The sequence below is a fragment of the Genypterus blacodes genome, unplaced genomic scaffold (assembly GCF_046128005.1).
Source record: "Genypterus blacodes isolate CSIRO-AG114 ecotype Tasmania unplaced genomic scaffold, CSIRO-AGI_Gbla_v1 ptg000033l_1, whole genome shotgun sequence".
Classification (NCBI taxonomy): domain Eukaryota; kingdom Metazoa; phylum Chordata; class Actinopteri; order Ophidiiformes; family Ophidiidae; genus Genypterus; species Genypterus blacodes.
This window is the reverse complement of record NW_027466846.1, coordinates 1334293-1470000: the sequence shown is the minus strand read 5'-3', so window position 1 is coordinate 1470000 and position 135708 is coordinate 1334293. Positions and strand designations below refer to the sequence as shown.

The window sequence follows — 135708 nt, the reverse complement described above, 5'->3', positions numbered from 1 at the left end:
ATATGTAAGAAGTAATCCTCATAAGTCTTAGGAGACAAACTTGTTCCATCCCACCAGCTGCACCTGAACCATATTAGCAAAGCACAGAACTGAATAGAAACCTCTGGCAGGGCAATGTGGGTGGGGCTTAGTGTGATCTTCTCAGAGAAATTGAATTAAACACAATCAGAACTCCAGCCTGAAGGTGTGAATGAAGTGACAGGAACTCTGGGAACTGTGTGTCCTCTGGGTACGATGAGGAATAGATCTCATTCAGATGGGGATAGATGAGACTGCGCGCTATGCTGCTGCAGCCTGACTACATCACCATTCATTTTCATTACAGCCAGAGACCAGTCGGCAGGATGGAAGACCGCTCCAGGAATGTGTATGAGTGAAGAGGAGCAAAAACAATACGGGTACATTTCAAAAGCCTCTGGAGAAAACGAAACTATTCAGGCAAGATTTTAACCTTCTGGGGTGTAAGAGTGGTGTTACCTGAGACGATTTCTGGGTAATGAAGTCTTTCGAGTCTCTCAGTGGTATATGGAGCCTCCGGAGGTTCTTGTCTTCATCCACAAGAAGCTCCGGTGGGGGGGGGGGTGTAACAGGAACTTGGCAATGATACATCTGTATATGTATGTGTGTGTGTGTGTGTGTGTGTGTGTGTGTGTGTATGTGTGTGTGTGTGCAGGGCTATGAAAGATTTATTGTGAAGTTATATGAGGGGAAATTGAGGAAATGCAGGGAAGGAAGGAGAAAAACAAAGAAATTTCAGGTAAATGTTGTGGGGTGCGTGTATATGTGAGTGTGTGTGTTTGTGCACCTCACCATTTTTCTGCATTACTAACAAGTTTGTGTGTATGTAACATGTGACAGATTCAATGTCAATCGCCGGCTTGATTTGTTGGGCTGAGACCTCGACATGAGCGTGATTGGCACGTCCCTCTATTTGTCTCACGTGTGCACGGGCCTACAGTCCACTTTGTCCACGTCTCTGTGATTTCTCTGCCATCACCACCTGATGGAGGAGCTTCCCGAGGGTTGAAGCGGGAGCCATCTCTTTCTCTGTGCAGTAATGTGTTTTGTTGTCTGTGGACAGGCTTGGTGATAGAGTTATATTCTCTGGAGGTGGATCTTCTTTTTCTTATCCAGAGGCAGACAGACACTTGAGCACCACAAACAGCAATTGTTTTATTTTGGAATAGGACAGTAGCCTTTCTCGTGTGTAGAATACACTCCCAGAGGTTTCTCAGTGCTTGCTCGAGTGAAAAACTTTCAAATTACATACAAACAAGACCATTTTGTTCCTGAAAGTGGGTGGGAGTGTGTGGAACAGTGGGTGTATTGCCAAGTTACATGTGCAGATATGAGGCTACTAATAAGGAGGCAGTAGGAACCGGAGGATCGCTGGTTCAAGTCCCTGCTGAGGTGCCCCTGAGCAAGGCACCGAACCCCCAACTGCTCCCCCCTCTGTAATGGGTGGTAATGTAATGTAAGTCGCTTTGGATAGAAGCGTCTGCTAAATGATCGTAATGTAATGTTATAAGTTGGATACAACTCTAAATTATAAATAGCTTTAAGACAAAATGTCACATAAAATATCAGTAAGGTTTATTAAAACTTAATACATAACTGAATGTTTAAAAGAGAATCCTGGGGCGACATTCACAGCAAAGTCCCAGAACTCGATTTCAGAGGATGTCCAGGCACTCACTACCATTTGGTTGAAAGGCCAAATTCTACAAGGTTTTGAGAGTTCAGTGTGTGTGAGGTTAATGTGTCTGTTTTGTTAACCAGTACAAGCAAGTATGATACCATGGGGTGTGGTTTAGGAAGGTACAGCGTTTGTCTAGGGAACGCAAGGTGCCTGGTTTGATTCTGGGCTTCTGCTTGGTGGCATGTTGAAGTGTTTTTGAACATGATACTGAACCCGTGACTGCCCATGATGTGCAGGTATCCGCCTTGTGTGAATTAATGGATGAATGCGAGTTACATGTGAAATGCTTTGGGAAAAAGTACAATCCAACTAATCAAGCAGTTTGTTCATAAGAGAATTTTATTTTGAAAGAGAAAGAGGACTTTTGTTATATAATGTGACGTTAACCACTGATTATTTAAGTTTAAGTTATTTTATCCGTCAAAGTGTAATAATTTCTTGATAAATCTTCATCTACGTCAGTCCGATCGCATCCACATAATGTATGTCTGAGTGGAAGCCATCAGCCTGCCCTCTCCTGGGCTTTTCAGTGGAACCTCGACATTCCAGCAGCATAGAGAGCTGGTTTGGCTCAACACAGATCAGGCAGGATTCACCAACAGTGGAAAAATGCCAAAAGCCGCCAATTGTTTGCCAACACATTAACCATTATAACATTATAAGCTATTGCAATCTGGGCTCTGTGTTTCTCTGTGTATTTTGCAGAATTCCTGGCACTTACTGGTCAAACATTGTTTGAGACAGCTTTAACGTTTTAAGAGGCTTGACATACATGTGTGCAGCTGGAAGATTCTGGGTGTGGAAAATGAATGATTAACACTTTCCCTTCCCACAATGCTGAAGTGCCACTGAGCAAAGCATGTAACCCCCAGCTGCTCAGCAGTAATATGTAGCATATGAAGTGTCTGTGACTTTGTGCCATGAGAGTGAAGCAGAGCAGTCCGCTTTATCTCCATGAATGAAGGCAAAAATCACCTATTGCTGACTGATATTCAGCAATAGTGCTGAGTAGAAACTTTCAAAGAGAACCCAACCAATTTGTGTTTTCAGAGCTCATAGACATGGAGGTAAACATTGTGTTTTAGCTAAACACAAAACACAAGCACCCCTGTAATGTGAGACCCAGTATTTCATGCAGAATATGTTAGATAGTTGAATTCCTTGGCAAATACATCAAATACTAATCATGGTTGCTCTCTTTAAAAGTATATGCACTCAAAAGATTTATTATCATGTCATTCTATGTCAACACAATGTATACAAATAAATCAAAATATTGCATATTCACAATATATGGTGTAGTCAATGTTGCTGCAAATAATAAAATATGACTTTATAACTTAATCATCTAACAGAGAATGTAAAATTGAATGTTGATGCAGCTAGTTACTGATCATTCATACTGAGTAATAACTATTTATGATAGTTGCAAGTAAATGCTTCTGAGCCTAAACTGTTACATTTTGTTCTGCCATGTAGACTACTTAAAATCTGCCTCTGCACTCTGTTGGCATGGATTTCACCACCTGTTATGAAAAATGGGATAAAACGTTTATCATAGCCTGACCCAATGAGATTCTGATATGTATTCATAAAAGCAGTCCTGCACTACTTTGTCAGCAGTGTGAGCATTTAAATAAGTACAGTGAACTATTCAGCAGAGCAGATTTATTCAGCTTTAAATGAAAACACTCAGTGGGATGAATGTGAATCTCAAAAGATTTCAGCTGAAATAAGAATTAAAGCCTGAGGCTTAACTTATTTGCCATGACATTATGCACAACCACAGGGATTGATGTGATTGATTGACTTCGGCTTATCCTTTCAAGTACGTGGGCACTTATGAATCTCAAATATTGGGTGATTTCACGGATAACCCCGGCACTCTCGACTTTACATCACACTGAGCTTTATCTCTCTCTGTGGAATTACATTACTACAGGTCAAAAGCCTCAAGCAGCAGTTGATGAAATTTCATGAAAGAGCAGCGAGGAGTTAGTCACAGCGCTATACTGGGACACGTGGGAAAGTTGAGGTGCTGCCCCCCCGCCCCCCTGGTTAGCTCATTCTCTCTCTCTCTCTCTCTCTCTCTCTCTCTCTCTCTCTCTCTCTCTCTCTCCCTCTGTGTGTGTGTGTGTGTGTGTGTGTGTGTGTGTGTGTGTGTGTGTGTGTGTGTGTGTATGTGTGAGAGAGAGAGAGACCCCCCAGATGTCTCATTAGCTATATCATTAGAGAGACAGCTGGAAGGGGGTGCAGACAGCTGACGCGGGGCTGCAGGGGCTGGATTAGCTGTGACTTTTGGAGGGCGGGTGTGCGTATGAGATGTATTCATTTCTCATGCCCAATGTTTTACAGTCTCATATGGAATTCGAATCCTTGAGTCCGTATTTAAGTAAACACCCCTCGCTGTAAAATGTACTCATTTATCCCAAACAAAAGTTTAATGAAACCCAATTTGAGGGATTTTCTGGAGAAGGACAGAAGAAAAGAAGGAGAGAAGAAGAGAGAAGGAATAGAAAGATAGGAGGGAAGGAAGGAAAGAAGACGGAAAGTAGCAAGGAAAGGATATATGAACATGGAGAGAAGCAACAAAATATTCCTTTGCATCCGAAACCCGGATAATGAGCCGTATATTGGGAAAGACTTTTTTTTTTCACAGCAGCGGGATGAAAGAATAAACAAAACACAGTTTGGAAACGTCAATGTGGGCAAATGAACTGGTCAGAAGTATAATGTGATAAATGAACAGGCAGGGTAAATATTTGCATTGGTGGTGTTGAGCTGCTCTGGCGTTCACAGGAGCCTCAGTGCCTCACTCATTAATGTGCTCTGCATCGACTCACGCATCACTCACAGCTAAATTATAGGTTTGCCTTTGCTTACGAGTGCAGTCGATGGGGGAATTAATGACGCCGTAAGCCACGGTCAGGCGTTTTTACTGTTGATTCATCGATGTTGTAATATGGCTTTCACATTAGAACATGAAAAGTCGCGCTATTGCGGCAAACCGTCGTCTGCAAATCTCCGGACTGTCACAGGAGTTCACATAGGGATAATAAACCCTGTTTGTCGTCTGAGTAACAGTATTAATAATGTATCAAGTACAAGTGAAGGTTCCCCAGTCAAACATTTGGAGTATAAGGAATGGTGACTGTCTGAAAGTTAAAATCTCCAAATTTGGAAATAATTTAATACTGAACAGAATGAAAACCCAGCCAGGGGCAATTTCCAACACTCATATGAGTTGATTATGAATAAATAATCTGAAACACCAGAGATTTACACATCCAAAGTGGTATCGATCTCATGTTGAATGTAAAATCATTGCCTTTAAGGTATTTTAAGACATGAAATATAGGATTTCAGGATGAGATTTCCCATTGAAATGTAGAGGAAAAGTACACAGAACACCATAATTAACAATAAACATAAAACAAATTACTGGCAGCCAAGTCCGTCTTTACTCGCTCTCCTGTTATGAGTGGAAGAAAGCGTTCTGTGTAAATGTATGTGATGAGCATGATAATTGTAAGAACAGCTCGGAGGGGGGGTGGGGGGTGGGGGGGGTTGGGGTTTACATTCTTGGGGTATTGCATTTTGCTGCACTTCTGCTCCCTCAACAATGTTGTGCCTCATCAGGCCTGCGATCCTGGGCGACCGCAGGGCCGACCGTGGCGACAGCTGCCAAGGCAGAAAAACAACGGACACCATTTTCCTCCCTGTGAATCCATGTGAAATTCTTGGAATGGCCGTGATTGTACCGTGCTCCTATAAGGTTACATAACGAGGGCACTTCATAAACATAATCTCCGCTTCCTTCTTCCTTCCTCTTCCCTCGATTTCACCTTCTCATCTTCTGCCCGTGCGCTGGCTCATGTTCTGCTTTCTCTCAGCGCTCGATCCATTTTCCCACCGCCCTCCCCACCACCCCCAACATCCCAACATACTGGACTCATACTGGACCGCTGTTAGGCTTCTGCCTTTCGGACATTTGAACTGTCAGTTTGGACTTAGTGCTTACACAGCTGTTATTTGATTACAGTTGAGATTTTGCTGCGTTGTTGGTCTGGATAGTTTACAAGGGAGCCTGCCAGAAATGCTGGATCCTCCCATCAACTGCTCACTCTAAGCTCTGAAAACTAACAAATATACACAATCCCTTCATGGGTCCTGTCCAGCAATGGATCCTGCTGAATGTTTACTCTTTAAAAATGCATTTCTGGGTAAAATGAAAGAGAAAAAGACATGTCAAGACACCTTGATTTAACCTTGACCTATATTTCCTATATATGTGCTGTGGGTATTCATTGTCCCCAGTAAAGGAACACTGATATCTTTGTTGTTGTCTCTTCTCACTAGAACTACCGTCATGCTAAAACTTTCATATATACAAACAAAAGGTCACAGTAGTGGACGATGATAACTTCAATGACATTTACACTCAAATCCCCCACAGAGGATGAACCTTTTTTATTTTTGGACTCCCCATTAACTTTCCTCCTGCACCAGATCTGGTCACAATGTGAACTTTGCAGATCCTCTCAATAGATTACAGTCTGCAGACTGAACATTGATATTTGCTGCGCACACTCTTCCTCCTAAAGGGATCATTTTTTAAATTCTAACATATAGCTCTGCTGCCCCATCAGGTCAAACTAGACATTTTTACTCCTACTACTGGTAAGACCCTAAAAGTGAAGTTCCTCTGCGCCTCAGACCTGCGTCCTAAACTGAACCATACACTGTATTTCAAAGCTCATAATGCTGTTATGATGTTGCTGTCTGGACTGGAGATCTCTGAAACCACTGGGTTAAGTTGGTTAAACAATGTTTCCCTTGTATATTGTTCCGTTTTGCATATTGTACAGAAAACCTGTGATGACATCTTGAACTAACACTCGTGTAAGAGGAGAGACGAACAGCGCACTTTTTCCACAACACGGGGAACCGATATTTATGTCTTTGGCTCGTAAACAAGCAGGAGTGGTTTCAGCCTGATGTGTGTTGTTTATGGTACACTCGTCCTCCTTCTCTGCCCTCTCTTCTCCCTCTCTTTGTCCCCTGAAGTACTTGGAGTGGGTGTTGTATGAAAAGACCTTTTTAAAAAGGACCTGAGGGACCCTCGGCTCTCTCGAACAGCTGCCCAGCTGTGCCCCATGTTGACCACCACCAGCCCTAACTACCCCCCCCAACTGCCCCATACAGCAGCTAACCCAGAACCAGAAGCCTTGACATGACAGCAGAAACGTGTAGCAGTGCCAGAAGCTACCGTGCAGCTGGAGTGAAAGGAGCCCTTCACTTTCTCAGGGTAATGTGGGGGTCAGCTTTCAATCTGTGTGAGGTTACTGGCTCCATCATCAAAAAATACTCTTCATGTAGTTGTTTTTACTGCGAAAATTATGCAAGCTGTCACTACTGTGATAGAACGGACACTGGCAGTGATGGAAGAAATATACATTCTTTTTTTCCCTGAAGTAAAACTATTGACATTACACTGTGCTTACACTTATAATGTAAGAAGGGAAGGAAGAATGAAAGGAGCAAATGGAGGTAAAATCTGAATTTACAAATACAACCTTCAGGTAAATGTTGTGGAGTATATTGGTATGTGTGTTCGTACATTAAGTATATAACGCTCAGTATAAGAGAGCATTTTACTGTTCTGAGCTAAGTTTCATAGCTGAATTCTGGCAGCTCTATTTTAACATATTTCCTGTTGATAAGGAAAGATGGACAACTTGGGTGTAGGTGCTTAAGTGGGTGAATGAAATTTGCTGATGTGAGACAATCTCCTCCGGACACGCCTCAAAGGCCGTTAGCCGGGGAAGCTCATGTTCAGAAGATGAGGATGTAATCGGAGCTGAAGGCTACAAAACAGAGTTACGGGTGTGAGCGTCCAACAGTGTCAAACTATGAGGTTTGTATCACAGTATCGACACTCGTGATCGCTTTATACGTCAGTTAGACAAACTAACAATTCCAGCTGTTCCTCCCTCTCAGTGTGCTTCCTCTGTAGTAGATGAAGTGGCTTTGAGATGGAGATTTTCAGGAAGTGTTAATTCATGTTAATTCAGCCTCATCTAAGCCTCATTTAAAATTCAGTATGGGTTTGTTGTTGGTTTGAACAAAACATCTGAATGCTGAAAAAGTGTTTGACAAAACTGAGTGAAGAAGACCAGTGAAGCATTTTATATGTTATAGTATTTACTGATTCTTCCCTATGTTCCCTTTCATATTTGCTTATAGGTTTGTCTTCATTTGTTCAACGTAATCTCAATTTATATGTGTGTTCGTTTTTTTAACCCCTCTTACAATAAACACTGAATTATGTATCCAGATGTGTGTGGGTGTGTATTCCGGCAACTACTACAACAACAACGTGACTCATTTATAGAAGCTTTGCATGGTGGGAAAACTTAACTACAGAGTGTGTTTCTATGGGAAGTATCATGTGCTGCAGCCTGTTTGTGAGTGTTTAGCAGTTAATCGCCCTCCTCTCCTCCGCTGCCAGAGGAAGACGTCGCAATTTAAGAGGAGAGGACGCATTTGCAAGTGGAAGAAAAAAACGAGGTGAAAAACAGACAACTGGATGAACTCAACATCCCATCCTCACAAAGCACCTGTCAGGCCTGTCGGTTGCCAGGCAACAGCTCCCCTCGCCTCTCTACTCCACTTCTCTTTATTCTGATAGTTTTTTTCCTCCTTTTTTTTTTTTTCTCCCTTGCACACGCCCTGAAAGAGTAACCCAGTGTTCTGCTTAGCAAAGAGCTTTTATTACCTCAGGGATGGGGATCGTTTTACCAGCCGAGACAGGAAGCCGTGTGAGCTGCCCTGGTGTGGACAGGTTTAGCGCCGGGGCTAACTAGGTTTGGGACTGTGTGAGCGTTTTTTCTTTTCTTTTTTTCCTCCCCCATTCTCTCTCTCTCTCCACTTTCATAGAGATGAACAGCAAGGCGCTAACAGCCATGAGAAATCAGGCATGGAATTATTCAGAAAGCAATTCAGTCCGAACAGTGGGGAAGATATGGAGCAGGTCTTTCACTGAAGGAGGCACCGAGTAGAGAAAACCCACAACCTCTCCCCTTTTACTTCGCCCAAATAGTCATTAAGTGTTGAGGTAGGCGGGCTGAGACATATTAGTGTGTGACGTATGAGGACCAGGACATAAATATGCAAGTATGCAAATTAAGAACAGTGGTGGAAGAAGTACGCTTGTCCTTTATTTGGGAAGAAATACAAAGAGAATCCTGGAAACAATACTTCAATAACTGAGTAAATGACTTCATCAAATCCTTCTTGCTGGATGTGAACAGAATTAAACCATTCATGTGATCAATATGCCAGGTTTTTGTTTTAAGGTGGTATATTTGTTTTGAAGTAATTTCCAGCGATATAGGAAGATGCTTAATCGACTACAAACATTTCGGTGTTTGTCCCTGACTAAATGACTAAATATGAAATTCTAGAAGCTAAAACGTAATATTGGTCTAACATGACGACAATTTCCAGTCTTTCAAATATCAATCAGCCCTCACACAGGCTCTTTTACACACACTACACTGCTGTTACACACATATGTTATTATACTGATGTACAGGTGAGACAGCTAGTTTATTTGCCTGTTATGTCTTTGTTCTCATTGTATGAATAACTATGGAGACTTGTTTTCTTCCCTGACATGAAATTCAAAGCAACTAATTAAGTAAAAATGCCATGAATGTTGATAGACACTTAAACCCTTTGATGAGAAACGTGGACATTTGCTGGTGTCAACAGAGGAGAGGAGGAGGATGTCAGAGGAGGAGAAGATGTAAGGAAGAAGAAGGAAGGATGAGGTCCTGGGAGCATGCTCATGTTTTCTTTTCTTTCACTTTATCCCTTCTTCTCCTCCTTTCCTCTTCCTCTAACTTGTTGTCTTTTTGCCTTCCCCCTTACTTTTCACATTCCATCCTCTCCTCTTCTCTCCTCTCATCTCCACCTCTTCCTAGTCTCACTTACTCACCCTCTTCCCCTGTATTCTGATTCCTGAGATGATTTGATTCTTCCACTTCATCCTTCCGCTGTCCTCCTTTTCTTGTCCCCCCTCCACCCCGCTAAACTAATCTCCCCTCTGTGCCTCCTCCCATTTTCCTCAGTTCTGTTCCCTCCTTGCCTCACCTCATCTCTTCTTCTTCACCCCTATTCCTTCCTTCCTTGCTTACTATTTGTTTCTCCATCTATTGCATTCTTTGTCATACCTCCTGCTTGCATTCGATCTCTCCTCCTTTCATCCTTCCCTCTCATCAAGGACGCAAAGAATAAAGATGATGAGTGTGAGTTCTTTATCTGTACTAACTCCAGTTGTCAAATGAATGTAGTATAGGAAAAGCATGAAGTCTCCCAAAATGGAAACACTAGAGGAGAGTACATTCAGTTTGCATAATCAATACTTTCGTTACTTTCCACATCCTGACAATCATCCTCTCTTCTCCTTCTCTTTCTCCTCCTCCCTCCTCTCTTCCTCTTCTCTTCTATCATCCTCTTCTCTCCATGTTTCTCTGTGGGCTGCAGCCTCCAGGAAGTGTCTTGTGAATGTGAACCATTGAGCGTGCCCGGCTCCGGCCCTGGTGGGTCTCTCCGGCCCCGTCAACAGTTGTCTTGGAGAGGGACAGCAGCAGCCAGAGCTGGCCGTCACCCCACCGCGCTGTTTTGACCCCGAGCCCCGAGGCTGCTTGGGTGCCCTCCTCCCAGCCCTAAGAAACCGGACGGAGCCTGTGTGTGTGTGTCTGTACTGCTTAGTTGACTGGCTCAGCTCAGTGTCACAGCATAATAAGACCTCTGGCTGGGATGATCCGGCCAGTCGTCAATGCAAAAACAGCATTTCCAGAAAGCTTCAAGAATTCATTTTAACCCCCTGGAGTCACGTAAAGTAATTTTGTTGTTTTACTCTTCATGTAATGTTTAAATAAAAACAAACCTGGACTTGTCTGTCTTAATCTTTTAAACTGGAGCTCCAAAAATCTGAACTCTAGACTGAGTTTGGATTGAGTCAGGTTTTGCCTAATCAGGTGTTTTCACTTATCTCATTGTTGGTGCCTCCCAAGTTGATCAGGTGTGTGTAGAGCTGAATAGATGAGGCGCACTAGCATCAGGAAAACACTAGAAATCTTTGGAAAATAAATGTTCAAGAAAATCAGCAAGAACATTTCAGCAAAAGCTTAAACAAAAAAAATTCACAAGTCAAACAAAGACTTTCTTCAGCTTTTTATCTGACGAATAAAAGCCAAAATCAATACAAAAGTGAAATATAATTCCAAACAAAAATTGGAATTAGTTCTGTTTTAACGGTTTTGTTTTGTTGTGGCATGTAGAAATCAAGGGCCAAATCTATAGTACACATGATACTATAATTACCATATGCATGTATGTATATAATTATAGTCTAAACAGTTACAGTCTGTTGTTGAGAGAAGAGGCGTTTGATTTCTGTGTGCTTTCACGTTGCTTTGCTTTAAATGCTGTATTTTAGCTGCAGTTACAGCATGTGTGAGCTATGCTACAAACCACAGCTGTGGCCTCCACTGCTCAGCAAAAAGGAGATTTCTGTTATTTTATTTTGCTCTGCTTTGACATGATGTAGGAAAACATTCTGCAACTGTATAAATGCATGTGATACTATAATTACGCCATGTACGTATACAGTATGTCATTACACTATAAGCCACAGCCTCTGTGGTTTCTCTGAAGATCACAGGCTGTTGTGGAGAGAAAGCTGGAGGTAAAGCAGGAGATTGACTTTGTTCTGCTTTAACATGCAACTTCAGGGAGACACGCTGCAGCTGCACAGAGAGCATGGGATGTAAGTGCAGATGAGCGACCTCCTCTTACGTGTGCTGCCTACTGTTTGCACTGTTTCGGAAAGGTCACTGTCTCCGGAGCAATTGTTAGTGTGCCTTGCTAAATAGTACTTAAACCTTAATCCTGACCAAGTTCATTATAATAGCAGCCATTCATGGGATCAGAAGTGGAACACACCCACTCCAGCACTCTGAATGAAAGAACTTTGGAGGACTTTAAAGTAGTTTTATGTGAATAGTATTTTTTCTCTGTAATGTATTAGTATACTGCAATAACATACTGATAATTCAACATATAATAACATATAATATAAATATATAATAATCCTTCAGTTAACAAACACAATGCTGTATGTTTATAAATAATAAGTAATTATAAATAAATAAATAAATAATACATTTTTACAAGCATGTAGTTTGTTGTATTCCATATTTAATGTCTACAAGTAATCATGACTGGCAGCAGCATTAACAATTCGATAGAGTCCCATGAAAATAAACCTGGAAAATACTGACAAGAACAGCTCAGTTTGCATTACTGTTTGTTTTGTTTCCGTAATTCTGACGGTACTAACTAACTGTGTAACTGTTTATGTGTTATTTTAGTTTTTTTGTGTATTTAAATGTTTCCATTTCCCCCACTGTTGAATCCAGGACTCCAGAAGATTGGAGCTAAATTTCCAAAACATTCTACATGATATTATATGTTAAATGTGTTTCATCATCACTGTAATTGGATATGTAAATGAAGGTGAGCAGAGCTTTCCAACCCTCTAATTCCACATTGATTACAGAGCACAATGGAGGCAGATGCAGCTTTGTAGCATGAGATGAAGGACGCAGCAGAGTTCAGAGGCAGACAGAAGTACAGTGATTCACCTGTCAGTGCACACTGAGGAGTGTTTAATCTCCCTCACAGCTCATCCATCACACACGGAGCTGCTCACTGACAGCACAGGAGACAGACACCGTGTTTACATGCAGAGAGGTTTCACCACTTAACCTGCTTACTCAAGCATCATCAATTTATAGTTTTAAGGACACGTGAAGGACCATTTCAGTTAAATACACAAGAAAAAAGCTGATGACTACACAGAAGAAATTGAGAAAGTGAAACCAAACAATGGATAGTCAAGAACTGTGACTCTCACTGCTAATTATTTTATGATGTATTGTTATTCTCTTGTTTTGTTTTCCAACACATTCACTTGCAAATGAAAAGGAAAAGTCAAAGGGTTGGATGGCACTGGCATAACTGATTCCCTTACCTGGTGTAAACAGTGGATGTAGTTGTATGTATTAGTATGACATTAGTTGTGGTTTCATTTGGCCATATTAGTTCATTTATTGATTATCTGTGACTTTGCAAAGAGAAGAGAGGAAATTCAAAAGAAATTCAAAGAAATGTGAAGCTGCAGCAATGATTTGAATGACTCACTACATCGTGTAAATTAAATTAGCTTTGCTGACGTGCTAATTGATTATCAGTGATATTGTTGGATTTGTTAACACTGACAATACTTAAGATGTTATGTGAAAGCCACATTCAACGAAAAGGACCTATGTTATGGCCTCCAAAGTGTGTTACGCACTGACTGATGACTCTGAAGTGTAAAAGCTTTCTTCCTCCCTTTTTGAGGTCAAATGTCTTTATTTCTTCCTTTTTGATTGACACATTCTTACACATTCACTTGATCCTTACAAGGACACAGAATCTTTCATATGAATGTGTGAGTATAGGCTTTGTCCCTACACTCCTTTCATATCGGTTGTGAAAATGGCGTGTGTATATAGAATGTTCTGATCATTCATTCTGAATTAAAGTAAAATCTAAAAGGTTTATTAAGTATTTGAAATTGTGACCTGGTTAAGCCACGGCTATATGTTTAGTTTCCCACCAAAGGTCTCAGATTAGAGTCCTCGCTCCCTGTGTGTGAAATGTTGAAAGACTCAATATGACATATATGATGATGATCCAAGAGGTATGGAGGTGTCAGGGAGTCCAAAGAAGGTCAGGTGATTTGTGTTGTGATTGCTACAAGCTACAGGTGCAGCTCAATTAATTAGAATGGTCTTCCCCATGTTGTGTGGCCTACTGAACCAGACTGAGGGACAATTTAAAGGCTCAGGAAACCTCAGCAGGTGATTTGAGTTAATGAGCTGATTAGAGTGTGACACTGTGAGGCTACAGTATTGAACTTTAAAATTTTATGAGATACTGAGTTTGAGTTTGGGGTTATCATGAGCTGTAAGCCATAATCATCAAAGTTAAAACAAATAAAGGCTTGAAATATTTCACTTTGTGTGTAATGAATCTATAATATATGAGAGTTTCACTTTTTGAATTGAATTCCTGAAATAAATGAACTTTTCGCTGATATTGTAATTCGTTGAGCTGCACCTGCAATGTGTGGTGTGTATGAGGCCTTAGAATACATTTGATCAACACACCAAAAGAAGAGAACACTCACTTAGACAAATAAAGATCAGACTCAGACTCTGACCAGCACATTTCCAGCTTTTCCAGCCTTCCTCATGTCTAGGCCTGGATCAACACTTGCAGTCAGATGATCTTTGACGAAGAATTATACATATACTATATATGATCTGCTATCCAAAATGCTTTTAGATGAGATGGCAAACATTTTAAAGTTAACCAGATTGAATTTATGGAAGCCAAAATGATCTACTCATACTGTTAGAGAGAAGACAGGATGCCAAAGTCTGTGTCATTTTCCCACATTTTCTCTCTTCTTTGGTGTTAAAACTGTACCCCACATGACGATAAACAACATCTAGGTCATGCGATTTAACCCAATGATCTCATGTGCGTCAGCCTCTGTGGAAATATCCTCAACGCCTCCCGGAGCCGTGAACTTCCTGTTCACACCATCGCACCATCTACCCGTCGGCCTTCGTCAGCGTACAGTGATGGCACGAGCTCTGTCTTCACGATGGCGGCAAAGTTTTCACACGTCCATTTTAAATTCCACGTTGGCAGCGCTGCTTCTTCAGTGTCATCAGTCATGTTCATATCTGGCTGATGAAAAATAGGAGGGAACTCAGGAGGAGGAGGAGGAGGAGGAGGAGGAGGAGGGGTGCATGACCCAAACACTCCACAAGGAATATATTAAAAGTGCACCAGCAGAGAATGAACAAAAAGTATTTCTGATGTTGCCGAGTTTGTCATTGATGCTTGTGTCTAGGTCAATGCTGAAAAAGAGATTTCCACTCTCAGCGGGGCTACCTGCAACTAGCCGGGGGTAACGAAAATACGAGGGGGGAGGAAGAGGAGGCGAGAGAGTGAGAGAGAGAGAGAGAGAGAGAGAGAGAGAGAGAGAGAGAGCTGCGTCTCTTTGTTGTTTACCTTGAACGTGAGATGGAGGACAGGTTTGGCATGTGGAACCATTTTCCCTCAGCCTTAATGACGCCTAATTTCATGGCAAATAAACGAAACAACGCTGCCTTTGAATCTGGCCCCATTTACGAAATGGCGCAGACAAAATCACATTCTTTTCCAGTCGTGCGTCTGAGCTCAAATGGAGCCGTAACTTCTGTATCTCTCCATCGACCTGTGAGTGCACATGCTTTTTTGTGATGCTGTGCCTTTGTTTTTCATGTTTTACAGTCTGTGTGTGTGTGTGTGTGTGTGTGTGTGTGCAGTCTCCTGGCCCTTCACTGCTTTTGTCTGACTGAAATGACTTTATTGGTAGATTTCCACTATAGAAAATCTTTCTCTCTCTGTTGTTCTCTGGTGTGCTGCTTTTGTGGGGTCTTCTCTGGGGTCCTGAGTGAAGTTGGATTAGCTGCTCATCAAGGGATTAAGACCCCTCCAGCATTTAAATAGTTGTGGTTAGAGCAATGCTTCTCAATGCTGCTGCTTGTTGGCACTACATAATATTACATTAGTCTCTGCAGCAACCACACCTGGTAAGCTTGAATCAGGCGCATTTACTGAGCTGGAGCACTCAGATGCATGTGCAAGAAGCTTGATAAGATCAGATGGACCTTCGCAAACCCTTAATTCATTTTAAGGGTCAGTTTACGTGTCTGTCATTCATTGGTCGGACATAATGCAGTCCCGTCTGCCTTCACGGACAGCGTTCCCGCTCTGGTGCTCCAACCAAACAAAGTTGTCAAATGCTGCTTGACATGAAAGCCTGTAAAGGCTCCAGAGGGGGTAAACGCACCCGGGTGCCATTGAAATGATGCAGGTGTGAAAGCAACCTAATCCCCTAATGAAGTCAGGAGTGTTTAATTTCTTTGCAGCTAATTTCATTGTAGAGCGTCAGTGAGGCAAACTCCGAAGGTTAAACTCAAGAGATTAGATCATTTGAACAAACTCTGAAGGGCAGCTCTTCTTTCATCATGCTTCTTTCAGACTTTTCCATCAAACATGAGCTTTATATCTATATGAGTTTTATATGGAGTTTATTTAAATTTCTGGAGTACATAGGACCTGCACTTTGTGTTGTGACCTCTAAAAACCTGCAATAAAACCAATTTTCCTGCAAACCAGTTTGTTATTGAATGTATGTAAATATAGCAGAGTTGTACTTTATCTACACGAGATCGAGATCTGGTTATGTGCAGTAAGGAAACATATTCTCAGTCAAACCTTATTTCCCAAGGAGCCACTGGAGCACAGTTGAGGAAAAACATCTGAAACAAAATAACTTTCCTCTACGGGTATGTAACAGCATACAGTGTTTTGTGCTAATATTTATATATTAATGTAATTCTTCATCAGATGGTATGCTCTCTGTGTTTTATCTACCATAGTAAATCTGACAAGTCTTCAACAACTCTTCCATACTGTTTAGCAGTGTATTCTACAGCTGGAGGAAGATTCATTCTCACTATTGCTCCACATTGCTCTTTACTGTTTGGATTCTATTCTATGTGATGTAATGCAAAAGCAATTTTGTATAAACACACTTTATGTTTAAGAGATGCTATTGATGGAAATGTACAGCAACAGTACGACATGCGTGATAGTTCACACACCACACAAGGAGTTATGATGTTTTTACATTGGCCTATTCTCTATAAATCACTGAGGACTAGCCAGAGGGAATCATAAACACACTGGACCCTCGTCTCCTTTGAATCACCCTATAAAATGCTATCGAACATTCAAATATCATGACCCATACCAACATATTTCCCTCATGATCGGACATCATGGGCTGACATGTCAAAACAGCTCAGAGACTCCTCTCAACAACCAGGGCCTTCCCGTCACCCTCTAATCCAGCAATTAGAGAAAAGGCCAGAGAGATGGAACAGATGTTCCATAAATGGGAATGGCAGAGGGAGTCCTGGGTGCCGATGGTATTCCTAATCTCTCTATGGAGGACCAGGGAGAGGAAGAGATCAACCACTGTGATGCAGCACAGTCTGGGGTCAGAAAGCTCTGCTTGTAATGCTGGGACTGGGATCCTGGACTGGGAGAGACACTTTGAAAGGAGACAAAATGTGTCAGTGTTTAGTGAGGCTCAAAAACAACAGAGTGTGAACACAACCGACCCACTTTTACTTTTTATCCCACCCTACATCTATCTGCACACCTTGACCCCTCCACAGTCTTGCACATGCGTTGCATGTGCAAGACGTTTGTCGACGAACAACGGACAGAATTACAAACCAGGAGAATCAGTGTTTCTGACTGCAAATTAAAAAAGCAAAACATTTATAGTCTCCATCAAATCCTGAGGATTCCAGGATTCCTCTGCTTCCTCACTCTCTTACTGTGGACTTTTTACTGGAATTTGCTGGTTTCCATTTGTAGGTAGTGAGAACCAACCTGAGGCAACCACAAGGAAAGCTCTGAAAGGCAATAAATCAATAAGGACTCTTCTCCATGAACACTTTCACATTACACAGGGCTGTTCAAAGTTTTCAAAAATATTGATAATTTGCAAGATAAGAATGTAATATTGACCATCAGTAACTTCTACAAATGTCGTATTGCCTCACTGAATCCATTTCCAACTATTTTTAAAGTTTAATATGTAAGTGCTGTTGGATGTGGGTCTCATACAGTGGAGTTTGTTCTACTGGTGCAGACGGTGTAAAACCAATTTTTATGATCTGTGTTCAAAAACTTCATGGTTAAAAGTTCAGTCCAACAGTTTGACATGGAGCAGCTTTCATTGGGTGAGTCACGTTGTTTTGTGTTGAAAGTTCTGGTGTTGTGAATCAGGACAGCAGCACTAAGCTGAACAAGACGGGTAGTAGATGTTAAAGATGAATTCATATCACAGTAGGAAAATGTTGGTGGGTTAAAGTTTGAATAAAAACACGATTTTATATTTGATCCAAATATGACATTGGATGCGTGGTTATTGGGGGGTCAACTTGGCCTACTATTACAAGATTGCAGCAAAATCAACAGACATTTCACTAAATACAGGTTAGGGTAGGCCATCTTCATTCGTGAAGGCACACCCATGCACACTGAATGATTGTGGAAAAGTACAACACTCATTTATTGTTTACTATTTTATGTGTGAGGGTTGGAACAAAGACATGTTCACAAACCTCAGCATTATGAACAGGTATCAAGTTATTTTTAAATATATTTACACTAAATTATTCTTTTCTATTTATTATTTATTGTCCTCCCTCATTATACGGGAGATACATACTTGTCTAAGAGCTAAAACCCTCCCTTGCTTCCGCCAATATAGACTACTCTGAGTAGCGAAACTCCCAGGCTGAAAATTAATCTCACGCCTACCCTATTCCTCATGTTTATGTCATTATTCTTTTATTCCTTTTTTTCTGTTATCATGTACAACTATCCTCCTCCCCCTCACTACCTGCTGCACCCCCAGTCCTGCTGCCACCACAACTCCCCCAATGGAAAACACAAGACATGATTGACACTTGTGGTAGCGATTCCCCTTGTGGTGAATGGTATTTGTTGGAGAAGGCGCTATACAGAATGCTATTGACAGTATATAGAGTCTAAAAAAAAGTATTTTTTTAAAGTTACGTATCGCAACTTTAAGTGCCACCACTTGTCCCATATACTTAATATCCATCCAATATTTTTGCACAAACATGGAAACGCATATAACAGAGCTTTCACAACTACAACCAATTGTTAAGCGTGTGAGTGACACATGAGAGGAGTCCCACAGTCAGGGGCATCCACAACCTAAGCAGCAAACAAACCTATGTTGGTCAGTAAACTTTCATCAGGTCTATTCCTGCTCGCTGGGACCGCAGCTCTCCAAGGAGCGCTGAAAACCGGATTGTTTTACACACACCTGTTCCTGAACGTCACTTGGCTACACGCCTGTCTCATAGGGACTGCAGTTAATCGCTGATTTGGCACACTTACAGTGACAACATACCAAGGTCCAGTTTCAGGAACTGAGTACACACACACACACACACACACACACACACACACACACACACACACATACACACACACACCAATACTCCCGTGCTTAAACACTCTCACACATAGAAAGACACACAGCAATGCCAAAGACCTTTGACCCATGCAAATGGAAGCAGGCACACTTTTAGAGATTCGTTCACACTCAAACATTAAATGACTATCACATTAACAGCAGCACACAGGTCAGCGGCCTCATCTCATGCAGCCATCTTTGATTTCCCTCCCACGGTTTACTCACCAAAATAACTTTTCCACTTTAAAGTTGTGTTTTGAAGTCACTGAAACCTGCAATTATTTTCGGTTCTCTGAAAAAAAAAGGCAGTTTGTGTATACTGGAACCGTTGACGCTTTGTGGCTTTAACTGAATAGGAAACAATTAAGAGCCTTTTGGCAGCACATGAAGCCAGACGACGATAAAAATGGCTGAGCTTTTCAGCAGGGGTGAGGCCTCTCAGCTCGGCCTGTATAGAGTCAAGAGGAATCACACGAAAATTCTGCATTCCAGACTCTGGATCCACGCTGCTTTCTTCCTTTTTCATCTTCAATGCAGATGTTCACGACTTACAGACACACACGTTGACACAAAAGTGCCTCAAGATTCTAAAATGCCTTCCTTGCCCAATTAACAGTGCATCCTAACTCCCAATCGAGCTGTAAATATCACGATAAATATCACTCTTGTCTGTGTGATGATGTGTGTTACTATGCTATTGTTATAAACAACATCAAATTCCTCATCTTGTCAGAGGGGGGAGGACATAGCGTCCACACAAGATCTACACACAATTTCTTTACATGAACTATCACTTCAGTTAACAGTGTGAAGGCTGAACGCAAAAATGAAAATAAGTTTCTGTGCATATGTTCGGGAAAGGAATTTTGGTATAGTAGCTCAGTCCGGGAGAAAACTGATCTTGTAATTCCTCGCCTGTGATTAGTTGTGTTAAGTTTAAACCATAGCATCGAAAAACAATGAAAACATGAAACTGATTCTTTAAATGTACACAATGTTCATTTTAGTGCAGGAACTGTAGTTTCCAAACCATTTTTTTAGTAAGGTAGACCTGTGCCGATTGGACAGACGGAGGCAGACACCTTGTCTTGCCATGTGAATTGCTCATAACACAACGTGGCTCAGAGGTAGAAGAAAAAACAATAAAACCAACCTGATAATGATCTAAATAGTCGCATGATGCAATCAGCATATATCTACATTTCAGCTTTGGCTCCTGCTCCTCTGGTAGGCTGGGTGAGAGGTGGTGTAAAGGTCAGATTGATTTACTAAAGCCATGGGGAGCGTGGTTAGCAGAGAGGGGAGCTAGGCGGAGAAATGAGGAGAAAAGAGAAGGAGAAAAAGGGGGAATGGAAAGCAATGAGAAGGAGGAGGGGTGGCAGGAAAGCGTCCACCAGCGCAAACACCTCTGAAACAGAAACATCCATTTAGCAGCGAAAACAAGCCCCCCTCACAAGACCTCCGTGAATAGGCCACTTCAGCTGGCCGAGGAAGTTCCAACGAGGGGCAGGATGTTCCCCTCAGGACGCACTTGAGACGGGCTGAGGGCCAGAGGCTTGAATACATAGACCCCCCCCCCACCCCCACACTCTCTCTCCTGCTCGCTCTTTCTGTCTCCCTCGCCCTCTGTCACTGTCCAGCATTGCCCTCCCACCCATGTTGAGAGGCTTCAGTACCCCAAAGAACCCTCCATCACCCTCTGCCTGCTCCTTCCCCCTGCGTAGCAGCCGTGCACCGAGCTGCAGCCAGCGAGACAGCGGTGGAGGGCGTGTAACCATACTATGCAACAAAGACGGAGGGGTGACAGCCTTCTGTGATTAAAGAGCACTTAAGATGCTACGAGAGGCTAATTTTTTCACTGTGTGACAGAATCAACAGGAACTGGGACAGAACTCTGTGCTGTGTGCATTTCCTGCTTCAAGTTAAAGTAGAATTCTGCTGCCTTCCCCTCATTGTGCTATCTTCAGGACTCCACTTGAGTCATGTTATTTAAACATTACGCAAGAATAAATGATCAGTTTCACATCCTTACTTGCCAGACGTCGTCGTCTGCTCTTACAGTGAAAATCCCTTACCTCTCCTTCTGTCTCACAATGGCTGAAGGACACCATTTTTTTCCTTAAACATGGAGAAAATATATAATGCAGAGGGACACTGATGTTATATCATAAATGTCAAGCATTTTCATCTTACTTCACAGATCTACAGGTTATGAGATAATCATATTAGTCACACTGATGTCATTTGAGTCTCCATGGTTACATTGTACGGGGGCGGCAGTAGCTCAGTCCATAGGGATTCAGCTTGGAAACCGGAGGGTCGCCAGTTTGAGTCCCGTATGGACCAAGTAAGCAGACTGGTAGCTGGTGAGTTGCCAGTTTGCCTCCAGAGCACTGCCGAGGTGCACGTGAGCAAGGCACCGAACCCCCAACTGCTCTATGGGCGCCATATAATGGCTGCCCTGCACCCCCTCAAGATAAATTGAAAAAAAATTGAAATAAATTTCAATTGTGCGTTGTAAGTCGCATTGGATAAAAGCGTCTGCTAAATGACTGACTGTAATGAAAAAATTAAGTATGTAGACTTGAAGTCCATCAGTTGTTGCAAATCTTGGTGTGAATTATCACTGTTTATACATAGCAAAAAGACAGATGTGGGAGGGTTAAACCCCGTCCAAACACCGGGTAAACGAACACAATGATGTGTGCACTTTGCGGATTTTTGGTTTCATTCATTATCATAAACTCTCAAACTTCTCATTTGTTCACTAGGAATCACAAAGTCTCTTTCTGGGTTTTTGTGTTTTGTTTTCACGTATGCACTCTCAATGACAGACAATGTTGACAGCAAATGCTATTATATCATGTTTATTGAAAACCTTTTTTGACAGCATAGTTTGTCAGGCACGAGAGACAGACAGACAGACATACACAGAAAGGGAGAGAGGGAGAGAGAGAGAGAGAGAGAGAGAGAGAGAGAGAGAGAGAGAGAGAGAGAGAGAGAGAGAGAGAGAGAGAGAGTTTTATCCCAGTGGGAGATGTTTGCCAAGGGGTTGTTGTGGTGGAATGTTACAGAGGGTTTATCCTGATCAAAACAGGTACATCACAACAAACAAGGTATGAAAGACATTTAAAAATAACAATGTGTTCCTAACGGTTAGCTCTGCCATTCTATATTAGATACAAATACAAGAGGGAGAAAAATAAATTAAGTCTGTTGTAAAAATCAAAAGGAAAATGTCTTGAGAGTGTGTTGTTGTGAAATCCTGATGTGGAACGCAAAATGAAAATACTGTAAAATTTTTGTCCAAACAAGAAATAACTCACACAGCTACACAAAACTACTAAATCAATTCAAACTATAAATTAATCTGGACTAATTAAACATGAGGTTAGAATGTGTGAGAAAGGGGAAATGTGAGAAAAATAAACAAACCTATGAGGGACAGAGGCTGAGGTGAAACCTGACCATTACAACCAGGGAGAGACGATGCTATAATAAGAAATGTGTGTATCTTTTAATATTTCTGGAAGCACAGGCATGTACAGAATAAATAAAAGCAGGGAACTGTGAGATACTCCCTGGTGAACTGGTGGCACTTAAAGAAACATGTTTAACTCTCTTAGAAAGGATTTGTCTTCTAGGACAGCACACATGTCTTGCATGCATTTAGACCAAATGAGACACTTAAACTAAACTTTTAGTACCAATGTAGCACTTAACCCTGTTCAGTCATTTTTTCATTTTATTTTGTTTTTCTGTCGTCTAAAATTCCTGATTTCAGCAATATAAAACAAAAACTTTGGATTGATTCAATTTTTTTTTTAGATTTTATACTTTTTAAAAAACAACAACAACCAAGGCTCAGCTAACGAGATGGTCATAGCATTCAAATTAAAATAACGACATACGAAAACAATATTTTTCTTTTCAGAATTTATCAACTGTTTCATTTAGGTGTCACATTTTTCAGCAAACTGATACATCTGTCTCATCATTGTTTTTAATACAACAAAATGAGACACGTAGAAAAAAAGACAAAATTAAAACCTTAACTGTAAATGTAGAATCCTTTGCTGTCAAAATTCTAGCACTTAAAAATCACTGGATGTCTGTGTTTTTGACATATTTCCGGATACACCACAGCTGTTTACATAGTGAGACTGTAGGTGTTTGTTTTCCAAAATAAGAACATGTGGCGAAAAAAGAGAGAGAGAGAGAGAGAGAGAGAGGACATCAACTGGAAAACAACAACAGCTAAAAGGGGCATGAACATAAAATAAAGATAAATTAAGCCTGATGGGAAAAGCCTGATGGGGGAGTTTAATATCTAGTAAAAGGACTACTCTACATCATCATCTTCTTCATTTTCTGGCTCTTTAATGAAAAAAACAACAACACTGAAAGCAGATAGCAGTGAATAAAAATACTCTCACCATAGGGAAAGCTTTTACCCAGCATGGAAGAATAAATAAAAGAAAAAAAACACCATCAATTTCATCCGATCCATCCAAACATTACAGAAGTGCCTTTTTGTCTGTCTGGTTCACTAAAAAAAGAGGGAAAAAATTCACAGGGTGTTAACTTTGACCCTCTGTTTGTACTTTTTAATGTACTTATACGATTATACATTCAAAACATGATCAAAATGAATTGAATCTCATTGTTTCGCTAAATTATTCCAGGCACTTCATAGATTCGAGCCAAAACTGTACTGAAAACAGAAAATTACAAATAAAAGTACTACAAATGCATTCTGCCTGTGCTAGACTTTGTGTAACATTTCACTTTACAAAGGCCTTTTTCTGTGTATGAACCAATGCTTAAGTACCATTAGTATTAAGTAATTCAACTTCTAAGGTAGTATAGCAACAGGAATAAGTACATACTGCACTTACATTTCCTTATTAAGTACATTATTATTGGGGACATTTCTTTAAGTACTTATACAGTCTTTTTTAATTAAAATATATCTCTAAGGGTTAACACGGTTCATATGGTGGAATCAGGCCGTCGCATAGTCAAATGTCTCCGGTAGCAGCGAGTGAATCAGGTTTCTGAACCTTCAATGCCACGTCAACTTTCCCTTTGTGTGACTTTTTGTTAAATAGACTCTGTAAACATTTCAACCCTTTAAGGCCCCAGTATACTTCAGAAGATGAGAAGGAACCAAAGATTGGGACATGGTGCACTGCATCGTCCTTGTCCTATGTCTCCACACCATTACCATCACCCCCACATGTAAGAGTGTGTGTGAGGGTAACACAGCCCCACCTACACAGTGGTCTAGACTGTGTGACCCCTAACTTTGACCTCTGCCCACTGGCTTCTTATCAGCCACACAGTCAGCCATGGGATATCTGGACCAATTACAGCCAGTGGATGGTAACATAAATATACCCAAAGGTGTAAATACTATATAGTGTACTTATCAATATAGTTTGAAACGGAAAAAGGTTTGCGATCGCCACTTTGTACTATTCAGCGAAAACATTGATAATAACTATTTAGTGCACATTTGGGACACAGCTTAAGTTAACACAAAGATCAACAGAAGCAGCTGAATGGCAGTATGTTGAGCCTTGTAAGACGTCTTCTAGCCGTGAACACTTTCCTCCATCTGAAGTACACTGGGGCCTTTTTTTTGTTTTTGGGGTCAGCTGAAGAAGTGACTGCATAAAAAAAGGGGGCGATATCATTTGGCAATCTCCTGATCCCTCAATGCACATTTAACCTCCAAAGCATTTCCGCCCACCTACATTCTTCAGTGCATTTGGTTCAGAGATCTGGAGAACACGGCAAAATGGAATTTAAGACTAATTTGGCACTTTTTCCCTCAGCAAACTAAGCTTGGAGAAGAATCCCACACCTCTGAAACGCACACACATACATAATACAGGCTTCAGAGTCTCCTTTAACTAACTGATATATATATATATATATATATATATATATGACTATATATATATATATATACCTTTTTTTGCTATGTGATCTGTATGTCACATAACATGCCTTCATTTCAGTATTAATACTAGAGAGCAGCGATAAAATCTTGAGCGTCTGGGCTGGTTTTTAGTAGAACTCAAGCACAAAAAAAGACATAAAAGCCTCAGTTTGGACTTTAAGCCTTTAAGCTGAAGTTCTTATGGGGGTAGAAGTTAGGAGTCTTGCTCAAAGGCACTTTGACATGGCATGCAGCTGATATTAGCATTGACCCTGTGTCCTTTCTGTTACCATATAAAAGCCTAAAGCTTTCAGAGAGACCTTTACAAAAGAGAAGTACTCAACAAAATGCTTTAACACTTAAAATTAAAGAGCCATTGGTGATGCACTTTTCATTTCTGGGCCCATTTGGTTGGAATATTGGCTAAACAAAGAGAATGTGATGTAATGCTGATGTATTTCCAGCGACATCAACAGTAATAGAATCTGAATCAGGCTTTTCCAAGGGATTCAATAAACCTAAAAACAGGGTAGTAAGATCTAGGTCCTGATGCTGCATTCAAGTGGTGTTAGAAATTGTGAAATACCAATTTTTACAACTTGGAAATGGCAATCGAACAGGCGACAATGTCATATTTACAAGCTGTAAACTTGGGATTGATCCTTCATGACTTTACTAGTTGTGAAAACAATGAGCCTCCATGATAAGGCCAGTCAAGGACCATCAACTAACATCAAATACACCAGATGCATGAATTTCTCTGAAGGCTACAGATAGATCTTCATATGTCTCTGAGTGCTTAAGTCATACTAAAAAGCTTCAGTGTCGCAAAGCGCTGCTGTTTCTTGCCCAGCAAGAGTTAATCGTTGCTTTGATATTGCAAACGTTCGCGTTTCAAACCGCGTTATGAACTCCACAAAAAACTTTTCGACTCCCTCGATTTTACAGCCCAGCGAGTTCTCCTCACGGCAACCGAATCACACTCACTATAAAACCTCATCTTAGCATCTGTCATACATTCTTTCTCTACTGTAAACAAGCAAAAACGATGGATCAAAAACCAGAGAAGTTAAAATCTGCCAGTTGTGAAAATAACGTCGCAGTTCTGTTGTAAAATAAGTTACAAAAATTGAAATAAAAATCTTTGCGTACAGTACTAAACTCCTAAACTAGATCTTTCAAACTTAAGAACCACATGTTAAGTCTATAAATATCTTTACAAATATACACGTTAATTATTCAAATAAACCTTTTTGTATCACTTTAAACGATTAAATGTTTTACAAGTTCATGACAGTGTCTTCTAGATTGCAATGCTTCCATCCTAAAACAATACTTTAGAAAATGTAATTTTTTGTCTTTTAAGTACATGGCTGAGGACAGCAATATGATACATATTTGCATTTATATATTTACAATAAAACTTTTTTCTAGATACATATAAAAACCCCTCCACGCCTGACTTATTACAGAATGGCCCTGAAACACTGAAACTTCACCTGACGCTGGATGAAGAATTTGTTCCATGATTATCACAAAACAGCTTGTTTGGGATGCTAAAACGTGAACATGGCCGATAAACTCTCGAGTCTGCGCTCATGTCATCCTCTCTGTTGTTAAAGAGCTTTTGTCTGCTGACAAGAGAGACACTTGTTGACCAATAGTTTTGGAAGAACGAGTCACTTCATCGAGTTGATTCTGACTTTGCTGGTGTCGCGTTAAGCGGAATTTCTTGTAGATCGCTAGCGTTCACTGCGACCTAAGGGCTCCGTGTAGAGGAGAGGAGAACACGTGAGGTCCTTGCCTACTTAGAAAAAAAATGCCCTAAATGACCGACCAGTCACTCACCAATGCCCTTCATTGCCTCCTGTGTCGTGTCTCAGGAGGTTCATCCCAGTAGGCACGGAATGGTTTGACCCCGCAGATTGTCCGTAACAAAAGACTGGCCCGAGTACAAAAATATAATTTCATTTTGAGAACAAGAAGAACACAAATATGGTTCAATGGCAAAAAGATAATCCTTCAATGCTTAAAGAGTTTCTTGGTGAAGAAGAAAAACTCATTCAAACCAAGAGTTTAAGACGAATCGAAGCGCTGGAGCACTGTGGAAGTATTGCATGTGGAGTCGTTTGAGTTGTCACTGAGAGGAGGTGATTATTAGCAAAACACTGGAGCGGGGGGGGGGGCTCTGATTTTATGTCCTAATCACCCCATTTGTGGGCAGCTGTTTGGGAAGACAGGGCTCGTCAGGTAGCGGGTCGTGGGCGAACACAGAGTCGTCTCCTGAGGAGCAGGTGCTGTTGGAGTCCTGACAGGTGGGCGAGTACTGCTCGAAGGGCACCGACAGGTCCAGGTACTCCTGTCAGAGAGAGGGTCAGAGCTTAACCTGGGGCGTCACATTAAATACCTCCAAATACGGCTGAAGACAGGTAGTCAAACCATTAGCTTTAAACTTTCCCCTTAACATGCAACAGAGATGGTAAATCAGTGGAAAAGAGAAAAGGAATCCAAATGTTTGTTACTTCTGTTATCTTTGTATGGCTAAACATCAGCTAATCTTGGTGATTGGTGAATTACATCACAGCTGGAGATGAGCATCTGAATTGTAAACGCGACACATGACTTCCATGTGTAAGTTGTCTTTGCATGTGCATGATTACAAACAAGAACAATTTCCGTGCTGATTTCAGCATCCAGAGTTTGTAACAGCTTGGCTACTTTCCAGCGTTTGTACTTTGTCGATGGACTCCAGCTGTACAGTGAGACTTACATCGGTGGAGGTCATTGATAAAACCCGGTCGTGATCTTCCACCAGCTGTCTGAAGGTCGGCCTCTGAGATGGCACAGCATGCCAGCACTCCCTCATGATCATGTACCTGAAAAGCAGAGTTCACTTAACACATGTTTGTGCATAAAAGTTGATAAAGTCCTCAGTCCGCTGCCTCCTGCTGACCCTGAGGTCGGGTATCTGCAGCCCACACACTCATCTTGACTGTTAAATGTATTACACGTTATTCATAGAGCAAATTCAGTGTTTTGATTGTTACAGCGGTAGTGCAGGGCTTATTTTTTTCAGTTCTTATTTTAGAAAATCCCGGTAAAATCAATAAATAATAGGATTGATAAAAAACACAAGGAAACTGAATATAAAGACACCATTTTCCACGTTTGTGTAGCTGTGAGGGTCCATGTGACCTAAATTCCATCAGCTGCTTATGTTAGCAGCTGTCTGCTCAGATGTCTGAGCAGACTTTATAACGGCGCCCAGATTTTGCGATTGTGCAGACTACATGCATGTGTGCACATATGCAGACGCCCGTGTGTGGTACAGGACGTACAGAACCACATGTGCATCTGCTGCCTCTATATACTGTATATCCATTTTGGGTTAAAATCCAGTCTTTAAGTCTTTTGCAATTATCTCTAAATACAACAATACTTCTACTCTGAGTGTATGAAATGTTATACAGCAGGAACAATATTTCATGTGTGTATTATATATAATGCATTACCATCCATCCTGTAATAATATGATAAGCAGCGTTAAAATGAATGAAACCTACAGCTCATGGGTGCAGTTGGCAGGTTTGTCCATCCGATGTCCCTCCTTCAGCAGTTTAAAGAGCTCTTCTACTGGGATTCCTGGGTATGGAGAACCTCCCAAGGTGAAGATCTCCCATAGCAACACGCCATAGGACCACCTAAATACATGCACACAGATGAAGGACATAGAGATCAGAGGTCAAATGCAGTGACGCCTGAGGTTCCCGTTCCTCTCATACAATAATCAATCAGAGTGAGGAAATATTGATTTTTGATAATGTGTTCCTGCACCCAATTTAGCAATTCATTTGACATTCCTGTCAACCGGGACAATTGGTCAATATGTGTAAAAACGTTTCCCTCAAGCCAGAAATGGGCCAAGTGACCGCACAAACCCATCAGCCATGAAATGTGCTGCACAGAGAGGAAGTTAACTTAGCGTTGTCTATGATCAGGAGAGAAGAGCACTTCATCTTCTGAACATTTAAATCCATTTTGAGGCTATTTTGTACACGCACAAATAGTAAAAAACTACACTGTGTATATGTCAGTGTTGTTGGGTGGTAGAGGAGCCTTTACATCTGCTCTTTTATTCCTACGGTCTTTCAGCAAACACAGAAAACTTCTAAACTCTCTGTGCTCAAAGCTTTGGATTCCCCTTTCTTTCTCTCTCACTCTGAGTGAACTGGTCCATTGTTAACAAATGGCAAAAAAAGTAGGGGAAGGTAATCAGATAATGGGCGGTCCATTAACCCAGTGTACTATTGTTGGGCCATTCATCTGCTGAATCAGAATCGGCCTCCTCCTCCTCCCACTGCTGCGCTCAGCAGGCTTAATCTAATTATCCACGCTCTCTGGTCCAGAGAGCGGAAAACAGCAGCTACTGACCGCCCAGGCTCGTCCACTGTCCAAGCACACAGAGAGGGGAGGAGAGGACGGGAAGAGAAACATGATAGAGGGAAAGGGCGGGATGTAGAGATTTCGATTTGAAGACGATGTTAACAGGGCACAGAGCCAGCAAGTTTGACCCCAAAATACCAGCAACGCCTGGTTCTATGTCTTCAAATCCCACTCTAGCATTATCTAAATATTACTGAATCACGCATCACACTGACTGTGACCTTCCTCCTCATTATCACACTGTCAGCTCTTATTGCTGCAGGTGTCATGAAACATTAAGTGTTTACATCTTGATTGCCTCCTCTTATTAAGCGCCTAATAGCGTGTGAATACAGCTGGTAGTGGAATATAAACAGCTTGTGTCTTTGGCCCACTGTTTTTCTGCTCATTCTGCAGATTCCCCAGGTCGTGTCCCAGTGGCCTCCTCCCGAACTGATCTGACCCGGAGAACCGGCTTTGTTCGTGTCCGACACATGATAATGAGTTAGTAAGTGAGCTGATGTCAGGTATATTGTGCTTGTCTACAGCTCTACACTCACATAAATATTAATTCTATATCGTTATAAGCCTCACTTGTGGAGGGTGTAGGGAGGTTTCCACTCCTGGTTTCAATGTGTGTACATGTGATATGCATGAATTGAAATGTTAACTGTGCTCACATGTGTTTCTTGCATGGGAGATTTGGCATCAATTGTTGCTGCTTGCAGTAAAAAACTTGCTGGTGCTTGGGTGGATTTGCTGAGTTTATTTGGGTGTTTTAATTGTTCCAGTCCTGCTTTGTGTGATATATTTTGTTGTAAACCATCACAGGTCAAAAGTCAAAGTCCCCTGGGTGTGGGAGAGTAAACTGGCCCGCTGAGTGACTACTGTATAAAAAGGGAGGTGGGGTGGGTTGACTGTGTAATCCAGACCTGCTGAAATAACAGAGCAGTCTGATTCTCCTCTCAGCCCATTCCCAGTCTAGTGTAATCACGCGGCGAGCCAGTGTTGACAGGGGCCCGTGTTTGACTTGGATGGCTGTGCAGAGGGACAGAGTGTCTGGCTGTAGCCGGTGGGGGGCGAGGGGGGCATTTGGGAATGATTTGAGGGTGTTTGAGGGTGCCGTTACTGCGAGACGGATTGACTTTGTGACCTCCCTACTCAAACTCCCCTTTCTTCTCCCGATCAAGGACAACACCGGAGCAATCGGGGCCAATCTGAGGTTGTGAAAGGTGAGTTTGTCGCTGCGGCCCTACTCTGTTGAATTGTTCTGTAAAATCCCCCTGAGGGAACACCTTGTTACACCCAATGGCTCCTCTTATCGCCCTTGTTGTAGGGAGGCGTGGATACACACTGATAAAACAACAGTAAGATGTTGGGGCACAGCTCCCTTTATGTCTCTCTGATGTCGTGTGGGGAGATTAAAGAACAAACACAATGAGGAATGCAGAAACCTCTGATATGCGAGGAACTCTGGATTATCAAGCGAGCACAGATGACAGAGAGCAGGAGATACTTGGGAGTCGGAGGGAACGCTGTGATTCCGCATTCACACGCACAGCGCCGGTTTTGATGCTAACGCGGCGAGTCAGAAGATTTCAACACCCAGATTCCTCTGCTGTACAGCACCTCCACATGAGTGGACAGTAGGCATGTGACCGCTAGTCTGTGCAAACTCACACATCGCTCTGGTGCGTGTAGACCCGGTCGAACAGAGCCTCAGGAGCCATCCATTTCACGGGCAGACGACCCTGCAACAACAGAGGCAAAACAGAACCGCTTGGGTTAGCAGAACCATTCTGTATTGGACCAGACACCAAAACATGTACTGGCAATACAATCTACATGAAAGGAAAATTAATTTTCCCCCACTCGTAAGTCACACACAATTTGAAAGTGGTAAGTGTTTCTCATGTTTTTGGTGTGTTATCTAAGCAGTCGTAGTCATCCTAAAAACTTTGTCGTATCATAAGCATTGAGGTATTTTGTCACAAATATCATGCATTTGATTTCAGAAATATCGCTTTACCTCACCTTTACATACAAACATGACAAAAGATGAAACCGGTCTGATTCTGATGCGGTCGTACCATCACAACACTTCATATTAATACTTACAGTGATACATAGCTACATTTCTGAACCTTGTGAACACTGATAGAGTGAGACTCACGTTTGTGGTCTTTTTGTAGTAGTCTATATTGTGCACGTCTCTCGCGAGACCGAAGTCGGCAATCTTCATAACGTTGTCCTCTGTTACGAGGACGTTCCTGGCTGCCAGATCTCTGTGGATACACTGGGGGGAAAAAAGAACAAAAACATCAAAACACGCAGCCAACATAATGCATTATGGGTGTTTCCCTCACCCACACAGATGTGAGCTGTCACAAACAGCCGAGATGAAGGACACAGACAAGGACACGCTGAAAACTTTCATTCACTATGAAATGAAACATGTGTGCCTGCTTATCGATGTCAAACCCAAAACTAAATCTGTAATTCCATTAAATGAAGCAGAAAAAACATGTATATTTACAGTTTCTTTTGAAGGAGTTTTCAAAATGCTATTTACTACTTTAAACAGACAGACAGTCGGGCGTCCCTTAGATGTCATACAGTCTTTGGATTTACAAATGTAAAAAACACGCAGTAGCAGCCAACTGCTGTTGTTGCAGGATCATGTTGGAGGTTTTCCTTAATCTTTTGATCCTTCTTATCCTTGAGGACATTTTGAGATATAAAAACACAAACAGGAGGGAGCTCTGTTGAATCGCACAAAACGACATATTTGCATTTCAGTGTGATTTGTGCCAATTGGCGTCTCATCGCCATGGAGACTGACCTTCTGTGAGGCCAGGTACTCCATGCCTCGGGCCACCTGGTAGGCACAGGACACCAGGTCTTTGAAAGTGAGCTGCTCATCCGGGATTTTACAGGTATCAAAGGAGTAGTCCATGCCTGGCGGCCGCCGCGCCCTGAGGTACTCCCTCAGGTTGCCTTTAGAGGCGTATTCCACCAGCACATACAACGGTCCTGTATCCACAATGAAGACAACAGTCAGAGGTCAGGGGTTACAGAGCCTAGACTTCAAGCATCTCCTCTACTGAACTCTGCTGCGGGCCTCACCGTCCTGCGTGCAAGCTCCCAGCAGGTTGATGATGTTTTTATGTTTGCCGATCATCTTCATCATCTCCATCTCTGACACCAGGTCTGACAAATCTTTATCTGTGGCATCATCTGAGACAGGAAGACAATAATGGAGTCAAACGTGTGAGCTGTCAAAGCTATTAAAAGCAACCACAGCGCACCTGACTTATTGTCGTTTCTATGACGATAGCTTTATCTTATGAGCTGCTGTTGAGTGTAAACTCTGAATTTGCAAAGTAACTAGTCACTGCATCAATCGGATGAAAGCAGTGGAGTCAAACATAGAATATTTTTCTCCAAAATGTAGTCATGTTTACCTGTAATTAAGCTCAAAAACTATAACTAAGACGTCAGGACGGAAAAAATAAAGACAAAATAAAGCAAAAGAAGAAACTGAGGCAAGAAACAAACAAGTACAATATGATATTATGGACTAAAGGTCTTCCTAAAGCACTTTGATCATTTGACCGATTTGACAGAGTCTGACTTCAAACAGTGTTTGTTGTGAAGACATAAACAAAAAGGGAACAAAACCGTTTTCTGTTTTGACATATGAACCATGAGAACAGAGGGGTTTTCTCTTAGAATGAAAGCGGGATAAATACACACAAAAAGAAAAAGAAAAACAGAGGAAGACACAAACAATGAAAGAAATCACAGAGCACAATATAAACATAAACTGTACATCGACACTGGCACATATGCTGACTGTGTAGCTGCAGGTGTGTCTAACCTTTCAGCATTTTCACAGCAACAGTGAGTGGCTTGTTGGGTTTCTCCTTGTCGATGCCGACGGCGTCAGCCATCACGACCTGACCGAAGCAGCCCTCTCCCAGAGGTTTGCCCAGCGTCAGCCTGAAAGAGAAGATCGGAAACAAAAGACACATACATCACAAGGTGTTTCTGCAGTGAGCTGTGTTGTATTGTGGCATTGTGTGGAATTTTTTTTTCATTTTCCTGTAAATGAGAATTTGAAGTGGATGTAATTTAGTAAAAGCATTGGTGATGCTGTCTGGGTGACCTTGATGCATTGATGGCCTACATGTTTTAACAGCATACAGTGATTCAACTATAGAACAAGGGCAGCTGCACGGTATCTGTCAATATTGCAATATTTCAACAGTGTGAAAAATGAAAAACTGACACAGACAACCATAGAATTGCACATTTTTCTTTCATGATGAATGTGGAACATTTCTCTTTTACCGGGTTCGAGGAAACTCCCATTTCGGGTCCGAGGGCAGTTCTAGCTCGGAGACGTTGGCCAGCATTGGTCCGTCGCTGGATGACAGGCGGGCGATCCTGACCAGTGGTGTGTTGGAGTTCATGGAGGAGTTCGAATCCAAGGAAACCTGCTTGGGTGCAAAAGACAAACTGTTATAGTCTCTGAAGAAGACAGAGAGCGTTGAAGTCAAAGAAAGGAGGGAGAAGACTGAGAGGGAGTGTCATTAAGCCTGACCGCCACACCTTCATATAGATAATATAATATTTCCTTGTAAGATGTTGGAAAACTTAAAAGAAAAGGAAGAAGTGGAAAGAAAGTGGCTTGATGAAAATTCTCAGGAACATTTCACGTAAAATTGAGAACATCACCTGACCTCAGTTTGTCCTTTTCTGCATTTAAGGAATGACTTCATGTTTAAATATCTTTTTTTTCTGTACAAAATAAATGCATCCCAAAGCGTCAAGAGCTTTTCGCGTCACTCAGAGATTTTTCGAAAAAACTTCTGCCTCCTCTGGTGACTTTTACAAACAGCTGGCCCATGGCTGCGTGCTGTAGTGACGCCAGCAGTAACAAAGACAAATGGAGGAGGAAGCAGAGTTGTGCGGGCGCATGGCAAGGTGGGACGGATGTCTCTATCCATCAGTTAGTTCCATTTCCAGATCTGTCGTCCTGCCGCCGAGCCTGTGGGCTCCGCGTCCTCCCACCATTCATCTGCCTGCTGCGGCGAGCTGAAGGCTGCGGCCCCACGTTTTTGATGAATATGTTTGTGTCTGCCAGCTCGTCCCCTTCAGGTGGGGTCTTCAAACAAACATGTCCACTTACCAGACTTCCCTCATCAACTTCTCAACTGCAGCAAAATGAGAAAAGGGTTGCAAAGCTAAAAAAAAAAAACCCCTATAATTTCAAAGGCATGAAAAGTAATATCTAATAGAACATGCCGGGAGGGTTAAGGGAGATTTACTCAAAGTTATGAAAAAGAATGGGGAGAACCAAGAGATTAGCTTTACAAAAACGTAGCAAAGATTACAGAAAAATGCAATAAGATCTTTCTCTGCGTGACCTCAGAGACCACGTATGTGAATCTAACAGAAACAGAGAAGAGTTTGTGGCATCAGTTACAACATCTTTGGATGAGATATCTACCATTAAATAAAGCCTGACGCCTCTCACATGACTGCTTTCATGTTAGAAAGACTAATTTGGAAAACTGCGGTGATAAAATCCTAAGTATGCTTTCCAACAACTGAGTGATGACTTTCAAGTAATGGCTTTCTTTTTTTTTTTTTAATGGATCCTTCGCATTTTGGAGTGCAACCCTTCAATTATAAAGCTGGAAAGCTGAACTCACAAAACCACAGCTGATGAGCACTGTACACAACCGGTCCAGCGCGGCTGAGCTCCGTGGATAATGATAAACTCATTTACATTTGCATTTTGAGACATTCAGCCAACCCTGTCTTCTATGGTAATGCCAAATCAGTTATGAACATCACTTTCTAGATTGCTATTTTTGCAAGAAACCAAACGTGCACGGTGCGAGGATGAGAGCCACACTGCTCTGATTGCAATCTGAAGATCATATAAGACAGAGAGGTAATAGGGGAAGACATAGTAAGTTGGATAGAATTACTTTTTGATCAAAGCAAATTGGAATGAATGGAAAAGACGTGGGAGAGTGGAAATTCATTAGTGGGTCAGTCTGGTCTCCAGAATGCCTTTTCCTCCTCTTGGACATGTCTGATTCTCGTTCCTGTTTTGACTCCGACTTCTCTTGGTTCAGCCACTAATGGATGTTGACTCAACTTCTTTTTGCTGTCTGTCTAGAGAACATAACTCCCGACCATGGCTAAAGGATTTTACAGGCCTGTCGCTATTTGAAAAGATCTGACATTTAAACTGCACATGCATTGATTTGATTACCTGCCACACTTAAGATCAGAGGCGGAAAGTAACAAAGTGCATTTATTGCAAGTATCAGACTAATTAAGAGCCATTCAGAGGCATTTTGTTTAGCTGGCTGTTTAAGAGGCCAGACCGAGCTTCATCTCTGCTCATGAACAAAAGTCAAGACTAGACATCAGTTTATTTTCTCGATTTGTTGTAGTCTACTGTTTCGACTCTCCTTGGACGCGGACCTGGATTCGACACTACCACATCCACTATTCCATGATCGTCTTCTTGACCGTGGCCCTGGGAGATGTCAACGTGAGAAGTTTTTCAGATTGCAGAGGCCGTGCTGGTGGAAATGCAGCTGCTTCAATTTATGTTTCTCTCTAAACAGTTGAGGGCGAGTGTGTGTTACACAGAGTGAAATCTAAAACTAACACTGACAGTCACAGGGGGGCATAAATATCCCTGCGCTGAATCTGCTCCAAGATAAATGTGAACACATGTCACCAGCTCCATGCCTTCCTACGTCCGCAAGACATCACCAAAACGGAAAGATCCACATACCCGAGTCTGACGGATAGACCATAACTTTCTCTGCTTATTTATTGAAACCAAGCTTTTGTGAATTTTTTATAAAAACAAGACAGGTTAAAGTATAATTGGATCGACTGAAAAATAGCATCTAATGCATTGAATCTATGAAAGCAGGTGTTGCAAACAGATAAATAAATTCTCCTACTTAACCGCTGGCTGGACTAAACCTTTCAAAATGTAATTATACTCCCTGACTATTGGTTATCCCTGCTCTGACAAAGGAAACTGGGTTTACTGAAATGGCAACTTTGCTTTGAGTTTCAGGAAGTCCAAATGCAGAGGCGCCCATCAAAATGTCAGAAATCCATACAATCGCCCAGTTGCTCCATCTTGAATAATTTCAATTAATTGGGCTTCGCACATCAAACGCCAACTGATGATGGAAAAATCTGACCTGATTCTGACAGAAAGTGCCAGATTGAGGTTGAAATCCGGTCCAACTTTATGCAAGTCTTAACTTTGTTACACATTATTTCCTATGCAGTTTGAGATGAAAGAATCCCTTTGTTTCCATAGTTCATAATGCTACATCACAATAGAGTCCACATGTTACACTTAATAGAGAGACAGCGAGAGGGGGGGTGGGGATAAGTGTCTATACGAATCTTGTATCTACTTTCTGTTACCTGTCTCTTGAGGGGGAACTTTGACAGCTTTTGCACGGGAGGCGTCGGCAGTGTTTTCTGTGTGGTCATCCTCATGCGGCAGAGGACCACGATGACTACGGCGAGGATGAAGAGCACGCAGCCCGTCACGTAGATGAGAATGTCGGCATAGTCGTCCTCCTTCTCTGGGTCGACTGCTGCAAGAGGGAACCATCAGTCAAATCACACGGATATTGAGGGACAGGGAGAAATTGACATCATGACAGTAAAGACTATAATGGCTCATCTCACCACATGGTGTTATTGTTATTAAATACAAACATGAAATATTGCTTTACTCAGCAGCACATCTCTACTGTACGGATGCTGGGAATAATCAAGCCATGTGTGGGAAGCAATTTTAATAAAATAACATCTATAAATCATAGTTTTGGTATTTACAATCAGCATTTAGGCTGTTGGCTTTGTACACTGAAACGTATTCACTCAGTTTCTGGGATGAGACAGCAACGTAATCAGCTTCTAGTTTTGTTCTCCAGCAGGTAATTGCACCTGTGATATGCCTCTCCCCAGGGAGGTAATTATTGTGTTGAACACCGAGCACAGTAATGTCTTAAATTGCCTCGAACCCTTGAGACGAAACAGAGGATCTGCTCTGATTAAAAAGTGTCTTCCAATGGAGCCTGGGTTGCGTGTTCAGCTCCACCAATTAAAGGGGAAATGACACAAATGCAACACAGTTAGAGTGTGTTAATGGGTAGCAATGGTGTGTGCACATGAAGACGGGGAATAACTATTAAAGTTTGTGCTACTGAGTAAAACCTGAATTGTCTAAAAAAAAAGGTAAAGGTTCATTGATATTATGACATTTGGTGGAAGAAATGGAAGGAAGAGATACGAGAGGAGAGACAAAGGAAATACCTGGAAGCACCGTGAGCCAAGCAGAGTGGTAAGCATAGCCGATAGAGTTTCCTGCCAGACAAGTGTACTCGCCCGCATCCTCAAAAGACACATTGGTCAAGAAGAGAACCTCTAGCTCCTTATCTGTCGTGTTAATGCCAGCCGTCTGTGGAGGGGTGACAAGATGGAGGAGGGGAAAAAGAGGAGGAGGAGAGATGGAGAGAGGAGAGGAGATTTCATGAGCCCAGAACTTCTTAGAGGAAATGCCGACACCAAATCACCCTGAAGGGAAAGAAAGACCCAATCCAGCAGATTAAGCGGGAGGCAGGGTCAAGTATTCAGAGGAGACAGCAGCAGTCTTTCTGTGTGTCTCAAGTCACCATGGGCGAGTCTAAAGTCAAGTCTTGAGTCTATTTAAAGATGCAGAATCTCTGAATATCTCATATACAAGTAATGTATTTTTATTCGTTATATGTAACTGAACGACAAAGTTTTTAATGTCCCAGGTCAAGTCTTCTTGCAGTCAAGTCTCACAGCAAGTCATTTGTCAAGTCCTTAGTTCTGTCAAGGGAGTCACCCTGACAACACCTTCACCAACAGCTGGAAACAGCGAACACCAAAGCAGCACCGTCCAGTTTGAGGCCACGCAAGTCAAACCAGCGAAAGGCTTCAGTTTACCTGGACGGCAAAAGCAAAGCAGAACCCTTCAACATGAGGCATGTCCATAGAAATGTTGGCATTCCGTGGGGTCAAAATATTTGATGGCGGCATCAAATGAATTCAAAGAAAGAGCCGAGCTTCAGTCGTTCCTTTCTTTTTGCGTTTAAAGAGTGATTGGTGTGATAATTGTTTTTGGGGATCCATTTCAGATTCAGTGTCTGATGTGGCTGGAGGGGGGGGGTGGGAGGCTGGACCCTGGTTGGCCAGGCTGCAATAATGAGCAGTGACATCCCAGTTCCAGTCATGAATCAGAGTCCTGCTGCATGCTGTCTTATAAAAGCACATTAATACAGCTGAAGAATGCACTCCAAGGGAAATCAATACCAGTCTGATTGTGTGAGTGTGTGTGTGGGTTTTTATGTGGGGAGAAAAGGGTGAGCTTCAATATGTGTGTGTGTGTGGAAGTAGGGGTGTGTGTGTGTGTGTGTGTGTGTGTGTGTGTGTGTGTGTGTGTGTGTGTGTGTGGGGGGGGGTAGTGAGGGGTGGCTTCTGAAGTCTTCTCGGTAATTAAAGGCATGATATTGTGTTCGTTATTGATTGGGAAGGAAGACAAAGCGGCCCAGGGTGGTAAAATGGATGACACGTCGTTCGAGTATGAGCACATAAACTCAGGAGTCTGTGGAAGAGTGTGTGTGTGTGTGTGTGTGTGTGTGTGTCTGTGTGGGAGGGAGGGGTTTATCCTATTAGCCAGCCAGCGAGTCAATCAAACCCAAACCCATGAGACCCACAGCAGAGAGGAGACTGAGCCCAGGAGTAAAGTGGCAAAGGCGGACGATGCCGTGTGTTCAGGATTTACCTGGTTTGCGTATCTGAAGCCAGAAAGTGTTTTCTGACTTGCCTACAAAGTTAGAGGCGCGACACCAGTACTTCCCGGCATCTTTCTCTGTCACGTTGGACAGTTTCAAGTTATCGTGGGCCTCTGTGCGCATACTGATAACACTCTGCAAGGGAACATCAAGAGGCACAGTGAGGCTCGCTGACAAGCCTGTGTATCACAAGTCGTAATTCACCTAAAATCTAGCTTTGTGGTGTCAAATACTCCTTCAAAGGTTTATAGTTTCATCCTGCGCGGAGCAGCTTGAGCAGGCGGTCAGTATGCTACAATGGATTCCAGTTCACGAGGCAAAAATGAATGAAGCCACGGAAGTTTCTCCAAGCGCTCTTATAGCATCACTCAGCATCGTCAATTTACTTTTGTTGTACTCACTATTTGGAATAAAACAAGTGAGAAAATACCCAAACATCATGATGAGCAATGTTCTTTGTGATGGATGAAACTACAAAGTTTTAAAAGTCCTTTTTAAATATTGCAGAGCACAATTATTTGATATTCAAGAGTAAGACTTTGGGTGGAGTATCACTTAAAGGCAGTCACAGTGAGTTCCTGTAAGAACACACTCACACATTGTACATGAGTAGTGAATACATTTGTCAGTTGGCAAGATTAAAAGCTTTACCGGTGTCTTAACTGTAAGAAGACACACACACACACACACACTCAAATACACACATACGCAGTACATTGCATCACACAGGAAGACATGCTGTCTATTGGTAGATGAAAGGCATTACAGTGTGTCAATCTTCTCAACACGTTTGCATGCACTCGCTGACACACACACACACACACACCACACTGCTTGTGACAGGCTTATCGTTGAGGAGAGAAACTGCTGATGAATAATTAATTGGGCAAAACACATAAAGCAGAAATCACATCAGTCGTTACGGCTGCTTAACGAAACATCCAGCGCTCGGGGCCCGGGGCGTGCACGCCTCCCTGCCGGGGGCGAAGTCGCTCGTAGTTAAGTGTTTTTTTCCAGCATCAAAAGAGCAATTGAAGCATTTCTCTCAGTAAAATGAGAGAGAGAGAGAAAACCCTGCGCTCCCCCTCCTCAAAACTGTTTTTAGCTCCTAAATGCCACACATGAGATGTCGCAGAACGTCTGAATGAACTCCCTTTTTCTGCTCCACTAGCATAGACAGGGAGAAGTGTGTGTGCGTGTGTGTGTGTGTGTGTGTGAGAGAGAGGGAGAGAGCTTTACATGCAGAGTGCAGATCTCAGTAAATACTGTTTCAATTATGTGGTAGTTGAAAATAGAGTGTGGAGCCACAGTCTGGGCCAGTGGTCTCTCTCTCTGTCTGTCTGTCTCTCCTCTCCTCCCTCTCTCCTTCTTACTCTCCCACTCTTCCTCCCCCTCCCTCCCCCCCTGTGTGTAGCTCTCCCACACTTAACGCTCTTCTCCTTTCTTTCTCTCTCTTTCTCTCCTCTCCATCGCTGTGTCAGTCCTTCCTTCGCGGTTAAATCTTCATCTTATCATGTAATCTGAGTGTATATCTGACTAAAGGGAAGAAATCATCCCGGCTCATTCAGCACATTTTCTAAAAATCAGTGGATCAAAAAAATGTAGAAATAGAGAAGTAGAGTTCATGGACCAAGGACAGAATCATCATCATGGACCATGAATCTAGATGATAGAATAATGTGGATTTGCTTTAGTGTAAACAAATTGATTGATTGATGTCTACACTGGCAAATCGTTTCAACTTCTTACAACAAAATAAAGATGTACGTCTTAAAATTATGATAAACTGTTAATTAAGTTAATAAGGATGTTCAGATATTTGCAGTGTTCTCCGTACTCACTTTCACCTCTTACTTCTTTCTCTCTTTCTTCTTTCATCTTTGTCCCTCTTAAGTCTCTCTCTCTCTCTCTCTCTCTCTCTCTCCCCCTCCACAAGTCTCTTGCCCTCGGTCTTCACCCACCACTCGGTCACAAATTCTGTCTCTGCTGAATCTGCCCTTCCTTGTGTTCTACCACTCATTTTTTCCATGGCTTTTTTGGGTGCCTCTTCCCTCTTTCCCTCCTCCTCCTCCTCAAACCACGCGACGCAGCACATCTGACGGCAGCGGCGGTTAACAGAGCCTGTCTCTCTCCCTGCGTTGCCGCCACCACAGCAGTTAACTTAGTCCAAACCAGATGTTTGTTTTATTCCCCCTCTCTCTCTCTCTCTCTCTCTCGCTCTCTCGCGACGGGGAAAAAAGGGAGCCCAAATGAGAAAGCAAAGGCCTTCTTGGTTTTCAATGGGAGTCTTCCTCTCTTTACCCCAAATAAGAAAACAGGCCTCTCAGTGGGTTTAGGGTGTTGTCCTGCATGGAGAGGAATGTTTGCTGCTCTATTCTCGAACACCAACATTGCCTGGGGAGGCGATGAGACCTAAAGGATTTTCTTCTCAGTCTACTTCAGCAGGAACGAGCCATCCTAAGACAGTGTGACGCCTGTGTTACTTAACCTTTATATGATGAGGGAGTTAGTGCAGGATTGAGGAGGGCTTTTCTGTGTGTCGTTAACGTGGGGACGCAACATCAGCCCCTCTACATGTCATCTGCTAATGCCAAGGTTCGTCCAGTACTAGAGGCTTAGTTGTGAAGATTTCTTACTGGGATTCTTCTGAAATCGTCAACGTCCAAAAAAACGAGCACTGAGTCTGTCAGCAAAAAATCATTCAGCGAGGTTTTCCCAGAATTTAATGAGCTCACAGTTAAAGCTATCTTAGTTTGCAGGTGACGTGCGAGAGTTGAATCAGCCTGTTGGAGTAACATCCTAATGTAATGGGGCAAAACTTGAAAGGAGTCAGTCCAATACTTTGCCAGTTAAGGAGTGAGTTCTCGACAGGTAAAGGATTGTGTCCGCTCCGTGTTTCCATCCACAGGTCTATTTATCATGTACAGGGTCACGGGGAGAAAAAAGCTGAGGCATTTTACTGTCAAGAGCCAAATTACTGTAAAGGTTGTGTCCAGGTGAGTCACTTGTAGATGACATCACATACAATCTGCTTAAACAGTTGACTGAGAACAACCCCCAAGCAAGGATCTGCATAAGCTTTAGAATGTAAAAGCACAACAATGACTATGTGTAGAGGAAAAGCCATTAGATTTGGACTGTGACCTACACTGAACCCATAAGGCTAATGAGTGTGTATTTCTATACGCTGTAATGTGATGCAAAGTGCAGGTGGGGCTTTTCTTTACATAATGGAGATGTAGTGAACAAGAACCCATGAATTACATGGCACAGTGAAAAGAGCCTGTGGGCCTTGCAGACCCACATACAGTAAAAACTCATTAAATAAGACATTTAGGAGAGATTAATTACGAGTGAGCTTATCATAGGCCACTCTGTGACTCCAGGCAGACTCATTAGAGATGCGAACAGGGAGCTGAGCTGCAGACTCACCTTCAGGATGTTGACGTAGGGAACGCCGTCAGGGCCGTATCGGCTGCCGTTCACCTCAATGTGCTTCAGCCACTGGATGTGAGGCTGTGCGTCACTGTAAACCTTACAGTGAAACTCCACGTTGCTGCCAACCACCACCGACTGATTGGCTGGAAGGCCTGCCTGGAGGATGGGCCTGTGAGGGGAGCGCTCTGATTGGGTAAGACGGAGAAAGAAAGTCAAAGAAACCAGGTTAGACACGTCGTACAATCCTACGAAAAATAACTCATAGTGGAGGTAAATGTGTATTCGTACCGAGCACATCCAGCTGGTAGGTGTGGGTGATGGTGCCATATTTGTTCTGCACTACACAGGTGTAGTTTCCTCTGTCTGACGGCACGGCACTCTCCATCACCAAACTCCACTGCTGGTGTCTCAGCTGGAGAGAGAGAGAATGGCCGGGTTAGAACAGGTTTGATATGCCATCACTGATTCACTAATCTCATGTGTGTGGCATAAAGGGGCTTTTAGGACACACAAAATGAGACTCTTTCGTTTCTCCTGGTTTGCATAAATGATGTGAAGGAGCACTGTGTCCACAGAAAGCTGGCTGCTCAGCGGTATTAGATCTTTTTCTCCCCACTTCCTTTGATATCCTTTGGTATAAAACATCAGAGGGCAGCCAGGTCGGTAAACAAGAGCATGCATGTGTGCAGCGAGTGTTTACTGAGGTGTGAGCACTTTTTTTGGACAGATTCTACCACTCAGATCAGCCGGCATGAATCTGTAATGCGAATAGGGCTGAGATGAAAAGGAAGAAAAATCGAATTGCAATGTTTCTGACCAGCAACTCAGTCTCGACGTCTCAATGTTTTTAAAGTTCAGCACCTGCTCTGTTTTTACGAATCCAAAATACTACTAACCCCACGTTTTGGTCATAGGGGGCTGCCACTACTAAAGTCACACTTAATGTGGGCATATGTGAATGTGAACACAGTGTTTGCACTCAGACCCACATCAAAGCAGTCAAAATTAGACTATTTGGCCTCTTCTGATAATTGGAACTCATCGAATTCACCTTAAAAAAGCCATTAAAGGACAGAAGACAATTTCTCTGCTCATAAATTGGTCATTCTAATCTGTAACAACCTAGAAAATGTCAAAACCCACCCCCGCTACAAGATCTTTATTAACAATGTCAGTTCCCCAGTGCCGTTTTGGATTGATGTAAAATATTGCATCATAATATCAATGTCATCATTCATGTCATGTCAAGTCCTTGAACATGAACAGGTAGGTAGATAGGTAGGTAGGTAGGTAGATAGGTAGATAGATAGATAGATAGATAGATAGATAGATAGATAGATAGATAGATAGATAGGTAGGTAGGTAGGTAGGTAGGTAGGTAGGTAGGTAGGTAGGTAGGTAGATAGATAGATAGATAGATAGATAGATAGATAGATAGATAGATAGATAGATAGATAGATAGGTAGATAGGTAGGTAGGTAGGTAGGTAGGTAGGTAGGTAGGATAGATAGATAGATAGATAGATAGATAGATAGATAGATAGATAGATAGATAGATAGATAGATAGATAGATAGATAGATAGATAGATAGACCTTTTACTTGTTGCTGTTAATTTCATACTGATGGATGCAGAAGAGACAAAGACTCTAAAAGAAAAACACAGCAAGCAGTCTGAGGTTTGTGATTCAGACCTGGATGAGCAGATCTCCTGTCATTAGAAACCTTTACGCTACACTAAGCAAGAAGAATGTGGGGAATGTTTAAGAAAACCAAAGATTAATTCAAGGAGTCAAGTTTACTCTGCTTAGCAATTCATTTCTCTGCACACATGAGCACCACAGAGCCGCAAACATTAGAGCAACCACTTATGAAATGAAATAGTTCTATAAAAAAGTGAGGGCTCTGCAAAGGCTCTTAAAAGCGTTTTATTTACCCTGTCTTGCGTGAGGGCAGACAGGACTTTTTTTGCACCTTTGAAATTGGTTCCACTGTGCCAGTCAGGAGCAATCAATCCCGACAGAGCAGACGGGTAAATTTTGTGTAGTAATCCAAACCAGGTGTGGCTGGATGGTAAGAGCAGACAGATACTAACTTGACAAATTCAGAAGCCGGTGTTGGGCTGCGAGCGGCGGCTACAGCGGGGCGAGAACAGAGCCTCGCTACGCATCGATAGCCCGAGTCTCCACAGGCCAAGAGAAACGACCTCCACTGCTTAAGTGGAAACATGCGCTGCTCTGCTGCCGGCGCTGTGCTTACTGCAGTGAGGCGAACGCGGAGTGAACTGCTCCGAAAAAGGTCAGAATTACTACAGATGAGAGCGAGTGATGTCTACAAGAAGGCTATTTTTTAACGGGTGGAACACTTAACATCACCTGAGTAGGAAAATGTGCCGACCGAGAGAGGGCTTAGTGTTTTCACAAACGTTTAACCCCATGCGTTTAGCTAACCAGCCAGCCATCCATATAATGTATAGCTTTGTGGGTGGACGAGCACTTTCTCTGACGCTCTGCCCTCTCCTCCCGCTCTGTCTTACTGTATACACTCCTTCACTCCCTCACTTGGAGGCGCATGCGGAAAATAATGTAGCAGTGTAAATATTATGCCTGTGTGTGCTTTTTGCAGTTGCATGGTAACATAGACCAGGCGGCCCGCTCAGCACTGGCAAATGGTTTTTCAGAGCGACTGGCTCCACCCCGTCTACCCCTCTCAAAGCTTCAGAGTCAAACTGGAGTCAATGGTGGCTCTCATGAGCAGATGAGTGACGCCTTGTGCTGCGGTCGCTGTGCCTGAGTCGAATAGAGGGGAGTGAAAAAAAACCAGAGCGAGGCTAAAAGGTGGTAAAATACGAGCTGCACTCAAGGCTCAGCAGAGGCCAAGACCACCAACAGAATCAGAAAAAGACTGGGATCCGAATTATGATCTGAAATATGTCTGAATATCTTCAAAAGGGACTATTTTAACGCAACTTCACATTATGAAACATCATAACTCTTTGCTTCACTCTTCTCTTTTAAGAGAAACTGGTAAACTATAATAAAATGAAGGAAACTTCATGGATACACAATCAAAGACATAAAGGAGGGTTTGATTTAATTCACTATCAATTTACACAGAGTTTTTGTAGAACTGTTTAGCACTCAAAGGTTGCATTTTCTTCTGCAAAGAGTCATTGTACTGCAAACAAGGTCAATGAAAAGTGATGAGAACAACAACAATATGCTGTATGCTTTGTGTTATACAAAGTGAAGAAGGCAAACAAGCTAATTCTTGTGCACCACAGTTACTCAGATAAAGTAGAAAAGCACTTGAAGTACAATTTGTTTGTATCTACCTTAGCTCCTTTTTCAAAACATACCAATCACATTTTCAATACATTTCGACCAGGTGTTTTCAATTATTGGCTCCATCAATACAGTCAATCAACATGTCTCTGATACTCCTCGGGTTTGGGTTTGATGCAGGGCTGTTGTGGTTCTAGATTGCACAACTCCATGACTTCTTTAAATGTTCTTAAATATTCCACATTAATACTTGAGAAATTCCTTACGTTAATCATTAGCTGTGAGTGACATTTCTTGTATTATTCCCCTTCGTTTCCCCCTCTGAGCTTTTAATTATCTCTCTACACATGCCACTTGCCTTTATTACCATGTTACACTGGCTAACCTCTGCTGAACCCACAGCATTAGCCCCCAAACGCGATAATCCCGTCCAGTCCAATCATGCCAGATTCCAAACAGAATTTAATTTATTAAGGAGCTTACTTTAGGGTCATAGGAGGCTTTAAAGGTTTTAGGGCTTTGGTCTTGGACCTGCAGAAGGGCACAAGCCATGAGAATGGATGGGGAAGTTTAATGCTGCAAAAAGTGTCTATCTGAGAGAGACATTTAGCATTTACCAACACAACAAATGAATAGTCTAGGCTGGGACTATCATATATCTGCCTAAGCAAGTCATTTAAAGTCGTATTGTAAAATGAAATTTTTGAGAACAAATACAAATTTGGCAATGGAGTGAAGTTCAGTATTTCTTTAGGAAATATCTTGAAACAAGTGATTTGCCTCATTTCTATATATTTCTGCTTGACAGAGCCTGCAATGGAAACAGTTAATGACCTCAACCTATTGGCAGATCCACTCACTTCTCTTGATCAAAACAAGATTCACAACTCCACAACCAGGCTACATGACTCATTAAGACAGACACTTTTTGCAGTGTAGCAGTTGGGTCAGAGAGCACGGGAAGCACTGCTCCCTTAATAGTCTGAACCCTCCATCTTCACCTTACAAAACAGCTCTGAACCAGTACCAGATACCAGTTACCAGAATTTATGGACGTGTCAGAACAGAGCAGTGCCCCGGATCTGTGCTACCATCTAATTTAACCCACAGAGAGGCCACAAGCAGATTGAAGCTACTGCAATGGCTTGTTATTAAAGCTGGTTTGTGCGTCTAATGCATGAGTTTGGCTCTGCACACTGATAGATCAACACAGATGAGCGCAATGTAAACCAGGAATCCATGAAGTCTCACAATACTGTGTTAGGATGAGTTTACATTTTGGCTCTAGCTGATCAATCTGAGAAGATGTGGATGGCTGATGCATCAATGAGATAAACATCTATGACAAGAAAGCAAAACACTTGGATTGAGTCAAAATCAGACCAATTTAAATAAGTTATCATTGTGTGTTGTTTTCTTTAAATGTGAAAAGGGAGATGATGCACTTTCTCCATACTTTCATGTATCCAGTTTTGATGGAATCCTTGAGCTTGCCCTGTAAATGACACCTTGTGTGGTCCTGTTCAAGTCATCAACTAATCAAGTACAGAATCATTTGTCATGTTTCCAGTGGGCTACTTTTTGCAGTGTGAGACTGGTAGTATGATCGAGGGAAAAATATGAGGTGAAATCCAGAAGAACACTAAATAAAGAGGATCATCTGTCTTTTGATATCTGTGGCGTATTTGGGTAAAACAACAGGGGGAGAGTCAATGACCATAGCTGCTCAAAACTTAAGTCCAAAAATAATCTTGCAAAGTGCACAAATTCCTCAGCAGCCTACGCAGACTCACAAACCAGGCAGTGTTAAAACCTGGACTGGAAAAACAAGGATTTAAAGTGCTTAAGGTCTTAAAAAGCAACAGTGTGGAGCCAGTTAAGAGCCTTGTCTTGGAAACCTGTCAAAACAGGGATTGAAAAATCTGTTAAGCACTGAGCGACCTGGATGGACTGAAACACAATAATTACTTTGTCAACTTTTGTCTTGCTTGTGCCACCACAGTTTAGAGTGAACACAAAAAATCCCTTCCACCATATGCGGCGGCATACAACTGCCCTGGCTTTGGCTGTCAAAGACTCAGACTGCTCAATAGGCCGGCGCCACGCCCATCTCTCCCCACCTCCAACTGATCGCTCAATAGGGAGTTGAACTTTGACCTTAAGGCCCTGCCGCTCCATAATGGAGGAGTCTCTGAGCACCACAGTTGTCTGTAAATATGCACAACGCTTAGGGACATATCCGTGCATTATTTTTCACTTACTCAAATTACTCCTATTTCCCGATCCATTAACTTTCAACAAATGCACCAGTTTCTCCTCTGTGATGCATTTCAATATACACGAGATGCTTCCATGAAAAATGCCTCCCATGTCCATCATATCCATCATTTTCACCTTCAAATCTGCTGAAAACAAAAAGAAAAAGTCCCGTCTTAGTTTATTCCCTGACATTTCTTGAAGCAGACACAGATGCTTCATCCCTTTGGTATTTTTTCCACAGTTCCAGGAAATAAATGTGATTTTAAATCTACATAGGGGTTTTTTTTTTCAAGGTGCCAAGAAAATGGTGCATCTTTGGAAAGACTGCTTTTAGCCAATCCAGTGTGCAGACAGCAGGTGCTTTTCTAGGCAGGTAATGGACTTTAATGGTCTGCTCCAGCAGCACCTGTCACACGCCTGTAGATCTGATGGCACTTAAGCAAATGACAAACTGTGCTGATCGGCATGGATCAGTTAGCAACTCAGTCAGTCACTTAAAATACATACAGCCACAGTCTGAGAGATTTGTGACAAAATCATCCCATCAGCTGTCAAAAAGTCAAAATCAGACGCGGTCACAACCCATTCAGCAAAAATTAACCATGGCTGTCAAATCAAAAATGATCTTGTCATTTCACTACAGATCCAGGCGGAAGGCCGCGTCACCTTAAGGACTCCGCTGGCCGAATAGAGTCTTTAGAAGGGCATTGTCAGGCTGTCAGGGCTCATGGGGCACCCCACCCTTCTCGAGATGAACTCATCACAGGCAGATGTGATGTGGTCACAGGGGTTACCAAGGGCTGTGACACAGGGAGACTGGGTGCACTACAAGAATGCCGATCATCTAAACAACCAACCGCATTCTGTCTGTCACAATGGCAATTCAACCTCCAGCCAAGTCATGGACATCCAGGGAAAAATCATCAAGCACATAGTCCACAAATAGAAGGACTGGGTGGGTATTTATAACCACAATAGCTAAGGAGACAAATAAAAGAGTGCCACCAACAGGAGCTCAGTAGCAGAAAAATCCAAAGAAGACGTCACATTGACATGACTACAATGAATCTTTGGCAGAAAATAAGAGGTTGTATAAGTGTTACAAATTAAGTGACAGTTCTATAGTATTTGACAGATCACTTTAATTGATGGAATATACTGTGACTTCAATGAGTGTCACAGGAAACAAGTTAAACGACCTCATTTGTGAACTGAAAGACTGATTAAAATTTTTATCTACTTTATAGTATTATAACAATAAATTGTGAAAAATTGGACCAAGACATCACTAGGCAACCAATGGCACAAGTCCAACAAGGTGATTCAGATATTGTATAATTGAAGGTGGGTGGCTGGGTGGGTGGGGCAGAGGCTTTTAGGGCTGTGTGAAGCTGGTACCCCTGTGATCCCCCTGAGCAGGACCATGTCATAGGCCAGAATCAGCCCCCTGTTTAGCTTGTCCGTCACCCAGCACCCTGCTTCTATTGAGGGTGACCTCTGCGCGCCCCGCTCTGAAGCCACTTTGTGATTGGCTATCAATAATTTGAAACGCTCTAAGACAGGAGAGAGGGAGGGCGGGGCTTACGGAAATGCTTCGATAAAGACACTGGGGAGAATGTCTTAATAATTGCCACATTACATCTCCATCAGATCTACTTCAATCTCTGTGATGCACGTGTTTGGTGACATTCACCACGTGACTATTTCCCTCTTTCTTACATACATAGATAGCTTGATTGAGCAGTTCTGAAGTCGGAACACTATGATGTTTGCCTATAGAAATATATCCAGTCTGACTCATAGTGGAAATGTACTCATTGTTTATATATCGTATATATTTGTATCTGCCATGTTGCCTTCAAGAGACGTTACCTAAACGGCCTGTTCTTACTGAGTGCGCACAGCTGTGTTTTTTTCACACTTAAACACTGAAACATTTCAAACACTAAATAAAAACAAGAACAAGTAAATGTTGCTGGGCATTGTATCAGGTCAATTTTATTGAGCTTAATTCTCTCTTTAAGCGACATTAAAAACAAAACTAAAACCAAATCAAACAAAACAAACTCATAGCTAAACAGATGTTGTTGCAGGCAAAATTAGTACCCTGAATAAGTCTGGTTGTGTCTTTTAAAGACGATGCGATGACATGAGAATGTTTTTCATATTGTTCTACTATTCTGCATCTGCTTTTCCACAGTGGGCGCAGTTATAACACCTTAGTTGCTGCCAAAAGTCTCTGCCAGAATCCGAATCGCTTCAGCCACTAAGAAACGTGCATCATTAACATAACATGTGCCATTTGGTCACTGACTTTTATCCTAAATGCTTTACAGTATGATGAGTGCATACATTTTCAGCATGGGTGGCCACAGTGGGGAATGAAACCCGGAGCTATGACAGAGTTGGTGCCAAGCTCAACCCACTGAGCTATACAGAGCGGAAAATGTACAGGAATTTGTCCTGGTGGCTTGTTGACAACTTATAGTGTCAGATCACACATTGACACAACACAGTACAAGGCCAACAGGATCTCACATACTCAAGGATTATTATGGACATAAAGCTATAGATATCACTCTCCAATTGAATACTGAACATCCTGTAATGCAGAGACATATAAAATACTGTATATAACTGAAGAAGAAGACGAACTGGATACAGCCTCAGTTTCCATAAACACAACTTGATCTCCTTTTTTAAATCTCAAAAGAGCCAAAGAGTCATTTTGGACAAAACAAGGGACAATTTGGGATTCAATTGTGAGAGAAGCATATTTAGTGAACAGATGGAATAAACATTTAGGTTCTCTGACTGCTCAATTAGGGATAGATTTGCTGCTAAAAAACATAGATGAAACTTTTATGAGGCAAATTTTTGCATACTAAACATATTAAAAGTTGCTGTCTGGGAGCCACTCCAGTCAGTTCTGAGGGCTGGTGACAGGTGTGTGCGTGTGTGTTTGTGTGCGTAGATAAGCATGCATGTGGTTTATGTGCGCTAATGTGCATGTGCCTGTGTGTGGGTATGCGTGTGCGTGTGTGTGTGTGTGACAGTGGGGAGTGGGGACAGAGGGAGGGAGACAACTGCTGTTGGTCTGCTGGGAGCAGATGTTGAGGATCTCCGTAAACTGTTAATAGCTGCAAGATCTCATTACATTTAACTCTTTATAGGCTGAATCTACAGCCGGAGCAGATCTCAGAGTGAAAGGCTAAATAGAGAAAAGCAGCACCATCCTTTGTTTCCTTCGGCATCATTACAGATGCTGATGTTTCTGCAGTAGTTATGCTACATAACTCTGGAAGTTAACACTGCACCCAACTTCTCCCTGACCTGGTTTGTGTTATCGTTGAGCCCTTACTCACTGTATAATTTGCCTGGCATGACTGCCATGTTTTCACTCAGTATGCACAGTGGCATTGAAGCAACGACAGTAGAAGTACCACAGCAAATGATTCATTACAGTCATGGGTCCCCTTTGAATCATGATGTAAAGGAAAGATAGTGTAAATCTATTGGTTACTTTTTAACCAATAGACTCAACTGTTATTGCTTATCGTTTCAGCAAAACACTGGAACCATTTAAAAGCCAAACTTTGACAAATAAACATTTCCACCAGTTAATAAAGTATCAGTAAACAATCTTATCCCTCTTTATCAGTCCAGCAGGAGAACTAAAGGAGGGAGAACAAAATAGATCCACGGTTCCTTCCCATCTCTGGGCATAATTTCAGAGTTTATACATTATTACGTTTTAGTTTATTTTGAACCAAAACACACATTTTGATTGTTTGAATTCCAAAGTTATTACCATACAGAGTTTGTCTTTTAATCCTGCAGCTCAGGGCCATTAAAGGAGCACAAAAGTAAACTAAGCCCTCTTACTTTAAGCAGTGCCATTCCACATCAGAGTCCAATGTTTAGAGTGAATCCCTTGACGAAACGGAGCACAACAGCTGTTTGCTGCACTGTGTTAGTGTCAACGCTGTGCTATCACGCAAGCTCTTGTGTATCTGTGTAGGACTCTGATTTCAGCACCTCAGTTTGACCCACCGGGGAAACCTCTAAATGTATTTTGGTGGGCCAAGCCAGGGCTTAGTGTGGCCAGAGTTCTGCTTGGGGATGGGGGCGTTCCTGACCTGCAGCGTGTTTGCTGACCTTTATTTACCACGTGAAGATTCAGGAGCATGAACACACTTTCAGCACTGGGCTTCACACTCAGCCACTTATAGACCTTCACACCACAACAACTCTCACCGATCTGATGATGGACACGCAGCAGCTCCACTGGAATTGCTGGAGACTGGATTGCCTTGGTAAATGTGCTTTTATAGGCCAGGGAGGGGAGCAAATCACCCAATGGCCTTATCCTGGCAAATACTCTGAGGACCCCAACCAGCAATTGTAATAATCAATTCAGGTGGAGCTCTGGGAATGTGGGAGGGGAACAGTAATTTGAAACAAATCATTATTTGCAGCCATACCTTGATGCCTCCCATCCTTTGCTCTCCCTTGAACTCCTTGCCGTTCTTCAGCCAATGGATGGTTGGTGTTGGGTTTCCGGCGGCGGCACAACGGAACTTGACTGTGTTGGCGGCTGGGACGGCCAGAAGCTTCTTGTCCATCCGGTCGGGCCGCGTCCAGTATGGCGCTTCTGTTGATAAAACATAAGAAAATAAGGAATAAGTACTTTTTCTGTGAATACTAATACTAAAAGCTGATTAGTTTAGAGATTTAAACATAGAACTTGTACTTATATATTATATATAGTTACTTATGATACAAGCAGCACCTCTTGTCAATGTAACTCATGTTCATATTGTGCTTGTCACTGTGCCTGGTGTGTGCCGTTTTTGTTTGAGCCACTTTGTTCTTCATCCTCTCTGCTCTGTCCCTAAACGTTTCTCATTCTTCAGTATTAGATTATAGAATTGCCCTCTGGGGATTCTTGGTTACATGTTTTTGTAATTGCTAAAAGATGGCTCATACTTGCTCCTCTGACCTGTCTTCAAATTGGTCCATCTTGGTTGAGTTACACGCAGCGCCAGAACGGATGTGAAGTTGTGTTTTCATGGGAAATCCTCCTTCACCTCTGCGACAACCCGAGTTATGTGCTACACCTGTGCTGTCTGCAGCTGCTTGTATGCTTTTACATTTTTCTATTGTAGATTTAGGATTGAGTTCAAGGACTTTTCTGAGTGAAAATATCTGGCTACGATGGGGATCAAGTCTGTTCCATTTTGGTTACAAAACCTGTTTCTGTGGCGACAAGGCTTCCCTGCTGCTTCAAGAAAAATTGTTCATCCAAACAGAGTAAACACTGTTTGACAGATGCTGAAAGAACTCAAAACGGCTGCTTGAAGTGTTACGTGGACCAAACAATGCCTACAGCTTCATCCTTGATAACAATGCAAAACATTTGTTTGAAATGTGTGATTCTCCAAAGTTTAGAGACGTGTCAGAGCAATTTATTGAGCTGTATTGAGAAGAGAAGGACAATGAGATGGCGCGGCGAGTTGGAGCTGGCATATTGTTCCCACTGTGTGGGTGTGGAGGGCGAGAGCACAGATGCATGGCTGGCTCTCTCTCTTTATAACTCTGTGTGTGTGTGTGTGTGTGTGTGTGTGTGTGTGTGTGTGTGTGTGTGTGTGTGTGTGTGTGTGTCTTTGTATATGTGTGTGTTTCCCAGGACAAAGGCTGGGGAGGTGGCTGACCGGTCATCAGATGTCTCTTTTACTTTCTAAATACAGAGAGAGAGAGAGACAGGGAGCCAATTACCATCTCAATGTCTGTCGTTTGTGTGTCTGTGTGCCCGCTTGTAACAAAAACAGTTAAATAATTGAAAACGATTCCTCCCCTACAGGCCCAGATGGACTTGGTTCACCCAGGTAAGAATCTAATCACAGGGCAACTTCACAGTTAAATAACCTCACTTAGATTACTTGAAATACTGAATACTGAAACAGATAGTTAAAGTGTGACATTCCTATATTACATGCACACTGTAGTTAAGGCAACACTGAGAGCACTAGAAGTAAAATCAGACAAAGGTTCACTAAGAAAGTAAAGCACCTGAGTATGCCAAAATGTTGCTGAATAGGTGCAAGAACATGCAATGTGTATGTGTTTGTGTGTGTGGGTATGTGTGTGTGTGTGTGTGTGTGTGTGCATTTTCTACATTATACTGTCTGGAGTGAACTGATATATTTGACACACATTTCTTTGGCTCCTGCCATCAAAACGTTGGCTTCAGCTTCACAGAGTAATTACATCCAGACGCAGAGACAGAGCGCTTCACTGATGAAAGACACACATGTCTTCTTAGAAAGCAAACAAACACTAAGTTACTTCACCCTATTGGACACCCCATAAACTCTGTGTGTATGTTTGTGTGTGCGTGTGTGTGTGTGTGTTTGTGTGCACATTAATAAACTCTAACGGAATAGCTGAGCACTGCTCCCTGCTTGAGTTAGAGACTCCCCAGCTTGCTCAGACAAACGCACTCCATGTGCAACCACACACACGTGCGCACACACACACACACACACACACACACACACACACACACACACACACACACACACACACACACACACACACACACACACACACACACACAGTGCTTCCACCCTAAAAGGGAAATATCTGTTAGATTTCATTATTTCTCTCTCTCTGTGTCTGGGTGTATTTGGAGCGACACACCACGCAGCGTGGGACAACCCTCTGAGGAGTCTGAACACATTGTTTTCTTGGCATCAGCAATCAGCCACACACACACACACACACACACACACAAGCGTGCACACACACTCACTCAAACAGAAACACACACAGATTTTTAAACAGTCTCTCTCCCGATGTGTGGTCCTTCTCCTCTTGAACCTGTCTGGCTCTCAGAGCGGCCTTGCTATGATGACAGTTTTAACTCAAAATAGACGCCTGCACTGATTCAGCACAAGTAAGGACTTTTACACAGCTCCTCCCTGGTACGTCTCTTATGCTATTTGCTAACCTTTAGCTGCTAAATCCTTTTTGCTTTACAAGATAACCAGTCAACCAAAACAGTTGTAGTGGGACTGTTGAAGTCTTTTTTCTTGCTGTTGATGGAGCCTGACTTTTTGTAGGTGGCGCTATTTTGTCCACCCAATTGCTGCTTATGCTAACTAAAGAGCTCTCCTGCTTAATCAAGGCAAATCAGAAACACCAAACCATCACTTTCTTTACAGCAGAAGACCTTTTCCGACAAGTTCAGGCTACACAATCCTTCCCCCGACCTCTAAACATGGCCATACAAATGTATCACTAGAAAGGAAACAATCACAGAAGTGGCATTCTGGATAACAACTGTCTGTCAGCTTCCCCTATGTCACCATCAGAACAGCGTAGACTTTTCAGGAGGATCCCTTATGGAGATTGCGCCAAAAAAAGCTAAATGGCCAGTTTTCACTGAGTGTTCCCAGCGGTGTTGCAGCAAGGGGGAAGGTTGAAGTGGATTGATGTGTCATTTTGCACATTAAGGCAAGGCACAGGTTTCAAAATAAATGAAAAGAATTACATGGAAATCTTGATAATTGTTGCAGAAAATGTCCTGCAGCTTGATTTGTTGCAGCATTTGTTCTCTACAGCTTACTTTAGGAAGCTGTTTGGAACACTTCACACACTAGGGGAAAGAAAAACTCAATAGCAGGATTTTCCAGTGCAGGAGCAGCCGTCCATATTTTCATTTCACTATGTTTTTGATTTACAGTGGAACTCTGCTTGGTATGCCGGCAGCACACAGGAATCCCATCCCGTATCTAATTGGTGGGATGGTATTTCCTCACCAGAGGGGAGTGGGATTCACAGGAGGGGGGGAAACGGGGCAGACCAAGCCCCCGAAACCTCCACTGGGAACGGGAGGCTGCAGATAACCCTGCTGCCATGTGTGAGTGTGCCTCATCCAGTTATCATAGTGGAAACTGGTATTCCCTAACAGATACTTTACTATGTTCTCTGAGCTCTGCATGCTATAGGATCGGTTACACCTGTCAGCTGCAGAGGTTAACTGAGGGGGAATCTCACCGGGAACCTAAAAATACACAGTGACATTTCTATTCTGCTGTTTGTTTGGTTTATGTTTGATAACAGACGCTAAAACGGGCTCGCAGCGATCACTGAGGACCCGCAGGAAGAGGTCAGTGTGTGTTTCACTCGCGAGCATGAAAACTCTAATGCCCCCAAACACGCACATACCAGTCTGCACATGACCCCATGACACTTGCATGCAGTCTCATAGCTACCAGTTAACACAAAACAAAACTTTGATCAGCCGTATTGTCTGAAATATTACCAAACATTTGCCATGAAATAGAATTATTCTGGGTTACCCATTGACTGTTTATATGTTTCACATTAAATGTATTGGCTTCAGGTACCTGTATACTTATACTACCAAACATAGAGGGATATATTTCAGATATTTTTCTATTTGGAATACATTTCATTGTCAACCAGTGCGGTAACACACTATACTTCTGTAGAATTCAGTGGAAATGTTGCTTGATTTTGTGTTTTCAGGTTCTTCAAAACTTGATTTGTATGGAAACAGGCTGAAACACGGCCAAACACATCACCACAGCGGCCCTCCTTTCACTTTCCATCCAACTTCTTCTACCTCTCCTGCTGTGACTGTGTTTCTCTATCAGTGCACCTTAAGTGTACCAATAATTACCGGGAGCAGGAGACGGTGCTGCAGCGCTGACCGCCATGGCACAAGACCCTTCAACTCCAAGACACTGATCTGTGGAGGGGCGGGTGAGAAGGGGGGTGGGGGTAATTGTGTAATTGTATAATTTGCCCTCGCTGACGCCTGCGAGCACACGGGGAGATTTCATTACAGATTACACTGGGGCTCTTTGAAGGCGCGATGCCCCGGAGGGCCTGAGGGGACTCAAGGCAAACAGAGTCGGAGGAATGGCGGCCACGGAGCAGCGTAGCGTGGCCTGGCGTCCGACTCTCTGCTCTCCTGCCAGGGTAAACAAGGAGCTGCATAGCTCAGGAGCACAGCACAGATTAGGCTCTGTTAGCATTCTCTCCCACCGCACGCAGGCACACACACTCACTCACACACAACCGACTGATCCACACAACGCAGTCACTCAAAGTGCATATGCCTTTTTCTACACTGCAAAAAAAAAAAATCCATTTAACAAGTTATTGTCTCTGCGTGTGGGCTGATTCTGGTTCGCTCTCCATCCTTTCATTTGTCTGTCACGCCTACACAATATCTCAAACATTCCTGAGTGACTTGTTTGGAAACTCTGAAGTGCTGCATTTATATAGGAAACAACATTTATTTCTTGGCTTTAATCCAAAATAAAGGTCCTGACCATCTTCAGTTTGCCCATCCTGTTCTTCTTCGACATGACTGTGTGATCTGTGCTTGTTCACTTTCATCCCGCACTTCACGCCTCACTATCCTACACCGTTACCCCATCTTGTGATGCTCCTACTCTTTTCTGGGTCTTCGTCTTGGAAATTTCATTAATTCATAAATTGTGAAGGCATTTAATACTCTGGTTAAAGGCTCAGTACGTGACAGATTTCTGATTACTTGTGTGCTGGAAAAGCCTCATAGTTTGTTTCACTCTCAACCTTTACTTGCTCGTTTACATTGAAAGGCAGTAGGGAAGAGAACCTGCTGGAAGCTGGAACTGACGACGTAAAGTAAAGGTATCTTTCTTTCTAAGTAAAAATGAACCAAGTGTCAATCATACAGAGTAAGCTGCGGGAGACGGCTGAGTCATGGCGGGAGGTTTGGTGAGGGACGAGCCCGTGGCCCAGCTTGTCTGTCCTGTGAGAGTACTTGGCTCTGGCAGGGAGCATCATTACAACTGGCGGCTACAGTGACAGCTCAGTGTGACTCAACCACTCACATCTTACTCTGTGTTTCTTTTTCTACTTTTGGTTCTGTGTCTATATCGTTCTCTTCTGTCCTTCTACCTCTTTTGTCCAACTATTTTGATGCAATCTGCATCTTGCTGTCATTCAAGGAGATGTTAATTATTCTTTTTCTCTCCTTTTCTTCTCTCTCATTAATGCTCTGTTCCACTATCTCCACATCTCTCTTATCATTCTCTCCCTGTGGTAGATGTGGATGCTCCCTCTATCATTGAAAGGGATATGGCCGTCTGTGCTGCGCCGCTCGTCACATGGCTCTTTCCTCCTGCAGTCGGGCTTATTAGCGGTGGCTTAGCGGACATTAAGCAGCGATAGGGGTTTAAAGTTTCTGGGCTAATCCGTCTCCTTTTGGCCAGGAAATGGGAGCCTCGGATGTCATGAGGTAGACTTACATCCAGAGATTAAGTCTGGCAGTTTGAGGGTTTACCAGCATTTGGGATCTCTACAGTAAGCCGGAGCCACTTTAGCACATCACACCTTCAGTGCTGTGCATTTAAATACATTCTTTAAACGTTCTACCTATGAAATTCTCTCGCTTTATCTGCCAGTGCATCAATCCAAATGTCTGTCCCTGTACATTTTCAGGGACAGGTTGCATTTTAAAATGAAGTTAGATTGAGTGAAACATTAATGATTGCAGCAAGGGTATTTGAGCAGGTTAATGAGTAAGTACTGGCCACGGCCCCCTCTGCGTTTGACTGGAACAAGTCAAACATAACAGCACTTGATTTGGACGGCTTTATAGCAACATTAACAAAGACGCTTTGTTTCTGGTTAGAGGTCCGCCTGTCGTCGTCTGCCACCGAAACTGCTCAATATTTGGCTTCTGGCAGCAATTTTGTCAACTGGTTTAGCTGGACTGGGATTCGGTTCAAGAAATGATGGAGCATTTGACACTTGTGTCATGTTTTTGGCTGGTTTTCCGTCCAGCAATGATTGCTGCAGTCCTCTGTCAAGACTTAGACTCTAATATTCGACTCCTTCTTCTTCTTCTTTGAAGTATTCAGACCTGTCAATGCATACAACATTTATAAAATTCATACTGTGTGCAGGCTTTTGAAGTAGTACGGAAGTAGTGCCAAAACTTCATCTTCAATCCTTCATGCGAAACATCAACCTATCCATCCATCCATCTATGCATCCATCCATCTATGCATCCATCCATCCATCCATTGTGGTTTCTTCTTTACATTCTCTCTTTCACCCACTTTGTGTATCCCACCAGGGCTTCCTCTCTCACTGTATTTCCATCCTTTACTTTCTCACATTCTGTCTGGCTCTGACTGTCTGTGCCTCGCCCGCCTCTGTCTTCCTCAGTGTGCTACAACAAAGGCAGCACAGTGTGGCGTCTGGCGAGCTGAGAGTGCACCCGCCGAGATGCTCTCTCTCTCTGTGGAGTAGTGTTCGTTGACAGAACAGAGCATGTAAAATGTGCGCAGCCACCAGAAGGCGTCCCTCGCCGTTCATTGTTCACCTGTGCCTGAACTCCAAACGCTTCAGAGGGGTGTCACCCACAGGAGAATGTGCTATTTCATGTGTGCGGGATAGGGAGAGGCTTTAATGTTTGCATAGAAAGAGAGTGAGCTGTTAAAGCCAGAGTGGCAGTCGTATAATTCAAATTACAGATATGAAAATCAGACCTACGTCATATAAATCAAATCAGTTGCATAAATCCGTTCACACAATTCCCCCATCATGGTCCTTTCTAGACAAATCCAACGGAGACATTTTCCACAGCACAGCTGATAAAATGAAGTAAAATGAGCCCAAACTCTGAAATGCAGATGAAGCTTTTACCTGTTTTCATCTGGTCATTATGAGATGAAATATCAAATAAACAAAATACCTGAAGGGAATCACGCAACAATTCCAAAGTACTTTTATAATCACTTTTAGAGAATATTTAGAATATTGGGATAAATTGACTCTTCTTGTTTCTCTCCAATCCACAATGATGGATTGGACAAGTATAAATAGAAAAATAAACTCTAGAACAAAACTGTTTGTGAAGAAAAAGATTAAGAATTCACCATTTCCATTACCTGCATCTTCTGGATCTTCGTCATAGTCTTCATCATCACCAGATGACAGAGAATCTTGGAAAAAAAACAAATAGAGTGGAGTTGATTTGTGAATGTGAGTACTGGCTGAGTTCAACAGCAATAGACTCTAAATCTTTATAACAGAGCTCTCAGTCTGCCCAACATACTCAACAAATAACATGAATAAATAAAATGCAATGTTTGTTCTGAAGTTTCCATATGTTTTATCAAGTGTTGAATATCTGACTTTGGATCTCCAGTAATTTCAAAAAAAGTTTGTTAGCCATCTGATAAGAAGCGAACCACAGCTGCAACCTCATTACACGTAAGCTAGGAGTGACTACAAATGGAGCACCATGCCGGCATTAAATGGTGCGTGTATGCAAACAAGTGCGCTTACTCTCAAATGTACACATAGAAACACACACGCACACAGCCGCACTCACAGAGACACGCACACACGCACATTAGAACTGACTCCGCTCATTGAACAAGTCATGAATGAGTCCACAGTTCTCTGCGATGTGGCGGCTCTTTCAGATATTGCAACACAAACATTTCCACAGACGTTACAAATGAGAGGGTCATTAGCGCTGCTGTTGGTGCGACACGCTCGTGTGAGTGTGTGAGCGTGTGTGAATGTGACACACACACACACACACACACACACAGACACACACACTGACACACCTCCTCTTTTTTAGCTATCAGTGTTAGACGCTTGCATAAACATGGGCGCCAAAAACACAATCATTGGCGCTCACTGTAGCTAACACTCGGCTAGCGTGTCAGATGACGTCTAATTATTCTTCAGCCGCAGATACGCCGGTTAAGATTCGCTGTATCACACATTTTCACGGCAGCTTGGTAATTATTTTCCGTGTGACCTTGAAGTTTTCTGGTTCAGCTCCACAGGTTTGCTTTAATGAGAGCCAGCTGTTACCTCCAGAGCTAAAGCTGCTGCCCAAACTCCTGACTAGCAGGTTTTTGTTTCTATTATTCGACACCTCAGTGGACTCCTGAGCTCTGCTGTAATAGCACCACTCTAACCACAATTCATATAACAGACTGAATAAGCTCAGACACTGTACATATGAGATACCTGTTCTGTCAAATATGATTGCTGCTGGCAAAATAAAGTGTCAGACTTCCTGTAAACCTGTATTTAGCCTCTTGTAGCTCAATATTTTGTTTTTCAGACCTAAGCAATTACACATATTGAATGCGTGTAATTGCTTTTTGACGGTTCTAGGCAACCGCTGATATAAAACCACAAGCAAGTAATCAAAATGACCAAAAGACAAATGGTGAGGCAAGCGTTTAACAAAGTGAAGAGCACAACACGTCTCTCAGGAGTTTGTGGAGACCAACACAGAGCTAAAAAGGAGTGAATGCTGGAATTACATTCAATTTGATGCAAATGCTGCTCTGAGTGTTGTGGATGTGTATGAAGGAAAGGGCAGACTAACACATTATGCATCCAATCTAACACAGCAATGGTACATCAGAGCTATGTGTGTTTCTACAGCCCAGTGGTTGAATATCATTTCAATCTATCTAATACATTACAACAAAGGGTTTGCGATTGTCATAGCATTGAACAACTGATTGTTGATGTTGGACTTTCCATTTTGAAAGGGAGAATTTTTCACATTTCACCCAACAGCTGCATTGTTAATAATGTATAACCTACGAGGAGACGGTGACAACCCTATGTAAATACACTAGGGGTCCAATGATCAGAGAGATTCTTCACAAATCATCATAACCAACAATAAAAAACGAAATGAAGAAGTTGAAAAAAACAATCAATGTCTCTATTTATATCAAAGTCATCAGTGAGCAGTTTGTTCAGGGTAACTGATCCAGCAGGCAGATAAGTTCTCATTACAGCTTTTTACCTCCAACATGTGTGTGTGTGTACAATGTGAGCCGGCTGCTTTCCGCTGTCTGGATGCTGTCCAGGTGCTAAATCTGATAAAGCTCCAAAATATCTGACACCATACTCAAATATTTGAGGAACAGCACAATAAGCTGTGTTTGTGTTGTAGATGGAAGGGCCCGTTTTCTAAGAAAAGAAGAAGGGAGGAACGGAGGAGTAGGATTTACTGCCATATTCTGAAAAATGTTGGACTTCACATGTGATTTATGTTTGGACCGAGTGTTGGAATGAATTGAATCTGTGACAGTGCGTTGAGATGTATATACCTTCTCTCAGGGATAAGTACATCTACTCAAGTGCGATCCTTAAAGGCAATCTTTAAGTACTTTTATTTTGTCCCTCTGCTCCACTAGACTTCAAAGTTGCATGTTTGATTTCAAGTGTGTTCCTTTAAGGTTAATTTGTAATTTGTTAATTTGCTTTTGACTCGTAAAAACCTTACATCAGTCACATATGTACATACAGCAACATTATGCACTTTTGAAAAGGCTTTATGTTCAATTTTGTGTTGGAATCAAAGATTTTCCAGTTTTGGTGACAATTCCTATTTAATGTCACAATCTCCTGAACTGCAATCACACTTTTTGTTTTTTTTCAACAGTATTGAGTGAACTCTCAAATTTAATACATTTCACAATTGATGTAAAAAAAAAAAGTGTTAATATTAATACATACACAATATCACAAGTAATACCAACGATATCGAAATACAATGTATGGCCGTTTATAATATGTGTTAATTTGGGTAAAAGCATGAAGCAGTTTACTTTTACTTAATTAGAATTTCTAATGCATCCTGTACTCTGCCTTTTTCCCACCATTGTGGTAATACTTCTGTTACTGAGATAAAAGGTTTGTTGGTTTCTTCTTACACCACCACAGACGAGCTAAAAGCTAATGTTTTCAGCCCACTGGCAGATTGATGCATTTGTTAGGAGAATATTTAGATTTTAACTCAGAACATGACTTGGAAAGATTTTTATTTCTTTTAAATCAGTGCAATAACATGGATCTGTGAGTTTGCATGTATCCTCTGGCAGTCTGGTCTGATATGTGGGTGAGGAGCTGCCCACCAGTGCCATTTTCTCCTCGGCTCATGCCCAAACACGTGTGTGTGTGTGTGTGTGTGTGTGAGGAGGCAGGGAAGTGGATAGAGAGGGGGTGAACTCTCTCATTTCTTGCCATCCCATCTGTTTTCAATGATGAAATGTTTTGAGCTAATTGCTTTCTAATTAGTTGTCAATAACAGGCTCAGCTGGTGTCCATGAGTTTTACGAGAAAAGCAGGCTGACTTTTAAGATACTGCAAACTCCCTTCTGACACACCCACCGCCCCGAATACACACCTCCTCCCACGCTTCAAGTAGAGCTCTGTTTGCATCATACACTTGTTTAAGAATCATCCCCCCCGTATCATAATGAATTCCACCTTTGACTGTGACTCAAGAGGGGAATCTGTGTTAAAGTTGGCCGGTTGAGAGCCTGTGGAAGCCTGTGCCAGTGTGATGGTCTGTATCAGTGAGTGTGTGAGTGAGTGTGCGTATACAGTGTGCATACATATTGGCAGGCGCTAAGCAGCAGAAGAAACGGCGGAGCAAAGCTGACTCCCCCGACTTGGCAAAGGTACAGAAAACGCCGGCTTTCGGTGAGTTGAAACAGAGCAGGAGGTGAAAATAATAAAGAGTTTCCGCCAGAAATGACCTCTTCGCCCTTTTCCTATGAACCGCTATGAAAAGCTGTCGTGTCAAGATATCACCACTGACTGCTCGACAGTGTTTATTGATAGGATATACTTTGATTCTCAATTGTCTGCCAGACGTGCCGAAAAACGGAGACAGATCAGATTTTAGAGCTCCACAGGGTCCAACCAAAGAGTCTGTTTCCACTGGAGCTCTGCAAGCAACTAATTTAGTATGTCCTAAGCATTTAAATAGCAATTTCACTGACTTCACAACATCTGAGTTATGAAAGACCAACTGGGTAATTTAACATGGTCACTGAAGCTCAATGTTTTGGTTTCTCAGAAAAATGGGCAATTATTTTCAAGAATCCGATGGGCCTGAAATGATTTTGAGCCTGATTTGATCCTCCCACACATTCAAACGTTCCTGTTTCCTGCAGCTCCTTCTTCTCCCTCCACGTTTGTGAGGAATAAAATGTCACTCTCACCTGTCACCTTGATGGTGTAGTTGCTGAGGAGTGTGTTGCTGTGAGCGAGCCTGCACGAGTAAACGCCCGAGTCCTCGTACGACACGTTAATGATGCGCAACATCCGCTGGCCCAGGCGCGTTCTGTTGCTGGGCACGACCCCGGCTCCATCTTTGAACCAGACAACAGGCTTTGTGGGGTCTTCCAAGTCACAAGACATTTCCAAGGTGTCCCCCATACCCAGAACATAGTCCTCCAGGAAGGCTGTCTCACTTGACACAGATTCTAGAAGAAAACAATGAAGAAAACAAAACAATTAATGAAAATGATCACAGCTGGAGTAGAATGAGTTTTTCTTACACTTAATAAATGAAGACAAACTTTTGCATTAACATTTTCTTCTTCAGCAATGTAAGTAGAAGGAAAACTATGTGATAGCTGTTTCAGAATAAGAAAAGACCTCCTTCCTTAAATGAAACACAGAGTTAACCGCTGGCGACGTATTGGCTAATCTGCCACTGGAAACAAGAAAAACGCAACATTTTATTCCAAGACAGATCAGGACTGTGTGGAAATCACACCACCACCACCACCACCACCACACCCCATCCCCTGTCAAACACCAGCTCATTTACTCCAGCAGCTCCGTGTGCCAGTATAGTTAGAGCCAGGGAAAAATCAACATGTTTACAGGCCTCACTAAGGATGCCGGCCTCCGCTGAGGATGGAGAGAGAGAGATGGAGGGACACGTCTGAATAAATAAACACTGGGTCCCCTTGTCTCTTCTCGCTCCCCATCAAGAGGCGTCTCCTCTGCCAGACCCCAATTACACATCATTGCCATCAGGGAGAGACAGGAGAGACAAATTCGTGCCCGTTCTGGTCGCTCTGGCAACCACTCAAGAAAATTAGACATGTGTATATAAGTGCAGGGAATAACGAAGTACATTTGCTTGAGTGGAGCAGTGGAGTAGAGCTTTATATTTATACTCCACTAAGTTCTATATGTAAATATTTTACATTTTTACTCTAAACTATATTTCACTGTACTTAAAATTTACTTAAAATGTATTCATACTTTAGAAGCTTTTACGCAAGAAGTACGCATGAAAAAGCCTTTGAAAGAAACACTTGGGCAACAGTTGAGAACACAACGCACACTTGTTTGCAGACACAGACAAATGGACAACCACCCATGGGAAACACTGAGGGAGGTGTGTGAATAGAGAGATTTATGATGGCAAATACACCCACTGTTGACCTGCAGAAAGAGCCACGGCGTCACAGCCACCGGTTGAAGAACAGCAGACGTGAACATGGCAGTAGCTGGCAGACTGGCACAGACAGCCTCTCACTGAGATTAGGAAATTAGAGCTGAGAGGGGAGCCTGAAATCACCAGCAGCCCAGACGCCACAATCTTCAGAGTGAATGCAGAATAGGTGGAGTGAATAATAGATGGGCGCAGTCAACGTGAGGCTGCAAGCTGATGGGCTGGACAAACGTGAGCCACAAGGAAACGCAACCACGGAAAGAGATAATCCACTAACATGGGGTACCAAAGTTTGAGATTGAATATCAATAGGAATTTCACAAGGATTTTACACAGGTGACAAACATGGAAGATTTTTAAGTTTCCAAGACAGTGGGCACGTGTATGCTCCTATAGAAAGAGAATTTTCAAAGAACTTTTTAGAAATCCATTCCCTGTCTTAAAATCACCATTGGAAATACAGTGGATGTTAAGTCAATAATGTCTTTAAGATGGCTGTGTGCTTCACCGTGTGGCCTCTGGGTTTGACAGCCATATATATGGTATTCCTTTTAAAACAAAAAGCCCCTTTCAAGAGAAGAAAAAGACCCAGGAGATGGAGGCGAGCGCATAAATCCGAGCACAGTGTGAACGACTTACCACTGCAACTTAGTGTAATACTTATAGCCCTTGTGAAAGGAAAGGAGAAAATAGGTCTAAGAATATGTTCAGGTCTTAAACAAGAGGAACTGGACTTTATGGAGTAGATATAGTAATCTCAAGAGACTCATAGCTCACTTTGGCTTTATGGACCCACGCACTCAAGCACAACCTCCTCTGGCAACTCTGAATGAACAGTAGCATGGAGACTCCACTCAAACCAGTGTATGTAATTCCTCCATGTAGTGAGTAGAAACAATGAATCAGAAGTCCCTGCTCGGCACACACAACACGTTATGCAGTGAATCTTCTCATTATTACATACAAATCTGTCAGTAGGGGAAGTCAAAATGTCTGCACCTTGCATAAAATGTAGCCATAACAAAAAAACATCTAAGATAGCCAGGCTAAAGCTTAAAGGTGATAGTGAGTTAAAAGACAATTTACTATTTAAAAGGGGATTGGCTATCTTAATTCAGCTAATCTTTGGAGTTTAAACAGGGGGTCTAGTTAGAACTACATACATTTGATTGTGGAAATTTGGACATTTCTTCTAGGCCCCTTTGGAGTGTGGAGGACTAAATCAAAATGGCTCAAATTACAAAAAAGCCATGGAGAATTTTCTACAACCTGACTTAATTGTGTTGATTCTTAGTTTAAAATGATGGAATAGAAATAGTTTCCAATACAAAACTTGAACCAATATAATACAGTAATGACCGATGAAACTGTAACACATTAATCAAGGGAATGGTGATTGAAAATGTTGAACTTTTAAAATGTATTATTCACATTTATATTCAAAGCATATTGTGGGCTGGTATAGCAGAACAAATATTAAAATGAACAAAGAGCATGTGCATGTCACAGTTTGTTTGATTAGTTTTGTTAAGTACAGCTCCATGTACTGCTGTGATCCTGTTATAAAAGGAATACTCCTGCTTTGATCTGGTGAAAACAGATAGAAAGAATATTTGAGCAGCACTTGGATGTTTACTCTGCCACAGGCTGCCGAATACAATTTACCAAGAGAGCACAACACAAATGCAAAGATATGCCACAAACACATTAAAACTCAATTTCTCAGGTGTCGGACAAAAGCGCAAATGTCCTTTCACCGGCCACTTTCATGACAAACATCTATTTCTGCTTCAGTTCCTTTACTTTGAAATGCAGATTTTGGGAGTGAAAAAAAAAGCTGCTTTGGTTTGAAAGACTCCACTTCTGCCACTGCGCAACCCTTCAGGATTGCAAGAGTGCTTGTCCTTGTAGTACCTCTAAAAAAGAATATCACGTAGCATAAGGCCACAGGTTTGTTCCCTGAAAAGATCCTGCTCCTTGTGTGGCAATGGAACATGTGTGTAAGTGAATAAGGAATAAGGCGAAACAGGAATTCCTAATTAGCACTGTGGTTGCAGTGAGCAGCTCCCAGGTGCAAAACAAAGTATGTGGGTTCCATCACCTTTTGCAGCATACGCATAAAGGCTAAAAAAATCAAAGCTACACCAACGCTTCTTTCAAAATCTGGATCGGGAATCAAACTGGGTCATTGACCGGCTCGTCTCCTCTGGTTCCCTGGATGACAGTGAGTTTTAATGAACCCAAGTCACATCCAAGATTACAATTATTCCAGTTACACTTTTCGTTTCAAGAAGGACTTCCAACAATAAGGATCTTTATCCACATATCAGTATAAGAATTCATACTCCTCAGAGGATGAATCATAATAATTTGAAGGAAACTGTTTTTTATCAATACAATAATTCTGATTATCTGCAGTATAATGAGCAATAGAGCTTCAATGGGCCACTGGTAAGTTTATAGGATTTCAGTAAAGTTTTCTGCCAATGTTATCTTATCTAATAATTACAAGTTTGGGTCAAGAAAGTCTCTGCCTCTATGATAGACCAAGATTAGCTATTTCATGAGAATCCAGTTAGATGACATTTTATGACATGACACAGCGCGATAGCAGCAACTGAAACATATTTCAGTACCAAAGACTGACAGGCTTTGATCTACATTCTTGTGTATTTTGATGAATCTGTTGTTATCCTTTCAGTTTATTTTCTTCCTTGTGTCCTTCGTTCTCAGTGAAAACAAACTTTGTGACAGATGTGCTTGACAGAAAAGCATTTCATAACTAAACCAGACAAAGCAGAGAAATGGAGGTTTCTGGCACCTTGATATCCACCTCTCGATGATCCTGCTGTTATCTCATCCTGTGGAGCATACCAGAGCTATCGGTGGCCTGGCTGGAACGAGGGAGAGTGTGTGTGAGTGTCGGTGTGTGTGAGTGAGTGTGTATATGGGATGGGAACACTCTCTCCGGAACCTTGGGCCAGCTGGAAGCAATGTGTTACATGTATTCAGAGTGTGTAAAAGTGTATGCGGGTTCGAGTATGTACTTACTATGTGCACTTGTGTATGTGTATCCTTCTATATGGAGTGTGTGTGTGTGTGTGTGTGTGGGCATGCCTCCTGAAAAACAGTAAAGGCTTGGCGGTCACTCCATAAATCAAGAGGCCCCTGCCCTCCTGGCCCTTCTTACCCCCTCGGCTCAATATCATAACAAATAGCCCTTCAGAATAATATAAAGTCTCTCTTTGAGATACTGCGACTCTGTCCGTTAACGCGCCGCTCACAGACTAGATCTTTTCTGAGCATCTGAAGAGGTTTATTTATCCTCTACAAACTTCTCCAGGGGCCGGCGGGCAGGCAGCGGCCCCAGGGATGAAAAGGCCCCTTTATGTGGGCAGCCTTTCCACGCCTGCCTCTCTCTCTCTCGCCACATGGACACAGAGCGAGCGAATGAGAGATCGCAGAGGGACGGGAAGGAACGTAGACCAGACGAAGGAGCTGTCGCCATGGCTGCTGTCGTATGAGGTCACACAGGGGAACACGGATGGTGGTTTGTAATCAGAACTGCTCAGAACTTTTCCATATTAAATATCATATAAGTGCCTTGACTTTGATACCAGCTTCTTTTTGCATTTCGTCAAAGTTTTAAAATAAAAGTCTGCCTGCGAAACCATCATTCAACGATCAGTTTATGTCAAATTCTTGAGTCCTGGATCAGTTTCTTAAGAATTTATCTGAAAATATGAAAAACAAATCAGGCAGGAGGCAGCAATACACAACAAGCAGCCTTGGCGCGCACTCTAAGGAGGTATGATTGTCCTTTTTTCCACTCTTTCTAAGAGCAAAAGTGTAATTGCAGACTTTGTCACTTCACCTTTAGTTTTATACACACTGTGATCTCTTAAATACAGTATTCCACTCTGACATTTAATGTCTGTGCATTTGACACCAGGGCTTGAGTGTTAAGCAGCTATAAACATGAAAGCTGACTCTAATGTGGAGTCATAACACAGTTCTAAATCTTATAAAATAATCCTTAAATAATATCCTTTAATCCTTATAATGTTAGAGAAGAGACTGTTTCGCATGTGATTCACTGCATGCACAATAGTTTTCTCTGTTGCGGAATGAGGATGATATTTTCTTTCACCTCACAACCAGTTTGATGAAGTCATTTTCTGCTCTGAAGGAGACAAACATAGAGCTCTGCTGTGCTTGAGCACCAAAACCGTGACTCTTCAATAATACCAGATTTATTCACTAAAACACTTTTCCCAATTTAACACCCCTTAAGCCCCCTCCGGGCCACGCAGGCTGATTTACAGTGGGACTTGAGATGATGTCATTCAGTCCAGCCAGCATGCTTTGCATAAAGCAGCATCCATGCAGGTTTTAACTGGCCGGCAAAGGAACGGGAAAGAATGTAAAAGATTATAGGACTTGGCCTTTCTTTCAGCTTAACAGGTACTTTTATTGAGTCGAGAAGAAAAGAGCCACACATACCATTTTAACCATATCTGAGCTTAAACTGCTTTTCAAAGTGATGGCTTCCAGATGGGCAAAGGAGACATCCATCTATATCAGGCTCTCCTTCTACCTCCTCCTCACTAGACTGAGCTAATAATACAACAAGCCCATGTTTCCACCATGTGCAGAATGGGCGACTCCCAAATAAGTGGAGAACAACTAAGCGACAAATGGCCTTTTTTATTGTCGGTAATTAGCTGTTTGCTTCTACTGCTGAAAATAAATGGGCTCCCCCTTTTTGAGTAGACAGACCAAATATGTTCCACATTTCCGTGATCATGTGTGAGGGTGGGAGGGAGCAAGCATAGCATGTACATGTGTACGGTATTGCTTGTACACGTGGGTAAGTATGATTTGTGTGTTTTCTGCTGTGCAAACAGCAAATATATCAACTAAAGTGATTCTCACCATAACAGGTCACAGTTGAAACAATGCAGTAAAAACAAATTCAGGCACCAGGTTAAACTTGTACGTATACAATGTAAAGGTAAAATATTCTTGGGTCTTGATTTGTCTTCAGTTCAAGTGTGAAAGTGGCTGACACGCTATTATAACAATAACAATATCTGCTTCTTTCTGAAGGAATTTAGTGTAGAACTCGAGACAGAAAAAGACAGAGAGGTGGAGCAGCAGACGTCCTGGTTTCAGGCAGCGATGTCTGTCTGCTCACCGAGGCCCGCCAACAGATTCTTTTACTTCTGCTTCCTATCCTGAAAAACCGGAGCGGCTGCCAACCGTTTGGCAAACTCAGCAACCCCCTCAGACAAGCCAGCATCACATGACCTTCAAACAGGATCTGTGGAGGACCCCAGCACCACCACCAACCAACAATAGCCCTACCACCACCTTAACAGCCATGAAGAGCACATTTCTCTTCCTCCATTTCACAGCTATGCCAATTGTAAATCCTTCTCGTCTTGGAGAAAGCTGCTTCTTCTTTTTACCCCCTTTTGCCGTTTTTTTCACAGTGCAATGAAAACCCCTAATCTCTGTTTAATATGGTTTGGCCGGATGTAAATACCTCTGGACAATGCCCTTAATCTCTGCCGGGCTGACAACCTCACACCGTTGCGGAGGAGCTTGCCAGGAGGGGATGGAGGACGGAGGCGAAGAGGGATGGCTCGGCGGAGATCAAGGGGGAGAGGAGAAAAGAGGAGAGGGGGATGGAGGCTTTCCCTCTGCTTGTTGCCGCTATTCTTTTGCGGAGTTGAGCTGTGCTTTATCAAAAGAGCCCCTAAAAACCAAGTTAAAGATAGACGCAGCCTCTAAACATCCCGCCCCGGTCTGTGCCAGCGCCTGGCCCTCCGCTCCACTGCACTAACAAGCATCGGAAGCTACTGTACGTCCAGAGCGGCTTGGCACGGCCCAATCGCCTTCGCTCCTTTCAGACCCTCATCTGTCCCCACCCACATCGCCCTCCCACTAACCCTCCAGCCTTAGAATAGAGCCCGGGTTTGGTCCATGGTAATTGTCATTCCAAAGACGAACTGGCCTAGTTTCAATTCAACACACAAGTGTAAGAAGGACGGCCCACAAAAACCAGGATGTCTCCAAAGTGTGTGTGGGGCTACTATACAACATAATCACACTTCTCGAAACAACACAGTGGAACCAATCCGATTACAAGGTGGCCTTTGAGATCGAAGAATTGTACCCTCAAAACATCTTATTGAGGCTGTGGATTGGTTTATAACTTCATTATGAGAGCAGAGATGATATTTGAAGAGTCAGCTGTACAGTGCATTGATTTCAGGCCACTAAATGATCTCACACACACTTTCAAGGCAAAGCCCCATGCTCAGTCAGCACTCCTGTCCTCACAGGTTTGCTGAATCAGTGATTAGGAGGAGAGCAAAAGTAGAATAAGTAGAATGTGCCCCTATGGTGTCTACTGGTATTTTCAATGACTTCCTGTTGGGAGCGGCAGCAGTGCAGTATACGTATGTGGGAAAAGTGAAAATGCTGTAAGTGCTTTATCTGTGAAACCTTTTTAGTTCAAAGATTTACTATTTTGTGTTTCAATGTCTTTTCAAGGTCTTTAACATCTACATCCAGAGTCGCAGGCACATTGAAGAACATCTTGTCTTCCATATCTTCCAAACAATATGAATTCATTATAGAGTAGAATAGAGAGTTTGAAAGCAGCTTCACATCAAAAGACGCCTGCAGACACACACAGGCCAATGGAAATGATCTGAACACACTGACATGCCGATGACCTCCCCTGACCCCCTCAGGACCCTGGACTGACCTCTCCATGTTGCAAGTGTACCCCAACCCCCTCCCCTCCTCAGACACTTACACAGGCACACATCTGATATCCCACAGTGGGGATGAACCCCAAACATGCCCTGATCTGTCAGGAGGGTGATACAGACATCAGTGCCATTCGGTCTGGACCGTGTTAAGGCACACGTTCAGACACACACATACTTTGTGACAATTTGGCTTTATGCATATTATGGAAAACTTTGAACTATGGTGATTTTGTGTCAAAAGTGTATTGATTTTTCACTTTTACCAAACAAATAGGCACCGTACACAATATTTCAGCAAACAACTATGGCTGACATCATCAACTCATCAAGCATCCATCACCTGGAAAGCAATTAAAAAACAAAACATGATGTGACTCCTGTAATGTTATCTTGAATACAACGCTAAAAGCTACTCAAGAAAAAATGTTCACTATTATTTGAATCTTTTTCAATGATTGAATGTCTTCGTGTTAGAAGGTTCTTAGGTTCCTTCTGTTTAATGAATCATCATTTCCACTGGGTTTTTGTTATATCTGCTGGATAAATCTGAAGTGTTAGATCCGAGGAGGGTCCGATGGTGGAAGCTGGGTGGGTGTGGACTTGGATCAGCGGGACATAAAAGCGTTTATTACTCTGTTTATGATGCTGTTTATTGGTGTGGTGGGCCTGTGTGGGTCCGTCTCTCAGCCTGGTTGTTACCTCTCCACGTGAAACCTGCTGCTGATCTCAGCTGCCATGTGCTTCTGATCACCAACACACTTCCTGTCCCGCAGTGACCCGCTGGCCTTGAACTGAACTGCCGAACAACATGCCTCCATTCTCTTCCACTGTGTTCTTCCCTTTTTTTCTTAGTGTTGCTGTAATCATTACTCCAAACTAGCTGTACTCTGTAGGTACCCGGACGTCCTGGCTATAGCTATGGCAACCTCTTAGGTAGCCAGGGTGACTGCCTGTCTGTCTGCCTACAGAGGACCAAGAGATAGTGCTTCAGTTCAGTTCAAATGTTCATTAAGCCCCAATTCAATCTGTGCCAATGTGCCATTGAGCAAAGCGCTTGAGCAGTGGACAGTAGAAATGTGTGGAATTGTAAGTAACTTTCTAATCAAAAGTTGCTTCAATAACCATTAAGGTAGATCAATACATTTTATTGCCTAGCTGCAGTGGGTGGGGGTGGGCGGGCGGCGATTAATAGTGTAGTTGATTTTTACCAATGAATGACCTCATCCGCTGCTGAGGTTTCTGGCTTTCAACACACTTTCTGGTCCAAACTTTATTTTGGACCTCAAACGCCTCATCCACTAGAATTTCAGGACACTTCCACTGGACGCAGATGGAAGACAGGAGCCACTAACATGCAAAAACATTTAAGCCTACGAACGCTTAATAGCCTCCTTCTCATCCCACAAAAATGATGACAGCATTATTTTTCCAGCATTGAGTGTGATGTCTTACTACTTCACTTGCCACTCCTGTGGATCTTTGCTCTGATGAGTAACTGTACTGTTTTCTATTGTGAAAATTAGATTTGAATATTTGTGTCAGTTACAGGCGGTTCCAAAACACTTCTGAAGACGTATTTAAGTTTTCTTTAAAGAGGCTTTTGTGCAACTTTCCAAGGAAATGTTTCCAATCCAAGGAACCCGGACCTGAACCATTTTTTGCTCCTACTCCAGCATGAGTGCTCTTAGGTGGTTTAGGTAATGGTGAAGATTGCCAGGCAGTAGAACACTGATTGCTCAGACAACTTCCCCGCAACTGGACTGACAACTGACATTTTGAAATACTGAGATTGTTTGATAGAGTCAGGTCTCAAGACGAAGAAGAGTGGACTAATGAGACTTTCTGCTGTATTCATGATAATGTCACTGGGTGATTATCATGGAATAAACCTCACTGCTAACGCATGATCCATTGCAAATTTATGAGGAGATCCAGAAAAACTTCATCATGGATTCAAAATGAAAAATATCTCTCTTAAGCCAAACATTACAGCCAAAATCTTCTTTCTACAAGAGCCATTACGACATCATTTTCTAGTGTGCTTATGTGATTTCTACAGAAAAGTGTCCACAGCCTTTTGGAAGTACGATCAAGGCCCGACTCCAGAGATTTCTGGGAAAAGTAGCTCCTCATTTAAGTCTGAATTACACACAGTGAGTACATACAGTATACAGATGACTTCATGTCCCTTAAGAGAGTCTAAAGAAAAGTCAGGAGCAGACATTCTCAAAAGAAGCAGAACCCTTCTCTGGATAAACAAAATTACACAGTTAAAAAATAATTCAATATTTTCTGATTTCAGACCTTTGCAGTGATACACAACAGATAGCCATGCTCGGTGGCAGACGCCAGCCATGAGGGGAAAGTTGTCGCACTGGGAAAATATGCAGCCAATTGCCAAACACGCCACGCTCAAAAATAACATTTCATGGGAATTTTGAAAAATTTCTGACATTGGGTAGTTTAAAAACCAAACCCGGAGTCAGCTCGACTGTCACTGCTCTGCTGTTAGCCAGCACAGCGCCAAAGTCTCTCTCTCTCTCTCTCTCTCTCTCGCTTCTTTCCAGGGCGAGAAAGGCTTCCATTACGCCGCGCAGACGTTACAAGGGTTTATTATTTTAGCTCTCCTGGCAAAATAACATAAGGGGAGAGCAGGGTGTATGTGTGTGTGTGGGGGGGGCTCGGGGGGATGGGTGAGATGGAAGCCGAGTTTGGTTTCAATATTAGATGTGTCAGCTGCCTAGGATGTGGGGGGGCTTTAAACCAAAGCACATGTGGGGGCGCGAGCAGAGACCCCGGATCTTTCTTTTTTTAAAACACAGAGGCAGAGGTGACCAAAGAAGGAGGCATCACCCAGCTAAGAGGGACAGAGAGAGAGAGACAAAGACATGAAGAAGGAGAGGTAGAGTAGAAAGGAGGCAGCGGGAAGAGGCCAAGTGAGTGAAATAGAGAGAGAGCGAGAAGGAGAGAGAGAGAGAGAGAGAGAGAGAGAGAGAGAGAGAGAGAGAGAGAGAGAGGTGGAGGAAGTGGAAGAAAGAGGATACAGTGTGAAAAATGGGGTGACCAGGGAGAGAGGAATAGAAGGAAGAGGAAGAAACAGGGAATGATGGATAGAGGGGGAGCGCGAAACAAGGAAGTTGGCAGAGAGAGAAGAGGAGGAAGGAGAAGAGAGAAAGAACAAGTGGCAGTATGAAGAGAAGGAGGGAGAAGGGCCCGGATGAACAGATGTTTTGGTGAGGACACAAGGGGGGAGAGAGAGCGAAAGACGAAAAGAAGAGATGGAGAGGGCAAGAAGGGAGAAGAAAGGAAGAATGAAGGAAAGGGGAATGGACAGAAAGGAGAGAGAAAAGAGGAAGGTCAGAGGAATAGCGCTAGATGAAGGAAGACATTATGGAGGGAAAGAGAGAGAGAGAGAGAGGGGGAGGGAGAGGGAGGAAGCTGTTCTAGGTGCTACTGTTGCCTCATTGGAGACACTGTACAACACACACACTCACACGCATGCACACGTGCACATGCGCACACACATCTTCACAGGCTCTCATTCTTACAGACACACAAGTACAAATACACACACTTTTACTTATTGCCTCTTACCCACTCTGTCTTTCTCTCTCTAACACGCACACACACACATACACACACAATGACAGTGAATAGTGAACAGTGTCTGTCGGCGCGCTGTTTCCATTCATAGAAATGTAAATGAGGCAAAGCAGAGCCAGACAGGACAATCCTGCTCCTGGTTAGTGGTCAGGGGGAGGTGGGTGGGCAGGGGGGGGGGGAGGTGACAGAGTAGAGAGCAATAGACAGACAGAGGGTGAGAGACGGAGAGAGAGCGAGAAAGAGAGAGAGAGAGAGAGGGAGAGAGCTAGAGACAGCATGAGAGACCAAGAGACAGAGAGAGGGAGATAAAGAGAGAGAGAATGAGAGAGAGGGAGAGAGAGAGACAGACAAAGAGGGGAGAGAGAGGGAGAGAAAGAGAGAGGGAGAGAGACCTAGAGACAGAGAGAGCGAGATAGAGATAGAGACAGTCAGACAAGAGGAAAAAAAAGGAGAGACAGAGAGAAAGTAAGAGACACAGAGAAGGAGTGAAAGAGAGATAAAGAGACAGTACAGATGTATGTATGACCATTTAATATGTATGTGCACAGAGAACTTTGTGTGTGAGTGTGTGTGTGTGTGTGTGTGTGTGTGTGTGTGTGTGTGTGTTTGTGTGTGGGTGTGTGTGCACGCGTGTTGGACTTCATACAGCTCTGCATACAACCTGCCATCTGTTTGCCTCTGCAAGCCACAAAAAAACAGCCGAACAGGTTTGGCTTTAAGCAATGACACACACACACACACGCGCACATACACACACACACACACACACACACATTAACACTGTGAGGAGGACATTCTACGTTAACTTCATTTTACAATCACCATCCATCATGACAATTCAATCAAATTAATGCAATTAAGCCAATGGCTGCCACAACTCAGATGTCACAGATGTGAGTAGAGGTGCATGCCTGCATGTGTGTGTGTGTGTGTTGGAGGTTTAACGGAGAGTGAAACTTTAGAATAAAACACCATCATTCAGTCACTTCTGAGCAAACATTTTGTCAGGTTTAACTGCTGACCCTCCCCCTCCTCCGTCTTCTGATGGGACACAACGCGCCTCTTTGTTCCCCTCCATGTCGGCCTTATCTCTTAAGTATCTCAACAATTTCCTTAAGGGGAGCTTTGTAATTAAAAACCGGCCGTATGTCAACACCGCTGTCAGCCAGCGGCATGAAAACCGCCGCAAATTGCAGCAACAGTATGGCAAAGGACATGTACTGGTGTGTGTGTGCGTGTGTGTATGTATGACACAGGCATCATTAGGGCTGAAGCAAGCTATGCAAAACCATCAAAGAGCTCCAAAAACGGAGTATTCTGATCTGTTTGTTTTTCTGTTTTCCAGACAAAGCAATGAGCACAATATGAGGCTTAAAATGAGTTCATGTGCAGGTGAAATAATATCTTTATGCATATGAGAGAGAGAGAGAGCGAGAGAGAGAAAGAGAGAGAGAGGGAGAGAGAGAAAGGCACCAAACCTGACTGGTAAGGCTGGCAGAGGTTGCACGTGAGCGGAACACACACGCGTCTCTGTTTTCATCCATAATTCATAGTGTGACTTGCAGAGAGAGAGTTTCAAAGGGCATTAATGAGATGTGTTGATACATACGTCGCTGTGGCCTGCAGACGAGGCCGTGGGCAGACAGGGACCTGCTGATCTAAAGCTGACAGTTCCCTTTCTCCCCATACCAAGGACCTCTAACCAGGTGTAGAAGGATCTGTGGAAATGTGGTTACTTTTGGCCCGAATTTCACACCGTAAGAGCGGGAATACTGAAATTAAGTTTCAAGCTTCACCTTTATATTCCATCAATAAGCGAGGCTATAAATCGAACTTTAGCCCGAGTTGATATGCCACTTAAATCTTCAGTAACACTTTGCTGAGCTCCAGCCATTTTTCCAGTGTGTGGAACTGTGTGTTATCCTTGGAAAAACACAGTGTCTAGACGGTAACACTCTGTAAGTGCTTAATGAAAATCTCCCTAATACGTAATGTACTTAGACAGACGGGACTGCGCAGAGTAGAGCGTGTACAAATGGTATTGTGTGTACATTATTCTTAAGGCGGATTTGAAGGAACGTTCTGAAGGTTAACACACAAATACATTCACAATTTATTTTCATAGTTATGCTGTTATTTGCTTGTGGGAGTATCTTGTAGCTGCTTTGAAAAAGCAACCTCCTGTGTTATAAATGCATCTCTAATTTGAATATAATGTTTAATTCCCGTCCAGAAAAGTGTCTAAATCGTCAGACGGATTAAGTGTGTGATGGACTGAGAATAGAACGACTATTGTTCAACAAATCATCATTCTCCAGCGCTTATTTGGCCAGCAGGCTCGCCAAGCCTGCCAAAAGATTTCTTGATAATGTTGCCAAAGAAATGAACATTTACGGACTGGTCGAGACTCAGAGGTGTTGCTGAAGAGGAATAATCATTTTGGTGGCATCGTAACTCTTAATTTGCGATGCGGCGGGCCAATTGTGCGGTGCGTCTTGTCGATCCCACACTGACACACACACGCACACACACACACATACATACAGAGGTGCGCATTTGCATAATAACCTGATTTAAGGGCGACATACTGTGTGCGGAAAATTACACGACTATCTTTTCCATAAATGTAAGCAGAAGTACCTCCCCAGGGGTAAACATGCAATCAGCTTCAGTAAAGTGCATCTCGCCACACAGAAACATCTCCATTAGATACTGTATTTGTAAACAATATGGTATATAAGGCTGAGCGGTAAAGAGATAGAAATATGATTATTGGAAATCATATCCGTTTGCTTCCTGCGACTGGCATTTCACAGTTAAAGGAATAATTCACCACAAAAACTCAAATGGCTGACTGATACATTTGGATAAAACAGCAGATTTGCCACAAGAGATGTTCAGACGATTGTTTATTTAAACGCGTGGGAAGGTGACCCAGTTATTGTCAGTGCAAAGGAAGGCGACAGATGTGGAGTGAGGAGGGATTGTCCTTGTTTTTTGTCCTTCAGATAACCCACACCTGTCTCAAGAATTGAATTTAGGCGACTTTTCCGCAAAAATAGGACACTTTCTCTGCCTGCTCTTTAGAACCATGTGCGATGCCAGGCAGAGTGTCACACGAAACCAACCAATCAACATGTTAAAACTCAATTTACACTCAGATTAAGACACTAGTTGGACTTTTCCAATGGATGCACCGTAAGGAAACTAAAATCGGCATAAATCAAAGTTATCTTACTCAAACAAACAGACTTGGGTTAAGCAATAAGGAAATCATATGACGCCCCAAATACACAACGTATCATGTATATGCATGTATAATGAAGTCAACTCTTCAGCACTGGCATAACTAATGTGACGAATGTAATGTTCCTCCTCTCCAGCAGAGGAACCGAGAGCAGGGCGTCATGCTTTTCACTTTATTTACTTATTCCACTTGTTTTTAATCAAGGCTCTTGGCTTTGTGCCAGCGTACAGTACACACAGTTATCAAAGACTCACAGAGCACAGGAGAGGGCTTCAAAGGAGTGTGTGTGGGTGTGGGTGTGTGTGTGTGTGTGTGTGTGAAAGAGAGAGAGAGAGAGAGTAGCAGAGAAGGAAAATAGGTGTTGGCAAAAACAGAAAAAACAGAGATAGAGGGGAATGACAGAGTGTGTGTTTGTGTGTGTGTGAGAGAGAGAGGGAGAGAGAGAGAGAGAGAATTGTAGAGACTGAGTGTAAATCTGTGGCTGCTGAGGTTTTAACAAGTCTCCTAAAGACCCAAACAGCCCCTACTGACATTTACAGTCCTTGCTTAGGGGTGAGATGGGTGGTGTCACTGACCATACACACATCTCTCTCTCTCTCCCTCGCTCTCTCTCTCTCTCTCTCTCCCTCTCTCTTTCTCTCTACCTATCTGGCTGTGACTTATACACACAATTTCTTTCTATTCTTTCTTCTGTATTTGTACGACACACCCATCGCCCAATCCACACACAAAACACTCTCTCACACACAGACACACACACACACACAAACACAGTCTCTACCATCCTTTAATTTCAATCTTTCTCTCTTTTCATCTTCTCTGTGCCTCTGTTCATGCAGACATAACATTCACTTAATGGCAGACAGCACGTACTGTAGACCTGCTTTGTGGCACAAACAGCAGCACCACACACACACACACACACACACACACACACACACACAAACACACACACACAGATTCAACGGCAAAGCTGAATATTCTGTATTTATTGGTCTGTTGTTTCACAGCAAACGGTGGAGCAGAGGAGCCACATATTTCATCTGAGCTCAACAGGGACATTTGATGTGTGTGTGTGTGTGTGTGTGTGTGTGTGTGTGTGTGTGTGTGTGTGTGTGTGTGTGTGTGTGTGTGTGTGGTCAGTAAACAGAGAGGGGAGAGGAATAACACTCACTCACTCACACACACACTGCTCTTTTTGCCATCAGTCACTCAGGTCGGTCACCTTGGTCTCTGAAACGTTTTGTCTCAGAGTTTGGAAAGGCCACCGGCATAAACACCATCATGCTCTAAAGCAACACTATGGAAAAATAAAATTTCCCTTTACACACACACACACACACACGCGCACAAACGCACCCACACACGGCGCTGCTTACCTCTCTCATGCATAAATACAGGCAGGGTATGAGTTAAAGATGTGCAGCACAGAGCATCTCTTGCGCTGTCTCTTGGATTTCAAAGGGCATTCATGAGCTTTAACCCAAAAATGCAAAATAATGATGATGAAATATGTCATATTCTTTAATCATGGCTTGTATATCAAGCACATTAACAAGTGTGAGGGTTGAGCCTATACCTAAAGCAGCCTGCAGGGGACAGTGATCAATTCACACCGGCATGCCACAGCTCAACACAAACATGCAAATCAGTCACAAATATTAATGCTTGGTCCAAATTACAGCCCAATTACTTTTAATCTATATTTACCGACATGGTTTTAAGCTTTCAAGGGCATTTCTGTCCTTAGCACCTGCTAATTTCTGACCCTGGCAGAGATAAATGGAAGTTTGCTGCTCAGCACTGTGGTGGCTGAGGGGAAATTGTGCCATCTGCCAGTAAACGACGGTCATTTTATTCCTACTGCTCGTCCATCTGTGGACATGGGGAACTCTGCTGGGGGCCCGCAGGGAGAAGGGCTGGAGGCCAGAGATGCCGACCGGCCACCGCGGCGGCTCAGCCAGTAGCAGTATGGCTGGAGGATGGAAGAGGGGTAGTGGAATTTTGACAGGTGGAAGACGCAGAAATACGACGACACTGGATTTGTGATGTCTGATATTTCAGTGGGTATCAATGATTCTCCCAAAGTGTAAGTGTAACCTTATTTTTGGTATTAAAGGAGTCTTCCCGTGTCATATTGAAAAAAATCACTATGCACTGGTAAGACAAAGCAGTTAGATCTGTTTCTATTTGGCCATGTCTGCATTTCTGTGCAGGTACAAGATCACAGTCTGCACACTTGGCACCCTGACGGCTTTAAAAACACATTCAGAGTTTGGATGATGCCAAGCATGATAGCCTGTGATGGCTCCCAGCAGGGAAGGCAATCAGGCGTGCAGACTCACAACACAGCTATTGTAACAGAGGGTTTAACATGAGAAGGGCAGGAGGCAGATAGAGTCGTGAGTTATGAGCGGTATTCACACACAGGTAGAGGGCTGACAGATCTGCCTGACCTCAGGTATTAGACAGAGCGCTGTGACACACACACACACACACACGCACACACACACACACGTATATATGCTAGACAGGGTACTCTCTGGAAAACACCCAGCTCCTCAGCTTTCTTAATGTACTGCAGCGTGCAAAAGTGTCAAAGTCTCATTTTAAATAACCCTCACATGAAAAGAAGGCGGGAGAAAAAACAACACTTGGGAAAAAAGATGACTCTGCCGTGTTATGTTTCTTTTTATGCAATATGGCGAGATTAAAGCAAACACAGTCAGCGTTTACTTTGGATTGATCTTCGGGATTTCTCCGCCTCGAGAACAAAGAGGGAGAAAGGCGCTAAGCTCAGCGAACTAGGAGGAGTCCAATTAATTCTTCCCCATAAAAAGACTCAAACTTTCTCATAAACAATCAGTCTGAATTTGAAATATAATGTCCCTATGTGGAGAGTTGAACATGAGTAGATCTGAGCACAGATGCCATGAGGGAATGAGGGAGATTAAGCAGGAAGGATGAGTGTGTAGGGAGCAGCTGTATATGTTTTACTTCTTCACAATGAGCGAAATCAAAGTTTTCATTTCCCGCTTCAAGTATGAGCAGAAATGGACAAGTGGATCGACCGAACGAGACACCACAGCTGAGCTCGGCTGATTAAGACACCAACGCCTTCAATCGTCGATGAGCATCAATAGTGACGACACAGAATTAGAACAGACGAACAACAGCGGGAAAAAGCTGTAAACTCATGGGTTTAGTGCTGTTTTAAGGACATTTTTGACACAAAGGGTCGCATCCACATGGTGCAATACACACCTGAGACTTCACAAGTAAGACAGAATGAGGCAGCGGTATGATAAAACTGTTTGTCATGTCTTGATTGTGTGTCATTGTTGTCATACTAGTGTTATCCTACAGCTTTACATGCTACGTATCAAGATCATTGGCTAAGTTTCCATGCATGTGGATGATGTCGTTGGTACCTGTGGGCTGAGCGGTGGGAAGCCGGGCCGGGGCGACGCAGAGAGGCAGGAGGAAGGAGATCCAGAGCGAGCACCAGAGAGCCGTCATTCCTCTCGATGGCGAGGCGAGACGCGCAGCAGCGAGGCCTGACTCCAACTCAGGCAGCAGCATCCTCCGTTTGCATGCTGTCCAGCAGAGCGGCGTCCCCCGACACCGCAAGGAAACGACCCAACAACTCCAGCCCCTACCGCTGACCTGGAAAACAAACAATGGGAATCGGCGTAATCAGAGTGGGGAATCTGGAGGTTCTTGAAGAGATCCAAGCCTGATTGAACGCTAAAATGAGGCATTTTATCACACATCATCATACTTGTCCGTGCAATCTGACACACTTTCCCAGCATAAGACCACAAAATTGAACACAGAACATCGAAGGACCTTTGAGTCTACACACACGCTACTAGATTTGGAGCAGACATTCCACACAGATTTCGAGGATTAGGCTCTGGAATCCCTCTTCACAGCCTTTCTCGGGAACTTTCTGGGATCACCTGATGGTTAAGACGGGTGGGACGGAGCAGCGATATTACAACAATAGTATCTGAGCTCAATTAACCCGAGTGTAAGGCAACTTTGATGAACCAATCGATCCGCCTTTTTCCCTGCGTGAGCCCGGCATCTCTGCACAAGTCGACTCTCCCAAGAGATGACATCATGACGACAATGCCAAAAAACGAGAGAGCAAGGAAGCACATTTATCCCCCGACTTCAAACCCAAACAACCTGTCATCTCTTTCACGGGAATGTTTTCTGCTTGAGAAACTCTTGTGCCTGGTTTAGCAAGCAATTGACAGGGATTCACTAATCTTCCTACGGGATGAGGAATGCCGAAGTCTACAGTATCAGTTGCCCAACCCGCCCGGCGGCTTGAAGCTAGAGGAGGAGGAGGGAGCGTGAAAGCGACGGGCGAAAGCTCTACGCTCTCTGTTTGCTTAAGTTGGAATGCACCAAAGTTCACAGCGAAAACAGGAGTTCAAGACTCAAGACACGCGATCTTGTTTTAACACGATTCTATCTTATTTTGTCTAATCCAAGGAAAATAATCAAATCAAGCACAACACGCAGAGATTATCAGACATGTTTAAAGGTGATCGGCCTTCATGTTATTCTGTTTCGGTTCAGTTGGTTGATGCGAAATCAGCATGAAAGTTTCTTAAAACAAGTGAGGATTAAGTAATTAGATCAGGACATCTCTAGAAAGTTAGACACAGGTACTTTGATCCCTGAAAGAAAAGAAAGCGAGAAAGATAGGCGACACTCAATTCTTTCAAATTCCACTCTTGGTTGTCATTGATTGATTGATTGAGTTTTTCAAATTCAATATTCATATTTGTTGTTAGCTTCATTTTTGGCCAATTTTTCGACATGATTTAAAAAAAAAGTCCATTAGATTACTGAGCATTTGGCTTGTTTCTAGTAAGGGAATTTTTGCAGTGGTCACAGAGAGCTATGAGCAACGTGCCCAGAAAAGCAAAGAACACACACACACACACACACACACACACACACACACACACACACACACACACACACACACACACAGATGAAACTACCACTGTTAGTTTAAACTTGAGCGGCTCTGTCCAGCTTCGGAATAGTCGCGCACGGTGCCCAAATACGCATGTAACCACCATAGCACCAAACACACCCACCTACACACACACACGCAGACATTTGGTTGCTCGCACACAGAGAGGTGTATTGTACGCACACACACACACACACACACACAGTCCAGAGAGAGGTTGTGTTGTCTTAAGTCTTAACAGTGCTGTTTTTCTTTCCCTCTGAGGACCTGTGACCCACTCCTTGCTCAGCACATACTGAAGCCCGGCCGACTCTGCAGGCTCTGTTTGCACATTATCACTCTTACACGCAGAAAACACACACACACACACACACACACAGATACAACCAGAACTTTTACCCAGCACAGAACTTCAAACACAAAGTCTAACATTTTGGGGGGAAATTCCGTCTGATGGTGTTTTTGTTCGAGCCACAGTTATGCTGCGTTCATGTGCTGCCAGGAACACTGTATTTACAAGTTTGCCTGAGCGAGAACAAACAGTTAGAAACAAGTGAGATTGATACTGGATGTGATACTTTGTGTAAGCTATGATGTTTTAGGGGTCGGGTGAAGTGGGAATGTGATTTACTCCCGGATGTAAGGGAAGCATGAGACAGGTTTGGAATCGCTGAAACGCTCGGCTAGCAGTTCCCCCCTGTTTGCAGTCTGTGTGCTAAGCTAAGCTAAATACACTCAGTATCTATACATCTCTATACTGAAGGCAATGATGTGATCGAACATTTCCCAGCTATTTCAGATGGGGATATTGTACTTTTGAAGGCTTTAGTTACAGGTTACTTTGCAGATTCCTATCTTACAAGATAAACATGACTATTATCAAGTAATAATCTGTTACGGGCAACTTCTCCGGATCTCTAAAACCATCTTCTTGATGCATTGACAGACTTTACAGAGACTCTGCAGAACTGAGCAGCAACACAATTCTTAACTGCTTAAATTAACACACTAAAATTCTTCACAAGTGCTTTTCGTAGGTGAGTACTTTTACCGAAGAACGTGTGTGGATGAAAGAGTGTTACTTGTAATGGAGCATTTTCCACTAAAGGAGTATTCATTTCACCACTAACACACACCCACACAGAGACACACGCACACTCACACACACACACACACACGCTCGCCTAATCTAAACAGGGCCACAGCTCCTTTCATGCTCCATCGCACTGTAACCTTTTATGTTCTTTATATACACTTCGGGGGGCAGAGAGATCTTGTCCTCCTCACCCCTCCCTCTTCTCTCGTCAAGCCCATCCTCACCCTCTTACAACACAAGACGCCTACATGGCGCTGCGGTTTGTTTACACAGCCCGATAAGGCCTCATGGTCTCCAGGCGTGGAGGTAGCAGATTGCGGGGAGGAGAGACTTTTGTTTTCTCTGGCAGGTAGGCACGACTTCAGCCTGGCAATGAGCTAATACTGTATCATGGGCACACACACACACACACACACACACACACACACAGAAAACGTTTGCATTTTGACGTTCCTTCACTCAGAGTATCGGGAGCATGTGGAGATCTGTTTAGACAGGCCGAGCAGCCTCGCTCGCTGTGGATGCGACAGGCTCTCAACCTTCTGAGGGGAAAAAGGTGAAAAATAATCAAGAGCTTTGGATTGACTGCTGAGCCGCTGAGAGTTTAGACAAACTCCACACACACACAGATTCCTTTAATGGGAAGAGCAGCCAAGTCTTGCAAAAACGATTAATAGCACTAAACTGAGACAAATGACAGTAATTATTCTCCTCCTTTTTCTGTATAACTCACTGCTTGATACAGTATATTTATTGTCGTGGAAAGAGGAGGATAGAAACTGCTACAAGTGCAAATTCAGGCATTTCCCTTCAGTCTTTAAGCTGTTGGAGGTTATTTTTGCTGTATTTAGTCAGGAACACACCTCAATTATAACTGTAAAAGCCCCTTAAACTGTTCATGTTAACGTCAAGTTGAATATAGACACTGTAAGGAACTTTAAGTGCTTGAACAACTCATTTTGATCTTTAACAACCTAAAGTATGCGTCGCTTACGCTCCCACGTTGACTCTTAAGTGAATTATATGAAGTTTTATTCGCTTCATCTCAGTCTTATTTAAGGTTTAAGCTTAGCACCCTGTGCACTAATCTTACAAATGAATATAGATTTAAGAGGCTAAACTTACAGATTTACAAGACTGTGATTTCATTTTATGATACTGACTAATGAACTTTGAAGAACTTTTCACCGATTGAGTCAATCTGTAGAGAAGTTAGAAACAGATTGCAAATTGAAAAACCCACTTTGATTCAGCTTGAACAGCTTGAATGACTCAGAAGAGTGTGGCGTGTGTGTGTGTGGATCCCAAAGAAACAGTGAGAGGTTCAAAGCCCCCTCAAGTGTTTTGATGCTAATATTTTCTTAAAGCATAAAAGGGAAACACCACCAACTCCCCGACAAACTGCAGTGAATAATACATGAAGATTAATCATGCAGAACTATCTACGCATTGTAATCGCTCAGAGGCCGAAAAACACTTTAGCCGGGGTTCAGATGCTTGTCATGTCTCCGGTCACATGCTCCTCACACCTCTCCCTCTTTCATAATTAAGCCGGCGAATCAACAGCGGGGCAGCGTCGACTTAAGTCATTTTTGGGGGGAAAAAAAGGGATTAGAGGTTTGTGGAGAGCACGAGTACAAACAGCAGCCGGGCGGAGGGCGACTGGGCTGAGGGCGGAGACGAGATAGACCAGAAAGAGAGAGAGAGAGAGAGAGAGAGACAGGGGGACAGGGGGACAGACAGACGCATAGAAGCTCTCAGGTGGTGTCTCCTCCACTGACTGCTGAGGTGGCACGCTCATGTGTTCTCTCTCCTTCTCTCTCTCTCATCCCTTTCTTTCTTGCTCTTCCGTCTCATTTGTCTCCCTTCTATCTCTCCCTCTCCTCCGTCACTTCTAATTTCTTTCTTCCACCTCTTCACTCTCCCTCCTCTTGTCTACTCCATATCTACCATCTCACTGCCTGTCCCGCTCCTCCTCTCCCCCTCCCCCCTCACTCACTCTCTCTCACACACACACACACACACACACATACCCTCAGGTGAGAGGTGATATTGATCAGGTGAGAGGGGTGTGGGGGGGGGGGGGGGGGGGGGGGGAGGCTCCACTTGAAAGCTGTCAGAGTTGCAGTGTGTGGCTCCAGATGCAAAGCGCTGGAGGCTGAGCGGCGTTTCACCTTGGGCTGACACTCAGGCGAGCGGCTTGGAACATCAGAGCACAGCGCGGTGCGGCGCAGCGTGCGTCGTGTGTCTCACTCTGCACATGCTCTTGTAGTGTAGAAGTATAGAGAATGACTCATAGTGATGCCGCAGTATATGAAGTGTCACATAATGAACGAAGCTGCTATTGAGTCACTGTGTGAGTGTGAGTGGCAAAGAAATCAAATACTATACAAATATTACAGCGACATCATGGGAAATTAAAAGGCTTCAAGGCACAATAAGGTGATTATGAAGTGTGTTATCACTGCCACAGGCTCATTATGAGGCTCTACGGGGGGATCGCAGTGATATGATGGGAGCTGGGAAGCACTATGATGCCCTTTAATGCCACTATATACTCGTAATTTAACATTTCAGATGTGTTACAAGTTATTTTAAAGTGAATTTCAAGTATTTACACTACCATTGTGATACTTTAAGTGTTAAAATACCGGGGATTGAACTTATAAATGATTCAAAAAGTCAAATGTAATCAATTTTATGAGTACAGGAGTGCCAGTAAGCTTTATATTATAGGAATATTACAGTAAATTAGTGTTTGGGGGTGTGAAATGTGTGATTTCACCCTCCTTTAGACAGTTTTGGAGCCAATTACTCCAGTGTTTCCTCAATTGAAAGAGAAAAGAAGACAATCGAAACAAAAACTCCACAAGCAGTGATGGTTTCGGGCCAATTTCTGTAATGGAAAGAGGCAATCAGAGTCTCATTTGCAGCCCAAATGTGTGGAGGTTTCGCCACTGATTGAAAACGCAGCAGCCTGGTGTGCATTATGTCTCAGGTCAATAGATGCAATTAATTTGACGCATTAGCTCGATTATTATCATCCCCACGCTTGTTCCTGACTCTGACGTTTAATAGGTTTATGCAACAAGAAGTTCCCAATCTCCTTCCAGCCTCTCATATGGATGCTGTGACTTGACGTGGAGAGCGAGAGAGAGGGAGAGAGAGAGAGAGAGAGAGAGAGAGCAGAATCCTCATCTGAATCCCATTTTGAAGTGTTTGAAGAGGGGCTGAGTGATCTGCTGCTGAGGAGAGACAACCGCAGAGTTCATTCATTCAAAGAGGGAGAGAGAGAGAGAGAGAGAGAGAGAGAGAGAGAGAGAGAGAGAGAGAGAGAGAGAGAGAGAGAGAGAGGGAGATATCTGCTTTCTGGAGAAACTTCACAGATGACGGGGGCATTAGGGAGTGTGGCGCTGCTTTGAAAACGGGCTGGTGTGTGATTCATATTTCAGCCAGGGAAGACGTCACTATGGTAATGAGGAGAAACGGCGTGGAGCCTCAGCCGAACAGGAGCAGAATGCCAGTGAATGTCAATATTTTACATTTTTTGACATTTATATTATGCATTGGAACGTTTGGATAGTGAGAAATGGAAGCTTAACTCACAGGGGGGGTCACCTAGTGGGCATCCTCAACCCACATATCTATACACATCACCCTGCGCAATGACAATTACACGTTTGAAATTGTATCTGACGCAAAATTCTGGTTAAATGCTTAATTTCTATACGTAATCTCAACGATTTAAAAAGGCAACAAATTCAATGGAAACCAAAAGATGTTCAGTTAAACTAGTGAAAATAAGAAAGATAACCATTTCCCTCACTTCTTATACGAAAAGTTATTAATCCCTGATCGCAAATGTACAATTTCGCGAGTTATTGCGGTTTTGCCACCGTGTGCGTAATTTGTAACACACACAACTACGACAGAATGAAGGAGCTTTCTGGAATCCCTGCGTAATTTTTACAAACCGAGTTGATCAAATTTACTGTGTTCAGATTGTCCGATCAAGCCGAGCGCAGGAACCGACGCGCCGCCGGGACGATTACGCACAGACCCGGTGACGGACGAGCCCGTCCAGTGCGCGCCACCTGTCCGATGCCAAGCCCGTGAGCTGGTCCACGCTTCACACACACACACACTCACTTAAACACACTCGGAGCGACTACATGACGCCTTCTTAAAGGTGAGAGCAGAAAGAGCTGGCCAACCTGTCCCGACTCACATCTACAAGGAAGTGAAACTGTCTGTCTCTTACAAACGAATAATAATTATACTACTTACCAAGTGTGTCCCGTTTTGATAGTAAATCTCAGCTTTCCAGATGTCACCAAGCGTTCAGAGTTAAAAATAGCTTTTATTCTCCAGTAAACTTCACGAAACCCCACAAACTTGTCCTAAATCCGTAAGTCCAGTTTGGTGCCAGTGGGACAAAATAGACAGAAACCCCCTCAGGACTTGACACGAGTGTCCTCGGCTCAGGCACCGCCGCTGTGATAAACCAACTTCTCCACTAAATCCCGTTTTCCACTGCGCACTGCTGTCCAAAGTGTCCAGACCTCCCAGATGCCTTCATCCTCTCCGGCGGCGGACGGGACGCGGTGATCGCGGCTCCTCTCTACTCGCTTGCTCAGTTTGGGCTCCGTGAGGTTCTCTCCCTCGGAACAACCACCTCGGACTGGTGCCTCTCCTCCGGTGGCTGCCTGAAGTACAAGCCGTGTGGAGCTGCTGTCAAAGCAGCGGGGGTACGAAAGCAGAGGAGTTCCGCTTTTTTTGAACTTTCAAAATAAAACCAGCTGTATTGAACCATCGCAATGCTTCTGAGACAGTATAATCCGCAAATTTACTTTCGTCCATATTTATCACATTATACATCATGAGGAGACACAATGTTCATTTACAAAAGTTACCAGAAAACTCGTGTATTGTTTAAATCTATACAACATTTGAAGTATGAAATTTGTTCCTATGGGATATCAAATATTGTTCTCTTAACCTCGTGTCAAGTCACCCAAAATTACTTTCTAGGATCTTTTAAACCTGTTTTAACGTTTATATTACGTCACATGTTGCGCTGATTTCTTAATTTTACTTAACAATTACTTAACTGTTTTGTGATGGAAGCAACTTTGTAAACGGTCTCAAAAAAATGTTTTACAAATTACAGTCATCATCAAATTAGGCAAAATATTAGGCATTCCATTGACTTGTACCTGGACTCTGCTCAATGACAATAAAGTTGAATCTAAATTAATCTTATCTAATCTCACAAAAATACACTATCATGAAATTAAAGAAAGTAATAAAGCTTTTATTTTGAAGGCAACCTGGTCCGATCGCGCGCGTGCGTGCGATTGTGTGCGTGTGTGTGCGTGCGTGTGTGTGTGTGTGTGTGTGTGCGCGCGTGTGTGTGCGCGCGTGTGTGTGTGTGCGTGTGTGTGTGTGTGTGTGTGTGTGTGTGCGTGTGTGTGTGTGCGCTTGCCTCCTCCGGGCTGTGCGCCGCCGGCAGACAAACAGCAGCAGCGGGGGAAGGAGGATCAGATTTCGGCGCGCCGCCCTGCACGGAGCCGCTGGAGGGAAAAAGAGAGGAACGACCCAAGCGCCACCTATCATTCATCCACTAGTCCACTAAAACTCAATCAAACCAGAAATTATTACAGTGTTTGGGTCATGCTGTCTGAAAATAGCTTAAAACGATATCTTAGGTTCTTTATTGTAATCAGTTGCTGCTAATGTGAGGTTGGGGGGCCACTATGGGGACCGTGTGGGGACCGTGTGGGGACCGTGTGGGGCCCGGGTGGGTTTCTCACAAAAAGAGGAATAAGCTAACAATTCCTAGTTACTTCCAAAGAAGTCATATGGGGAAACTTTGGCCAGAATCATGCCAAAGATTGATTGTGTCAGAGCCAAACTTTCTTGTGGACCCTGTTTTCTCCTTTACAAAAGCTTTAAGCATTATTTAAGCTAAAATAACCAGATTTTCAGGAAATGTACATCAAAACTAGGTGACTGACATTGTTTTGGGAAGTTGTAAGATTCTGGAGGTATTTGGCGTTAACATACCACGTCTGTAGACCTTTGAAAAGTCTGAATTCCCAATTGAATTGCGTTATCCTAAGCTTTGGGGCTTATCACTTATGCGGTGATATCAAACCAGTTGGGAATCAATGTGAGTAAGCAAATGTATAAAGTTACAATAGGGAAGCAATCCGAAAAATGACACACATTAATTCTGTATTAATGTAAGCCAGAGACACTACAGGCCTTTCCCCCGTATTTTCCTCCATACACACAGAGGGAAAGGAACCTAATCAAACTAGGTAGTAAGAAATAAAACAAAACAACAAAAGAGCAGAGTTTGAGTGATCATTTATGAAATTCCCAGTCATGTGCAACCTGTGAAGCAACACATTTAACAGTGTAGCGCGCAATCATGTCGTGTGTGAAGACTGCATCTCCTGGGTCCTGATCTTTATGGGTGTTTCTCACTAATCTTATGGTATGGGGTGTGTGAGACAGAATCAATAAACAGATTTGGATGTGTTTGATGAAACAATGAAGTCATTTGTTTCAATGTGGTTTATACACCCAGTATAAGTTTGGACAAAAACAATGAAGGATCCATACACATTTAGGAGGTTTACGCACACGTTTATGTAGCCTGAATTTGTTGATACAATGAATCAACTGTTAGTATCTTTAGTTTGTTCTTGTGTTATCCATCATTTCATGCAAGATCTGCTGTCACCTTTTCCAAAAGACGGATGTCTACTCGTTGTTTCAATCCATCCCATTTCTATGAAATACAACCTAATGTTACTTTGTGTCTTTTATGCCGTTTCACTGACTCAAACTCTTCAGTGTAAGCACTTTTTTCAAGGATAAATTGCCTCCCTATCATCCTTAGCCTACAAGCAGCCCAAACTAATGTTTGACAAGTCAAACCTGAAGTGTGCTGAGTGAACAGTAAATTACCATTAACCAGCCGTTAAATCTGCCATACTGTATTTACTAGCTAATTAGTGCTGTCAAGACAGAGGTGATAGCACCCACCACTGCTTTGAACAACACAGCAATTACTGTCATCTCTTAAACTGTGTTTTGAGAGGGCAACTTTATGATGCAATAAAGCAGAGTGGCCCTCAGCCAACTGACTCAGGGCCAATGAGGAGGCTGGAGGGGGGCGCCGCACTGGAGTGTTTGTCAAGGTGGTGGGGGGAAAGTCGTCCCTGTGATGTGTGACAATCAATGTCAACGCACCGTAAATTATGGATACGTAGATAGACAGATTGATTGCCATTTAACATGCCCAGTTAATTACCCAAATGATCTATGATTGGGCCACATTTCAGAAATTTTGCTCAGCTTTTTGCAGTTTGAGAAGTTTCGTTTCAAGCCCATTTCTTGGAGCCGTGACCGGATTGGATATTGTCAATTTACAAAAACTGGCTACAGGTTTTGTAAACACAGACATCACTGCTTGTCAATGTAACCATTCGGTGTGAAGGTAGACATTGCAGGCTTCAATCATTGATAATGTATTCTTGTAGTGAGAGATAACACAAATGTTTCAAATATTGTGGAATGTTGGTGGCAAAGTTGTAAAAGAAATGATTACAGCGTTGCAGGATTTTGTCTATTGGCACTGCCAGACTCTACCAAAGACCCAACCGTGACACCATGATGTAGTGCGTATTGACCAAGTGGAGAGTTGACACCTCCATTTTATTTAATTAAAAACAAGTTCCTGGTTTGAATTTTCCACTCAGTCATGTTAGTTTGTTTTCCAGGTCGTATTAATCATTAACTTTGTGACTTGTGTTAGTATTAGTTTATTCATATTTTGATTATAACCACTATTTTACATGAGAATGCACAATAATGAAGCAGAGAAAAATCATGTTACTATTCCGATAAACTATTACTATAAGCATTCTAACTCTCTTCCATCACACTTATTTCAGCGCCATTTTTTTTGACATTTTCGCTTTAAATCAACTTAAACTGATAGAAATCAAACCATTGTCTTGGTTTCACAATACTCTAAAGCTTATGGGAAAGTCAACAGGATCAAGCGTTTCTCATTAAGTAAGTCCAGGCTGGTGATGAAGCCGCGCTCACTGACCCTTTGGACTACAGTGTTTTGTGAGAAAAGGCGATGTGAGGGAGGCGAGCTTGGGAACAAAAGCCAGCCGACCGGGAGGAGAGGTCATACAGATGGTGAGAATGCTCAGTCAGACAGCTCGAGTACTGATGGGCAAACTGACCAAATGACCTCTGCATTACACACACACACACACACACACACACACACACACACACACACACACACACTGGCTCTCCACGACAGCTAATGGTGGTAGGAAAAACAAAACTGCTCCCTGCACCCCCACAACACCCTCGCTTCTAAATGAATACACACAAACACATGTATGCAAAGACACACACACACGCACACACACACACACACACAAGCACCCACCCCCTCCACTTACATTCTTCTCCCCCAAGCCCCCCGGGATACAGACCAGCAGGAGATGAAAGGTGAGGCCTTTTCATTGAAAATGGAGTTAAAAATTAAACAACAACAAAAAAGACTGAGAGCTCAGTTTGATTTCCAAACGGTAATGATCCAAACAGAAATATTCTGCAGGAAATATGAGCAAACATCACTAAATTGTTTTTCTTTTGCCCAGTTTCAGCCTTACTCTTTGATGTCCAAGGAAAATGATCTTATCAAGCACAATATGCCAGATTATTTTCACAATAGCCGGCCGTGAAGTGTTTGTGTTTCAGCTTGAGCTGCCCAGAAACAGTCTGAAACAGTCTGAAGAGTGGAGTGGATGCTTGACACATTTTCATATAATATCCCAAACATCTATGATGAGAAAACAGTTCTTTTAAGAATCAGGTTAATCAATGTAAAGAATTCGTATGAAGTCATTTATACTGTTACTGAGACCTGTAAACAACAACGTGTTGAGTGCATGTAAACGCTGTATGTTTAGATGCACTCAATACCCTGAATATTTGCCCTTATTGTGATTAAAGGCAAAATGGGGTTAAGCTGTACAGCACCCATTGAGGAAATACATGCAGGTGGAATACTCCAGTTAAGATGTTTAAGATTTACAATCAGATAATCTTTGTCTGTTAAGATCTTGGCGATTCAGTTTGGGCAAATTTAATAGTAGTTAGGTGTATACTTGACATTTATCTAAAAAGTTTATTTATCACCTTAATCACAGTATAATCTAAGTTTTAAAGTGCATGTAAATATACGGAGTGATAACCCAGAGAACCTTCCATGTGAGCTCCGTTCACACTGCCTGTGTGGGCAAAAGCCGATTGACTCACACTGGTTTTGTTTCTATACGTGGACAAAAGCCATTAGCCTAATGATTAACATGAAGGATTCTGACTGGACAAAGACGCAGCACAAAAGCAGTGAACTGATCACAGGCTCTCTACCCTCTTCACTGGACGCTGAATCACACACACACACAGTGATTCAGGGTTCGTGGGTACTCTTGCTCTCGTGTAGCACAATCTAAACTTTTGGCAATGGCTTTTTTACATGAATGCACTTTTTTTATGGACTCTGCCTACGACTTCGATTATACAAGGAGTCATTCCTATGAACTCTGTCCATCTTTACACAAAATTGCAGTATAGACAAAGACACACAATACAGTGAGCATGTACCACCGCCTCACAAGCTCACATTTCTGGGCTTTATTGTGTCAAGATTTGCTGAACAGCTGAATCAAGGACAGTAGCAGTGGACATTTGTGTTTTTTTTGCATGAAATGAATGAAATAGTGATGAAAAGAAGACCAATCTGGATAAAAGACATTTTGTACCCACATACATAGAAACAGAGTTGAGAGCACCATCTGCACATACACAAACACACAGACACACAATGTATCCAAAGAGGGACAAGGGATTCCTGTGTAACCACAAATTGAGATGAAAGTGCACACCTCTGGATGAAATGAGCTCAGCAGGTTTGAAACACGCTGTGAGGTGTGCTGAGTGTGCTGCACTGGGTGGAATGACTGCAGTAATGGGGGCTTTTTTCACAAGAGGGGAGGTAAGTGCATGAATCTGCTTGTGTTCAACAGCCACTCCTATTACACTTCTCCAGAAGGCCGCTCAAGCCGCCAGTCATTTTTCGCAGTGTGGTTTGATGTTTTCCCTCTCTCCTCGAGGAGCGCGAGACACAGTTTTGACGGCTGGAGCCAGCTCATGGTTGCTCCCTCACATGTCGCTTCTCTGCAGGCTGAAAGGGAAAATCAGTCAGGTACAGGCTGGATCGCTTTGCTCATGCAGCCCTGAGTGACACTGGATCATTGCTCCCAGAGGTGGAACAAGTACTCAAATCCTTTGCTCAAGTAAAAGTACCAATAGTATGAAAATTGCAAAACAACTGCAATATTATTTCAGTCAATATTTCAGTTTTGTTGTTTCTTTTTTTGCATAAGAGCTGAGCGCAAATGTGCACACAATTTTGTTCCAACAGACTCATTCATTCGTGTGGTTTAGCATTTGTATTGTAGAATGAGCCACGCCCACTCAACTGTGTCATCTGTGTCATCGACATGTAACAATTTTTAATAATTGTGCAAAATTGTAAACTGTTTGGACAGATGATGGCTGACAATTCATCTATTCTATGAGCGCTACACACTCATAGATCATCCCTTACCATGTGAACAGAGCTAATGTGGCCAACAGTGCAGAGTGAAAGCTGCACGACATGTTTTACACACTTATACTTTAATACGGTGCTGTGGATAAACCCTGTTTGATGAAACATAGTTCAGTAAAATAGAGCATGCAAATACTTTTATGTGGTTTGTTGTCTTATGCTTTGGTGGCAGAGGGTGGGGTTTGCTTTGGTGAAACCATAGATAATCATAGGATGGTATTTTAGAGTCTGTGTAGTCAGTGGCACAGGCAGGCAGTCATTTCTGTTCCCAACTCAAGAGTTCAGTAAAGGCTTCGCTGTCAGGCTCCTGGGTTTGTATTTTTCTGCTCCCCGCTTGCTGTCCGCACACACTGTGAAGAAATGTGTTTCATGTCGATCCATAGCAAATGCACAGAATGCCATTTATTGTACAAACGGCAAGCTAAACTACAGAGGCAGCAAGAAAACATGAAGCCAAGGGAAATACGTGAACCGAGGCAAACAGATTAGCTGAGGTGAACTGAGGTTAAGATGTGTCTGCTTGAGTTAAATGTCCTAAAGGTTCTTATTTATATCTAGGGTCTGTTCCGAAACCTTTGCAGTACTTCAATATACAACAAACTCACACAGATCTTACTACCCTCCCTTGCTGCAGCACCGTTGTGCACACTGAGTAAAAGCAAGTCCCTGCTCTTGAAGTCCCCTCTCCCTGAAAAGTTGGGGGAACTCAAATGTGAGAGAGAAGTACACAAAAGCAACCTTTCATGTTGTATCTGCAGACTTTCAACAAAGACACTACACTACACACACACACACACACACACAAACACACACACACACACACACACACACACACACACACACATTGTACTGCATGTTAGGCACAAACACACAGATGCACTCGCAGGGTCGACAGATATGACAGGCACACAGCACTCACAGATGTACTTTGCAGCTGTCATGTGTGTGTGTGTGTGTGTGTGTGTGTGTGTGTGTGTGTGTGTGTGTGTGTGTGCCTCTTGTGTTTCAGCCTGTGCACAGCTGCATGTGTGTGTATGTGTGTGCCTCGGGATAAACATTGATATATCAAGGTTTTGTGTGTTTTTGATGAACATTCTAGCTTTGTCAAATCGATGCTTTTTTCATTAACTCTATAATAATTCTTAGAACTAATTTGTTTGGCCTCACCTTGTTACATGGACTCAAGTTGTATTCGCCCAGATTAATATTACCTGAGCACCTTTTTCATTTAGGAATTACCACCAACATCTATGGTTCTTGGATCATTTCTGTCTGTGCAGGACGTCTCCTGTATATCATAAAGACGTCACATGCTCTAAGGTCCATAATCTTCACAGCAGAGGTGGAAATATAAGCAAGAAACACGCGAAAGGAACTGCTGCTCCTGCTCGTGTTGATAGTAGAGCAGCTTCTCTGTTCTTTACTCCTATTCAGAACCAGTTTGGCACACACACTAACACACACGCATACAAAAGCATTAAGATGGTAAAGTGCTAAATCTTCTCTCTGTTGTCCACAAACACAGTGGCCGGTTGTTCCACAGCGAGGGCCCCTGGCACGCTGCAGCTGCCCCCTCCGTCCAGGCTTCATCTCCTCGCTCCAGCCTGAGCCTTACCTCCTTTCTACTACTGATTATGAACCGAGGTGTAAAACTGAGAGTCAACAGAGGAACAAAACAAAGTCCTCAGCTGTGTTTGCGTTTGCTCTCGCGCCCCAAAAAACAACAACTCCAGAGTCAAAAAGCTGCAGCTCTCTCTTCTTCGCCTCATTCTGACGTGAAAATCTGCTGTTTACAGGGGATAAACAAGAGAAGCGCTCTGCCACACATAGCCATTTATATTCAAACTTGAGTCAAAATCAAACATGGGAGGGGGGGTGTGGCAGCATGTGAGGCCGGAGAGCGAGATAAACATCTGGCCTCGACATGGAGCGGGAGACTGGGTGGAAACCAAAAAAAGAATAATGTGTAGGAATCAGAGGAGATAAAAGCGGGAAACGTTTTCAACTCGATTTCACTCATTTGGTCTCGTTCAGGCTTAAACACTTCAGTCTGATTAAACAAAGCGGCGTTATCTAATCGTTGGACCCAAATGTCAACTGATATCTTGGTTAAATAGGCAGCTGTGAGTACTTGGCAAGAAACACAAGATTTAAAAAAAAAAAAAGCAAAAGCAAAGTCTGAGTGGCAGCCTGCTGAGGAGCTGTGGGTGTCTGACGGCGTCGCTGCCAAGCAGGCAGCATCAAGTTGGAGATGCTGATCACTGTTTGGATTATACTGAAATGTTTCTTTATTCCTTCTGCACGCCACTAAGTCTTCTAACATACAGTAGATCATATCGTGAAATACCAACGGTAAAACTCACAAAAAGGCAGATTATAATCACTTTGTTGCTAAATTTGGGATGTAGGCTCGTCCAGCAATACAATGATTTCAATGTTTTGAGAATTTCTACTTTTCCACCACTACATTCAGATTTTACTGTTGTTAGAAGTTATTTGGAATGGACTCCCTGAACTTTATTTCTTGTTTCAACTCATTTAAAAGCACTAACATTCTGTCACCTCATGTACCACTTCCGTTTTATTTTGAATCTCACTGTCTTGGGGGCGGCAGTGGCTCAGTCTGCAGTAGACTTGGCTGGAAGCTGGAGGGTTGCCGGTTCAAATCACACAAGGACCAAACAAAGGAAGATGTGCTGGTAGCTTGAGGGATGCCTGTGCATCTCCTGGGCGCCTGCAAGGGGCAGCCCCCCTCACTCTGAATCTCTCCATCATCAACTTGTGTACGGACCGTGTGTTTCATGGGGTGTCTGCATGTTGTGAGTCCTAACCCGTGTAGAAGTGATGTATGTAGAAAAATAACAACCGAGTGAGGAAAAATAATTTCCTCTTGGGGATCATTAAAGTAAGTTTCTTTCGTTCGTTCTTTCTTTCTTTCTTTCTTGTCTCTGTTTCTGTCTTCACTTTCTACCCTCAGTGTGATTAACCTGCCTCCCCTAATGTCGTTCACCTGTGTCTCGTTGTCTCCTCCCCTGTCTGATACATATACCCATGTGTTCTGTGAAGGTGTTAATCTGCGCTTGGGTCCTCTCTTCTGTTAAACCGTGACATTAAGATTTCCTGATTTTCGGGAAATTTATCTCCGACCTAGTTCAGTGACAATGTGTTTATATTTATTATATATTTATATATAATAGTACACTTTTGCACTTCTGGTTGGATGCTACTGCATTTCATTGGCTTGTACCTGTACTTGCTCATTGACAATAAAGTTGAATCTAATCTAATCTAATCTAAATTTGTGTAAATTGCAGCATTTTGGACATATTTGCTGTTTAGTCATTGGGTTCGTAGACCTTTGAATGGACCCTTATGGATCCATGTTGCTATTTCCTCAACAGCACAAGCCACAATAAAAGCTAGCCCATCTGGTCTATCCCCATATATTGCCTTGATAGATCTGTTTTCTTTGAGTACTATTTTTTGCCTTGCATGTCTGTGCACAACATTTCGGCCAGCTACTTCACATATAGGACGATATCAACAAGCTGCAAGAAGTTAAGAGCAGTTACTACAGGATAGTAACCCATGCGTTCTCGGGTCACACTGAACATTTTTGAAACTATAATTTGACTTTAAGTAACTTGTAGAGGCTCTTATCACATGTGAGTGAGTGAGTAAGGATCCATTCTACGGACCTGATTAGTGAATGCAAAGTATCTCCAAAACTAACCATAAAAAATGTCAATAACCTAAATAAATGAAATAATACATAAATGTCCAGAAATATCAAGTCATTTCAAAGCCTTCCTGCTTCCATTCTCCTTGACTTCCTGACTGAAATGCTTCACACTGGACTCCCTGTGCTACTTTTATATAAATACAGGATTTCAGTAGTTGTTCTTCCTGCGCTGTTGCCTGGGTGCAGCAGGACTTGGTGTTCAGTGCCAGTGGACACTCCAAGACACATACAGACTGCAGACTATACATATCACTATGCAAACATACATTAAACACTGCGGTAACCAGGCACGAGGCCAAAGCAGTATGCAAGGACTGTTATAGGTTACATAAACTCTCTCTCTGTGTCTCCCCCTCTTATTGGGTCAGCCGCTCCTCTCTTCAGACCGGTCGCACTCTATCAGAGAGTCTGAGTGATATCTCACCAACAAACTCAGTGCTGGACTGGTAATGACACACACGGATAACAGGTTCATCCTTTCATTCTCTATACACGCCTATCCTGTACAGGGTCATTGTGGGGGCTGGAGATGATGACAGTGATCGCTGAGTGAGAGGCAGTGTTAATGCTGGAGAGATCATTGGTCTATCACAGGGCGCGGTGTTAACGACACATATACCTGCTTAATGTCAGCGTGGAGCAATAAATACTGTGTCCACTAGGAGACAAAAGGCCCAAAACTTCTTCACTATCGGGCGAAGAGAATTAATTTCCGGTTTTGCTCAACTGTGTAAATGTACTATTATGGTATATTTGTCAGTGTGGACAGGGAAAGCTTTAAGCCATCTGTCTTGGCTGCCCCCATGGTTTCTGTCCGTATTCCGTACTTTTTCCTCGTTTCCACCAAAGAAGAACACAATTACAAACCTAATTTAAACCTAATTCTACCTCCACAAAAGTTCCACAATGAATCCGAGCCAGTTCACTTGACAGCGCTTTGGTTCCACAGATACAGAACGGGACCGGATTCAAAAACCTCTTGTGTGAGCACACACATGCCCAGGGCTTTGAACAAACAACACATACACATATTTCATGTGTAGGTGTTTACTTGATCAAGAGCTAGTGCTTCCCGGATCAAAGATCAAAGAAGAGAGCGTGGAGGGTCAGGGCTTCTGGAAGATGATGACCTTTAAACTTTGAGTCACTGTTCCAGCCTCTTATAAGAATCAGTTATTATGCATGTTTACTCCTCTGTATTTGGTTCTCCATTTAGGAAGGGAGCAAAAGAAGTCTTGCTTGCAAAGACAGATGAAAGGCTACATTCTGCTCCTTCTCTTCTCAGGGTTATTTTTAGCCCAGCCCCAACGACTCCCTCGGTTTCTTTCCGAGATCAAAACACTGCTGCACAACTGAGGGTATGAAAGAGACACGGCCAAGGGAGTGAGAAGGCTACAGTGAGTGTAACACACTCAGTGAGAGAAAGAGAGTGTGTGTATGTGTGTGTGTGTTTGTGTGTGTGTGTGTGTGTGTGTGTGTGTGTGTCCAGATCGATGACACTGTGTTGACACAGTCGATGGAACGTGTGGGGATGAAAGAGTGTCTTCCTTATTTCTTCCCTTTCCCATTCCATGATTGTAATCCAGCACTGTTAACAATAACTATTATTCTATCCAACTATTTTTACATAATGTTTTTTGTAAACATAGCTTTTGGCTACTATTTGTTACTTTTACTGCAAAACTTGACTTACTTTTACTCAAATTAAAGCATTTTTATCCTTTACTTACTTATGTTAAAGCTGATCTTATGTTTGATACTGCTGAACACAGTGGTGCCAGTTCCTCACATGATTCAGATGTGTTGCTGTTTGGTGCCCTTTTAAGTATTGCCAGTTATTCTCACATGGATCCATTAGTGAATATGTTGCTTTAGCCTTCATCTGACAACAGGGAGATATTTTTCCTCTTTTCTCTGTGTCTCTGCAGCATTTGGCCGCTCTAATGACTGCGTGGGAGGCCGGAGTGGCGGATCTCTGCCCCGGGTTCCTCGTTTTCCCGCATAGCCACTGAGCAAGTCCACAGGACAGCAAACATAGCAGTGGGGGAGGAAGTGAGGGAGGTGCACTGCGGAAAAAAAACACATCACCTACTGGAAACAACAAGCTTTTGAAATTTGCTAAAGCTATAACCCACACATGGAAGCCATTTTCAAGGACTCATTTGTGGAGAGAGTATGAAGGATTCAGTCAAAATAGATCACATGACAATGAAGTGTTCAGGAATTGTCCAGAATCAAGAGTAATTTTCCTGATTCTAGGCGTGATCTAGAACAAAATTAGGAAAAATCTTCAGAATTCTCAATCATTCACACTGTTTGCAACATTTCACAACTTTGCCAAGCTATTCGTTCAACTTTTTGATAAATGAACGCAAACAAACTATAGTTGACAGGACGCAAGCCTTTCAGTTGAAAACCTTTTGCCGTTTCTGTCAAACCTGTGAACAAGTGACAAAGCAAAGCACTTACACTGTGTACACACACTTCCCTGTTACCTGTCTGAACAATGATAGAAATAATGCAGCACAAAAGTTGTCATTCTAATTGTTGACACAGTGACGAAGACATTAGGCCTGTCTGAGTACATCCAGCTTGATTGGCAGTTTGTAAATCAAGTCCAGGTGACTTCAGTCAGTCAGTCAGTCAGTCAGTCAGTCAGTCAGCCATCGTAAAATGACTAACAGGTTTAACTGGCTGTGTGAGTCTCTCCGCCTCCACCTCCACACGATCAGCTCAAGCCTTGTAGCTGATCTGAGAACATTTTGAACTGAATTAATGGGGAAACATACAGAACCCAAATGAAAACCCAAAAACCCAAAACCGAATTTGGGGTAAAAATGTTCTAGAAAACTCTTTCTCATGTGATTGTCAAGTGATTTCCTCACAGCTGCTCTGTTTTTCCTCTGTTTTACTTTGTTGTTTACAGGCTGGGGAGGAATGACTTTAGACTCCACAGGGTTAAAAATCATTCAAATATGCTCAATTATTTTCTTCAGCACAAACGTCCTGCATGGAGGAGACAAAACTGTAAGAAGGGATTTGTTTCTTGGAAATAAAAGTCATTCGAATTTACCCAAAGTTGTCCGAACAGCAGAAGTAGATTGTGTAACTGAATTGTCACATCAAATATGTGCTATTGCATTATAAATCTACTTCGTCCCGACTTTAATTCAGGTCCAAAACATTTAATCCGTGTTTCAGATTTCTCATGAACTTTTACGAGGCTCTTTTGCAATCACGGTGTCTAATTTGGTTCGACTTCACTGACAGTGTTCTCATCAAGCTGTTGCAACATGTTACAGATCTTATGCTGTTATTGATGTAAACAGCAGAGCCCAACCCCCCACCCCCACTCTCCCACCCACCCACCCACCCACACACACACACACACACACACACACACACACACATAAAATCAAAGCCTTGTTTGTGCGTATAGAACAGGTTTATGTGAATTCCTGGCTGTAGGAGTGTCGTTGGCAGGCAGCAGGTATGTCGCAGGGTTGATCAATCATCAGCTCTCTTTTGGCCTCGATCTGTCACAAAACAGCAACCTGACTTGTATTGGCGTTGAGTTGTGGGTCTGGCTGCATGAATGTTGTGTCACAAAGCAAATACCAAACATACAGATTAGAATCTATGCTGACAGGGCAAAGCTGTGTTGGATGAGTTTCACTGCAAAACAAGCTCTTACGCAATCACTGATAGAGGACAATGGATGTTGGCTAGAACAGCTTTTTAAAACGCACCAGTAACCTTGAAACTAATTTAACTACGGCCCGCATTCCATGAAACTTTCTCAGCAGCCGGCTTCTGGATATGTACCTGCACCCTGACATACCTGAGGAATAAAACATCAGTAATGATAATTACACCCGTGCTTTCCTACAATTACAGGCCTAAATACCTGCAGTGCAAATGGTACCTACTGTAGAACGTTTTCTGTCCCACTAGTGGCCAAATATAGATTGTTTCACCTTTTCACGTGTAGACCTACCACACCTTTGATTTCCTATGTTTTTTCTAGCTCTTCGTCAAAAAAGATAAACACAGAAAAGCTTCAGGTAGCGCTGTGTTTGTGGCTCCTGCATGTTTCACGGTTCCAGTAAAGCTCAAGTCAGAGATTGTGCAACAGAAGGCACCACCCATGTTGAATTGTTTTGCGTTGCGTCGTGTTGTTGTGGTTTGTTTTGTCTGTCAGCGTGTATCCAGCCTGCAGCTCTGTCAGTCTCTCTGAAAGAGGCAAAAAATAAGTAACGCCTTGATTGGTAATTAGCCGCAGCATCCAATTGCCAAATCGACCGCAGCGCCACGTGGCACACAAACACTCAAAACCAACCTCCACTCTCATAGAACGTTCACATGCACTCAATACAATGAGTATTTGTCCTTCTTGTGATTAGAGGCAAATGAGATACATGCACAAAATCAACAGGAGTCTTCCGCTCTCAGAGTATACATGTCAAGTTGCGTAATCTCAGTGTGAGAAGAGTGATGAAATATCTCCAGGTAGAGGGAAGTAGACTGCACGTAAATCAACACCCTTTACTTCAGCAGCAGCATTACTACAACACTACACTGCTGAAGTAAAAGTCCTACAGTTCTTACTTACTTAGTAGTTGGTAGTAGTTGGTTCTGCTGAAATGTAGCAGAGGAAAATTGGAAAATCTCGTACCAGTAAAAGTAATATACCAGTACCTCAGACTTGTACTTTGATGTAGTACTTGAATGTGTGTTCTGTTTTTCTGCCTCCCTCTGCCTTTCTCTTTTGGAGACACTTTGTGAAAGCTGATGAATTTGCCTAATTCTGATTAACCTCCTGTAGGGCTTCTTCGCAGTTTGCCTCCATCGCTGTGAAGTGAAGATGAAAGTTTGATTCCACTGCAAAAAATGAATTCAATAAAGTCTCAAGTTCTATTTTTTTTAATACTATAAATCTTATTTTATCTTATGGGAAAAATTATTGGATCAACCACAGTCTGTACTGGATTATAACAATTGGTTCAGGATCATTTGTGCTCATTTTTATTGTTGTATTATTGTTATTGGATCTGATTTTCGCTAATACATGACCCCAAACACCTACAATAAGAAAACAATAACTCCAATTCAATTCTTATGAAGGCACTTGGTTTGTCCTGTGTCAGTCAGTCTTGAAAGTCTGATTTTCTATATAAAAGTAAAAGAATTTGCCTAAACTGGGAGGATAATTAAACCTTTTTATGTACTTTTAAAGAGATGAGTCTCAGCATCTGGAAATAAGGGAGACCACAGCAGTAGAAACAAGACAAAGATGCTCAATTCCAGAGAACCTTGAAGAAATGGCGTCAATCGGGTTTTGAGTCAGTATTTGTTGCATATCTGCAGTTATGGCAGCTTCTGAAATGAGCAAAATAAAAAGACAAACTATTTTCAAGCATGTTTGCCTTAAAGAAAGTTTCATTGCTTAAATAAAGTGTAGCAAATTATTTATTAGTTTTAAACTCACATACTTTTTGTACCTTTTTCTGCTCACATCATGAAATTTATGCAGATTTCAGATTTTTCACCTGAAAGTGTAACTACACTTCAAAGTACTCGTGTGTGTTGTAGGGAACTTTTTGCAGTGTGTGGAGTTTGACGGGGCCGTGGGGGTGTTGAGCAGAAAAGCCCCTCGCTGCTCTGAAGCTATTAGCTTGCTCTCTTTCCACCTGTCACACATTGGTGACTTTATTTCAACTCAGCCCAGGCCTCCCCGCAGATATCAGAGAGATCATCTCCGACTTAAGCTAAACGACTCCAACAAGCGTCGCATCCCTCCCCCCCGTGACCCCGCGACCCCTTGGCACCGTGGGCCGCCCGAGGAGCAGAGGTCTGGCTGGGCAGAGGGGACGTGGCCTCAGGAAGGCAGAGAGCCACGGAGAAATTAAGTCTCTCATGCAGAAAACTGCAGGAGGGGGAGACAACCAACACACACTCCCACCCCCCACAGATATGCACACACAGCTGGGACAAAGAGGGCCAGACACACACACACACACACACACATGCTTAAAAACACAGCAATACACATAAAAATATATGTCACAGATGAAATTGACAAAAAATACAAATGCAATCAGTTCTTCTTCTCTGCTTTAACCTCTTGCTCCTTTATATCGCTCTCTATCGCTTTCGCTCTAACACACACACACACACACACACACACACACAATGGCAGCTGCAACAAAGCCCTCTGCAGGATTAGCCAGCCTTTGTTGGCAAAATACAAATTACAAGTCTTTTAGCACTGACTCCTCCCTCCCTGCAAGCGACTGAGTAGTGTGTGTGTGTGTGTGTGTGTGTGTGTGTGTGTGTGTGTGTGAGAAGGAAAGTGAAAGTGTGTGTATGTGCTGGCATTTATATGTGTGTGCTTGTCTTCCCTGTTCATTAAGATGTACATGTGCATGTGTGGTATAGTCACTCTGTCTGTGTGTGTGTGTGTGTGTGTGTGTGTGTGTGTGTGTGTGTGTGTGTGTGTGTGTGTGTGTGCGTGTGCGTGTGTGTGTGTTTGTCTGAAGGGAGTGTGGTCTGTTTTAAAGTGGGGGTGTTGTTATCATTGATGTCGTGGGGGCCAGCAGTGAAAACAGGCGTAACGGAGCAGCTTCAGAAGGATGTTTGTGTGAAACATGGAGGAGGAGCAGGTTGTCACTTAGAGACATCTCTGTTAAAGCTGCAGGAGACTTTCTGGAGTTGAAACCCTGATTTACTCTCTGATGCTGTGAGGTCTCCTCTCTAGCACTCAGACGATGGAGCTCTGGAGGAGTTACAGTTTGAATTCACTCTACACAGTGTGCTATAAATGGAGATTTGTGGCTCTTATAAATCTTCGTCACACACATTCGTTATATAAAATGTAATTTACCTACCTGTTATCTGAAGATTCAATGTGGCACATGTTGGCAGTCCTGAGAAAAGTTGCATCTGTTCAACAACAGGTTTGTTCAACTTTTTCTATCTTATGTTTGCTTATTGGGTGAAAAGTTTGTTAATTCATTTTGCTTAGTATGATCACTGTAACGTGAAAACAAAACACAGATTTGTGATTTACCTATCTCCATGTTAACTGAAGGATTATGTGGATTACTAGGTCTGATCAGGATCTCTTCTTCATCCCTCGGCCTGTTTCACACCAGGGATGTCCTACTTGACATGGAGCCAGCCGGCGTTGTGGTCAACATCATAAAACCTATTCGCACTCTTGGTCTTTTACTGTTATAAGTGAGTGTTACCCGTTTATTTTTTAGTAATTTGTGAAGACCTTACAGGAGCTTTATAGATAAACATTACCTTAGCCCCCAGGTAAGAGAATTAACCTCTTGTGCTGATGAATTCCCTTTAAGACCCCATCGATTCGACTCAAAAATCCATCTCCATCAAACTAGAAACAAAGCTGCTTTCTCATGCTCCAGAGCGCTGACACTCTGGCAATAATCTTCACAAAATAATCTCTGCGGTCACAAATATGATCCCACTCAAAGTTTGATTAGATTACAGAGTCTCATGATAAACAGAAAAACATAAAGGTGTCTATGAATTGTGAAGTTATAATACAATACAATAATAATTATTATACTTGTATTAAGTATTAAATGTACAAGATGATTGTGTAGATACAGAGCCCATATGTTGTGTATTTTTCATTAGACAATACCTCTTCTCCATACGTACTGTATATCCATGGATGCTGAGTGTACCTCATCCTTCAAAGTCACCTCCTTGATGCAGAATGAGCAGAGAAGATATTGAGTATTGATCTTCATTGATCAGCGCAGGAGCAAAGTAATCAGTGGGCTGTGAGGTCAGACAAGGGGGGAGCGATGCAATATATTGACTGTGGTTGTTTTTCACATGTGGCTGTCTACAATAATAGAATGTGTCGGATTTTGATTCAGTTCTGCACTTTAAGATCCGCTCACATTCATCATGCTTCCTCATTTCAATTTTGGTGAGGGCAGATGTGAGGACGCAGTATTAACTGGGAGAAGGAAATAGTAGCTCAAAGGGTTAGGTGCACCAAAGTGATGGGGTTCTTCAATAGAATAAAGAGACTTCTACATTTCCAACTCGATTTCATATCAAATTCAAGTTTATATTTATAATAGGACAGAGAAGTGTTCATGAGAATACAAACCTGGCAGCATCGCTTCCATGAAAACTGTAATAAGAGTAAATAGGGATCTTTTGTTAAATGTTGGTGCACTACATTGCATTACCCTTCCATCGGAGTTTTACCACATGTAATGTTATCAAACAACACCTTTTTCTTCTGTTTCCATCAAGCATTTTCTATTAGATTCTATTTGCATAGTTACAGCCAATGGGAACAGACAGTAGCTGAACCAAGCAGGTAAATTACACTTATTACACCAATTACACTATGAAAGCAGAGTTTCGGCATTTCTAAGGTCTTTGTCTAATGTGGAAGAATTTTCCGGAATCTAGTGAAGAAAAACGTGTAGAATTTATTTCAGTATTTATAATTTCTTCCTGAAATTTTTTAAATAAAATGACAGCAATCACCATGAAAGTGTTGAATTTACAAATGGGATCATGTAATTGTGATCATCTTTATTAATTTACTGCTTATGGAACATTTAGCATAAAATGAGTCCAAAATCAATCAATTTAAAGGTTGGTTGAAATGACTCCCTTAAAAAAGACTGTTGGACCGAATCATACATTTCAGGTGACTTCTCCAAAAATGTGTGCTCAGCATTGAGAAACAGAGCCCACAGTTTTTAATGACATCAGCATGTCTTGGGTAAACAGCTGCGAGATGTTACTAGCCTTAATCAGTTAAGCACGGAGGTCAGCCGTGTCAATATTTTCCCATATCTGCCGAGCATTGTCTCCTTTATTTACCTTCCCACTCGCCTTTGGGAATAGCATTCCACTTGCATCTTTAAGATGGCCCCAGATCACTTAAGCCACTGACCATATGTCATAACTCTGCACAGGATTAGGCACATTCTCCACTTTATGGGCTAACTGGTGGGAAAGAGTGGTCGACCACCAGTTTGACTTCAACATCCTAACCAGAGCAGCTCAGGCGAAAGCTTTATGCATACATTGTAGATGAATGAAATGTTGCATCATATAGACACAATTAATGATACGTGAATAGGTTGTATTCTAAATTATTTACAAAAATCGCAGTTTAATGTCAGAAACAAGGAAATTTGCTTTGTGACTATGCAAGACCACCTCTCTCTCTCTCCCTCTCTCTCTCTCTCTCTCTCTCTCCACTGCTGCTTGATGCACATAAATAGAACAACGTATAAATGTAGCACTAATAAGCATGCTTACCTGTGTCTGTTGCTTACATGTATACATAATGACATTACAGCAGTGATTTCCAGGGCGATTCCCTTCCATCATTATCCAACAGACTTTTTCTCCCTGACCTCAACGATCAATCCAATAGTGTGGGCAGCACTGTGAAGCTTATGTCTTTGGTTCTATTGATTTTCTTGCTCCCTCCACACTAATCCCATTCTTCGTAGTGTACTTATTTTGCATCTAGTAATCTATAAATAAAAATACTTCAATAATATTTATTTTTTATATTGTTGTAATTCTTAGATTTGTACTATTCTACCAAAAACATTGCAAGACAATAGTGTGCATCATCAGTGTAATCAGTGATATAGAATGCATATGGATGTCTTTGCATACGTGTGTGGGTGACTGAACAGCACTGAGAATGACACATGCCAAAAATCCAATTTCTAGAAAATGAATATCTCTATCTACTTAGCACATGACAGCACTGTGTAAATCACCTGGCACATTTCATGGCAATAAGCAGATTCAATTGTATCAAGTAAATCAGGCTGCAAGGGAAGAAATGAGAAGATTCATAAACCAGGCCACAATAAAGATCATCACTCTAATCATTATATTGGCACGGAACAATAATATGACAAATTCAGTTTCTCTGTTGCATTCATGTAACACAGAGCCTTTTTATGTGCGACCTTCAAAGCTGGATGGAAATCACTGTCATACATTATGCATGCTGCAGATGAAGATGAAAAGCAGCAACGCCACTGTTCGGATATGTACGTAGAGTTTGTCTTTAGGGTTGAACCTTCATTCCTGAATGCCCGATGTAACGCCTCTGTGTCTCGTCCACACAGTTTGGATTTCTTTCGTATTGTCTGTAAAAAAACTACAAATCAATTGCAAGTGATCAAAAAGTGTGAATGTAAGAACTATGATGTGTAATTTTGATATGTAAGATGGCAACTTTCTGCATGTTGGGGTAACTGATAGATAGCATGAACATGAATGCAAGCGTAGACACCCTGCACATCTCTGTGAAATTCACGTGATTCTATTAAATGTAAAGGTTATATCTTGCTCGAGTCAGTGAACCATAACACCATAATAGACGATCAATATGCGCAATGGAAATCAGCATCATAACTTGCTTTCAAAGCCCCATTTTCCAAATTTTCTATCAGAATTTGTGTGAGAGAGAAGATATCATGTATGAACACAGCCAACAGCCTTATGAGTGTTGAACAAATACCAAACCTCAATGTTAAACTGTAGAAACAACCTCAGATTCCACAGGGTTACATTCACAGCAAAGAGTTTAAACCTATGTACAGCCTTTGTATACAGACTCCTCATAAAAAAAAAAAGCCTGTGCTAAAAATGCTTTCCGCTCTCTTGTGTCTTTCCATTTGTGTCATTTACCTGAACTAAACCTCCGCCTGAAAAAGAGCAGTGAGAGAGAGAAGAATTCAAGATATGTAGTGTCAAGCGGAGGTGGATGAGAGCTCAGTGCGAGGACCGGATATGTGACAGTCTTCAGATTCTTTGTGCGTTAGGTACCTGTGTTTGTGCCTCGGGGATAACTTGCTACCTTCAAAACACCCACTCACCACTGCACACAACAAACACAAAGGCAGTTTAGACATTCAGAAAGTGGCACGCTATCATATCACCATCATCATTCTCTCTTTAGGATCAAATATCTGAAGTTTATTCACATAAACACAGGTGCCATCATCATCATAAACAGCAGCGGCATTTGGAGACAAAACATGATTGGATACAGAAAATTCCACAAACAACTGAGCTTCATTGGGCTGTTCAAAACAATAATTTAAAAAAACTCATCTCATTCTCATCACAGCGATCATGATAATAATCCTCAGTCCTCTGGGAGCAGAGTGATTAATGACAGTGGGGAACCTTAAAGGGAAATCCATAGAAAAAAATGTATGGATGTTTATGATGAGGATCACTGGGATGGTAGCTCGTGGTTACCATGGAAACAGAGGATGATCTATAACATAACTGGCTGGATGTTAGTTAATGTACTTGAAAGAAAAGGCTGATACAAAACTGCTATCTATCTATCTATCTATCTATCTATCTATCTATCTATCTATCTATCTATCTATCTATCTATCTATCTATCTATCTATCTATCTATCTATCTATCTATCTATCTATCTATCTATCTATCTATCTATCTATCTATCTATCTGTCTGTCTGTCTGTCTGTCTGTCTGTCTGTCTGTCTGTCTGTCGATCTATCTATCTATCTATCTATCTATCTATCTATCTATCTATCTATCTATCTATCTATCTATCTATCTGTCTGTCTGTCTGTCTGTCTGTCTGTCTGTCTGTCGATCTATCTATCTATCTATCTATCTATCTATCTATCTATCTATCTATCTATCTATCTATCTATCTATCTATCTATCTATCTATCTATCTATCTATGTCAGATGTGAATGCTGACAGAAGGCATTGTGTTCTGCGAGCATTTACATCTTGCACATCTTGTGTGCACTTTACCACAAGGTGAGTCACCACCTCAGTTGTCAAACATCTTTGTCAGAGTAAGCTGGCTTTAACTTAGTTTATTGTTCATATTTTTTGTTTATCTATTTGTAAATGAGCTTCAAAAACCCCAAAGACATCTTTTGAAGAAAACAAGGTCAAACAATAACATAAATTGATACTGATTTAATTTGCTGGTATACATTCTCAATCAGTGAAGAAACAAAAATCAAGAAATTCAAATAATGCAAGTTTGGAAATTCAAGTTTGCTTCATTAAACAAGCTTTGTGCTTAATTTTTAAGTTCATGATATAGTTTATAGGCTGTACCTCAGTATGCATTTAAGGACTCACCTCCTATTGACTGATTACATAATGTGTCATGTATATACATGGAATGGCACAATCCTACTGATTCTGGCTTTTATCACAGTATGGACAAATAACCCGAGAATTTGAGATTTAAGAACACACTTTATCTGGATCCCGACTGCAATGATGTGGAGCAGTGTTCTCACCCTGTAGTTCATACCTGGGCGACACAAATCGAGTCCTTGTTGCTGCATTAGAGGCTCCTAAGGAGAACCTGAGTTAATGTGATTCAGATTTTGTCAATTTTGTCCTCTCACAGTTTCACGGTTTATCTGGATTGTCCCTACTACACAGACAGCACACCATCACTGACTCAAAGCTGGGTCGCACTGGCCACCTCTGCAGCATCATCCATCATGTGCAACCAGCCCAGTCTGCCCAGTCAAAATAACAACACCTCAGTGGACCTGACTCCATAGCCTGGATAAAGCGGATCCAGCTATAATGGGGATTACAATGATTTCTTCTCCTTGCTCCCTTCTCTTCTCTGCTGTGTCTGGGTTTGTCTCCGTCAGTTTGTGTGTGTGTGTGTGCTTTGCCTCTCAGGCTGATGGCTTTCTGTTTCTCTGCCTTTGTATGCCTGTCAAAATATAAAAGTGATAAACAACTTTAAAAGGCGTTCTTTGAAAGCCAGTTTAATGTCAGTCACTCCTCCTTCTCCCTGTCTGAACATATATATTTATCTCTTCCTCCTGCTCTCCCTCTCTCAGCTCTGTCATTGTTTGACTTGAGTGGACAGTTGCCCACTCTCTTGCTCTCTGTCAGCAGTGGTTTATTACACCTCAGTCAGCTTCTTCAGTTAAACATGGGTTACTATGTCTGGTTAGCGGTTTTGTTCTGTACGACAACCTCGACTGTCTTCCCCCAAGCCCAAACATTTTGTGTTATGACAGCTAAAATCAGAGAGCATAATTACTTACAGCATAGTAACCTGAGTGTTTCTATGCGGGTGAAAGGACTGCGTAAACACACACATCACTCTTAAATAGGTCGCATCCAAAATAGAAGACCGCAAATAACCCACAGTAATAGAAAGAGCTTTGAGAGTGCTCCAGTATGTGCAACCCTGGGCAAACTAATCGTGACATAAACGTTTTCCAAAAACCTTATTGTTATTTCAGTAAACATATATTTCATTAAAATGGTTCAAACATTTCATATTGGTACTATTCCATTTAAGCATCCAGTTTGGATCCACACTGGATGGCAAAACAAACTGAGGCATGAAATGCTGCAGCTCATCAATCACCGATGTGCTGTGGCTGCATGAGATAACGATCGAAAAGACTACATTTAAAGAGTCTCCACAACAGTGAAAGATAAAAAAAAAAAAATCCACAAAAGTTAACTCTCAAGTGTCCTACTTACTACAAAGTTGCACTTGATGCGACCTACACATATGCTTATGCCACACAGTTGGGCAGTAATACTTACATATTTGCTTATTTACGCTATGCCAATCTGGAGCATTACCTTCTATATCCACCAGGGGGCTAAAAAGGAGATCATCCCTGGTTGACAGGACACCTATAAAGTTACATTCAAGTAATTTTCAAACTCTCAAAAGCAAACCAAGATGTTAACATGAGCTGTGTTAATTCATCCATTCAGAGCCGCTCCTGGCCCCCCTGGGGCCCAAAGCAAAACCAATCCTCACAATATCATATAATTAGCTTCGATTATACAATGTAAACATAAGCCTATAGGCTATGGTTGTAGCTTTATGTCTCCAAATAGTAAAATAGAACACCTATAGCTCTTGGTTTTGACTTAAAACCATGCCATCAAAACATTCCTCTTAGTCAATTTCTTGAAGCAAAATCAGCGATGTTGTTTATCATAGGACATGTGATTCCTCACGTCATGATGTGCTCATGGTGGCCAGACCACTTAATCAATCCTGTGACATGGAAGGCCTCAGGTAGCTTTTGATGAGCTTTAATTATGAAAAGCTTCTCTCTGCTGCTGCAATTCTCACAGAGAAAGCAACTCATCTGATGGCAGATTGGGTACATTTTGAATCTCGACTGCCAGGACTATTCCACCGATGTCACAGTCATCTCTGAAGGCTAGAATGTTTTCAACTTCGATGAGCTGAGCCTTTATAGATTCACAGAATTTGGTTTTTATCTGGTTGAGTGTTTCAGATCCCTCATCCATGGATGTCACAGCAGTGCCGACCACAATGTTGAAGTAGTTAACCTTATGGTTTTTCAGTGCATCAGTCACCGGTTCATCTGGAGCCACAAGCGCTAAAATTTGCCTTTTGCTGTTTCTCAGTCACCTCAGTCTCCACATTCATTTCTTCACAAAACCTTTTGGCTGTTGTCTGGGCCACTGCATTTAGATTAAATTCACTGCCATATCCAGCTGCGTTGAGGAGGATTGGAGGAGCTTGTTTACCTTGCCTGCCATTCTCAGTATCTCACAGCATATGACAAAGCAAATCAACAAGTGGTAGGACTAAACCAACTCTGCAAGTGATTGTGACTTCATCTTTGGAGGATTTGGCAGCGTCTGCAATGACAAGAATATGTGCTCCACATGGAACAAACACAGCTCTGGGATTGTTTTTGAGTAGTCTGGCTTGTTCTCCCAATTGGTGCTTGCCCTTCATGTTGGCCCCATTCCCATAAGCTTGCCCTCTGCAATCTTCAAATGGAATCTTCAGCTCATTCAGCTTATCTAAGATGACAGTGGACAGTTTTAAGATTCAACATTCACAAAGCCAAATAAATGCTCCTTGATCTCTGGCTTTTCCTTTAAAGCCACACTTCTCAGAATAATGGAATTGCTCCTGGTGACTAATGTCCGGTGTACACTTGCACTCAAGATAATGGAGGAGCACACAAAATCTCTTACTTGAGTCACTATTGCTTCCACAATCGTGTCAGTCATGATCTGAATCAGCTCATCTGTATCCACTTCCCAAGGTTCATCTTTAATTTTGCTGAGATTATTTTCCATAATCAGGTGGGAGGAAGTTTCCGTAATCTGGTGGAATTTGTCAGATGAACCCCTAAATGTTTGGTCTCTTAGACTGGGTGATACTCTCCACTACATCATTTTGTGTGTGTGTGTGTTGAGGATATTTGAACAGTTATTCATGCCTTGCTTTATTATTGTGTAGTCGTTTGTAAAAAAAAAAAAAAAGATTCCACAAGTTAGCACTTAACGTTACTATTATTTGCTGACATCAAACTTCTCTCCTTCATGAGGATGGTTTCTTCCTCTTGGTAAAAGTGTGACATCTCTCCCTTGAGTTTAGTCATGTCCCTCACATTTAGCTAGCTTAATGTTCATACCACATTGTTGCCATTAGACTATGTACAGAAAGTGCAGCAAATTGTTGTGAAAATAGTCTAGCTAATATTGGCCTGGACCAGCTCTCTTACACTTAGCTTAGGCTGATTAATTTCTTAGTCAGACATTGGAAGAGTTTACATGATTGTATCTTGGTCTTGGTGGTCACTAATGGTGTAATTGTCTTGTGTCGTTAACCTTAGTATAACTCTGGCTTTACTTTGTTTTCAATGAGCCTCCAGAGGTTAATAATGTATACATAAATAACTGATGATCCATTTTTGTTGTAACCACTTCAGTCAGTGATTCAGACTGGACAGCAGACATGGAGTTTCCCACTGTGCTTGGCAGAATACTTTATATGTCTGAGAAATATACAGTTTCTCCATTTAGCTTCATAGCTTTACATTTGAAGGTTGCATTTCAGTCGTGTAATTGCAAAATGTTATCCAAATATTCTCCCAAATCCCAACCCTCGTCTTTTTTCTTTCGCGTTTTAAGTTAATCATTTTGGAATCAATCTTCCCTGAGCTGTAATTTTGTATAAACCACCTCTGTTTGACTTGTGGTTACATTTTCTCCCCCGTGCCCTTCGGTAGCCTTGTATTCTCACGATAGGCCTTTGTTTTGACAGGAGCTTCACAATCCAGACGGACCAGAGTATTACTCCACTCCAGACCTCCCCTTTAAAGGCGCTGCACGGTTGCCTCAGAGACCCGATTAAAGCCTTGGACTGTAGTCTTCCTCAATTTCCACCACCTCATCATCACCCCTGACTCCCCCTCCCCTTCCCCCTCCCCCCATCCCCTTGCGAGCCCCTCGGTCCCAGCCAGAGCTTCTGGGTTTTGGTCTGAAGGCACAGTGAGATCTCTGGCGCCGGGGTGCGTGTGTTTTCACATCTGCTTGGCTAAGCGCTAGAAGCTGCCTGTTAGCTCTGCCCTGTATACTGCTAATCGCTTAAGACAAAAAGGATCTTTGAGGACGGAGTGTTAGTGTCAGACAGCCCCCCTACCCCCCAAAACTCGACATGTATTAAGTTTCCATCCTGGTGGGTTTACCGAAGCGATACCCTGCCGCTGTTAAAAGATAGACCCCTGTGTGACTCGGAAACTCCATCTTGAAGTCTTGAATCTGTCTTTCCTCTCCCGTACCTTTATTTAGCCATCATTTATCCGGGGAGGGACTGCTGAGCATGTACACTCTTTGACAGAAACAGCCTACTTGATTTTCATCCACTTGCACACACTCACACCTGGTAGCCACACTGTGAAACCACAGACCTCCACTGTTTACTACTGAGAGGAGACAGTGAAGCAACCAGGGATGTAAAGTATGTTTACCCAAGTATTGTACTCAAATCCGGATGTGGATTTCATTTGCCACCTAGACATTGTGAAAATCTTGACATTTCTGCCGTAGCTATAAACAACCAGCTGTGTATTGGTGATAGAAACACACTCCATCTCTCAACTGATTTTGGCGCCACGCAGTCATGTTCCCTAAAAAATTCTTGGCCTTACGGCCTTTAGTAGTGTTTACCTGGAAAGATGCATTACTGCAGAATTTCACACACCATCTTGCAAAAATATTCAACTAAAATAACATCTACGCCAACTCTGTTGATTTAAAGGTATTATAAGTTTATTTCATCTCTTCTGATCTCTTCCTCTTCTCCTTGTTCTCTGCACTTTGGGTCTCTTACACACAGACACACGCTGACACACGCGACATCCTGGGCGGTGGGACTGGCGGTAGTGTTTGGATGCTGCATTCTGTGCCTCCTCTCTTCACGTGCAGAAATGTATCTTGCCCTTGTTTCGCTTGTTTTGACGTGCTCACTTTTTGATATCAATGGAAGCAGTATAGTGTGGGTGTAACACGTAGCAGCTCATTAATATGCTGATTTTGACTGACTTTTACTTAAGACACCCCAGCAATGTGACACTTACTGTAAGTAAGGATGCGTCACAAATTACTGTGATTTATTATGTTTATTTGTTTTAAGACAAATTTCCTGGTTGTGGACACGAGACAGTTTACTGCACTGAAATCACATCAAATCACATCAAATTATTCTTCATTCCTGTCATAGAATTGTAGCCCTGTGACAAGTAAGGATAACCTGACACAGGCAGGATCGTATCATGTCATCACCTTGTTATTTATGCTTTTTTTCCCTTCTTCTTTATAGACGTGGGTCATGGCAGCAGTCAAAATGGAAGATGTCATCACGTCTCATCTATTACTCCTGATCTGGCTTTGGATGTGAATGTTTCTGCTTCTGTTTGGACTTTGGACTGTGTGCTTCTGGCTTCTTCTTGTCTCTTTTGGACCAGAGCCCTCCCTCACCCAACATTGCATGAAACATCCCATTACTGTTATTGAGAAATGGCTGACAAAGGCTCCAGTCACAAACATGCAGAGCAGAGAATTACTCAACAAGTCCTACTGCTCCATGTATCTCATATCCATTCACTTGCTTTATGAGTGGCTCATTCTTAGGCCTGGTGTGAAAAAACAATCTCCTGTGCATACAAGTTTTCTGTTATGACAAAATCATTTTTTTCTGCCACAGGGCTGCCGCTGCAGAGCTTCATACGAGACAAAACATTACGAACCTGATCCCAGACTGGGCTCCCAGCCAAAATCACATTTTGTCTAAACTGTCTCACAGATTAATAATCCTTCTTCAGCCTTGTCTCCTTCAGATACACCTTGACAAGTGGATCTAAGAGGCAAAATCAATAACATCTGTGTGTATGTATATGTGGCTTTCGGGGCACCTGCAACATTCAAACACACACACACAGCACTCTCAAACACACCTGTGGACTCACACACACACACACACACACACACACACACACACACACACACACACACACACACACACACACACACACACACACACACAGACACACGCACACACTATCATTCCACCGATCTGTCTTTTCTCCCAGCCTTCAAGGTGTGCCAGAGCGATCAGCAGAGAAGAATTACAGCAACATGTGTGGGAGACAGCAGAAGAAGAAGCAGCTCATTGTACAGCCACGCCTTCAGGCGAAGGGACGGGAATGGAATAACCGCACATATCAATCACGTTCCGGCTCAGCTGCTGGCTGCCGGGCCTACGCCGACATTCCCCAGCAGGTGTGAAATAACAGAGGTGAGAAATAATTAACAGTAACCTTTGTTTTCCACACGTGGGGCGAACATGTTTTTAAGACTCGACTGTATCTGCTGTCCTATTAGTCCTTGATTATTGAAAATATACACTGAATACTAAGTTATGATCTTCTCTGTCAGGACAAGAACTAACTTTTAAAGGGTTCACATTTCTGTGCTTACCTGACTATGGAGTCTTGTCATCAATCACTTTTTGCATTGATTCAATCTAAATCTTGAGGTTAGGTGAGCATGTCTGTGCTTTTATTTCTTACTGTGTTAGAAAATTTTACAGGAGAAAATCACTTTAAGTAAGAAACTTTAAAAGAACTTTAGAGCACATTTGAATAAAATCATTGTTTCCTTACAAAGTAAAAGAAACACCTTTTCCTCAGAGTTCTGTTCATATGCAGATAATTTTACATTTGCAAATGAAACAAACACTCCATGTTCTCTTTCTCACTGCATAAAGCTCAATTTCTCCTTGCTGGGATAATGCAACATGTGATCAGATCTAATCAGAGCTATTGACAGACAGATCCAATACTCAAGGCCGTATCATGTGACCTGTCCTGAATATTATTTGGACCAAACCTGACTTTTGCCTGAAGGGGTTGGGAGGAGACTTTCACGCACCAAAAATATGATCAAACTGAATAAAAGCCGTATTCAATGAAAATAAAAAATTGCAAAAGTCCAGTGCCCTTATATTAATCCAATTTGGATGTCCAATGTCTGACAGATGCTTTTTTGGGTCTTTTAAGGAAGTAAATCCCATCACAGATCACAGATTTTAATTGCATCTCTAAATCTTGGTGTCCCATAAGCCCTTACACTCATTCTGTGCTTCAGCCGGACTCAATACAAAAAGGCTTGCTGTTAAGAGAGTTGACTATAGCTAATTACATATTTTGCAAGTCTGTGCCTGTTTCCTTAAAAAGAAATGGGACGCAGAGTCCTTTGATACACGTGTGTTTCCTTTAAACAGAAAAAAGAAATTGCACCACTACACACTTACCGTATAAACCCACTCAGACAACACCCAGACACACCCATCACCTCACCTGCGACACCGCATTTCTTAGAGTGTGTTCATGAAGCCAAATGTGTTGCTTGCAGATGCATGTGTGTTGGCAGAGTGTTGGTGAGTCTTTATGTATTGACATGCGTTGAAGATCTGAGGTTTCTCAACGAGAGCCTTCGGGCCATCGGAAATCAATCCAACCACTGTGTGTATTTGTTGTTGGGGAGACGACCAATCTTTGTTCCTCAGATAATTTGCTGTGGGGTAATTAGTGCTCATTTTCATCACTGGATCAAATTTAATTGCTGGGATAAGCAAAGAAATGCTGGAGGAGGAGATCATGTTTAATTCATAAAGCAGATATTTGCCATTTATGGAAGACAAACGTTATGGAGCAAATATACATAGCACTGGAGGAACATTCCTAATGCTTCAGATCTTTCCCCTCATCCGGCTCGGAGGTATAGCAATGTGTACTGTTCTCCCAGACTCTCATGGTGACTAATTACTCTGCACTTCCATTGCTGTCCTTAATTGGAGGAACTAATGTTTGCATATGACTCCAGCAGCTGAGGATCTCCCAATAAGCCGCTGCCGCTCGTGGCAGGGAGGCATATTGCTTCCAAACCCAAAGTTAATAATGCAGGATGGTGCCGGGAGCCAATTTCAGAGGTATGTGTTGAACTGATGACCCGCTGTTCAAAAGAAATACCACTAGGTCACGGAGAGAGTGAAATGGAAAAAAAGAGCATTCCTGGATTCCTGGACCCTGTGGTGGGACGTATGTTCCTCCTGTGTTTCTGTCAAGATTTCATCTTCATTTGATGTTTCACAAGAAGAAAACAATTGTTTCTGCTTGTTTCTGTGGTGTTGTAGAAGATCTAAAGTGCAAATCATGCAGATATTACTCTAAGGTTAGGGGACTGTTTGCGTCCACTGTATGTGGCCCTGATGCCTTAATGCTGCAGAAGTACTACATCAAAATTAAAATTATGCTCTGCCTTTCGTCAACAAAAATAACTATAATAACAAAAAAGTGAAAGCCACTTCTCACTGGCCTGAAAATGTTGTGATTGTCTTACTCTCAGCTCAGCTCGCTTGCCTCACTCAGTGATGGGCTCTATGTGTGTTTGAGTTGCAAAGGTGATCATTTCTCTCGCTCACTCCTTTTTCCATTCCTTCACTGTGTCTGCACTCCACTGAAAGAGATAAAAGTGAAAGTGTGCTCTGTTCTTCACATTTATATCCCCAATTGTAATGTTATAATCATCATATAAAACACAAAAAAGACAAAATAAACACCTCCACATGCCCAAAAAAGAAGTTTTGTCATATTTTGCTTTTCAACATCATTATTAGCGTTAATTAGGAAGACAAAGGTGGGTCGTGAGTAAAATTGAAGATGGTTTGGCTTTATGGTCAAGTTATGGTGCAACAAACGCTTTATAAGCTCATTTTATACATTAACATAAACAGCAGGAGGGTGTACAGTAGAAGGGGCTCCACGCACCCTTCCATCTTTCCATAAAGTAAAGTTAGAAGATCAGAATAGTTAATAGTTCAATTGAAAGATGAAGTAAACCTATCCGTGGAAGTCTGCGCCACATGAGAAGCTTGTCGTCTTCCAATAATTGCATCTGTATGTGCAGTGAGGCAGAGGTCGGCTCTGAAGAAGCCACATGAAGAGAGGTCATTACGCTCAATACTATGATTCATATGGGCTAATATATGGAAAGAAGCAGAAGCTTTTAAATCTGCCAGAAAGCAGATTTATACTCAACAGCTGGAAGTGAATGAGGCAGAACGAGGTAGATTGTGAGGGAGAGACTACGAAACAGAAATGGAAGTCAAGAAAAGATGTATAGAAAGAAAAGACAGAACATGCACAAGAAAAAAATCCGATTCAATGTTTTATCACTGTATATTTTGGCATGCAGGCCTGAAATATCTATTGTGCAAAAAAAAAATGATTATGCTGCTTGGAGCATATTCACACAGCTTTCACTCTTCTGCTCCGCAGCATGTTACATTCAGATTTCTTAGCAGAATCATACAGCCATTATGTAAAAGGAAAGACGTGAAAAGACCAGAAAACATCACCACAGAAAGAAACGGCGCATCATTTAAGAATCTGTGGCTTTAACTAGAAAAGTGAAGAACTAGAGGGAACGGCCCCATTTTCATTGATTTGTATTAACACAATTCAACCTGAAGCTGTTTAGCTGTTTTACGTATCCTTGAACTTGGTAAAGTTGCTGCACTACATGTGAATAATTTATGAGACGTCTGTAGTGTTGTTACTTGGCTTGTGAAACTCTCTTCTGATAATTGGAGGGTTTAAAAAAGACAAAAGCAGGAACATTTCTAAAGCAAACATTTGATATTTGTCAGAACAAATGAGTTGACACTTCCAGTAATCAGCCGGTTTGCTTGCGGCTGGTGTAACAGAGAACTTTACAATCCCTAATGGATGCAGCTCTTTGCTTGTTTCACATAATATCCAGCATACATACCGCAGCACAGTGAAGTAGTTCAAAGCAGGATTTTCTCCTAAGAAGAAGCAGATTATGAACAAACTGAAAGTTTCCTGGAGGTTTAAACTCTCTTGGGTTTTACTGGAGCAGACACAGAGAATCCCTGCAGTCTTTCATCAAACAGCTCTGACAAATGACAGGATATGAACATGTTGATGTCTGTGTTAGGTAATTCACTTGCACTATATTAAACTGCTTCACATTTTCATCCACTGTAAGAAAAGCTTTACTGGTTTTACACATTTCTAGCAAAATGTCATTTTTGCGATTTAACTTTTCTTTGGATTTGGGTTTTCACCGAAAATCAATACTGACATGGATGAAGACACGAATGTTGCTCAACCCTGATTTATTAAAGATAACTTGCTCAATGTCTGTACGCACATGAGTCAGAACTGGTAAACTGTCAGATGATAAAAGGAAACTGTGCCTCTCCTGGCATGGATGGAATAGTAGACGTTACTGCTTATAACACACAGTCACTGCTGGTGGTGGGGACACACATTACGCTGGTAGGGACACGTCGATCTGAGCTGAACACAAACCTGATATTTTGAAGCTAACTTGTATGTCGTTATGTCTGAAGCTGGCTCAGCTTGACATAAACAGTCAGGTCCCACTGTAATCGGACACAGACATCGAGCTTAGACTATCCTTCAAGGACTAAGGGCTTGTTTTGAGACTTGCTCTCAAAGATTCAATACTTGTCTTAAAACTCACTTATAGACAGACTTTTAGACTTGGACAGAGACATTAATCAGGTCGAGGGGCGACAGACAGACAGACAGACAGACAGAAATGCCTGCAGGCCCATCTAGAGAGACAGACTGGCAGTGAGACAGACAGACAGTTATTACTCTTCCAACATCAGTGATCTGGAGTAATTACCTTTTTGACCAGGGGAAGGTTGTCTGTTAATGCCTCCCTCGCTGCTGACAGCTCATTAATCTCCAGCAGCTGAGCAGAAAGAGCCGAGCTGCCAGGCACCACAGCCAAAACCTGTTCCGACAACCAAGATACATACCTGAGAGATGATCGAAATGAAATGGCTCCATCCTGCTATCCGGAGAGGCTCGGTGTCATGGTATCATGTTTACATTAACGGCTTTATTGCATCAGACATCTCTCATGTTTATAGCTGAGAAAGTGAAGGGACTGAATCAATCTCTTTCTTAGCCGAAATCTGATTCCTCCTGGTTTTAGTGTCTGATGAGGGACATTTCTTAAGGAGTGAGAGTATTAACAAACTGAGGTATACATTACAGCTGCTGTGCTCGCAGTAAAACGGGTAGAGAAAGTCGATCCTCTTGTATCAAGTTGTCAATGATCAAACTATCATTTTGGTTTAACACAGAATATTAACACTGGGTGCATGTTGATGCGAAAAGTTTTAGTTTAAGTGAGAGATCCACATTTAAAAAAAGCTACCCTCTCACGCACATTTTGGCAATTCTTTGGTCATTTTAAAGGGTTGTTTTATGTTTTTGTTTCATTATCAAGTGTAATATAGAAGGGACTTGAGATTGATACGGATAAAGTGCACTTAGGTCCTCAACTGCATGAACCCGGAAAGCTTCTTTTTTAAATTTGCCTTTTACCTTGATTACATGCTTGTGTTTACATGTATCACATGAATTTAACCATGTAGATACAAATCAAGTGAGTGCAAACTCAGGCCTGCACAGTCATGCAATCACAACAGAGCTGGCTTTTTTTTTGAGAGGACACCTTGAAGACAAAGTGCAACAGTCTGTTTTCACTCAGTGTGCACAGTGCTGATGCAGCAAGAGAGAATAGAATACATTTCTAACACATTAAAGCATTGCTAAGGTGGAATGAATTGAAATGAAAACATGGAAATCCTTGCCTCAATCCTTGCCTCAATATTTAAGGGCAATGATCACCAAGTTTGCTCTTTTTAAAGGCTATGATTCAAGCTGAAAGCTCACTGCCTCGTCTTTTGCATATTGGGTCCTTTGCAACTCCTCAGCAACACACTTAGCAAACTGGTCGACACATTCCTCCCCATTACTCTCAATCCCAGACAGTGAAGTGAAACAGATGCTGTTGATACAATGTGAGTTCATTTCCATGCTTAACAACTCACATTGTGTAAAGCAACAATAAAACAATGACTGTTTGGCAGGGTGGCACACCATAAACAGGCAGGCACGCGAGCCTGCTTACTGCTTGTTGAAGGAAAGACCCAGAGTGCTTCCAGTTTTTGTTAACCCGTCAGAGAGCTGCACACTGTTGACCTCCTGGCTGCTTCCACACCAACTTCTCTTTCATTGGGCATGGATTTAATGTGAAAAAAACAGCTATTTAGAGATTTAAATGAACTCAAGAGATCTGTGAACTGGAGACTTTTAACCTTTAAACACTTGAGACTTGGACTTGCCTTTAAGTACTTATAGGACTTGGCTTGAGACCTGCTCTTGCTTGGCTTGACGTGGACTTCTCTTGACTAGAGAGTTGGACTCTTCCCAATAGACTTATAGACATCTTTAAACTCATAAATGAACAAATATGATTACTCATATAAGGATGAAATACAGAAACATATTTTTTCCTTACAGTCTCTCATTGAATCAGCATCCCCCCACTGCAAATGTGAGAAAAGGGAAGTGAGCTCCAGTGTTTTGCTGACCTCCTTCTCTGTCAGTGCCCAGAGTCACTGGGATTGCTTTAATAACAGCAATTCATTTCAATTAAACAGGTCCTTGCTATTGTGGAATCATTAGAGTGGCATCTAGGCAATTAACACACACTGCAGACGACAGGTCAAGCGAGACAAATTAAAATCCTGTCACATAAGCGGCCAGTGAAAGCTCTGTCACAACTGCCACACAGAGGAGCGCACAGGCTCTAGGCAGGGAGCTCAAGCTAAAGCAGAGTCTGAACCTGATCTGAACCCTGAGGAGTCTCAAGTCTCAAGTCCCTTGTGCAGTTTTAATTTTTTACTAAATCTATCCATTAAGTTGCACTGTGAAAATCCAAGGACAGGACTATAAAATGTGGCTTGTGGCAGCGCTTAGAAATGGCAAAACACAGTTTTTGAGGTTTAGCCTGTTCTCTTTTGTTGTCAAAGAATGAAAGTGAAGGACTCCATTTATTTCTATATTTTTTTCTTTTTTACATTTTTCAAGAATTGTTTTGACTGCAGATGGTTTAAGTCTGGAAAGTAATACAATACACACTATATGCAGAAAGAGAGAGAGAGAGAGAGATAGAGAGACACGATTCCGCATCACGTGCAGTTGCAATAGTCATCTATCTTCAACAGCAGATGATCAAACATCTCATCTGTTAAACAAACAAAACAACACCAACAATAAAGCTCTGTGAGATGATGAGCTCAGTCAGACGTTTCAACAGATTGAAAATATATCTGGAAATAAAACTATTATTCCTCCCGGTTCACTGGATGGATTATTATTATTATAGTTATTATTTTCCAGATTCCAGAAATTGTTTCCCCCTTATAAACAAGAAAACCCCCCTAGAGAGAAGCTCATTTATAAAGGAAACTCTTTTTTATCTGATTATTGGGAATTCTTCCATACCTCCACTCATGTTACCTGTTGCTCTGGAACATAAATAAATGAAACCTTTAAAATGATGCAAAGTGAGAGAGAAAAACACGGAAAAAAACATTTCCAAGGTCTTGTTTGTACTTTCCAAGCTTTGCAGAGATGAATTCAGACTCCAGAGGGTTAATTTGAGTCTTTCCATTACGTGACACTTTTCAAGGCCAATCTAAATATAATGAGCAATAGTTAAAATGGTTTTATTTATGTGTATGCTATTCAGGGATACATAAAGATACTATTATTTTCCCCAAAGTCACAGCAGACTGGGGATGTGTCCAGTGTAAATGCCTCCTCTTGTTTCCCTACGGTTAAAATTGTTTCTCATTGGCTGATGTTTTGTGCCTGGATAATAATGATTTTACTCAGGGATCCCAAAAGCAATATTTGCAACATTATATGCGAATAAAGCCCTTTAATAGATTTTCCTACCCACGACTCCAGCTTTATTTTTTTATGATGTCTGTCTGTGACCACACATATCTGCTAAGCCCGTCTGTCTCCCTGACTGCAGCAGCTGATGGGACTGAGGGACATGAGTGTGAAGGAAGAAGAGAGGAAGACGAGGTTAGAGAGGTGAGTGGCGATCTCATCTCAAGTCCTCATAGCTAAAGAAAAGAACAGGTGGACTTATCGAGGAAGACGGGCTGAAGAACCCGAAGGAGCAGGAGTTGAGAGAGGGGTGAGGAAAAGTTGAGGAAGAGAGAAACTAAACAAGAACCAAAGACAGTAACACAATATTACTAATTTTCATGTGCCAATCTGAAATAATCCCCTCGAATGGCAAGACATGATTTAACTGCTGTGTGACTCACACTCACACAGCTCCTCACTAATGATGCCAGAGAACGATTCAGTGGTAACACTATCGCCTGCTTCAGCCTCTGTTGGAAACAATGGGGAAGAAATATGTGATCGTTCCAGAAAGGATCCTGTTAGATCAGAAGATTGTGGTTTTGACCTTTGACTTTTAAGGACACTTGCTGTACTGCTGTTGATCTGAGAACTGCATCTTGATATGCTTCAGCCGTTACCCAGTATGACTCAGGACAACAGTAGCAGAGGAGTGCCTGGAATTATAAATGGAAAAACACCCACTTTGTTGAGTAATTGTGCCGATCCACAGCCACTGATTATTACATAAAGCAAATCTTTTATTTAAAACAGACAAAAGATGTAGGATGAAGGATTTCCATCCAAATTTGAAGTAATGAGGCACATACATTCTCTTATATATAGTACATAATGCTGCATTAACCCTTAACATGTTGGATTGGAGGAGATGATTGACATCTACTTACTCTCAATACTCAGAACACAGTCAGGTGTAGTTGTAAGCTGTCTCCCCTCACCAAATATAAAAAAGCAGCTCGGCAATTCAAACATTAATTTAATCCTTCACTTTATAAAAACACTTGCTCTATTTCGACACTTCTGGAATTGTAAACCTAAACCGTGAAGATAGCAAGCATACAGTATAGTCAGCAATTTCCTTTTCATATGTTTGTTGTCTTTGCTTATGTTTTTGGGTCTGTCTATGCATGTAAGAAAATGTGTGTGCGTGCGTGCGTGCGTGCGTGCGTGCGTGCGTGCGTGCGTGCGTGCGTGCGTGCGTGCGTGCGTGCGTGCGTGCGTGCGTGTGTGTGTGTGTGTGTGTGTGTTGGCGTGTGTGTGTTGGCGATGCGCCTTCAGTTCCTTCATGGGAAACAGGCACAGGCAGAGAGCTTGCTCACTGATCTTTGGGTGATACTGTATAAATGTGAGTCAAAGTCAAGTTGTACCGATTCAATTATGCCAGAATTCATGCAGTCCTGATTCCATCCCAATTTCTATCCAGTTCATGGATTTTGAATTTGTTTAGATAGATTGTGAACGTTTATGGCAACGCACCAATGTGAATGTCACCGCTCCACGTTAGATCACGTTCTGTCCCCACAGGAACATTTACCATGTTGTCCCCATACCCGCTGTTCATATCCCTGTTGCAGCTATCTCGTAGCTGCTCAGGCAACCCATGTGTGCTATTCATGTGCTATGGCCTGGTGGTGAATCTCAACTCCCACAGTGACAAGAAGCAGGCAGTGGCATAATGTGTCATGTTAACTGTGACTAGGCAAAGAAAACAGGGAAATTTCTTTATGGGGAAAACCCCAGAACAGGCCTTTGGACTTGAGTTGGCTGCCTATTTAAATTTGCTATAAAGAGGAGTATGACTTATTTAGGACGCTAGGATTTGTGACTTGACTTGTGACTTGCATGTCTTAATTTGGGACTGGACTGTGACTTGCACAACAATACCATTGTTCTGTCTCACAAACAGAATGTAAAAAGCAGTGAGAAGAGGTAGCAGTGTGTAAGTAAAGAAAGAGAAGAACACATAAGCATGTAAAATCCCAAATCTGGCACCAAAAGCTGCAAAATTGGCTTTGGAAAGGTTTAATGAGGACAGATGAACATGTTTATTAGATATTAAGGATACATAAGGTGTGTTTGGCAAGAAACCCAGGATATAAACAAAGCCTTGTTTACCTGACCTCCACAGGGTAACTTTAATTCAGATTGTTAAAAAATACGGCAGCATCAACTTTTAACAGTGTAGCTACTTGGCAAGTGTTTTCTAATTCCACCTCCCAATCAACACGACTCCTGCCTTGCTCCTGCACTAATTCCTCAAAGGTCAGGAAGTTTTCGCAGATTGATAGCTTGAGAAAAAAATTGAATCCGTCTTGAAAGCTGTCTGTTGGGAGACGTCTTTGGCATGTTCCCATGCGATCCACTTTTAGCAGCCAGAGCTAAAATTAGATCTATTTATAGTGCATCTTAATCCAACACTTAAAGTGCCGCGCCTTGTTTTGCCCATAGCAATGCAAGTATGTCTTTGATATGCCTTAATTCTTTGCCAAGGTTCTATTTTCCCCACTCTCCCTTGAGGACACACTTCTCTCGGGTTACACAGGTAAACTGTGCAGTGTGAGCAGGGCGCAGAGGTGCCGTCAGGAACACAATGGGGGATTGTGATTCAGGGATTCTGGTGCATTTGTGATGGACAAATTCCTGTGGAGCCAGAGTGGAGGTATTTCGGTATAAACCTTCTAAATGGCCCTGTGTGCAGCAGCAGTTGCGTGGCGTTGATGGAAAAACGTTTTTATGTCCCAATAAAAGGTGGTTTACTGCAGACTAACTGGGTGTGTATTTATATCTATAAAAATAGAAAAACAGCGAGGACTCAGAGGCCCTCGCATGTTTTGTACTGCAGAGAAAAATGCACGTGTGTGAATTGAAATGGTCAAATAAAGTCTTCTCTCTAGACTGTCTGAAACAAATGCACCCTTTTAAATTCCTTGCTGCGCAGAAATGAGCATAATTGCAAGTTTTACAGTCCACTATCGGAAATTTGCTTGCGTACTTGGGCTTAAAATACTCCTGTATGGATTCTTTGACTGACTGACTGATAACAAGCTCTATTCGAGTAAAGATGGATCATCTCAAACATCAAATTCTCCTCATGCACCCATTCTGAACCTCCACCTGCGATATCAAAGATCAAAATATACCACGCTTGTTGTTCCCGTTTAGTTTTACGACAAAGAGAGGCGTGATAAAGCACCTCTGGTTGAACAGTAACAGGATGTTCCGCTTGGAAAAGTGAAGCTATTCCAGCCTGAGGGATGACTGGGGCGAAGATGGGAGACAAACAGGCCTAAACTGGTCTCTGCAAACAACCGCTTTGTGGTGAAGATACCCATGGCACAGCTGCTCACTCCCCAAAATGGGAGCATAAAAGCTGCATTGGTTCTCGCGTAAAGTATATAGCGCTTATTCAGGATGCTTACCATGTGTTTTGTACAGGCCCTGTGTGTGTGTGTGTTGGGGTATGTGGGCAGCATGTTATTCTGGTTTGATGAGCTATAACAGGACAGCAATTCAGAGCGCTCCTTACGGTAACCTCCGACCAAAACACTGGCTTGACTTTACTGGACTCAACCCCATTCAACGCCACCCTGACGTAGAAATAGAACAGACGGACAGGGCACTGCATAATGGAAAATACACTCTGAGCACAGAAGATGGACGTAGTAAAACATTACATGCCATGTGGTGATATAAAACTTGTGAAAAAAAGCGTTGGGCTGATTATCTGGTCTAGTTTTCCTCAAATGGACTTTAGGTGGCACTGTTTGGACGTACTATTCTAGAGCTTACTTGATTTTCGTGAGAGGACATATGTCGAGATTGATTCGGGACATCACACCACACACTCAGTGATAGATTGGTAATGATGACACTTACATTGGCTGCTGCTCCTATGCCCGCCTACTCTTGACCGAGGCTTCACACATTTTGCACAAATTTAGATCTTCTACTTCCAAACAGCCAAGAGGAACGGCGCTAAGTGGAAAAAACGAAAACCAGACTTTTTCTGTATGTGCAGGGAGGCTCAGCCACATCTGCTGTCATCTTGGTTTCCTCCCCCTCCCTTCTTTCGTAGCCTTAATGCAAAGGTCAACAGGCTTTTCCCTTTCAGCACACTTCAACATCAACAAAATATTTGCATAAGAGAATCTTCTGCTCAATTTAAAGTCTGCGGCGTTACGACCAAAGTGCCCAGTGGTTACATTTCTGGTCCGGCCCTCCCTTCCCAAGAACACAGAAGGAAGATGAATGTGCGTCTTAAGCTTGAATGCGGTAGAACCAATGTTCCTCACTGTTGAAAAGTAAAAAAAATAAGACGTGTCTGGATCACATTTAAAGTATTCATAAATCACACCAGCCTCATCCTAACTCTCCGCCCCTGTATGTCTCTCTGTGTGCGTGGACTCCGTACAGCCGAAGCCATGAAGACATCGTCGCCCCTGGAGAACAAGTCAGGCTGTATGAAAGACCAGGCGGACCACCCACATGAGCCCACATAAGCTCAGTCTGATGCTTCAGGCTGAGACACCAAAACCACTTCATTAAATCAAGGATTATTATTTTACTTTTAAAATGCACGAACAAAGAACTAGCAACACCACAGAAATGTCAAACATGGGACAGTGGGGAAATGTTCTCATCCTATTGAACAGCCATTCTGTGAAAATGTCACATGTCAAATCGAATACACATTTGAATCAAACCGATTTGATGTTTCAAACAATTGTGTTGACATGGTTGGAAAATACAACTTTACATATTTTTTTTACTCTGAAGATGAGACAAAGGCCGCAAATGGGACTCTTTGGCATCGTCAATGACTAGTCAGCATATTTTTCAAACCCTAAAATTTTGAGACGGACAGAACACTCTGTACTGAACCATTTCCGCACCAACACCAGACCCCCGTGGCAATTGGTATTGAGGACACCGAGTAACGGTAAGCGAAATTATTCAAATTCAAACAATTTAGACAAGCGATGCACTTTCATTAACCCACCGTAATTAATTAAGAGAGCACAGTGACAAAGAAGGAGCTTAGACTTGATTATATGCAAGCTTATACTGTAGGTAACAGTATAACATATGCACGCAAGGCCCCTACGGAGAACTCTGATTCAACAAGCAATGTGATATTTGGCCCAGTTACAGTCATTGGAAGGTATCAAGCTTAGACAAGACAAAAGACAGATCCAAAGCAATATTTCATGCATTTTCCAGGATTTTCATTGGCTTGTTCTTCTGTCACTTTGTCATTTAAAGTGTATTGGATAAAGCTAGTGCATAGGTAAGAAGAGGTGTGAAGACCAGACCCTCTGCTATGTAAAGGATCATTTGAAGAGGCCTCAGCTACCAAGGTCATAAGTTCCTGTAAAAGGTCTTGAGCCTCTTCCTATTGTCAGGCAGAGTAAACCTGATGCGATCTGTAAATCTTAGCTGGTGGTCGATTATGATGCCCACATTTCTTACAGATCTTAATGGAAGAGGCATTGGACATTGGATAGGTGGTTGAATAGAAGAAATAGTTGTTGGAAGTGGCATTCAAGAGCATGTCTCCAGGCAGGAAGAATAAGAAACACCAGCCACACATGCTTATGCGTTTGAGGTCCTTCATCAGCTCCGTCATACCAACATGGTACTGGAATGAAACTGTTCCTGGTTGACTTGACAGGCTGTTGCAGGACTGGTCACACCTCTGCAGTCAGTGCCATATAGTGCCACTTTTTCTGCGATATGCGTGGTACGATTCTTTAAATGTCTTGAAGGGGGGCAGGCCTGTGAGACAGAGACAGAGACAGAGAGGGAGGGACTCGGCTGAGATCCTGTTGGGTTTTTCAGCCTCCTCCTCCTCCTCTCTAGAACTCGACTTGCAGGCTCCGGCATTCCTACGGCCTGACTGCATCAAACTGTGCTGAATTATAATTAATTAGTGGTTGGAAAAAAATAGAGCCTCCACTGGCTTAGAGAAAATTATATAGTGGGCTTCCAGAGAGTAAAACCTAGAGTGGGAGAGCGCCGCTGCTGGAGAAAAACACACTAAGTTTAGATTCAGGGCCGCTGTTGTAGCAGCATCTGTACGTACACATGCAGGGGAGGAGCTAAGCAGCTGAACACACAGGAGAGACACGAGCACATTAGAGGAGAGCGCTGGTTGATTTGCTTTTTAGATGTTTGGTGAAAGGATGGTAAGCTCACAGCCATTAACAGATATTGTATAGCAAAAATAAGAATTGTAGTTCACCCTGCTACTCATTCTAGTAAATGAACAAGTGTATTGCAGTTTTATGCCAAACTATTATTGAAATTTGTAATTTAATATCCTGAAGATTCATCGTCTTCTTCAACTTATTTCATGAAGTAATTTTTGGTTTCAAAACAGATTCAACTTTTGACAACTTGAAACTTAAATCACAGTCCCACAGGCATTTAATGGATATTTGTGCCATATGGAGGTAAATGTTCACCTGTCTCTCATTTACATAGATCACCTATCTGACTGAATACTCCAGGAACTGGTCAAAAAGTAATATCCAGGCTGAGTACGTCCTGGAGAGTTTGGCAGATCAGCACTCTGTTTGGGCCAAATGCAGGTTGAACCACCATTACTATTTCAAATGGAGCCACTTCCTCTTCAAGGACTCATCTATCTTTCCTGGCATCACAGAGCTGATGAGATTGCCCCCAAAAGTGCATATCCTGCCAGTGTGACACAGCAGACAGAATCATTTAAAAGCTGATGATTCTGTAGAGGAAAGTTTCCTTAAAAGTTACTGAAGATGCTGTGTGAGAAATTTAACACATCTCTGCAAGGCCCTGGGTTTAAATGCCGCTGGGGCCTTTCTGTGTGGAGTTTGCATGTTCTCCCCATGTCGGAAGGGTTCACTCCAGGCTCCTGTTTACTCCCATTGTGCATTCACATGCAAAGTTGGGTTAGGTGAAACTTTAAATTGCCCCTAGCTGTGAGTGTGAGGCTGAATGTCTCATTGTCAGCGCCATGATAGATTGGTGACCTGTCCAGGTGTGCACAAGAGATAAGCTCCAGCACTCTCAAGCTGGCACCGGATAATCAGGCAAAGAGAATTCTCCCTGATAATGCATGCAATGAGTCATTCTTCAGTTTTCGACAACATTTTAAAATCAAAACTTATTTTCAGAAATGTAGTTATTTATTTGTCAGTCTTTCATCCCCGACAACTTTTTTCAAAGTCAAGATTTTTCAAGCAAGCAGACAAGCAGAATGTTGGAAGGTTTGATAGAAACGTCAAGATATTTAAAAAGCAAAACCTTCCACCCTGTGACACTGAAGCGATGTGTGAAATATCAAGTGTGTCCACATCCTAACAAAGCAAAAAATCCCATTATAAAGTCATTAAAACCTCTGTATTTAAGTCTCTTGGAGTTTCTCTCTGCCTCCACTTCAAGACTGCTTAAGCCAATCAAGCATCAAAGCTGCCAGTCATCCTTCAGTCTCAGGCTTCCTGTGAGAAAGCTGCTGACAAAGATTCTGATGCAGGATTTCCTTCGAATCAGTTCAAACCATGCAGGTTGACCTAAATTACAGCTGAGTTCGTGAAAAACGTATCTCCTGTTTTATATTGCTGATTAAAAGAACTGATCATTGAACATTGTCTGGCAGCTACACTGAACTACAACTGTAATATCTAAGTGACCCTAATATTCCTTTTTTTGGAGATTACATAGCATTTCTTGGTTTCTGCTTGGTGAGATGATAAACGGTGCATAGACATGTGGCAAAGGTCATGACCTGGATTTGGATGCAAGAATTTCAGCCTCCAGAGCCTCAGAGATCCAGTGGAATCTTGAAACCTCTCAATTAAAGGCTAATAAAGTTCTGAAGTATGTTGCTGCTTTGCTCAATTTTAGATGATGATGATGATTTTTGATTTATTGCAAACTTCTAACAGCTCACAGTTGTTGTTGTTTTCACATGATTAGGATTAAGATCACGATTCTTTTAATGTCACATACACAATTGTAATATTACTTGTGTGATATAATTGAGGGTGATTGTGATTTTAATCCTAAATGAATTTAAGGACCAATTTTCTTCCAACTGGTGCAATGTATAGGCGTATAATATTTGATGTTTCAACTTGTGGGAAAACTGATGTCTGATGACTGCGCGGGCATATGTGTGAACCAAATAATATGAAGAACCAAAAGTGACCGTTGCAGTTTGAGTATTAAGTGGAGATTAAAAATGTAAAACTCCTCTGATACAAATCACAAACACACAAAAAAAGGGCTAAATGTGTCACTTATAGATGTTATGGCATCTCAATTTAAAGGGATCTAAAAACTCAAAAAATATTCAACTTGAGTATAAACACACAGTCAACTAAAAAAAGCTTCATTCTCAAATTCCACAAAGCTAGATTGATTAATGGTATTTTCCACCTTTGCTCATGAGCAGCGAAGGTCACAACAGGGTAAACATGTATCCGGATGTGTCGAAGGAAGAAAAAACAAGAAGCGTCTGTTCGTGTATGAAATGAATACGGAGCATTCAGGGTGGATGTACACGTGTGACAAGCAGATCTTTATTCATTAGTTTATTCATTCAGTTTCATACAAAGGACAGAAACCTTGTCCTACCTCTTGTAAAAAATGCTTAGCGATGATAATGTTACGACTGGTCAGGACCCGCTTTGACTTCATGTGGGGTTTAAGCGGTCGATTCTGTATGAGTGAATGGAGGCTATAGGCTCTGCGTCCCTAAGCGCTGTGTCCACCACAGGCCACACACACATAAAGTTATATTTATCACCTCATGTCTCCAGTTAGTTTCCCTTTCGTCGCAACATCTCTGAGACTCTTTTCAAAGGGGCTCTAAATGCTTCCAGTGTCCACCAAAGTAACACAGGGCTTCTTTTATTTTGAAAATCCTCCTCCTGATAAATCACTGCTCCCCTCTGAGGCATTACTGTTTCATTTGTTCTAATGAAGTAAACCTTTCATTCCATTACAGTATATTCGTTTTTAATGATAGCGATATTAAAATCAGTTTATTCTGAAGTCTCAGTTGAAATATGAACACATATTTTGCTGTATGTTGTGAAAAACTAAATAGATGTGGGCTGTACCAAAGTGCCATAAGAGCTTTAATGAAAATGTAAAAACAAACAGCCCTTTTATCAAAAAATACCATCAAGTGTGAATATTATTGTTTGTATCAGTAAAAGTTTTCATGATGTTGAACATGTGGACAACGTCACACTTGATGACTCAGTGCTTTGGTCATCTAGTGTGTGCATGGAGAGGAAATATGCATAAAACAGCACAATGCACACAAATAGATTCCACTCATCATCTTCATGAAAGAGAAAAGAAGTAAGAAGTGAAGAAATGACTCATGGAATGTTTGGATTTCAGTCAGATAAGCTCCCAAATTGCTGTGTGTGTTTCCAGTTGTGGTCTGCCTGAACAACAGGATACTGGGCTGTACTGGATCATAAATATCAACACTTAATACTTCAACGTTTAATATGAATGATTTGAAATGCAAAAGTTTCCGCTCAGTTTGGAGATGATCCACGTTCTCTCTGAACAAACCTGACACAGCAGGAGAATTTGGCACAACACTTTTATAAACCATCAAAGATTTGGAAAGGGGGCTTGAAATCAGAATCTCTTTTAGTTGGCACCCTGCTTCACAATCAAAAATGGACAGATGCACTTCTCACCCCAGTACGAACCCATTTTCTTTTTTTTTTAAATCAACCCCTGCCG

General features: G+C 42.3%; 1 protein-coding gene across 5 annotated transcripts; it reads right to left on the bottom strand.

The window, feature by feature from the left end:
- Positions 1–21816: 21816 nt before the first annotated feature.
- On the bottom strand, positions 21817–89977 carry fgfr3 (fibroblast growth factor receptor 3). Of its 5 annotated transcripts, none has more exons than XM_076146668.1 (18): positions 89559–89977; positions 82608–82842; positions 64292–64555; positions 60170–60235; positions 52685–52854; positions 42948–43071; positions 42654–42844; positions 39212–39356; positions 36817–36992; positions 33688–33836; positions 33215–33336; positions 32461–32571; positions 32177–32367; positions 31508–31630; positions 31015–31085; positions 28476–28613; positions 27683–27788; positions 21817–27271 (listed from the first exon to the last, which is right to left on the bottom strand). In XM_076146668.1, the coding sequence occupies exons 2-18, from the start codon at positions 82756–82758 to the stop codon at positions 27107–27109; spliced, it is 2463 nt and encodes an 820-aa protein (XP_076002783.1). In that variant the 5' UTR covers positions 82759–82842; positions 89559–89977; the 3' UTR covers positions 21817–27106. The 5 variants fall into 5 exon arrangements, with proteins under 5 accessions (XP_076002783.1, XP_076002782.1, XP_076002784.1 ...); XM_076146667.1 differs by lacking the exon at positions 39212–39356 and adding an exon at positions 37717–37861; XM_076146669.1 differs by lacking the exon at positions 39212–39356 and adding an exon at positions 37717–37861 and having other exon boundaries at positions 33688–33833.
- Between the last annotated feature and the right edge of the window lie 45731 nt (positions 89978–135708).

Bases quoted from the DNA above. Each gene is read 5' to 3' on its own strand.
- fgfr3 (XM_076146668.1), bottom strand. From the start codon at position 82,758: ATGCTGCTGCCTGAGTTGGAGTCAGGCCTCGCTGCTGCGCGTCTCGCC. The intron at 42,845-42,947 runs GTACGAATACAC...TTACCCAATCAG, and splicing joins CTACCAGCTGGATGTGCTCG to AGCGCTCCCCTCACAGGCCC. The intron at 39,357-42,653 runs GTGAGTCTGCAG...GTTCCCTTGCAG, and splicing joins CCTACGTCAACATCCTGAAG to AGTGTTATCAGTATGCGCAC.